Source organism: Apteryx mantelli, chromosome 31 (genome assembly GCF_036417845.1).
Source record: "Apteryx mantelli isolate bAptMan1 chromosome 31, bAptMan1.hap1, whole genome shotgun sequence".
NCBI classification, from domain to species: Eukaryota; Metazoa; Chordata; class Aves; order Apterygiformes; family Apterygidae; genus Apteryx; species Apteryx mantelli.
This window is the reverse complement of record NC_090008.1, coordinates 3432713-3554302: the sequence shown is the minus strand read 5'-3', so window position 1 is coordinate 3554302 and position 121590 is coordinate 3432713. Positions and strand designations below refer to the sequence as shown.

At 57.8% G+C, this 121590-nt stretch overlaps 8 protein-coding genes across 17 annotated transcripts; 3 read left to right on the top strand and 5 right to left on the bottom strand.

Moving 5' to 3' along the window:
• Positions 1-853: 853 nt before the first annotated feature.
• On the top strand, positions 854-17540 carry TUFT1 (tuftelin 1). 5 transcript variants are annotated; one of them, XM_067313277.1, is made up of 13 exons: positions 854-934; positions 6607-6681; positions 7105-7209; positions 7637-7723; positions 9703-9783; positions 10153-10224; positions 10897-11010; positions 12668-12796; positions 13615-13709; positions 14354-14459; positions 15038-15121; positions 15984-16084; positions 16414-17540. In XM_067313277.1, exons 1-13 carry the CDS (start codon positions 875-877, stop codon positions 16466-16468), a joined length of 1164 nt encoding a protein of 387 aa, XP_067169378.1. In that variant the 5' UTR covers positions 854-874; the 3' UTR covers positions 16469-17540. The 5 variants fall into 5 exon arrangements, with proteins under 5 accessions (XP_067169378.1, XP_067169379.1, XP_067169380.1 ...); XM_067313278.1 differs by lacking the exon at positions 6607-6681; XM_067313279.1 differs by lacking the exon at positions 9703-9783.
• Positions 17541-18447: 907 nt separating this feature from the next.
• SNX27 (sorting nexin 27) lies at positions 18448-60503 on the top strand. Of its 3 annotated transcripts, XM_067313583.1 has the most exons (13): positions 18448-18734; positions 32650-32881; positions 37565-37757; positions 38785-38849; positions 39894-39998; positions 41151-41229; positions 43546-43709; positions 45025-45114; positions 47519-47668; positions 48093-48221; positions 48509-48568; positions 51041-51103; positions 55844-60503. In XM_067313583.1, exons 1-13 carry the CDS (start codon positions 18448-18450, stop codon positions 55889-55891), a joined length of 1665 nt encoding a protein of 554 aa, XP_067169684.1. In that variant the 3' UTR covers positions 55892-60503. The 3 variants fall into 3 exon arrangements, with proteins under 3 accessions (XP_067169684.1, XP_067169685.1, XP_067169686.1); XM_067313584.1 differs by lacking the exon at positions 51041-51103; XM_067313585.1 differs by lacking the exons at positions 51041-51103; positions 55844-60503 and adding an exon at positions 53487-55837.
• Positions 60504-62531: 2028 nt separating this feature from the next.
• LOC106484813 (CUGBP Elav-like family member 3) lies at positions 62532-72141 on the bottom strand. Its single transcript, XM_067313424.1, has 13 exons — positions 71997-72141; positions 70483-70565; positions 68751-68799; positions 68231-68359; positions 67578-67657; positions 67337-67480; positions 66371-66509; positions 65733-65882; positions 65596-65661; positions 64506-64601; positions 63443-63586; positions 62693-62827; positions 62532-62598 (listed from the first exon to the last, which is right to left on the bottom strand). Exons 1-12 carry the CDS (start codon positions 72139-72141, stop codon positions 62700-62702), a joined length of 1353 nt encoding a protein of 450 aa, XP_067169525.1. The 3' UTR covers positions 62532-62598; positions 62693-62699.
• Positions 72142-75332: 3191 nt separating this feature from the next.
• RIIAD1 (regulatory subunit of type II PKA R-subunit domain containing 1) lies at positions 75333-78543 on the top strand. Its single transcript, XM_067313427.1, has 4 exons — positions 75333-75604; positions 76839-76915; positions 77276-77322; positions 77688-78543. Exons 1-4 carry the CDS (start codon positions 75557-75559, stop codon positions 77756-77758), a joined length of 243 nt encoding a protein of 80 aa, XP_067169528.1. The 5' UTR covers positions 75333-75556; the 3' UTR covers positions 77759-78543.
• On the bottom strand, positions 78342-84382 carry MRPL9 (mitochondrial ribosomal protein L9). The gene is made up of 7 exons (XM_067313426.1): positions 84280-84382; positions 83158-83317; positions 82535-82659; positions 81410-81460; positions 80523-80624; positions 79837-79920; positions 78342-78801 (listed from the first exon to the last, which is right to left on the bottom strand). Exons 1-7 carry the CDS (start codon positions 84358-84360, stop codon positions 78670-78672), a joined length of 735 nt encoding a protein of 244 aa, XP_067169527.1. The 5' UTR covers positions 84361-84382; the 3' UTR covers positions 78342-78669.
• Positions 84383-86847: 2465 nt separating this feature from the next.
• Positions 86848-97951, bottom strand: TDRKH (tudor and KH domain containing). 3 transcript variants are annotated; one of them, XM_067313239.1, is made up of 14 exons: positions 97942-97951; positions 95695-95830; positions 95188-95294; positions 94761-94950; positions 93886-94025; positions 93479-93803; positions 92830-92996; positions 92544-92716; positions 92189-92253; positions 91849-92000; positions 91434-91559; positions 90838-90934; positions 88264-88362; positions 86848-88054 (listed from the first exon to the last, which is right to left on the bottom strand). In XM_067313239.1, the coding sequence occupies exons 2-13, from the start codon at positions 95816-95818 to the stop codon at positions 88301-88303; spliced, it is 1728 nt and encodes a 575-aa protein (XP_067169340.1). In that variant the 5' UTR covers positions 95819-95830; positions 97942-97951; the 3' UTR covers positions 86848-88054; positions 88264-88300. The 3 variants fall into 3 exon arrangements, with proteins under 3 accessions (XP_067169340.1, XP_013798549.2, XP_013798550.2); XM_013943095.2 differs by lacking the exon at positions 97942-97951 and adding an exon at positions 96758-96914; XM_013943096.2 differs by lacking the exons at positions 95695-95830; positions 97942-97951 and adding an exon at positions 95453-95641.
• Positions 97952-99262: 1311 nt separating this feature from the next.
• On the bottom strand, positions 99263-105071 carry RORC (RAR related orphan receptor C). The gene is made up of 8 exons (XM_067313166.1): positions 104970-105071; positions 103145-103573; positions 102627-102748; positions 102393-102525; positions 101371-101478; positions 101184-101294; positions 100328-100437; positions 99263-99554 (listed from the first exon to the last, which is right to left on the bottom strand). The coding sequence occupies exons 1-8, from the start codon at positions 104980-104982 to the stop codon at positions 99399-99401; spliced, it is 1182 nt and encodes a 393-aa protein (XP_067169267.1). The 5' UTR covers positions 104983-105071; the 3' UTR covers positions 99263-99398.
• A 10574-nt stretch (positions 105072-115645) lies between these two features.
• LOC106492217 (acyl-coenzyme A thioesterase THEM4) lies at positions 115646-120204 on the bottom strand. 2 transcript variants are annotated; one of them, XM_067313222.1, is made up of 7 exons: positions 120139-120204; positions 119597-119931; positions 118448-118607; positions 117468-117630; positions 117253-117363; positions 116939-117063; positions 115646-116446 (listed from the first exon to the last, which is right to left on the bottom strand). In XM_067313222.1, the coding sequence occupies exons 2-7, from the start codon at positions 119732-119734 to the stop codon at positions 116388-116390; spliced, it is 756 nt and encodes a 251-aa protein (XP_067169323.1). In that variant the 5' UTR covers positions 119735-119931; positions 120139-120204; the 3' UTR covers positions 115646-116387. The 2 variants fall into 2 exon arrangements, with proteins under 2 accessions (XP_067169323.1, XP_067169324.1); XM_067313223.1 differs by lacking the exons at positions 119597-119931; positions 120139-120204 and adding an exon at positions 119003-119082.
• Positions 120205-121590: the final 1386 nt, after the last annotated feature.

Below are 121590 nucleotides of genomic sequence, written 5' to 3'. Positions count from 1 at the left end.
GGCCCTGGTACCAGCAGGGTTTTAACGGGGGGGGGGGGAGGGGGGCAGGTGCTGAGCACCCCGCAAAGGCACCCACCTCTGCCCCAGGGCTCACGCTGCCCAGGATGGGGTACAAAAATGCATCCTTGCCCTGAAATGCCCCAGACGGAGCCTGGATGGGGCGTCCCCCACCCCAGGGATGGCGTGTGTTCCCTGGCTCGGCTGGTGGTGGCTCTGTGCTGAGTCCGAGGCTGGCTGAGCTCATCACATGAGTGTGTAGCAAATAGCGCCTGGTGGAGAGGAGGCCTCGGCACACCCTGCGTGGCCTGGCGTGGCCCCGGGACGCCGGGCGTGGGCTGCCCCGCCGAGCCGCAGCCACGGTGGTGCCACGGGCCTGGGCCCCGCTGGCCCCCCGGTGCCTACAGCCGCGGAGGCAGCCTGGGCCTGGGAGCCTCGTCGCCCGCCGATTTGGGGGGCCGAGCTCCGGCCATCCCCGGGGGTGGGCAGTGCCGGGCCGCAGCTGGCTCGGCTCAGCTCGGCTCTGCACAGCTCAGCGGGGCTTGGCGGGGCTCAGTGCGTCTCGGCAGGGCTCGGCCCGCCCTAGGTCGTCCCGCTCGCTCCGGCCCCGGATCCGCTCCCGGCCCCGACCGCGGTCCCGGCCCCACCTGCCCCGCGCACGCAGGGGGCGGGGTCATCGTGGAGGGGCGTGGCTAACCAAGGACGTGGCTAGAGCAGAAGGGCGGGTCAGAAGGGGGCGGGTCAGAAGGGGGCGGGTCAGAAGGGGGCGGGTCAGAAGGGGGCGGGGCCCGGGGCGGGGCCCGGGGCGGGGCCGTACATAAGGGGCGGGCGCGGCGCGGCGCCGCAGCGGCGGCGGGAACGGCAGCGGCGCGGGGTCATGAACGGGCTGCAGCGGTGGTGCGCGGTGCTGGACGTGCGGCCCCACGGCGAGAGCCCGGTGAGCCCCGGCCGGGGGGGCGGCGCCTCCCGGGGGTCCTCCGGCCCGGGGGGTTTCCTGCTTCGCTTTCGGGGGGGCGGGAGCCGCGGCCCTGCGCTCCGCGGTGTCCCGGCGGCTTTGGGGGGGTCCCCGGGGTGTGCGGGGCCCCGGCGCGGGCTGCCCGCGGTGCTGCCTCCGCGTAGGAGCCGTGCGCGCCTGCGAGCCGGGCCCCTGCCCCGGAGCCTGCCGGCAGCCCGGGCGCCGCGGCAGCTGCTCGGCGCGGCCGCCCGCTGGCTTCGCTCCCGGGATCCCGCCCGCCTGCAGCTCGGCGGGTGCTGAAACTCGTCTCACCACCTACGGGAAGGCGCAAGAAGCGCTTCGAGCTCTGTAAACTTTGCATTTCCCCCTCCGGAAGCCGCGTTGTCTCCTCCGCGGAGCTCGGCGCGGGGTGCTCTGTGCTGCCGGCCCGGTTTTCCTGTACCTCCCTGCCGCCGTGTACTTTCGCTTGGTGAAATGATGGGCATTTTGGTAAACCGCTGATCAGGCAGATAACGATGGAGAAATGTCAGCGAGTGACACTCCCGGGCTCGCCTGGCGTGTCTGGCAGTGCCGCCCGCTGGCTCCGTAGTGTTTACTGCCCTCGTAGGAAATCCAGCTTGCACGTGGTCTCGCTCAGACATACTTTTTGTCAGCGATTTATACCGATCTCTTTAGCTTTTAACATCCCTGTTGACTGGCTTTCAGTTGCTGTGGGACTGTGATGAGGAGATGTGCGATCGGAGCAGCTGGTAGTGAGTATCTTTTAGCGATTACTCACTTGGCTACAAACAGCCTCTTGTTTTCTCTTCCTTATTGTTCAGTTTGCTCAATTGCAGTCAGCAGTTCGGGATTGCGGAAAGGCCAGGTCCTGGGTGTGGTTGGCAGCAACCTGGACAGGTCTGTGAGCCGAGCGTGCCGGGGAGCCAGCACTCCCCCGGGGTCCCTGGAAAGGGGTGAAGCCCACCCGCCTGATTGCCCGATGGGCAAGGCTCGCAGTGGGCAGTTTGGCTGCTTTTTTTTTTTCCTGGATCCCAATGGGATGCGTGCAGGGAGGGACCCTGCTGATGAGGAATCCTCTAAAACTCCTTTGGTCTCTATGCTGGAGAGCAAACGCTCAGTGCCTGGTTCCTTCTGCCAGGCTGGTGTCTGCCTGGCTCCCAGATCCAAGCCCTGTTGGGGTGACTCATCTTTGAGTCTCTGCAGTAGAGTCCTAATTCCCCGCAGCTTTCTGGCCTTATAAGGAGCGATTGCCGAGTTGGGCATGTTTGGCTAATAGGTTATTAGGGTGATAAGTGCCTCTGTAACGCTGGGTATCTCCAAACACTGGAGCTATTTGCTAATGATCCTTGACGATCTCCTCTGGGTCAGGTCAGGCCTGTTCTTATTTAACAGTTGAGATGGATGAAGTGACTTGGCCGTGGTTGCAAAACCGTGCAGCGTCATCAGCATCGCTCCACTCTCTCTGGGGCCCTTGGACAGGGCTGTGTCTCCTCCAAGCCCTCTCCCCAAGATGTGGGAAGTCGTTCCAGTGGTTTTCCTGGCCTCTTTCTCCTGGGGCTGGTCTGTGAATGGTTTCTGTGGAGCAGAGCTAATATCTCTCCAACCAGCCTTGTACCTAGGGTCCTCCCAAAGATTTCCAAAGTTTTCGGCTTCCCGAGTGGCGTTTTATGCTGGGCTTGACGATGAAGAATTTGTTGAAAGACTTAAAAATGACTTTGGCATACCTGAAAGCCTGTCCTGACTGCTAGCCTTGTCTTCCCATCTATCCCTCACCTTTAAATTTCAAGGGAACTGGCTCTTTTTGGATGATTGAGACCAAAGCCAGCTTTTGGGAAAGTATGCTGGTTGGGAGTGTAACTGTTCTGCCAAAACTCCTCTGACTATCGGCTCTTTGCTGTAGTGAGAAAACAAACCTTGCCAAACTCTCCGGATCACGGTTAATTCCTGAGGCTGGTAGTAAAAGCCATAAACATGCAGCGCAGGGTGTGTTGAGAGCAACGTACACCTCCGGGTTGGGTAACCTCCGTGCACCAGAGTACGGTTAGGGCGTGAAGGAAGTGGTTGCCATACCAGGTTTTTTTTCCGACATGAGGCGCTCCGGGAGGTGAGTGCAAGGTCCTCTGTCCTCACTGGACAGCCATGGCGTTGTGAAATGCTGTGCTGCCCACAGGAAACAATGGGGGAGGACCCCAAAATCCACTCTCCCCTCTGTTTCGGAGAGGCGCGGAGCAGCTTACAACTCGTAAACAGGCGGTGAGCGTTGGCAGAGCTGATTTTATGATAAACCAGAGGTAAACAAGTGGGGCTGACTGGTGCGGGGGAGTTCCCGTGGCGCCGCTCTTCCGGGTGGAGGCAGATTCAGCACTGCGGAGGGGGAGAAACGATGGGGTAAGTTATTCCCTGCAGGGAGTGCAAACATCTTCTGCAGGAGGGTCAGCTGCGACAGCCCTCCGAGTTGTTCCTGCTGTGCGGTGGAAGGGCTAATTCTCCCCAAAACTGTCTGGGGGTGGATGAAGAGCTGATGAATTTTTGCCTGTAAGATGTCCCCTTTGGTGGCTGTGAGATGGTAAGCTTAAAGCCCCCCAAATAATAGTGCTAGAGGCCCTCTGGGAACCGGCAAATGGGTGCTATGTGGGAATAAGAGCCAAATTAGCACATGCAGGGATTGGGGGGGATCATTTAGGTGAATAAGTGAAAGCGGATTGTCTCTTGCAGCCCATTTCACGCAGGTGTCTTCAAATGGGAGCTCAGGAGCTCGCCTGGGTTCGGCTGCTTTGAGCCTGCCTGCGGCTCGCGTGCTTTTGGAGCTGACCTGGGGAATGCCTGTTAAACCCACGTCACGTTGGCTGCACCCGTTCGGAGGCCTTCGCGTGACTAATGGAGCGACCGACTGCATTTTCAGGCTGCCTGCCTGCATTTTCCCCCTTGTAGGGGAGGAATTCACACCTTGCAGTCCTGCAACAATTTTCCCCTGGAGAGGAACAGGCTCCTTTTACTCTCCTACAGCTGGAGCAGACGCTGTTCACCGCAGTGAAGGTTACTGTAGGAGAAACAAGCTCCGCACAGGGAGGGATTTGCAGTCAACCTGACTGGGTTTGCACCTGCCTTTGCTCCCTTCAAAGCCCTGAAAAAGCTGTTTTTTTCTCTCCCTGTGGCCAATAGAGGCTTGCTCAAACTCCCATCTCACAGCTGGCTGTGTAAGATGGCTGGTAGAGCCACACTGGAGAAGCGCGTTGGCTCCTTTCCCTTGCGACAGAGGTGCCGGGCACGCAGGGAGAAGCGCAAAAGGGGGCCAGCGAGCGGCTGGCTGAGATGCACCGGGTGGATGCAGCTGGGAGAAGCCTTTCCCTGGTCTGCATTGGCATGGTCCATTTCCTGGTGCTTTGACCTGAGGATTCTTAGTGCTGGCTGCTTTATGCTCTGCTACTTTGGAAGTCGTGGCCTGCTTTGTGGGGCCACGCATTGTCTCTCGTCCACCTGGTTTGCAGCCAGCTTGGCTGAATCTTGAATTTATCCACTCTGTGTGTCGTGATTGCAAGCATCCCAGTGCTGACTCCGGCCGGTTTTGAGTCTGCCTCCGGGGATGGAGCATAGGCTTGTGCTTGTTTCTTATTGCAGCAGATCTCTCATAGGAAAGCGCTGGCAACGTCCCACCATCATGGGGGCTGGAGGCACGCACGATGGTGCTTGTGAGCGCCGGCATCCTTATACTCATGAACAAAAGCTGCGACTGGCGACACGGGAAGGGACCAAAGTGATTTGGGCTGGCGTGGAGTTAGGTGACCCGTGGGAGGGAGGCAAGGTTGCTGCGTCGAGGCAGGACTTCCCAAAGCACTGAAATGGCTCTGGAGCAAAAGGCACTGGGGGCTGAGTCACTGAAGAGCACAGATGCTATTTGACTGCTCCTAAGCAGGGGTGATACCCCACTGCTGGTTGTCTATGGATATTTCTTCCCTATAAGAGCTGGACTGAAGTGAGGATGGCTCTGGCTCTGCTTGTCCCTGCATCTTGTTTGCTTTCATCGGCAGTTCTGCGTGAAAACTGGGTGATGTTTTGCATGTGGATGCTGCCTGAAGCTGCTTCCCCTGGTGTAAAACTCATGGGTGATTCCTAGCTCTTACCAAAAATATCAGCCGCTTTGGATGCCTGCTCTACATCAACCTCTTCTAGTGCTTATGTAGCTCCAAAGGTGATGTCTAACTCCGTGGTTCTCATCTGGGGAAAATGTTCTCTGAATAAAAGTTGCAGGCAAGTATCTGGCTCAGCAATGAGCACTGAGTGCTAGCAGAGCCCTAGTGAAGTCTGCGCCAGATAATTGTCTTAACAGGGGAATGAAGTGGACGATCGTAGTGTTTGGCTCCTGCAAAGATCTATGAGGGCTCTTAATTTCCCAGCAAGCTGGCGTTTGGGAGAGTAGTGCAGGCACAATATTTTGGAAACAAACAGATGGCTTGTTGGGACTTGGACAGTGAAAAGTGCACTTGAAGATGGTGAGGCAGGACTACCTTGGTGGTGCTTTGGAGAGCAGGAGGCTGTGTCTGAGATGTGGCAAGGGGAGGGCACCTGTCGCTCCACCGGCACCCACCTCAGCTCCACGCTGCCTCCGCTGCTGTCATCTGTCCAGGCTAACGAAACCTCAGAGCAACTCCTGGTTTGGAGACTGTGTTTACTACAATGTATTGGTGACACCTGGAAGTGGGTCCTGCTGGGAAGGGGTGGCTTTGCACCACACGGAGGGTGCTCGGTGCCCATGTGGAGGATTGCAGGCTGCCAACGGGCTCCTCCAAGCACTGGGCTGGAGCGCTCTGAGTGTCTGCACCCTTTACTTTAAGGCTGTTTATAGACTCTAGCTCTCTGTCCATCTCCTTAAAAACTTGCTAGTGTCCTGAACACCACTGAAACGCATCTTCAGCTGCCCACACTAAGAGAAATGCTTTGAGGGAGCAGTTAAGCTTAGAGCGGTGAAGGCAAATCTGGTCCCAGCTCACATCTCTGTAGATGCAATAAGCTGCAAAGGTCTTTACTGTGAATCTGGCTGTGGTGGCAGTCCTTTCTCCAAGGACTCGTCTGCTGCACCTGCCTTGCCAGCAGCTACTGAAATGGGCTCAGCTCAGCCTGTGCCAGTGCATGTTCATCCATGTGCAAGTGCGTCTGGCTCCAGCTGTGGTCGGTCGTGCGTAGGGCAAGGAAGGAGATAAATATATTGATGTCCTGGAGTGTGAGCTGAGAGCAGCTGCTTTCGCCCAGCTGCTGCTGAATGTCCTGCAGCAGCACCCGAGTCACCTGCCGGCGTAACTGATAATGGCCATGACTTGTCGCGAAGGAGGGCCCGTGTTAAAATGAGTCCAGCGCTTGCTTCTTCAGCCTGTCTGCATTATCTCAGTCTTGGCTGGGCCACGGCTCCTCTCCAAGCCCTGATGAATTTGATAAATGTCATTGCTGTGTGTTAACTCTTACTCATTTTAATCCAAGCGTTAGTTTGTAGGCTGGAGCTCAAACCAAAGGAGCAGGCAGCTTGTTTGTGCATCTGTGGCAATGCTCATCTGGCTTTCGAAACAAACTGGCCTGGTTCTTGGCCCATATCTGCACGGGGCTGGAGCCGGCTATGAACAATTTGCAGGGAGTTAAAACCTAAAACCTGCCTCTTGTTTTAGGACAGCTTGAAGGTGCTGAGGCTGACTCTGCCGAATGACCTCCCAGGAGATAGATGTGAGCAGGTGAAGCAGAAGGTGCGTGTCTCCCGTGCATGGATGCTTCACCTCCTGTAGGCATGGTCCTTGTGTGCCAGGCTCCAGATCTTATGGCTTAAATGCTCCATGGGACTTTAGATGGGTGAACTTTGTGAGGAAGAAGATTCCCCAACTTGTGTGTGCAAGCTGGAGTAGGAAATGCAAGTTCATATGCTAACTTGGGGAGGGGAAAACTGATGTTTGGAGGGAGTATCAGTTGCTTTACACTTCGTGAAGTAGAAAATTCCTCTCCTGATCTGTTAAACACTCCGGTGCCAATTCTTTAGACCATGCTTGCTGCCACATTCCTCTGCCGTGGTGCATAATGCTGATTTGACTAGCGCTTCCTCCAAAAAAGCCAGGCAAACCATTCCAGCTGGTCTTGTATTTCTGAAAGCTTTGTCCTTTTTCTGTGTCTTGCAGCCAGTAGGAAAGGCCTTTGCCATGGTGGCCAACAGATCAAGCAACGGTCACTCCCTGGCATCCGAATGCATCAAATCCAACGATGGCGATGAGGAGATCATTAAGGTACGGTCACTGACTTCCCGCTGCTGTTGGTTTTGTTGCAAAGCAGTTTTGTTCAGTGATAGGTGGGACTGACAGAAAGATCTCACATGAAGCTGCAAAGGCAAGAAGCTCCTGTACAGGCAGGAGGCTTGCTGCAGCACCTGCATCAGCTCAGGAAACTTCCCAGGCTTTGGGGGGATGCAGCATCAATCTGCAGCAGCCGCTCTAGGACTGTAGAGGAGGTAGCGGCTTCTTAAAGCCAGGGAAGGTTGGCTGCAAAGGGGAAGCTGCCGGTGATGTGCAACAGGCTGCAGAGGTTTGGGAAGCTGTGGGATCTGGTGTTCCAGCCTCCGAGGAGCCTGGCTTTTTTGCTGACGTGACTGGGATGTCTGTAGTTCAAAACAGTCTCACTCACAGCTTCCCTGGTGTCAACATCTCTCTTGCTCAGGTTTATCTCAAAGCACGGGCTGAGGGCAGTGTGAATCACGAAGAACACGTCAACCAGCTGAAAAGTGAAGTTCGTTACATTCAAGAGGTAGCTATGTCCGTGGGGGCTCGGGCTTGCACGCGCTGTCCTGATGTGCAGCTGCTGGCAGGGGCTTGTTGCGAGGGTCTGGGGCGCTCTGCTCTCCCCAGGGGCGTCCAGCGGTGGTTTCACACATTCAGGGCTGCTCCTGCCTTCTCTGCCAAAATGGAGGTGGTGCCCTCGCAGGCTCAACATTGGCCGGCTGCAGCACTCGTGTCCCAGCTGAGCCCTGTGTGTGTGTCTGAATGACTCTGGCAAACCGGCAGTGGAGCTGAACTCTCTAGTTTGTTGACTTGCCCATACAGGGCACTAGTCTAATCAAGCACCATAAATTAATTCAGCCTGACTAATTGCTCTGCTATACGGACTGAATTTGAAGAGTGATGTGTGATGACTTTCCCCCAAGGCTGTCCCCTGCATGCCTGGGTGCGGCACAGCTGGAGCCTCTTGTTAAAAGGCAGTTTCTTTGGTATGTCTCATCTCCCAAAGTAAACTGGATGATGAGGTTGTTGGGAGATTAACCCTTTCTTCTGCTCCTGGTGGGGATATTTCTGGAGAGGTGGAGAGAGCTGGTTGCAAGGTGTGGAAGCGGTTGCATGCATGTTCTGGTCTGGGCAGCTTGACTTAGCAAAAAAGAACAACCCCAAACCCCAAATTTAAATTTGGGCTTGCTCTCATGGGGGAGTTTCTATGCTGGGTGCTGGACCCAGGGAGAAGTGAGGGGCAGATCTTGTAGCACATCCTCCAGATCTTTTACGTCATCCTTCTGACTCCTCTGCCAAAATGCATGTTTTTCTCCCCCCTCCCCCTCAAGACAACAGAGCATTCATGCTGCCTCCTGTCTGCAATACAGACTTGGTTTGGACTCTCAGGCATTCCCAGAGCTCCAGCCCTCCTGGGGGTGTTAGTCACCGAGATCTTATCTCTCAACCGCCTGGACACTGCCGTTTTGTGCGCGTTCCTCCCCACTGCTGGGGCTTCGACTTCAGCTCTTCTGATCTGAGCTTTCCTCTAGCTCCTGGCAGCTGAGATGGAAACGGGAGTCAGGTTTCAAAAGGCCTCTTAGTAATAGCCGAGTGTGACTTAGCCCTTGTCTCGCTGAGAAGGCCGTAGCCCTATCAGAATAGCTGAAGCAGCATAACTGTGCAGTACGACTTAATCCTGCATGTGAAAACCAGCAAATAAGTTAAACCAGTAAGTTGTGGTGGTGGTACTAGTCTGTCTGTATTGAAGAGAAGTGCTCTGCACTAGGTCGTGCAATCAAAAAACCCTTTGGATGTCTTGATCTAGCCAGAGCAGAGTGACTGCTGTCCTTGGGTTAAGGACTCGATTGCTGCCCTGTGAGAAACCCGATGTGCTCTTGGGCAGTCCTGCTGCTGCCCGCTCTTGGGCAAATGGCTTTGCCCAAGTGCCTCGGGCCTCTAAAATCCAGCAGTGCATTACTGGGGGAGGGATGAAGCCACACCGTAACACTTTGAGAAGCTTTTTCTCTTTGAAAAGTGCTGGAGTTGCAGCCCTTCAGCATTTGCTACGGCTGAGGAAAAGGCCCATAAATCATTTCTCTGGCTCTTCTTCTCTGACTAATTTGGGTAGCTGCAAGTCAAGACTGTACTTGTCTGAATCCTGCAGGGTGGCAGAGATGGAGCTGGGGAGCAGCAAGGGTCTTTTCAGCACTTCCAAGCTGTGGTTTGTGATGATCTCTTCAAAGGCAAAATCAATGATTACTGAAAAATCAGTAGTGTCTCCAGATTGTTGCTTTTTTTTTGCCCGTGATCCTATGATAAAGCTGCCTAGCAAGGATCGTAACTGCTGCAAGAGCACTGCTTGCAGGCAGGTCTTGAGCGAAACCAGAGTACAATTTGGTACAGAAGCAATCGATTGCGTCTTGGCTCGGGGTGTCCTCCAAGCCACCACGCCTCCGTTTGATTTCTCTTGGGCTGAGTGACACTGTTCATGCAGATCAAGCTAAATTGACTTGCCTTTGCCAGGCTAGAAGTTCTTTGAAGAAGCTGCGGGAAGACTTAAGTAGTAAACTTGAGAACAGACAAGGAGATAAACAGCCTGCACAGGTAACGGGAGCATTTCTCGGGCTTTAAATGACACTTTTTTTTTTTTTTTTTTTAAACAAGATGTCATCTTTGGGTCCAGAAATGATAAAAGGGACCTGAAAGATTGAGGTGCTTGTGGCAAATAAAAGCCACCTTGGTACCACTTACAGGTAAAATTAGAAACCTGCATAAGCAAGTAATGAGGAGTCAGTAAGCAACATGCATTGGCTGGCCAAATGCGCTACTGCATGTTTAATTGCGGAAAAAACTCCATCTTGAGTTGCTGTGGTGCCCCAGAGCTAGCTGTCTGCATGCAACTGTTTGCTTTTTTTGCAAGTGGCTGGGCTGGGAAGCGTTACATGGCTGTTGGTGTGACCTTTCCTTAAATAGGTCATGTTGGAAAAGCAGAACGGAAGCTGGCTGTACCCTGAGAGCCTATGTGCCGATTCCTGGGAGGATCAGGTATGTAGCTGAAAGGGGGATTTCTGAATTATGAACAGTAACATCATTTTTTTTCTTTTGAAATCTTCCTCCCAGCAGGCAACTAGGAGCCTGTTCAGCATGTGATCAGACACTCTTGCCTTGCCTTTTACAGCTAGCTGTAGCATTAGTCTCATCAGCATCAGGTCAGAAATAGACTGCAGCTTTATTATAAAAATGTACCTAATGGGTTTTTAGATCTCTGAGCATGAGAACTTTTTAGAAGCAGGGCTCACAGAAGTCTGAAGTTGGTAAATATTTCTTAAGAGCTTCCCACCCCCAGCCAGATGCTCTGAGCTGCCCCAAAGCAGAAAACCATCTGAACAGCAGCTCGGGGGCTGGGATTTGGGATTTCAGGCTCAGTTGCTGACTTGATTCCCATTGCTGGGTTTCGGGTTTCCCAAGCATGGATCACTACGGCATCCCTGAAAGCAGGGCTTGGAAGGCAACCAAAGGATGTTGCGTGCATTATCTTGAGGGCTGGAAGCTGACGCTTAAGTGTGGTGGGAGGTGAGGATAGGAGTTCCTCTTGTCATCCACGCTGAGATTTGATGTTGCAGGCTTTTTAACCATCAGCCCTACCCACAGAAGGTGTGGGGGGGGCTCCTTTGATACCTCCTCGCTGCTGAGCTTGTCCTCTTAACCTCTCTGCAGGAGGAGGATTATTTGGGAGATGACGTGGAGAAAATCCGGCAGACAGCAAAGAAGCTGTTCACGAAGCTTCAGGAAGCTGAGAAGCACCATCAGTTGGAGAAGAAGGCCTTTGAGGTGACTATGTTGGGCATTTCTCTGTTGGGAGAGCGTGGTCTGGGGAGCTGCATGGCGCATGAACCTCTGCGGTCCAGTTGCAGACCGCAGGGCTGGGGCAGGCTGTGTTGGTGTGTGGTTGGGGTGTGCTTTAGCCATCACTGCTGGGGTGGCTTGGGCTCCAGGCTGATGAGCCTGGCTGGATTTGGGCAGCTGAACGTGTCTGGTTTCTCCTTGCAGATCAGCAGGCTCAAAGCGTGCTGCCTGCTGCTAAAGTGCACCAGGAGTAAGGCCTGGCTCCTATGGGTCTTGCAAACCCTAGCAAACAGCCTCTGTGTTTGCACAAGCTAGTCTGGAGTCATAAATGCTTTCCCAGTTAAAATTAAATAGAAGCAGCAGCGAGGTTGAAAGGTGGTCTCTCCAAAATCTGCTGAGCCTTTTCTTGCCCCAGCTTGCCCCAGCTGTTTTTTGCACCACATAATAAGAATATGCAAGGGAGTCTCCTGCCACAGGCAGCATAGCATCAACCTGCAGCATGTCCCCAATGTTTTGGGAAGGGACATGATGTAGCAACTGGGCCACTGTCTGTGAGTGGCTGCTGTCCACAGCCGCTGTCATTGGCAGCCTGGGATGAAACCATCGGAGTGCAATGGGCAAGGCGGTCTGTGGCTGTCAGTGATGACAGCCTCTCTCTGCTGAGTGGTGCTGACGAAGCTGCTGCATTTGCTTTCCTCACTTCCTCAGCGCTAGTGATTAATGGTCCTCTTTGGTTTGTTCTCCTGTGACTGCTCACTGCGCGGATGGGTTGGGCATAAGCGCTTTACCTCACGGCTCTGAGGCTGCTGGTGGCTGGTGGGAGAGGTGACATCCCAGCTCACATCCTGTCCCACAGACCAAACTGGTCCCAGGCAGCCTAGGGGCTTCCCTGGAGCAGGTTGGGGGACAGCGCTTGCTCTGTCCACTGGGGAAGTGGGTTTGAGTGATGACCTCTTCCTCCAGTGAGGCGACGTCAGTCTGCGATGGCAGTACCTGCACTGAGTGCATCTGCACTTGTGCTCGGGACATCGCTGGGCATGTTTGTGGCAGTGCGTTGGGGTCTTCGTGCCACTTCTTGTGCAGGAGTGGGCGTAGCTGTGATGCTGACTGTGGGCCGTGAGCCTTGATGGCAATATTAGGGATCCCCAACATGGGGGTCTCATGGGGTCCTGATCCTGCCAGCAGTATCCAGATGTTCTCAATTTCCCTTGTGGTCTGAGCCTGCTTCAGTGGGGCTCCACACTCTTGTCCCTTATCTGCTCCTGAGCAGTCGACGCATGAACAGGGATGGGTCCTGAGGTCGGTTTCTCAGGCCGGTGGCCCCAGAGGAGCCTGCAGACAGCCCCAGAACATACGTGGCTGAGAAAGAACATGTTTTTGTTTGAGGTGCCTTTGTTGCTATAGCATTTAAGCGCTCGCTCCTTTGAAGTGCTTTGAAGCCAGGTGAGCTTTCTAAAGAACCTCTTCTCTGAAGCATGTTGGGCTGTTTGCCGAGACGCCCGGCCGCCTTCAGTGAAATCTGCCTGCCAATGCTTCAAGCAGCAGTGACGCTTCAAAACATTGCTTGGGAGAAGGTTTCTAGAGGCTTTGGTGTCTGGGTGCGCCAGGGTCAGTGCTAAAGAGGTCTCAATCTTTTTTGCAGCGGACAGTCTCGCAGTACCAGGAGGAAGTGGAGCAAACAAGCTCTGCCCTGCGGAGAGTGGAGAAGAGTGTGATGGAGAAGGAGGTGCAGGTGGATGAGCTACAGAGACTCCTGGCAGGGATGGAGAAGGTATCATCCCCGAAGCTGTGGTGGGGCTGACTTGACAAGCAGAGCTGCCTGATCGCTCTGTGTTGGTGCAGTGGGGAGGCCCAGTGGTGCTGAGCTTGGCAGCACTCAGCGCAGACCCTCTGGGCAGCAGTCCCCACAGAGATATATCCCTTGTTTGGACCTGCTGCAGAGTACCGTATGGAGAGTTTGACTTCCTAACTAGGCTTTATGTGAAAGCATCAGACAAAGAGCTATCTTGAGCCTGCTTCTGAGAACAGCTGAAAACTGACTGTTTTAGACAGTTTAGACTGTTTTAGACTTGTGTTTCTCAAGTCTAGAAGATCTGGTTGCTCTGTGCAAGCACTTTCTTCTAGGTATCCTAGAAACGCGCATGCAGTCTAGACAGCTGCCTGGTTCTTCCTCTCATGGGGCCATTAACACAACCTTCAGTCCTGATTTTCTTTTGGCTGTGGTGGTCTTGTAATAATATTAAACTCATAAATCTAACAGTTTAGTACAAGCATGAAGCAAACTGAGACTGCTGCCTGGCCCAACAGCAGGGAAGGAGATGGCTTTATGCCTCGCCCGTAACCTAGAGGAAAAGGAGTGGGACATCTGCTGTCGGTCATCTCTGTGGCTGCCCTTGCCTGTCTTCTCTTGCATGTAAATTTAGTGCTCATGAAAACAACCCACAGCTCATTGGAGAGGCTGAGCTGAGCCTGCCTTGCTCTCTGGGTGTTTGTAGTTTGCTGCTTTGTATCGGCTCTGAAACAGAGGCTGAGGAGCATGTGTTGCGACTTGTTTCCCTGTGTGTAATGCAGCCTCTCGCTCTGCTGCAGGAGCACAGGAGTTTGCTGCTGAAGATGAAAGAAGGCGAAGCCGAGCTGGCGAGGCTGAGAAGCGTGGAAGGTGACAAGCTCGCCGAACAAGACCGGTGAGGCTTGGCCTCCGGCTCGGCTGCCAACTCCAGAGCAAGCCCACGCCGCTGGGTCGGGGTGTCAGCTCGCCGGGGCATGACTGCACATTCCTGCGAAGGGCGTGCTTGCTCTCTGGCTTGCAAAACAGCGCCCTACTCCCAAGAGCTGACTAATCTCCAAATACCTCCCGCAGCTTTGCTCTGCTCTGAAAACCGAGGCTCTGGAGCTGGACAGCTCGGAGACCTCTAGCGGCCACGCTGCGGGCTGGAGAGCTTGGGGCAGGTTTTGCCCTGATTAGGGAGCCTCGAGACCAGCTAATTCTTCCCTTCATGTAGGATTTGCTACATCCAGCCAGTATCCATGTGCTCCAGGGATTAATTGGCAGTGATTTATTTCTTGAAGGCCTTGTTTTGTGGCCTGACTCTTCTTGATATTCCTGTGTCCCTGCAGACTGTTGCTGGTAGTCCTTGCGGCTCCTGTTTGAATAAGTTTTGTCTCTGCCTCTCCTTACCTTGTCTAGTCGATGTGTTTCAAGAGCTGTGCAGCTGTAGAGACCTGACTGGTAAAAGCTGCTCTGGGCATAGCTGAGCAGGTGCTGGAGGTTTTTCCCTTTCTGGGAAGCCAGACAGCAGCTCCTGGACTCTCCATTTGTTTTTCTTAGGTCGACCAAGCTGGAGAAGGAGGTGGCCATGCTGCGGGAGAAGATACACCATCTGGATGACATGCTGAAAAGCCAGCAGCGCAAAGTCCGCCAGATGATTGAGCAGGTGAGAGGAGCAGGGCTGGGTGCCTCTGGGGTGGGGAGGATGGATGGGGGCAGAGCTGACCTGGGAACAGCAAGGAGGCCTGGGCTCGCAGGGTCCTGCTGGGGTGGTAAAAATGTGTCTTGAATGAGCTGCTGGGAAGCAAAGGAGTGCTAGTTTGCAGGGGCAATTCCCTTTGCAAACCAAAGGGACACAAATTCAAAGGCAGCCCAGAGCCATGTCCTGCTGTTCTGAAGCAGCAATGGACCCTGCAGTGGACAGCCCAAAGGGCTTCAGTGCTAGATGCAGCAGCAGTTGCGCCCTGGGCCAGGGAGGGTAATAAAAGGACTACTGTGCGCCCAATTTGGCCTGCTGAAAGAGTTAAAGCTCAGCTGTGTGAGCAGAGGCTCCTTCAGCTACAGCTTAATTCTCAGACTTAATTTGAGGCTTTTTTGATTGTTTTTTATGCAGACCTTGGAGTTAATGTTGTGGGTGTTCACAGGTGGAAGGATGGCTGGCTAAGCTGCCCTCCTTCCTAACCACTTCTTCAGCCCAGGCGTACACGAGAGGGATTTGTAGCTGGTGTGAACTTTCTTTTACAGCTCCAGAACTCCAAAATAGTGATTCAGGCCAAAGATGCTGTGATCCAGGAGCTCAAGGAGAGGGTTGCTTACTTGGAGGCTGAGGTGCGTCCTACTAGGGCCGTCTCAGGGGGGTGGACAGGGGAGGCTCTGAGCTCAGAGCCTCTTGTTGAAATATCCTGGTGCGACTGGCTTTCACGCCTGTGGGATGTGGCCGTTTTTGTTACGGAAATGACTTTTGCAGAGTGTCAGGTTCTGGGCAAAGTGGCCAGCAGCAAAGCTGTTCCCTTGCAGTGACACCTGCTTTGAGCAGGGAAATGTGCCCTCTGCAGCTCCGAGGGTCATGCTGGTTCTTGAAGCTAGTGTGATGGTTTCTGATGAAGCCAGGGTTGCTGGAGCAGCTGTGAACTCAAATTGAGTTCAAAATAATCTCATCAAGCACACTTCTCTGGCAGCAAAACCCTTCTTGCTTACAAAGCTGGAGTTGACTGCGTGCGTGTCAGAAATTAAAATTGCATTCCAGCCTCTAGGATTGTAATGCATGTCAAACTTCTCTCCTTTTTTGGATAAAATCGGAGTCTGCATTGGCAGTTCTAGCACTTTCTTCTTTCCTTAGTGACTTATTTTGCTAATCTCTGCATGGGGACTGTGTGTTCATGCAAAACCCTCTGTTGAAGCCAGGCAGAAAGCAGAACTGACTCCCAGCACCAGCTAGGGAGACTTGCACACACATAGATTTCCATGTTTTCAATTCAGCTGCTAGCCAGATCTTATAAACCATCCCTGGCGCTCCTTTCGGTGAGCAGCTCCTCTGGAGGGTTGTGTTTAATTTCCCTCAAGAAAAAGCTGCCCCATTGCAAGAGGTTATACTGAAGCGTTCCTCTACTCCCCAGCAAGCAATCTGTGTCCCAGCAGCCCTTCTGTCCCCAGCTGCCCTGTGCTAACCATGGCTCCAATCTCTTTGCAGAACCTGGAGATGCATGATCGTATAGAGCACTTGATTGAGAAGCAAGTCAGTCGGGGTGGCCACAGCTCCCGGGCACGCTCAAAATCGGAGTATGTGAGCAGGTATGTGGGGAGCACATATCCTTCTGTGATGGGGGAGCCTGCCAGGCTACTCAGTAGCTTCATCTGTGGGTCTGTGTCTCATCTGGGGAAGAAGAAGGTGCAGTCTTGGAGATGGTGCTGGACTCAGGGTTGCTCCCTCTGCCTTTGTGAAGTTACTTCATAGTTGCCTGTTTGCAGAGGGGTCTCCTTTCCTGTATCCCTCCTTCAGGTGAGTAAAGATCCCTCCTGTGGGTAGTTGAAGGGGGAAAGTCACCTACCAGGGCTGGGACAGGACTTATCCTGCAGGTTTTCCTTTTGGGCTGGCTGAATAAATCCTTTCTCTCTTGCAGCAAAACGGTGACGGGCCCCAAGCCACTGCCTCTCATTCGAGTGGTGGAAACATGAGTTTCGAGGGCCAGTCCGAGCTGAAGACTCTCTCCTTGTTATCATTGACTGGATTTCCCTGCTTGGCTGCCGTTCTCTGGCCTCTGTGCTCACAGTCTCCCCTGGACCTCTCAGTGGAGGGCAGTGCCCCTGGAGAACTGTGGCACCTGAGGACAAACCTTGCTGAGGAGGTCCTGGCAGAGGAAGGAGGCTTATGAAGTGTTCACACTGCTGTCCCCCGCTGGGTCCCAGGGTCATGTGGATGCCAGTTTGGTGGAGACTGGCTAGGGTGGCTGGGACCAGCTGGCCCTGGTGTGTACAACGCGGTTCTCTAGCTGGAGAGCCCAGCTCGCTTTCCCTGGTCAGTCCCGGGTTTGCCTGGGTTGCTCTGTGAGCAGCCTTTGCTTCTGAAGGGCCTTGTCCAAACAGAGCCCTCCCTTCAGATTTCAGCTTGCCAACATGGACTTGGGCTTTAACTTTTTTTTCTTCTTTTTTTTTAATTCACTCTTACAAGAAGAAATCCTCCTGAAACTGGACTCTTTCCTGTAACAAAGCTCAGTGCGTGACAATTTGGGAGCCTCCACCTCTGATCTCCAGTGCATCTGGCTGCTCCAGACTTGGCAAAGGCTCATGTGGCCAAAATCAGTGTATCGACATGCTTTTCCCAGTCCCTTTCTCATGAGGGTAGAGAAATTGTACCCAGTGTACATGTCTAGTGTTTAAACCCAGAAGCTGTTTAGTTTGTACCTGTATTTATTTCAATAAATTATTGGTGTCTTCCAATGATGTGGTGACAGGCATGATTGCTGCTGTCCAACTCCAAGGGAGCATATTTGAGGACTGCCTGTCCCATGTTTGAACTGGAAAATACCAACCAACTTCCTCTGCGCTTGCAAGTTATGAGCTTGTCTTGTGTGCGTGCCCGTGCTTAGTAAAGGAGCTTGGGTAAAGCTAGAGGAATGTTGTTGGTGTTCATACCTACCAGAGAGGTGAGACAATGTGCTGTAAACATACCTCGCAACTATTAATACCAAAAACATGTATGCCTTAATCTGTCAGCCTGTAGCCAATTGAATACATGATGTTAACAGTGCACATGTGCTGGCATGTGGTGTGGATTTGTTGGTTTTTTTTTTTTTTAAGGCTAAGCTGGCCCCTTGCTTGCTTCCCTGCTTCTGTAGGGAGCGATAGGCACTGTACTACTTTTCATGCTGGTGTGTCAAACTCTGTTAAACTTCCCGTTCACCTTCCTGGGCTCCTTTGCTCCATGGGCTTGGGCCAGTGCTGGGTCTAAACTGGATCCTGGGGCGGTGAATGCTGCTGAGCTTGCTGAGGGCCAGGCTGAGCGGTGAAGAGCTCCCTGCTTGGGGCTCATTTCATTTAAACACACAGTTCCCCTGGGCCCAGGTTGGCCCAGAGGCTGCTGTGGCAGCCTTTACTGTGCTGGGCTGGAGAGCTGTGATCCGGAAGGAAGCTCCTCTAGCTCTGCTGTCCGCTTTGGAAAAGGCCCTTGGGCTGTGCTGTGCTGCCTCTGGGGCAGGCTGAGGCCTTGCTGCCCTCCTGGGGCAGTGTCTCCCTCCCTGGAGGGGGTGGCACAAGATGGCCCCCACTCTTGAGGGCAAGGGGCCTGCTGGGCTGCCTGCCCACAGGAGTGGGCCGCTGGCCTCTCCCACCTTTGTGGCTGCCTGTGTCTAGCCAGCCCCGCACGTTGATGTGCTCGAAGGGAGCCGAAAAAAGCCTCTTCTTAGCGCCCCCCCCCCGGTTGCCGTGGAGACAGCTGCGGACCGGCACTACAACTCCCAGAAGCCCTCGCTCCGCCCTCCCTTCCCGTCGTGCCCTGCGGAGCCGGACTACATTTCCCGCCGTGCTCCGCGCCGGCCGCCACTCATTGCCGTTGGCCTACATTTCCCATCGGCACCCTGGCCACGGGGGGGCGGTGTCCTACGGTGGCCGGCGCGGCGGCGATCGCGTGACGGGCCGGCCGGGCGCTGCTCGCGAAGATGGCGGACGAGGAGGGCGAAGGGCTGCCGCGCTCGGCGGCGGCGCCGCACCGGAACGGCGGCGGCGGCGGCGGGGCCCTGGCGGGTTCGGGGGGCCCCCGTGTCGTCCGCATCGTCAAGTCGGAGTCCGGCTACGGCTTCAACGTGCGCGGCCAAGTGAGCGAGGGCGGGCAGCTGCGGAGCATCAACGGCGAGCTCTACGCCCCGCTGCAGCATGTCAGCGCCGTGCTGGGCGGCGGGGCGGCCGACCGCGCCGGGGTGCGCAAGGGGGACCGCATCCTGGAGGTGTGAGTACGGGGGGGGCCGCCGCTGCCCGGGGCACCCGCAGCCCGCTGTCGCCCGCCCTGCTCGGGGGGTCCCAGGGGAGGGGGCGCCTTCACCCGCCTCGCTGCCGCCCCTGCGCTGGGGGCTGGGCCTCGCCGGGGCCTGGGGGGGGGGCTTTTGGGGGGGGAGGCTGAGCTGGTCTCTCCCGCAGCGGGGGCTCTTGTGGAGGGTGTGTGCCTCGGTGGGGGCGTGGGGGTCTCCCTTCACGGGGGGGCTTTATCGGGGGGCTGTGCCAGTTTTCCGTCACCAGAGGCTTCATTAGGGTGGGGGTTCCTATTGGGGTGCTGACCTGGTCTCATCTCCTCTCACTGGGGTGTTGCGAGGGGACCCTTATGGGGGGGGGAGCTGTGCCAGCTTTCCCTCATTGGGAGCCCTTACGGGGGGTCTGGTGTGCTGTCCCTTCATCGGAGGCTTTAGGGGACCCTTCTGGGGGGGGAGTCTTTCCTCACTGAGGGTTCTTGGGTACCTCTTTCTACAGACAGGTTGTGGGCCAGTCTCTTTTTATGGGGGCGTGTGAGCTAGCCTCCCCCTCACTGAGGTTTTTAGAGGACCTCCTTCTTTGTGGGGTGAAGGGTATGGAGGGACTGAAGGACATTGCCCTATGAAAGAGCCCATCTGGGGAGGTGAGGGCTCTTCTTTCTCTATAGGGAACCTCTCCCTTTGAGGGTGAATCTGAGGGTCCCCTCCGCCATGCACATTTGCCTTGGTGGCCTCCCAGACCTCCTATCCTCAGGGAGATTTTGCCTCCACTTTTATTTTGGGGGAGATCTCTTGGATCCCAGAGCAGGATGGGCTAATAGATAGTAGATGAGGAAGGGGGTGTGCTGCCATCTCCACCTCCAGCAAGAGAGATTATCTGGAAAGAGGGGGTGGTTAAAGCTGGGAACCTTCCTTGAGGAGGTGGAGGGAGAACATGGAGTCTTTCCCCCAGGCAGTAGTGGGAGGGCTGGACCCTTCTTTCCCCCAAAAAGATCCTTTGATGGGCAGGACTGAAGTGGGTGTCAGCTGTCCTTTGGGCCATACCCCCTTAGAAAAAGTTTTTAAGCTTGTGAGGCTGGAGATCACTGTCAAAGAAAGGGGAAGGGGGACCCCTTAGGAAGAAATATCTGTAGGAGCCAAGTCCACAGATCTGCCTTTGGGCAGAGACCCTGGCTGGGAAGGGCTGGTGGCAGGGGGATGACTGCGGGGGGAAATTTGTTTGGGAGAGAAACTGAGCTCCTGAAGGAAAGCTCGTCCCTGGCATGATCCCTTGTGAGGAGGGGAAGTAGGTTAGGAAATGTGGAGAGGGGTTTCTGGAAGGAAGGGGGAGCCCTGAGGAAGTCTGTGGGGGGACAGCAGAGGGAAGGGGCTGGTGGCTGGGGGCCATTGGTACCCGGGGAGGGAGGTGAACGTGGGGCTGCTGTGGGCATGGCTGGAGAAGGAGGCAGTGAGGGCACCTCCAAACATGCTTGGGAAGGGGGGAAGACCCTTTGGGAAGAGACAGGGATGCTCTCAAGAATGGAGTTAAAGTATCCTTCCTTCGCACCCCCTGAAGCAGTGTGGTTTGGCAGTAAGAAGCAGAGGGAAACACACACTTGAGGATGGGACCGGCTAGTTATTTTTTTTGCTCATGTCACTCGGACCTCAGGATGTTCAGGGCTGTGTGGCAGCTGTGCTGTTACTTTATGGCAGGATTTACAGTGTGAACCTGAAAACATCTTTCCATAGGAATGTTTCAACTACACTGCGTTGAGACTGGTTTCCCCCTGCCCTCCCCCCAACCCTTAAACTTTGAGCCCGTGTTTGTTGACTGACATCAATTAAATCTCTTTGATGACTTCTTATAGCTGCTGCCTGTTGAGGTTTATTTTTTCAGTGCATCCCTTTAGCTTGTGATTCTTTGGGTTGGTTCTGCCTGTGCTGAGCTGTGAGATACCTACTGGTCTTTATGTATTTGTAGTTTGTGCTGAGTTGGTTAAGTTCAATTACCTATTAATTACAGGCATTTCAGAGAAGCAGGAATACTTTGCTGCCGGTCTTTGCAGGCTGCAGTGGGTGAAGGACAACAGCTTGTGTGTGGGCCCGGCAGAGAAGAGCTGTTCTGACTAGCCCTTGGCTAGAGAGTTTGGCCATGTCCTGCAGAAGGCTTGGTGTTCAGATTTGGCTCCCTCCTCTGTGACCCAAATACTTCATGCTCTAATTTTCCGTGCAGAAAAACTGTTTGGGGGGGGGGGGGGGATGGTGATGGTGAATTCTGCACCTGGAGGATCTACATGAGAACAGCGTTTATTGACCGAGGGGAATTATTCGTATGCATTACAAGATGCCGAGATGAAATTTGCCCTCATGCCTGCTGTGGGAAATACTTAAAATGGTGTGTTTAAAATTAGAGGCCAGGGCTGGAGTTGGGGTTTGGTCCGTGGCTTCTAGGCCAGTGCAAGGCAAGGATTTGTTTCTGTGAGTTAAGTGCTTACACCAGCTAAGGGTCTGACTTCTACTCCGCAGCCAAACCACGCTGCAGTGTTTGAAAGAGTCGAGACCTGCTAATGAGGACTATTAATAAGGTCTTGCCCCCAGCTTGGGGGCAGGAGGGGGTGTTGGCTTGTGGCTGTCTGGCCTCCTGGTTTCTGTCTCCATCGCAAGGCAGGGAGTAACTGTGGATCGAAAGAACAGGAGTTTTCCTTTTTACGTATCTTCCGCTTCTGCACAGCGTGATCTTGAGGGAGAAGTTGCTTTTTAATGTGCCCATGTATCTTCTTGTAGCACTTGTGAGATTGGCTTTCACCCTTTTCCAATATCAGCTATCACTTTTGTTAACCTGGCTGCATAAATCAGCTTGCCAGCCCTAAAATGTTACATGATACCGGTCATGTTTTGGCCGTGCGAAGACCCCATGTCTCTGCCCACTCTGCTGAGAGCAGACAGCCGCCATTAATTCTCCCTGGATCTATTAAAATCCAACTCTTGCAAGTAAATCTTAGCACGGTTGCGAGTTGGAGTAGAAAACAATAAAACTGACTCCAAAAATAGCTCTGATTTCCCTTCCTTTCCACGGCGGCACTCTGTGCACAATGGTGGGGGTGGGGTTCCATGGGAGGCACCAGCCAACTTGTGCTCGGTCCTGTCCGTTGCGGCCGCTGCCTTTGAGGCCCAGTGAATCCAGTTTTTTCAAGCCCCTGGCTCAGAGCAAGCCTTTTGCCGTGTACCGTACCCTGCCCTGGAGTGCGCTTAACTCGCCCGCAAGATTGTCTGGTGGTTTGGAAGTCACGGTGAGCTCTCTGAAACTTGGACTTTTCAATCTGTAGCTGGGCTGTTGAATAAGCGCTTGGTATTTCGCTAGGGTGCTCAGCACCTCTGAGAATCTCACTTGTTTGGGTGCAGAAAGGCAGGTACAGGATAGTGGGTTTTCTGAAAAGGCTCTTTATTTCAGAGCGGGGCTTTGTTTCAAACTCCTGTAACTTTGCTGGAGTTTGACTCCTGCAGACTGGCCTGGATCAGAGTTTTTTGGAGCGAGAGCCTGAGAGACGAGACTCTTCCGCTGTGTGGCCGTGATCGAATTACTTTGGCTTTTGTGCTCTAGCCTGTTCTTCTCTGAAGCGGTAGTGCCAAATAACAGGATATTTAGCACGCGGTAATTTGTCTGTGGTGTCTGTCATTCCAAGGCTCTTCACCTGGCCTGCTCTCAGAGCCAGTGTGCGCCGTATGCGAACACCCGGAGCTGCCTACCCCCCGCCCCCAAAAAGCTGCTTCTCTTTCTGCTAGAGTCTCTGGGGTGCTGCAGCAGCAAGAATGTGAGTGTGGTTTTCCTCTGTGGGGTAGGGCGGTGAAGCGTGAACTGCTTTGCAGTCCTCATCCAAAACCTAAGGATGTTTCAAGTGTTGTGTCTGAAGGGTTTATTTAGATTCCTGTGCTCGGTAAAAAGTCCTTTGTTGCCATCTTTAACTGTATCATGCTCCTTTATCTAACATCTAGCTCGGAACACTTGCTTTTGAAGGCTGGTTTTGCAACTTAACTAAGGAGCGCTTTCTAATCTTCTTAGCTTGTTCTGCGTTTGTGGGTGTTGAGGGCACTGGAGACAGACAATGATCGCTAATTTAGTTCTTGATTATCACCCTGAATGACAATCATAACTAATCTTGATGGGGAAGAAAATCTCACTGGTGTTTAGTTTGTTTGCAGGGACGCTCGCTCAAAATAATCAAGCTGATAAAGAAGGGATTCAGTTTTCAATATTACTGAACTGTGTGCAGCTGAAACCTGGTCAGGTCTAGGTGTAATTCCTCAGGTAAAGAGGTACCTCACGCTGCCAGACCTGAGAAATAGTCTCTATCTGCAACAGTCACAGCACCTGCTGCTTCAGAGGAAGGTGTCGTACCTTTGATATGGGTTTTGACAGAATAGTGTAAACCGGGGATGGTTTTTTTCCTAACCTTTGTGGGGAGAGTGACTTATGCATGATGTGCGAGGGATATGAATTAATTCCTTCCCTTATTTCCTTTCTGTAATAGGGGCGATACGCATGTACCCCACCAGGATGGTTGATTGGGTCCATGTGAGGTTCTCAGCTTGCAAAAGAAAATGTTTTAGGTGTTTTGCTCGTGGGCTTTTCCACTTATGCCTCCAACATGTCATCAGCTGAATAACTTTTTCTCAATACATGAGAAATTATGCCTGTCTGTTGTTATTATTTAAAGTTATTTAAAGATCTAAACAATGCATTTGTGGCGACTGCTGACACCCTTAGTCTTGTTTCGCTCTGCAAATGTGAGTGTACGTGCACTGAGTTCTTCAGCTTTTCACAAATGGACTGGCTCCTTCTCTTTAGGAGATTATGCTCTCTCTCTTCTTGGTCTAAAGTCTAATTTTGTGTATTGACTTGGGACACAGAAAGCTGATTCTGCTTTGGAAAAGTACCGACCTGTCTGTAAAAAGGAGGCGACAGCTGTGTGCGCTGTTAATTCGCAGCGCTTTGCAGCTTGCACAAAGGGCGCGTTGCCAGAAAATCACCTTACGAAACGGTCGGCAGGCTTACCTAGGCAAAAGTCTTTAAGGGCTTCTTTTTCCTTAACCTCAAATGGTTTAGGAAACCTCTTTCTTTTCTTCTTTGGATTCGGTCAAAGTGTTGGAAGCTTTATCCTGTACACCTAGATGGTGAGAAGGTGGAAGATGTGCTGGTACAGCTGCGTGTGGGGATACAGCCCACCCTCATTGGTTCCGAGGTTGGTTGTTTTCTGCTGTGGTTGCTGTAAGCCTGTTTGCAGCAGTAGCAACTCACAAAAGGTGTTAGGTTTGGCTCGCAGCCTCGCAAACCTGAAATCCCTCTAATCGCTGGCTGATGGACTTCTTTCCTCCCCCCATCTCTTAAATGTACTGCTACCCTTGTGGAAGTGCCGTCTTCCTGGGAGCGTTTCTGAATTCCCTGTAGCCTTTCCAGGCTGCATCCCCCGCTGCAAGCAGAGATGCTTTCCTGCATACGTTTTGGAGTGCTTTGTGGTGGGTCAGCAGCTTTTTCCCTGTCTTATGAACGGAGTTGCACAGGTGCAGAGAGAGAGAGAGGGTGTTCACCCAGTTAAGGCTATAGATTAGAACTGGGAATTGTTCAGGTCTCCTGATTGCTCTTTTCAGCCTGTGCTCAGCGTGCTTTACGTGCAGCTCAATAAGGCCGACGTCGGCTGTTAGGGCAAAAACTGCAAATCTCTCTCTTTTTTTCTTGTGAGCGAGAACAGCAGTGGGTAAATGAAGAACCCTTGTACACTGTGTTTTCCATTAAGTGTACAGTTAGATAAAAGTAAGAGCTATTTTATCTACCCTGGTTTAACGTTTTACAGTATATTTCAACAGAACTCTGTATATTCCTAGGAAAGGGTATGTTTACTGAGGCTAGAGAAATTTAAACCTGTTTTCACCATCTGTGCTGTCTCCTCATGCTTTGTGCAGCTTGAGATAATGAAGCAAGTGGGTCAGTTCCTCTGTGTAGTCTTGGTGGTCTTGTGAACAACCTGTATTCCAAGCTGTTGTTGGACTGTGACGGTGTTTCGAAGGGCTGGAGAGACCAACCCTGCCAGGCTCTTCATATACGTCTCTAGAGAAGTGTCTTGTGACAGTGGTTTTCAGCCTGTGGTCTGCGGAGTCCTTGGGGGCCTGTTGACGTTGCATAGAGCTCTGCGAAAGAGCACGGCTGGAAAACCAATGCCGCTGTCACAGGCTTGAACTTCAGGCAGCGGCCTGAACTTCACTGAGGGAGAATCTGGGTCTACAAATGGAGCAGACAAAAATCATTGCTTTTGTGTCAGTCAGAAAAATTACTCTTAGAAGTCCAACTCTGTTCCAGTACTGGGGCTTGTAATCCGGCTGAAAGACCTGGGTGTCCTATTTTCTCCAGTTGTCCTGGGGTGATTTGGTTGATGGTTCAGGGAAAGCAAAACCATGGAGGCCTTAATCTAGATTGTGTCCTTCTCCTACTGATGGTGTTTAGCTGGGGTAGAAACCGATTGCAACTAATTGCTTCTGAATTTCCAGAATGGATTTGATACAGGTTTGGTTGCTGAAGTATCCAAAATATTTTTCCCTTTTCAGTAAGACAAATAGCTTTCTGCCTGCTGAGTCAATATTTGTTCGCTTTACAGTAATACTTAACATTTCAGGAGGTTAAAAACTAATGCTCTGTCTTCTTTCAGAGTGTCTCCAAAGTGTTAATTTAGAAGGAATCATTGCTCTCATAATTGGAACAGGTGAATGGCAATCATTTTGTTTGCCAGAGCAGAGCATGTAAATGTGCACAGAACTTCCTTAAAATGTTGTAAGAGGCTTGTGTGAAAATGGTAATTATTCCAACCTTTTCTCTGACGTGAGAGAGAACAGAAGTTGGAAAGGTCATTGGAGTTGCACTTGTTAGCTTCCTCCTAGTTTTTTTTATCTGGTTGGAATAATATTGAAGAGGGTCTGGATTTCTTGGCTGGGAAAGAGGAAGATTGGCTTCCCCTCTGGTAAGAGCATTTGGCAGATTAGAAATGGGGAAATGCTGCTTAGGCCTCAGCTGAACAGCCAAGCCAGGATTATGCCCTGGGATCTGAGGACTATGTTGGTTCAGTTTAAGGAAGGCTCCCACCAACTGCTGTGTGGCTTTAGACACTGAGCAGTTTGGGGCCGGAGCCAAGCACACTGTTTGCTACTTCTGGGATGGGACTTGTAGTGTTCAAGCCACAAAATACCATTTTTCTCATTCCCCTTTGGGCAGGGGGAAGGATGCAGTCTTGTGGTTAAAGCATTAAGCTAGAACTAGGAACACCAGGGGATGGCTCCAGGCTTTGTCGCATGCTGTATGTTGGGGAAACTGTTTAGCTTGACTGGTCTCATTTATATCGTGCAGCTGAAAGCTAACACTCATCTGTGTGATAAACTCCAAGAAGCTGGGTCTGGCGTAGCTGTGGGTGGGGGTGTGTAACCGTGATGCATCCAAGCTACTACAGTAAAGCTGCCGTGAATCTATCGGGGTGAATCTGTAGCTATGCTGGGGAGCGGTGGAAGGGACCTGGCACTGTCCACGGAGTGGTGGCTGCCCCTTTGCGAATGCACCCTGGAAGGTATTTCCATGTGAAGCTATTTTGGTGTTTGAGATTAGCTGGTTGAACAGATTTGAGGAGGGAGGGGGAATCAAAGCAATGAAGTGCCTGGTCTGTGGCTGCTGCAGCAAACTTGGAAAAGCTGTCCCACACCACTATGTCCAGTAAGCTCATTAGCTATTCATCTTTATTTCCAGAGCCTCTCCCGAGGAGGCTGCTGATCCGTGTCGTGACTGTCCTTGTCACTGGATCTCAGCTTCAACACTGTTCTTACTTCGTCAGCCCTTCCTAGAGCAGAGAGCAATCCGTCGCTGCTGCTGTAGTCTTAGCACTGCGCTTAAAATCTCTCCCACAGCTGCTTAGTGGTGAGAAGTGGTGTATTACAGAAGCAGCAGGAACGCAGGGGGCTTCTTGGGGATGTATTGAATTTTATGGGAGTCTTAGTATGGGCTTAACATACAGACACACTGTCCTGGATAGAACCAGAGCCACATGTGTTGTGAGCCAAGTGTCAGGAGCTGGAAGATGCAAAGCGTTGGGTGGAGGAGGATGGTGTATTGGCAGACAGCCTCCATTAAGAGACAGATGACACATGAAATTGTGGTGTGAATAGCTGCTGCCAGTTCTATTCCTTAGGCCACATCTACACTGCAGACTCTTGCCAGCCTGGTTCTGTCACACCGGGGTGAGAAAGCGATGTGATTCCTGCCTGATACAGCTGGGCTGGAGGAAGAATCGCTTCACTGGCCAAACTGGGCCCTGGCTGCTATTGCTCCTTTTTTTGCAGGTTATGTGGGTTGTGTCTTTGCAGCAGACTGCAAAGCTGGGATCCAAGCCGCGCTTTGCCGTGGTGCCCCTGCTGATAGCATGGAACAGCAAAGGGTCTTCATCTGCTAGAAGAGCAAGCCTAGTGCAAGTGAGACCTTAAAGATAACTTAAAAATAGTTTCTTGAGTGGTTCCTTGGTTGGGTTGGTACTTTCTGCTTGAACAAAGCACAAAAGCAGACCTTGGTCTTAATCTCAAGGAAGCTTATTGCCGGCTTTCTTTCAGTAAGTTTCCTTGTCATCTCTTGACAGACAGATAGTTGGGAAATTTTAAGAAGTATTCTCAGAGAATGAGTCATTCAGTGTACAAATGGGGAAAATAAGTGAAATGTTCTTCTGTCCTAGGAATCTACTCTTTAGCATTGGTATGTTGGGGGATTTTGTTTTGTCAAATGCATCCTCAGGGTTTCCCAGTGTCTGTAAGCGGTTCCTGTTCTTACTGCAGGGATCATTGAAAATGTTTTCCTAGAGGTGTGTCTGGGTTCAAACGTAGCTGGTTAGTGAGATGCTTTTTAGGGTGAAGCTGTCCTGTGCTGGCAGAGAGAGCAGGGTTGGGAGTGCACAGCTCGTGGAGTAAGCAGAGTGCTTCAGCAGCTTGTGTTCCTTCCAGCCATGGTGCTGTGCCAGCCCACAGCCGCTGCTCACTTTTTTTGGCCTAGCACTTTGGAAACTTGGTTTCAAAGAGGCTTTTTAATTCGTTATGGTGAACAAACACTGGCCTCCTCTGCCCCCCAGCATGTCTTTTGGTGGCAGGAGCTTGCAGAACCACAGGCCAAAGATCTTCTGTTAAATGTAACCTGCTGTAATTCTCGGAGCCTGGCTTTCCCCTCAGCAGCAGGCGAGCCCTGACAGGTGAGTGTGTTGCATCTGGCAATGACTGGTGATATTGCTCTGCGTGTGCCATGGTTTCTACCTTTGCAGTCATGTCAGCAGACAGCAAAGTGTGCTGCTGCCCCAGGTCACAGTCCAGACTCTTAGCCCAGACCTGCCTTCGCTGGCATCTTAGGCTATGTGCTGGACTGTGGACTGCAGCATGGGCGTGTGTTCCCTCCGCTGGCTCTTCCTTGGGAAAGATGCTTGCCATCAGAGACATGGTAACGAGTGCTTTGGGGTTATGTTGTCCTCAGCTAGTCCTGCTCCGCAAAGGTGAGCCAGAGCCCTTAGTCATGCGGAGTGTTGAACTAGACTGACTCTCTCCAGCACCAACTTCTCTACAGCTCCCTTTCTGGGATGCCCAGAGTGTTTGAGAGTCCCCCATGCAGCATTTTTGCACAACAGGGATTCACCCGTTGGGGTGACAGCCTAAGAAGGCTCTACCTCGTCAAAGTCAACAACCCACCACTTGCGCTGCTCGAAGGCCAAGCAGGGTTGTCGCACTCTAGAATCACTTCTACTTACTGGCTTCAGAACTCTCTGCGAACCTACGTTAACCTTTCTGTGAAGAAACCTTGCATCCTGCAAGTTGAGGAGGAAATTGGGCACTGAGGGAAGACGACTTGCCCAACATCATGCAGTGAAAGATGACAGAACTTTGTGTTCCTGATTTAACCACATCTGCGTTCAGTGGCATATAGCAGAGAGAAGTGATTTGTTGGAGGAAGTTGCTCGCTCTTTGCAGTCTGACAGGCTGTGCAGGGGATTGCATGTGCCTGGCTGCTGTCTCCCATCACGCAATCGTTTTCTCCACGTAGAGCAGAGTTCTCCTTTATTTCACTTCTTGTGCAGAGAAGAGCTCTGCAGCCTGTCTCCCCATACCCCCTTTGCAGAGGGAACGGTTGATTGGCTCTGGTTGTCTTCTGCTGCTGTTGTGTCCAGGTGTTCTTTCTGTAAGGCATAGATGGACCCAGCCCAGTGCAGCGTCAGCTCAGCCTGGGTAGGAGCTGTACAAATAGCACTGGGGTGAGCAGTCCTCTCCTAGGATGTGGTGAGCCCCCTGGCAGGGTATGGGGAACTTGTAGTTTTGGTTTTGTTTTTTTTCCCTCAACTCCAGACCAAGACAGTAGCTTCAAGAGAAAAGGATCCAAGTGTCCTGTTGTCTTAGGAAAGCATGTTCAGCTCTTCAGATCCTGACCAGTTTGCGGCTGAGTAAACAGCGTGTTGCTCAGCTATGCTCATTGCGCCTTGCCAGATGCTTCTGATTTGCCTGTATCATATGATTTACTGTTCTCTTTCTTCTTAGGTTTGTTGATGATTATTCCAGGCTGAGTTGCTATGGTGACTTTATTGCAAAGGTGCTAGTCCTCTGGCCCTATGCTACTGCAGTACTGCCTGCTTTCTACTCTTTAGTGCTACAGAGCAGGAGGCCAGTGTAGCGGAGGGGCAGCAGGGCTGCTATTAAAATAGCATCCGATCTTAGAAAGAAGCCTCGCTACTTGGAGCGATTGAGAGCCGGGAGCGAGTGTTATCTTTTTTTTGTGAATGAAATGATGCATTGCAGTCTAACTGTTGGGAGGGATGGGGCATCCGATTCCTAGGTTCTGTCCTAGTTCCCCCCACATGCTGAGGGCTCCTGGGTTCTGTCTCAGCTCTGGGAGGAAATGTGTGGTAGCAGAAATCACCAGGGGCTGTGGAAGAGGAAGAGGAGGAAGCTGGTGGAGTGTTTGTTCTTAGTCTGCTGGCGGAGGGGAAAGTTGCAGTGTCTGAGGTCTCTGCTGACGGGGAAATTATGTTGAGATCCTGGTTCAAATCCAGCTGGGGCTGAGTAACTGAAAACCATTCTCGACTTTTGCAGACTTTAAGGGGAGACTCCTGGAATCCTCAGTCTGGGTGGTAGTGGCCAAAAGCCCGTGTTGCCAGCTGGAAGGACGGCTCTGCCCGTCGCTGGCTGGCGGCAGACTCTGCAGGCAGCTTGAGGTTCAGTGCGAGATGGTGACTAAACTCTCCTGCCTTCAATCTCCTGTTCTCAGGGCAGGACTGAAATGTGCAGGTGAGAGTTGGTATGGTCTGATGTCCCTTGTGCAGTACCTAGCGGGGATAAACCAGGCTTCAGTCTCCGTGCTACCAGAGTTGCTGGCTCTGTAACCCCATTGAACAAAATTGTATGTGGGCAGTGGTGCTGTAGGACTTCGTGGACTGGATTTAATTCTAGCCAAATGGAAATGATTTCCCATATAGGTATAAACTAGCAGCACATGAGTGTCGATCAGGTGGAACAAATGTGAATGTTTCTTTAATGTGACACTGAATTTTGGTGACTAACGGCTTGACTCAGTAATGAGGACTGCCCTGTGAGATTGAATTTGCCGCTTTGGAGGCCACGCTCCTACCGTGTGGTAGAGCTGGCCAGTGAGGAGGGGATTTTCCTGCTTCCTGAACTTAATGGCCTAATGCAATGGTTATTGTAAAAGCTGTGCATGGCTTTTCAAGCACCCTTATCCTGAAGAACCCAGAGGTTGCATCCAAGGATTGCTGCTTTATTCCTTCCTTGAGATTTATATGGGAGCTCTGTGTAACTGAGTTTTAAGTAGGCTGATAACTGGAGTTAATACCCAAGCTGGAGGAAGCTTTCTCATCCTACTTGTGGCAAAGCACAAGCACTGTTTTTGGCACAGAGTATATGCACAAGCACTGCTTGTTTGGGGTGGGGTTTTTTGTTGTTTTTTGGGGTGGGTTGCCTTTTTAAACTTGGTTCAGAGCCTGGGATCTGTCACCCAGATTTGTAAGTTGAGATCAGATCTTTCCAGGATGATTCTTAAAAGTAAAAGGTTCAATAAAAAATGATCGATGCAAAATGATAAGAGCTGTTCTTTTTCATTTGAGAGCTAGGGATTAAAATCCAAAACTCACACTTGATTTAAGGCAAGCTCAGGTGCTTCTGTGACTAACATTAGGCCTTCAGCAGTAGGATGATGAGAATCTGTTCTCAGGCTCCAGGACGAAGTAGCCAACTTGCCAGAGGGAATAGTTGAGAGAATTTTCTCTCTCTGCCTGCATGGTCAGCAATCAGGGCTGGGAAAGTGCAGGCTGCTTTCCTTTTGCATTCCTCTGAAGCATCAGGTAATGACCATAACCCATATTCTGTGCTGCTGGTTATGCTAGGCTTTATGGTAGAGAAATTCCTAGGTGTAAAGGAAAACAAATTGGGGGTGAGGCTTGGTTGCTGGTGGCAGTTCGGCAGCAACGAGAAGCTCCTCAGCTGGTTTGTTCCAGGCTTGTTTCAAGCAGCTGCTCAGGAAGCAGAGGTGAAAAGGGACCTGTCGTCTCTAATGATCTATGGGCTCGCCGGCAGCCTAGCTTGAGTGTGTCCAGGCTGACTGGTAGGGATGCAGTGGGTGAAGCTCTGCCTGTTCCTGTTTATACAGGGAATGCTTCAGATACCAAACTCTAACAGAGACACTTGTGATGACTGAAAGTTTATGGAGGCATGATACTAAATTTAGCTCTTATCAGGAAGAAAAACAGGCTTGTCCTTTTCCAGATTTGGAAGAGAACCTAACAGCTCTGTTTGGACCTATGGCTTGATTTCCAAGCAGTGTCTTTCCAAGCTGGCCAAGGTGTGGTCCATATCTTCTGGCCTAAGTGAGAGCAAAGCAATGGTTAACTGCCCAGGGCTGGCAGGGAGAGCAGAAATGTCAGGAATGCTTAGAGGTGGCTTGGATAGGTCTCAGGTCTTCAGAGTGTTTCATGGGGTTTGTAGAAAGCTTGGGGCGTAATTGGACGTGCTCTTGTGATCAAGTCAGAGCAGTTTAAGAAGAAGAAATGTTGTACTGAGCGTACCAGTTCTCCTGGGCTGTTTGGGGGGCAAAGTAAAGCAGTTTGACTAAAAGTAGCTTAAGTGAATGTGCATCTCCTTTGCATTGCACCAAAGTAGGTGTGCTTGTGGGTGCTGTGTCTTGGTTGATGGGGGCGATAGCTTCTGAAATCACTTACCTTTGCTCTACAAATGTATCTGCCTGCTTTCTCATTCTTGTTCACCTGGAAGTTTCAACTCATATTTAGGGAAATCCACTTCTGCTTTGGAGCTGTAGAGGGTCATGCAGTGTTCTGGGAGGTTAAGAAATGCTAAAAGCTGCAAAAATTGTATTAAAAATTCAATGGGGTGCCTGAACCTTGTAAAGAAGTTTTAGCTGTGTCTGAAGTCATTAAACATAATTCAGTAACTAATAACCCAAGAAATCACTGATAGGAAAATTAGTTAATCTAGATCAGAATGAAACTAGACCAACTAAGCAATTCAGTTCTCTTGCGAAGTGCACACTAGCAAAGTGCTCGAGTTTCTGGTGTTTTATAGGCAGAACTAAATTGCAATACACACTTCCACTGGAGCAGAACTTGCAGAATTTTAACATGAGAACTAAGTAGGGTTTTGTTGTTGTTGTTTTTTCCTTCTTCCTAGCTTGCGTAACCCATTAGGAGAACAGATCTGAAGCCATAGAAATGTTAGACATCTTCAATTGGCAAATTTTCAAGGGAAGCAGATACGTGATGTACTCCTGGGCTGGTCCTGGCTTGGTTTGAAGGCTCTGCTGTCACCTTTGCCTCGCTTATGGCCTCTATGCTTTCTCTTTTACAGGAATGGGGTGAATGTGGAAGGGGCAACTCACAAACAAGTGGTGGACCTGATTCGCGCAGGAGAGAAGGAGTTAATTCTGACCGTGTTGTCTGTACCTCCCCACGAGGCAGATAATCTGGATCCAAGTGATGACTCTTTGGGGCAGTCATTCTATGACTACACAGAAAAACAAGCTGTGCCCATCTCCATCCCCACGTACAAGCATGTGGAGCAAAACGGCGAGAAGTTTGTGGTTAGTATCAGTTTGGGACATGCCTTCTGGAGATCAGCGTGGGTCTGTGCCCTGAGCTGGTGTGCTCCATGGTTTTAGTGACAATTGATGGCAACACTTTCTTTCTGTGTTCAAGATGGAGATGAATTAATTTATGATTGATTGTTTTTGAAGCTGTCTTGTTTAGGCTCACCTGTCCTTATTCTTGCTGTGCTTGGTTATTCTTTTACAGCTCTTGTCTATGTGCTGGGAAGGTTGTTTTTTTAATGCAGCTTGGATAGCCTGATCTCTTGTGAAGATTAAATAGGGAGTTATTATTTAGCTTGTATATGCTTTTATATTTGTTCCTCCTGTTTTACATCAACTGCTAAGGAAATCAGTGATGGATGTAAAAGCAATAAGATGCCTGGGAGCATAACTTCCCATCTACAGAAGGAAGCTGTTGTAATCTGTGTCGGTTTCCCTCTGCCTTTCCTGAGAGCACGCTGTGTAAGAGTGAACCTCTGCCCCGCGCAGAACAAGGAAAGCATTCCCCCAGTTTGGGAGTCATGGCTTGATCGCTCATGCTCCCATTTCTCCTAGTGACTCTCTTTGCGTGTGCGGTAGTTCTGATGCCCGGGAAATGAGTGCCTGACCTCTTCTGTGTGCTGATGAGCTCTGTGCGAGTTCCTCCTTTTCTTTTCCCTTTTGTGGGGTGTGGGGGGAAATAATTTTAAAAAGTCTTTCCTTTGGGTGCCCCCTCCCAGCTGCATTTGTTGGGGAGGCTGGCACTCGGTCTCGCAGAGAACATGATCTGTAGTAAAAGTAACTGAAACGGACGCATTCTCTGAGGCTTAAGATTGATTCTGGCTTATTAGGGAAGGCTGCCTGTGGGAAGGAGATGTTGTTTTTCGCATTTCCAATATGCTTCCTTTCTTGTAGAATTGTAACAAGTTGGGGGGACTCTGTCTTGTTCCGTGTGGCAATTCTTATTGCACTCCCGTGATCTCAGAAGAATGTCATCACTTCATATTGCAGAATACCACTTCATTTTGTTTTTTCTTAGTTTCAGTGAAGTTTTACTAATTATGGATTGAATCAACTGCAAAATCAGATGCTACTGTATGGGCTATATGCTGCCATTATCAGCTGCAGTTTAATGCTTAAATCTAGTTATCTCGATGGCATTTATTGTGCTTAGAGCTGAGAGCATGCACTGGACTTGAAAGGGAGATGCTGTTAGCTTGCACCTGTGCTCTGGCTTGGGGTGCCCTTGCAGTTGGAACAGCAACTGTAAAAATGGCCCCGTTTTAGTGGATCAAACCTCCTGAGCTGTAGCAACGGACCTGCTGAACCCATGGCTTTTGCTCCTGTTGGCATTGCAGAGCAGCTACCGCTGTCCATGTGTGCACGGACCTTATTTGCAGCATCCCTGTTTTAGCTCTGGGGCTCACAGCTTTGGCACTGTGTTTCTTTCTGTGCCTGATGTGCTGCTATGGGCGTAGGGCTGTTCTGCAGGGATGCCTGTGTAACCTCTCACTTCGGCAACCCCCCCAGTCTTGGTCTGGGGTGCTCCCTGTTTTTTGCCCTCTTGAGATCCCAACAGATTGCGAGCGAACCTTGGCCAGGCCTTCAGCTCCACCTGTTTCGGTAGTGGCTGAAGCAGTTCTGGGCTACTTTCAGATATACTCCTCAAGCTTGCCGCTGAATTGTGGCAATTACTCTGTTCAGGATAGGCTGAGACCGAACTCATCCCTACTCTTCTCCCATGACATGTGGATGTGGCAGCAGCTAGGATAGTAGAATAATTCAGGTTGGAAGGGACGTCAGGTTGACTGACCAAAGGAGATGTGGTGTTCTTGGGACCCACTCCTGTGGCTTACCCTGAGATGGAGGGGTAGGATAAGGCTGGCCTGTGGTATTAGACACAGTGATTCCTTTTCTAGGCAGAACAAACCTGGAAGCAGCCTGGAGAGAGATCTGAAATGGGTTGGATGAAGGCAGACGTATACCCAGAACTGTTCATCTTGCAACATTTGGTGTGTGTTTAATGTCCTCAACTGGCTAGGCCTTGCTTAGCTGTTCCACTTGATTGCCTGGTTGTGTTATGTTCACAGACGCTTGGCTCACGGACTTCAGGGAGCTTACTTCATCCATCCGATACTCCAGCACCCTGCATCTTGCTGTACAGCTTGCTGCTAACCATTGCTTTGAGAACGTGCCTCAGGTCTGAGCTGCAGAAAGGATCAGCAGAGCCTGCAGCCAAACTCCAGCTGGCTCCGCGTTTCAATAAGCGACTGGTAGAGACAAAAGCCTGCCACAAGGGCAGTATTCTTCCCTCTGCAAATAACTTATTGTTGGGAGAGCGGTTACCAGTCGCCCAGCTCCTGAGGTAGCCTGTAGCTTTGTGTTAAAGGGGGAGCTGAATATTCTCACAGGACCAATTTTCAGCATCTAAACATGGGAGGGGGTCTCAAACTGGGTTAGTTGTACCAATATCCCGAACATATTTTTCTACAGCTCTCTATGCTGTCTTCATTTTGCCAGAGCTAGGGAACTGTGCAGTCCTAGGGGGGTGCTGAGTGATGAAGCTGAGGGACTTGGGACACGATGCCAAGTATCAGGCGTCTTAGATATGACACTGCTTTGTCTCGTGGCTGGAAGATTTCTATCATGCACTGACTCCTTTCACCCTCCCAGACTGCAAGTTAGGTTTAACTGGGGCAGTCTGCCTCAGGACACGCTTATGTTAGTAATGTGAAGCGCTGGGAGACAGATGACAAATTGGCTCCTGGCTCATCACTTTTTCCTCTCCCAGCTGAGGATGGAAGCGTTTTCCCAGGGAAAGCATGAGCCAGCATTGGTGTTGCAGAAACAGTGTGTGTGTGTGTGTGTGTGTGTGGAAAGGCGGAGAAGGTTCAGTTACACTCAGCTCCTCTTCAGAGTCGGATTCCTGTGCAAAGTGTATCACTTCAACATGTCACCATAGCGTGCGTGTCTCTGAATGGGACAGATGGGCTCCTTGGGAGAATGAAGGCTGCAGGATTGTAGCCAAGCAGAACGTGAATGGGGAGTGGGTGCTTTCCCCACGGCCCTGCTATCCCAGCCCCAGGCACCGCACCTCCGTATGTGATGCTGTCAGCTCAGATATGTTGTAAGGGGCAGGAGCAAGAGGGTCCTAGAAACATGAGTTTTTAAAGAAGCAAAATGCTGGGGAGCTGCAGGGGAATGGTGGGAGTCTGGTGGCCGGCTGGGCAGAAGTGCAGCCTGAGGCTGCCTGCTCTTTACTGGACTGACAGTAGCTATTGATCTGATCTCCTAATCCCATCCTGGCATCTTCTGCCCCACCAAGGGCAGTCCTGGAAGGGTTGAACGCTTCTTAAAAAAGAGAAAGTTAAGGTTTTATTGGAAAATTATCCCCTTTTGAAGGTCTTCAGTCAGGTATTTGGAGTGCAAACGTGGAGGAAAAATGACCTAGGATTTTGGGACCATTTGGGCTCTCCTCTTCTTGGGAGCAGGTTGGGCCTTGCCATTCTTTGAGTCCTCTGAGAGCTGGTGAAGCCACCCTATGTGAGCCTTCAGCACATGCCTCTCGATAGTCTCTACCTCCCTGCTCTGCCAGCCCTTTGGCTTTGGGAGGATGGTGGAGGATGATGCTCTGCTTTAGAGGAAGGGCTGTGGTTGCAAACACTTCCCTTGTGCAACATTAAAAAAAAAAAAAGTGTGAACCTGCTCTCTTCCCACTACATCCCTTTCCTCATGTGAAGCTAATTAAGGTAACATGCTGCTGTTTGGGGCTTCCTTATCACTGAGGGCATATTAGCAACGCCTAGATAAAAGCTTGTTTAACTTGCTTGCGAGACTAAGCAGATTGGCTTTAAAAATGGAAGCGGCTGGTTAATGAATGGGAAAGGAATTCCCTGAAGAGCATTACAGTGCTGAGAAATGTCCTGTGACCGTAACTCTATTCTGGGTTTCTTATTTGGGAGCAGAGTCCTATTTCCTTAACCGTGTCCAAAACGAAACTGGAAGAGTGTGCGGATAGCAAAGAAGCTAGTTAGTGTGGGGTGTTTCTGATTGATTTAATGCCTTCCCTCCCATGGGATCTCTCGCACAGTTGGTGCCTGACAGCTGCCAGGGGCTGTGTCCAGATGCAAACATAAGCCTCCTGCTTGATTTGGGACCTCCCTGTGTCTCGGGGGAAAGTATTTGTGACCCTGAATCCAGAGTAAAGCTCTGGAACTTTTGCTGCAACATGAGGCTCAATGCTGCAGCAAGCTGGAAATTCAGCTGTTGTTTCAAACCCGTCTGGGACATGAGGATGCTCTAGTGGCTGCAAACAGCTGATGTGATTGGCACGGTCGCTGCTCTGACATCGAGCTTGTAGGGACCCTCCGGGGTGCAGCCTGTACAGAAAATGATCCAGGTGAAAGCTGTGACTGCTGGATTGGGGCTCAGGGCCTTTTGTAAAGGGTCTGGGGTGTGTTTCTTCTCTCCTTGTAGTGGAAGGGCACCTCGAGTTCATGCTGACCCTGCTGCTGTTGAAAGAAGATGGAGATGGTAGTTGGAACGTTATTTAACTATGAGTATCATTTTCTCATTCTGCCTCGAATCCTCCTGATTTAGTTGTGTGCTACCTGTGTGTCCGGGAAGGCAGAACTACACCGGTTTGTATTTGGAAAGCTTTTTCGTACCCTGGTGAGACTCTTCTCTCCTCCCTGCCAGGTGTACAATGTTTACATGGCAGGCCGCCAGCTCTGTTCGAAGCGGTACCGCGAGTTTGCCATCCTACACCAGAACCTGAAACGGGAATTTGCCAACTTCACTTTCCCACGTCTCCCAGGGAAATGGCCATTCTCTTTGTCGGAGCAGCAGCTGGACGCCCGGCGGCGAGGGCTCGAGGAGTACCTGGAGAAAGGTACGGTGCCTGCGTGAGCTCAGAGGAGAGCCCAGGTTGTATGCTGCCCTTTCTCGCAAGTGGGAAACAATTCTTTGGGGTACATCCTTCCATGGTGATCCTAAAGCTTGAACTTCACCACCATTTGTTTATCTATGAAGGAAAGAAGCTCGTTTGTAGCTGGATTGGATTTTATAGCTGAAATGCTGAGAGGGAACTCAGACTTGCCACGGCTTAGTGATGCGTGTGTTTATTGGCTGGCAGTGCACTTACAGCAACAAAACGTATAATTAGTTTTTAATGCTCGATGAGCTTTTATTTATCATGTTGTATTGCTTGCCAGTAATCTTGGAGGTTGAGGGAGAGGAGGAAGAGGAGGGAAGCTTCGGAATGGGGAGAAAGTCACATTTGGGGCCTCTTTCATGGGGGATATTTGATTCAGTGTGTGAACGTAACAGACTCTCTTCTTACCCAGCACCTAGATTTAAAAACCCTCTTCCCATAATAGTGGCGGTTCAGGTTTTCCCCACCCAACTGATATCTCAGCCCTGCCTTTCCCAGCTCATTTGTCTTCATCCTTTACCAACTGAATGTAGGAAGGGGGAGACTGGTTGAATGTTAGAGGCAACGTGATAGTTTGGGTCAAAATTCCTTGCTGAACTTGGCCTGAATTCACAAATAGTTTCAGTCCTTCTGGAAGAACTTTTAAGAGGCAAAAGTACTATTTATGAAATACTTGCCCACTTTTAAGTATAGTTTAAATGTCCTGTTGGCTGTGTGCCTGGGGCCTAGATTTCACCCATTGGGAGTTACTCAACACCACTTTACGCTTGTCACTTGATCAGTCTTCGTGCTAGTAAACCTGATACAACCCTAGAAAGCCCTTGCTTTGAGAAGGCTTTTCCTGACCTGAGATACCACCTTGTTTCATGCAGCCCATGAAACAGTTATTACCCTTTTGCCTCTGCCTTCCTTCAGAGTGGTCCTGGGAGGGAGGGCACTGCCTTTTCCCTGGGCAACCCACTAACCAGCACTCTCTGTCCTTCAGTGTGTTCAATACGAGTCATTGGGGAGAGTGACATCATGCAAGAGTTCCTGTCGGAGTCGGACGAGGTAGGCGCGCAGGGGACAGCACTGAAACTCCACCTTGATCTTTACTGTTGCAAACAGAGGCCACAAACGCTTGGTAAAGCTGGATCAGAGAGCAAGGACACTCCCTGCCAAACTATCAGTTAGTTGAGTAGAAAACCATGACAAAAACTGAAGGCTATAGTTTGCTGTCCGTCTGTTGTGTTGCATGTAGGAGACCTTTTCCCCTTTGCAGCTGCTAAGAAGAGCTTTGCTGCTCTTGGAGGTATGCACAGACCAGTCAGCCATGAGGTCTCATTTCTTCCCCCAGCTCTCTGGCAAGGGGAGACCTAGTGAAAAGTACATCCACCAACTTTCCTGTTGGTCTCTGTTGCTTGTGGCAGCCCAGGTATAGTTTTGCAATTATGAGCTGTTTGTATTTGTCAGCCTTTGGAAAAAAGGCAACGGGCACTCTAAATACCAGCCCATCCAACTGCTTATCCTGAGAATTTGGATTATAGGCAGCAGCAGTGAATTTTCAACTTGCCCTCTAGCTGCTGCTTTTTTTCCAACCTTTCCGTGTTGTGCTAAGTTGCTGTGTCCAAGAGCTTTCTCTTGCTCTTCACTGGCATACTCAGGAATGGAAAATCCTACTCCATCATAGTCTGAAGCAGTTTGCTCAGCTTCCCATCTCGAAGCAGAGCTCACATCTTCCTTTTTCTTTCAGCATTTCTCTGATGCAGTCTGGAATCAGATTTTTGAGGCTGGCAGACCAGCTGGGCTTTTCCTGGTTATTAGAAGTGACTGTGTATAAGTGACCCTTTTAATGAGCCAGTCCAAGGGCTTGTGTGAGGCAATAGTCCGTACAGCTCAGGACTCAGTGCATGTGAGTGAATCTAGGCATCTGCCTTGGGAGATGCGCTGAACCCTGGGCTCAGCTCTGCTGCCTGGATCTGTGGGCTAGAGCATGCCTAGTTAATGCAAGTACCTGTGCTGTAGACACTGAAGCTGGAGGAGATGCTTCCAAGCCCTGGTGACCATATCTGAAGGACTCTGGTGATTTCCATCCTTTTTTCTTCCCTCCTTTAGAATTACAACGGCGTCTCAGACGTGGAGCTCAGAGTAGCATTACCAGATATAACGACAGTGACAGTCAGGGTCAAAAAGAACAGCACTACAGACCAGGTGTACCAGGTGAGCTGCATGTTTCTTACCTTGACTGGAAGATTAATGCTATTCAGACTTTAACCAAGACCCTGTGGATGCCTGTTTGCCTCCCTCTGCCGCTCTCGAGAGCAGGTGGGCATCAGTGATGCTACTTTGCTGTAGCGGAGAGAAAAGCAGTGCTAGAGAAGTCTAACCTTATGCCTTGCTGAAGCAGCATTTTCTTTGGCAGGCTTGGCTGCAAGGACGGAGTCATCTCTGAATTAATTTTCACTGATAATATCTTAAAGCTGGTGGATGGCTCTAAGCACTAGACAGATTGTGTATTATGGCTGCGGTGGAGGAGTTGGATCCAAGAGCTGTCTGCATCCAATGCATGAGTCTCATTGTGGCTGTGTGGCAGGACAGCAAGTTGAGTGTTTAAGGGTGGCAAACCATCCTGGGAATAGCCTGGGCAGGTTGCTGGTTTGCAAGTGGCATGAGGCCCAGTGCTTTAAGCGGAAAATTGAGAACAACTGACTTTAGCCAGCACTGCTGGAGGAAAAGCAGAAGTTGTCAATGGATTGGGGGAATAAGAGGATGCAAGGGAGACACTTTTCTAAAGGGGAAATCATAACAGATAAATTATTGCTGCAAGTGAGGGAGCCAAAGGGTTGCAAAAGAGCAGACCCTCAGGGAGCTCTAGATCTGCTGAGCAGAATTCTGTGAGTGGATTGGATTTGTGGTATATTCGTGCATTTGGGACCCAGACTATTGGATTTCATGTAGCCTCGATCAAGGTCTATTAGATGCGGCTGTGGCATTAGCATGCAGGACTGAAGTATTGTTGGGGAAAACTCCTAGGGGAGGTGTGCACGCCTCTTGTATTAGGAACTGAAACTAGAGGCATCATAAGAAAAGATGACCTAATTGTCAGCAGTGGTGGCACTTAAAATCTAGAGCAGTTTACAGGAAGGCAAAAGCAGGAGAATCTAAGCCCTTGCTAAAGAAAAAGCCTGACTTTTTTTTTTTTTTTTTTTTTTTTTGCTGGAAGCATATTCAGGTTTTTCTTGGTGACTAATACCTGGGGCTAGTGAAAGCTTGTGAAAAATCTGTATGAAGTTGGCCTTTGCCCTGCAGAAGGACTGCCAGAAGTTGGCTCCTATTTTGCTGACCCCGTTTTCCTGTTTGGTTCCTCTTTAGGCTGTGGCTGCTAAGGTTGGAATGGACAGTATTACCGCAAACTACTTCGCCTTGTTTGAAGTGATCAATCACTCCTTTGGTAAGTCTTTTAATCCCCTTTATACTAACAAGCAACCGTGGAAAAAGTTCTGCAGTGCTAGCAGAGCCCAGTAGCACACTCACTGAGGTCTTATCTGTGCTCTCAAAATGAGGAGCCCCTGGGAGGAATCAGCCAGGCGCAGTAGGCTCTGGTAATGAGGAGTCTTTCAGTTCAAAGAGGCCAGTGGGCTTAGAAAAAGTGGCCAGTATCATTGAAACGCAGCCACCTCTGGTGAGGGGAGCGCCAGCTGCATCTTGGTGCAGAGAGAAGGTGCTGGAAAAGAAATTGGATCGAGGGCGCACTCAGAGTCTGCACTCACGTGGGAAGTGTGGAGCTATGTCCAGCCAGCTATGTCCAGAGACAAGTCTTTTTTCCTAGGGGATGGATGCTGCAAACTGCATCTTAGTTTTTCATCTGTCCTTCGGTGTTTGGATCCTGATGGTGACTGAGGCTTGACTGTGGGATTCTGAGTGATTGTTTTGGCACTTGAGCAATTGCCATCCTTCCAGCTTAGCATGCACTGGGGTCTCCTGGCTGCTGTTCAGATTCAAGGCTGCAGCAATCTCTCATTTCACCCAGCTTCATGCCTGGTTTGCTCAAGCTGGAGAGAGTCCGAAATGTTGCGGTCATACCACAAAAGGAGTGTAGTGTTTTTTTTCCTGTGCTGGATTGTGAGCCAAGGGTATTTCTCATAACTAGCTTGGCACCTTTATTTCTAGATGGTCTTCCCTATATGCCTTGAGCTTATCCAGAAGCCTAAAAGCAGCCTTGTTTTTATGCATTGTGATAAGAGATTTCTAGAACTGTTCCTCATGTTTGCAAAATCCTGTCTTGAGTGCCGGGGCAGTTTTTAGGTTCTTAAAGCCCTTCTAAACTGATCCATCTCACAAAACAGAGGGTCAGCAAAGTTTGCCAGTCCCCCTCAGTCTCCTGTAAAACTGTTGGTATTGCAGAACTGCCTCTGTGCCCCTGCGTTGGTGGTCACTTGCTGAGGGATACCTGGCGCTGGGATGACAAAGCAGGACACGGACACAGTGGGGGAGTCCCCGGACTGGAGGGTGACACGCTTCCAGATTGCTGAGGCTGGGCAGGGCTGTGTGGAGAGCCTCGAGTGGGAATATCCAGGCATGAGAGATGGACGTGGCAGCGCGCTGATAGTTTCATGCAGGAAGCTTTATGTTGCCAGACTCTGACTGGTGCTATTAATTCCTTGTTCCTGTGAGTGCTGCACTTCTCAAACTGCCTTGAAAAGTAAAAGCTCTAGTTAACCTTTATGGCTTGCACTTTCATGACACTAACTATGAACAACCACATTTATTATTATCTGGATACACTCCATTTAATTTCCCTGGAAACTGTAAGCTCCATCTGCAGTAAAATAGCGACCATATTCTACCTGATAAAGAAGACGTACTGGCACTCACCTTTTTTTGTCCATCATAGTCAAGTGAAGCCTATTTGAATGCAATAAAGATCTCGACAGGAGCTTGCTGGTGACCCAGCTGCTCCAGCTTGGCTGAGCACTGTGGCAGGTTTTGTCCTGGCTCTGGTGGCAGGCTGACGGGATGGGAGGGGTCCTTCTCCCATGCGACAGGAGAGTCTCATGGCAGCTCTGTGGCCTGTCTTCTCAGGCAGCACTAACATGCAAAGGCTGGGAGTTGCAGGAATGAGTTGCCTCAGGTCACCATGAGGACAAGAGGCGGCACCTGTAGATAACTATGGAGAAATGGAAACTTGTGCCAAAAAGACTCCCTCGGGGGATTGGGGATGGTCCTAAACAGTGTCCTGCAAAGTACGCTATGAAAACGCTGCATAGGATCACAGTGCCCCGTACTTAAGGCAGGGTAGACCTCCCTGGGCGCACCAAAGGATAAAATCAAACTGTTGTGCTGTTGCCTGACAAACGTGCTCTTCCTCTGCTGAGTGGGGTGTCCTTGGCTCGTGCCCTGCCCGGCTGGATGGCCGGCAGCAGTATTCCCAGCTAGTCCTGGCACCTGCCTAGAGGAGTTTAGTTTCAAGGGAATTCCTGCTGGCAGTTGTGCTAGAGGCAATTGCAAGGGCCTGACATCCAACACTGTGGAAGCAGTTATTGAAAAAAAGCTGGATTTGATCAGGGAGGGAGAAGAAAAGGGCCTTGGGGGCAGAGCTAGGGTCCTGATCCTGGCTGGAGAATGGGAAGAAGCTTTGCTGGGTTGGCTCAGCTAATGACCTTTACCAGCATTGATTTGTACAGCAGCTGAGCCCAGGTCACAGCCAAACACTGCCGATGCTGGGGGGGGGCAATGTGCTTACCTCCGCATCCTGTGCTTCTTCCAGTGCGCAAACTGGCACCCAATGAATTCCCCCACAAGCTCTACGTACAGAACTACACCTCGGCAGTGCCGGGAACGTGCCTGACCATCCGGAAATGGCTTTTCACTACAGAAGAAGAAGTTCTTCTCAATGATAATGACCTTGCAGTCACCTACTTCTTCCACCAGGTAGGTGCCTGGGAGCTCCTTAGCGCTGATGGTTTGCTGGAGGTGAGCCAACACCTGCTGGTAGTCAAGTGCTCAGCTCCCAGAACTATTCTAAAAGCTGCTCTCTGTTGGCATACTGGCACACAGAGTGTGAACCTGAGGGACAGTCCTGCTTAGATAACTTCAAGGAACAGAAACCCATGTCTGGGTGTCTTGGTGAACTTGTGTGAACATGTGGTGAAGTCCTGACTAGATGGGGAGGCAGGACTCCTGGGTTCTGCTGCTCTTGTTCCTGGTAGTTGCCTTCCCAGAGCAAACTAAAAGGAACCTGGGAGGTTGGACTCCTTGGGTAGGACTCATTTTCCTCAGCTCTGTATATTGTCAGTGAAGATGTCTGTGACCAGCTGGGGTACAGACTTCTCCCTGTCAGCTATAAGGGCCGGGGACTTTTCTGCTTGTGATTTTATTTGACGCATTTTATGCCAATACTCTAGGATGAAGTGAGTCCGAGAAGAGCCATGTTCTCCCCATTGGCTGTATAAAGCCAGTCTAGGATGACCAGCTCAGAGGTAGATGTCTGCAAAGTTCAGTAAGATGAATCCTGCTCTGTGTCTGTCTTAACCACCAAAAATGCTGTCCCAGTGCCCTCTGATCTTGGGCCTGTACCAGCCTCTGGTACAAATTGAAATAAAAGCAGTACTTGTCAAGTATTTTGCTCTCCTAGACTGGCTCTTATTTTATTGGTTGGCAGTTTTAAAAGTTGCTTTGTGTGCGGGCAGGGGTTCTTGCTGGGCAGAGCCTGGGGTGTGCGGGTGAGGACCTAAAGGAAGGGATTGTGTACCTGCTCAGTCCTGCTGAGTAAAACACCTTTTCCTGCCAACACCGCTCTCCAGCAGCGCAGTGGGTAAAAGCCAGCACTGCTCTTTTGGAGATAGCTGTGCGCATGTGTCTGGAGTGGAAGGGTCGTACTGGCCTGTCCTAGCCTGTGTTTGTCTAAAGGCAAAAGCAGGACACCAAGGACCAGCATTTCCCGATCCATCCTCTTTTGTCGGGGGGCATTCTTCTGACTTCCTTCTAGAGAGTCAGGTCTCTGGAGCTTTAAGTTCCTCAAGGCCAGTAGAGGCTTGCAGCCGTGAGCATGGACAGGAGAGGTAGGAACCATCCCTCTGAACCTGGCCGTCCCTTTGCCTCTCCAGGTGCATTGGTCACTTTCTGTCCACCAGGGCTGTGAATTTGGGTGGCTCTTCAGAGCAGCCTCGGGGCCCAGCCAGGGAAGGCAGAGCATTGTGAAGAGGTCCTGTAGTCCTGACCTCCTAGGTTTCTTTTTTCTGTTTAGGCTGTTGATGATGTCAAGAAAGGCTACATCAAAGCAGAGGAGAAGTCCTACCAGTTACAGAAGCTGTGCGAGCAGAGAAAGATGGTCATGGTGAGTTTATCTTGCCTGTACTGTTTGCTTCCTCTGACAGGTGAATCGGAGTGCTGTGTCTGGAAAGGAGATGCATACAACTTTAAGAAAACACAGCTTTCCTTGGAAAGCAATAACAGGTGTGGGCCTAGCACGGGAGGGATTGGCAGGGCATGCAAACGCACAGGAATGCCAGGCCCGGGGTTGGGCCATGCCCAAGGGTTTGCCACTGCGTGAACCAAAAAAAAGTCCTTGTGCCTAGCGAGTTTGTATGAGGGGGCATGTCCTTGGCAAGATCACACATTGACTCAGGTCCAAACAAGGCAGCGATAAAACCTGTGTGCTGTTGCCAATGTTGAAAGATGAGGTGCTTAAAATGTGATGGAGCAATCCTTCACCTGCTGCCCTTTGGGGACAGGTGTTTCTTTCTTTCTAGTATTTGAGAAGTAAAGGCCTCTTTCTACCTCATATTGCTCCTCAAGATAGTGGTGTTGGACTAGCTGAGAGCGGGATGGGTTCTGGTCCAGCCATAAATCAAGTTGCCGCCCCCTCTGTGCCTTAGTTCCTTTTTTGTCTGGCAGAAATCTTTCGAAATTGCAAGTTCTGTGACAGACCTCGCTGTCTGTCTGGTCCGGGGATTTTCTGCCTCTTATCACTTTGCCCGGCAAACGCTCGGGGGTTTGGTTTGACTCGATGAGCCTGTCTGGTTTAGACATGGGGGAGTGAAGGGGGTGCCCAGAGCTGATCTGCCAGACACAAGCTTGGCTTGAAGATCAAACAGCGAAAGAATCTGACTTGTGAATAACTCACTGGGTTGCTTGGGGCTGCTGGTCCCAAATAAACGCAGGCTGCCCTTTCCCTGACTTTCTGCAGCCCAGGCTGCATTCTCATGGCCACCTTCCACTGGCTGCTCTCAAAGAACAGCTGCTTGAGAGCCCTTTCTGCATCCTGGCAAGGCCTCGCTCAAAACCCGTTTGACTGTTACAGGTCCCTGCTATGGAACTACCTTGGGGTGGACCCCAGAAGGGTTGCCTGAAATGCTAAGCCAAGAATTTGTGCTCTAATAACCTCTTAATTATTAACTAATGACAGGGATCAGTAAATAGACCCTTCCTCCTATGGATTAGCCCATGACCCTTTTGTTCCTGCTCATACTGGCTTTCTAACGATGAAAGAAAGATTTGAATCATTGAAAAGGCCTTGTCAGCATATCGTAGGTGCAGTAGGGCTCTAGCGTAGTGGGGGGGGGGTCAAGAACATGATGTTTGTTTCCCAAAGAGCACGTGAAGTCAAAGCACAATCTCCTCCCTCCGTCAGTGTTATTAAGGGTCCTGCCTGGAGCACAAGGCTCCAGGATTCAGCCCCTTCCTCTGGTCTGGACATGGTTACCTCAGTTAAAAAGTCACTTAAAATCTCATTGTAGTTCTGCTCCTCGTAAACCTCTCTTATGCAATGAGGGGTTGCAGTCCTGGAAATGCCAGAAGAACAGTGCTTTTGCTGAGACCGCTCACATCAGGCCTTCAGATAAGCAGCATCTCCCAGAAGCAAAAATGATGTAAAAACAACTCCTTTTGAACAAATGTAGAGGCCAAACTGTGTAGCCCTCCCTGGCCTGGGCACAGTGGTGCTTTTGCAAACCACCTGCAGGCTCTGAGGCACTGGGCCTTTGGGAAACTCCTGGCTTCTCCCACGCCCTGAGCTCTGACAACTCCCAGAGCTGGTTTTGCACTACATCACTTTCTCTTTCGGCTTCTCTGGTGTCCTCATAATGCTGCTTTGTCTGGATTCCTGGCACTGCTGGGAAATGATTTCGTTTACGTTTAAAAAGAAAGAAATAGTCAAAGTACCTCCGTAGACCTTTCCGCTAGTTAGTCCTTGGATGCAAATGCTATAAGAAACCCTGATCCTACAGCAACTTGACAGCCCTTTTTTTTTTTTTCTTTCTTTTTTTTTTAATCTAATTTTCAACCTGTAACTACAGAAGGTTCAGAGTTGTTTGAAAACCCAGGCTGACACTGTCCTTATTTCACCCTGTTGACAGTCTCCTCTCCCTCCTGAGGCCCCAGTGCCCTGGATCCTGCTTTGGGTTTGCTCCACACCCTCAGTAATGCTTGGGCACATTGTGTCTTTTTAAGCTCTGTCTGACTCCACGCATCCTTGAGAGATCATGTGGCCAGGTTAATTAAAAAAAAATAAAAAAGAATAAAAAAGCACAGCCCTGCTGACTATGGTTGTGCAGTCCTCCTTTCCGCTTGCTTGGAGGGGATCCAGCCTCCTTGAATTTGGGTGAAGTCAGGGGTTTCAGAGGGGGTTGTTAGCACTAGGGTGTTGCGACAGTTGGAGGTTGGCGGGGGAGAGGAGCAGGAGGATGTAGGGGTCTTCTTCCCTTCGTTCAAACAAGCAAACACATATGTTCTCCCTGCAGTATTTAAACATGCTGCGAACATGCGAGGGTTACAACGAGATCATCTTCCCCCATTGCTCCTGTGACTCCCGGCGGAAGGGCCATGTGATCACAGCTATCAGCATTAAGCACTTTAAACTGCACGCCTGCACAGAGGAGGGCCAGCTGGAGGTAAGGGCCACTCACCAGGCCAGGTTTCTGCCACACCGTTTCTGCCACGCCATCCTGGGGAGCTGAGCTCAGCCCCTGGCTTCCACCTCAGCTTTGCTGTAGGAAGTGAGAGAGCACCAACTCCTTGTCCCTGAAGCGCTGGGACTCATGCCTGCTGCTGAGAGGTCTCCAAAGACTTTTTGGCGCTGCTTGGTAGTGCAGGGGTTTATCTGGCTGCTTTGTTGGTGTTAGCGTGGCCTCCAGCATTTCCACTGCTGCTTCCTCAGCTCAGACCTGTCTCTGCAGTGAGACTGTCTGAAGCGTCCCGATTCCTCCTTCACGTGACTTTGCTTTTGCCATCTTCCATTCCTGATCTGCCTTAAACCTCCTCTTCCTTGGAGACTGCTGGCCCTGGACTCTGACCTGGGCTTTGATGTTTCTTTAGAACCAGGTAATAGCATTCGAATGGGATGAAATGCAGCGGTGGGACACGGATGAAGAGGGAATGGCATTCTGTTTTGAATATGCGCGAGGAGAGAAGAAACCTCGATGGGTTAAAATCTTCACCCCGTATGTAAGTGCCCCTGTTATCTGCATTTTCACTAAAGAGAGGCTATAGCCTGCTTATTTTCCTTTTAGAGACTGGAGTTAAGTGTCCCATTCTCCAGTTCCAAGTCCGAGAGGAGATTAAGAGGTAGGTGGCCACCAGGGGGAGCCAGCAGTACGGGAAGCCTTGTCTGGCTCCAACAGCAGCGTAGGCAGGGCTACCAGCACCAGACTCCCATCCGGCTGGAGGCAGAGACAGTTGTCTGGAACTGCTTGCTGCTGTTGTTTTAAGAGATGGCTGCTTTCTCTTTGCAGTTCAACTACATGCACGAGTGCTTCGAACGGGTTTTCTGCGAGCTCAAGTGGAGGAAGGAGGTAAGAACCCGTAACTGCAGGGAAACGGCTTCACCTTTTACAGTCAGCTTTTTACTGACAAGTGTTCCTGCTTAGCCTTAACAGTGGCTTGCTGCTCAGACAGGAAAACTGGTATGGGGAGTATTGTTGAACACTTAGAGCAGTGATACTGGGTCTCCTGGGAGCGCAGTGCGTTAGACCAGCTGGTTGTCAAAGGTCTGGGCTCTGTCTGTAGGTGGAGTGTTTCATGTTGCAGTTAAAGCAAGGAGCTCCCGAGCTTGGACTGTTGCTCCCGTTGCTGGGAGAGCCTTGTGCAGGTGTGACTGACCAGGGTAACTAGTTTCCAGGCTGTGTGACTGCAGCCAGTCGCTCCCTGGTGTCTTCTGTTGAATGCAGATGGCAAAATGTCTGTCTTCCAGAAGGATTATGCGGGTTGCTGAATTATTCAGAAAGGGCTGTGAGAGCCTCCAGCAAAAAGCTTCTGAGAAGTGCAGAGAGGGTTTTAGTTTTTCTCTGAATCCCAGCCTGAGATGCCTGCTCAGTCCTCTGCTGTCAAAGCTGTTGAGAGAGGCGTTGCCCCATTTAGACCTGGCTCTGGGTGTGCTGGGCTCCTGCCCTGGATGGGGAGACATAAGCAAGCCAGTCAACCTGTGTGCTTCATCCCCCGCTGCTGTGCTTCATCTGGGTTCTCTCCTCCCACTTGAGGGAGACATTTTATCACCTTGTGTCCATCTGCCAGCCTCTCCGTGTTGTCCCATTGCATTGCCCCACATCTGTCATCCCAAGGGACTGCTCCCCTCTGCTTAGCTCACGTGGAGGAGGCAGAAGAGAGTTGGCAAAGCAGCGTGCGGGGTTTGCTTAGCCAGCCCTGGGGTGCTCTGGCCTGACGTTAGCCATGTGTGTGGCTACTGAATTACAGTGCCATGTTAGGAACAAGTTACCCCTGACTCTCTGCTGCCCCGAGATGTTGCCCTCCCTTGAGGGATGAGATACGCAGCTGTTGGAGTTTGGATCCTCTCTCGTTGCCCTTGATCTGGTCAGTGCCAATGGCATCGGTACTCCTGTTTCTGCTGATGGCTTGTTTCTGCCAGCCGTTGGATTTGGGTACCTAAACTAGAGAGTAAATGCAGCAAGTCTGAAATAGTGATCCAGGACAATCTGCCCTGGAGCTGCCTGATCTTGGAGGCTCCTAAGTGGAAATGATGCCTCCCTTTTTCTTTATCTGAAAGTTTCCTACCTGCTATGCCTTGGCCTGGGGCAGGGGTGTTGATGCTCATCCCCCGCCCAGCTGGGATCTGGGTTGGCACTGTGCTGGGGTGCAGGAGGTATGTCCAAGGTATGCAGACAGCATAGGTTTAGGTGCGAAGCGCAGCAACCATATTCACTGGAGGATATAGCAGTGGGATGGAGGAATACAAACCCAGAGTTTTCCAGGAAAAAAAAATAATAATAATAATAAACAGATTCTTGGCCTGCCTTAACTTGAGGGGTTGAAGTTGAACCTCCTGCAGGTGACTGGACCACGAGGCTGCAGGTAGGGATGAGCAAACCTCCTGGTGCTGTGCTATGCTCCGGAGTCTGTGGAGTCCCAGGAGCAGTCCTCTTTTCTGGTGACTCTGGATGATCGCAGGAGCAGTGGTCAGGGGTCCCTCCAGAGTCAGGACCTCCTTTGTCCTGGCCCTGAGGCTTGCAGAAGGAAGGCAGAGAGGCTCGATAGTGTGTGGTTCACAGTTTGGCTTTGTAAAGCACTGAAAGCTCCCTGTGCACCATGTATGGAGCTGAGGAACTTGGCTCCGAAGTTCGTGTCCCTGCTGGGCATAACATCTCTGTCCTGTGTAGGAACAAAGTCTTTTCCTGGGTCTCATTTTGGATTGTGAAGCAGAAGCTGCTCAAGTGGGTTGCCTGGCTAATTCTCTGAATGCCAGCTCCCCGTATCCGCAGTGGATATTGCTGGACAGACAGGCAGGCTGGGATGCACAGCTCTTCCCGGGTTTGGGTGCGTGCTGGGGAAGAACAGCGGCAGCCTGGAGCTCTGTGCAGCTCGGGGCTCCACGCGCCAAACCACAGAGCTGTCGCCAGTTGCGTGGTGAGGGGGGAGACACCGGTCTGCATACCTGACTGTCCAGCACTGTCCTTTTCAGCCTGTTACTCGGCAGTACGAATCTGCTGAGGCCTTGTTAACGCTGTTGCTTTACGGGCCGTCTGTGAGCTCCTCCTGCCCTGGAGTCAGAACGGTGTTAGCTGTGCACTTCTGCATGGGCAGTTGTCATTCGTGGGGCCTTATCCTGACAGTGTGATTTGGTGATGGATTAGGAGATGGGTTGGTTTATGTAGTGCAAGACAGACCCCCCTGAGGTCTGCAGAGCACCCTGCATCCTGACTTGATGCTCCCCCGGCCGCTCTAACAGCAGCTGTTCAGTCTCCTCCCATCCCCCCCTGGGCTCTGCTTTTTATTTATATCCTTTTTTTTTATTTTTTTTTTCCCTTGTAAAGGTGGAGGAGGAAGCAACAGACAAGGATAACAAGAACTGCAGTAAAGACAATATGTGCAGCAAGGTAATTGGGCTGAAAACAAACAGCATCTGTGCTCTCTGAGCCAGCCTGGCTGCTGCGCTGCGGATGTAGTGTCTCTCCTGCTTCTCTGCTCCAGTTCCTGTTAGTGTAGAACAGTGTCCTTTAATAGTGGCTTCTCCTTCTTGAAGGGAACCCGCAAAATAAAATATCCTACTGCTGCTTTTGATGGGATGAGAGAGGGCTTTGCACTTAAAGCCCTCTCTCCTGACACTAGAAATATTTGGTCCTGACTTGCCTGTCTCCTGGACTCTGCCAATGTTTGGATGACCCGGAATATGATGCTACAACTGATGGTTAAGATCTGAGCTGCGGCTCCCTTCGCCTCCCCCTGTGAGAGGGCAAGGGTGCACAGCTGTAAAGGGGACAAATGCTTTGGCTCTGCACTTCCTTTAAAGGACCAAAGACTTAATCCTGGAAGCTGCAGACTAGTGGTGTGTGGTGTTTCTGTTTTGTTTTTCTGCAGTGGTGGAGCAAAGACCTTTAGGGATTGACAAATGCCGTTCTCAGCGCTGCTATAATAGTGGGGAGCAAAAACACTTGTGTTATAGCACTTCATAAATGCGCCTCTCTCCTCATGCTGCTCTCTGCCCGTCCATTTTTGCATTAAATCTGGACAGGTTTCAAAGCTAAAAATTTCAAGTTGCTTCAAGATGCACCATGAAACATCCATGAATGTCATCTGCCTGTCTCTAGGACATTCTCTTGTAGGCTTTTACGCCAGCACCTATGCTGTAGCATACACATGGACGTGACCTGCAGAGAGTCATCTAATGCTCTAATGCACTAATGTAGTGTTGTATGCCAAGAGCTGTAATCTCTGCAGATGCCTCTCTGCGAGTCAAAGGCTTGTAGCTTTCACTGCGGGGATTCAAAACCGCTGTTCTGTGACTGCGTGCCCATTGCTTTGCTGTTCTCCCACTTCAAATTTTAGTTCTTTGCTCAGGCCTCTGAAATAGCTGCAGGTTATTTAACTTGTGAGTAATAAAGCACAGTTGTGTTTAGCAAGGCAGAAGGTTGTTAACCCCAGTGGTGCTGGTAGGTGCTTCTCCTGTCTAGGAATTATTGATTACGGTGTAGTCTCAGCTAGAAAGTGTTGGACAAAACAGGGTAAGAACCCCTTTTTGACTGAGCAAAAAGCTGCAGTAGACCGTGCAGGATGTGTCACCTGTCCAGAAAAGAGCAAACTGGGCTGTGCAGTGAAACATGGGGGGGTAGAGCCTCCCTTCCAGAGAAATACTTCCTCTGCCAAACAAATTCTGCACAATAATGCTCCCCAGGGTAACCCCTGTAGTTCCAAAACACTGAGTATGTGTTGCATGGGTTGCACCGGAGGTGGAATAGGCAACGCTTGCGTGCACACCTTCATACATGCTCCTGTGTTGTCCTGTCAAACTTAAAAGCAGATGTTGGACAATCCCTTCCCTACGAGGCCTGGAGACACCAAGAGGAGTTTGCTTGGAGATTGTGAACCAGGCCCTGGTCTTAGCACTGAGCTCAGGTGGCCTTTGAATGAGGCCTGTGGTGGGGAAAAGGCTGCAAGGAACAGCCTCTGCGATGGCAGTTACTTACCCCTATTCCGACGCTGGGGCGTGTGAGTGGCAGTTTGTGCCTCGCTCCAGCCGTAGCACGAATCAAACCACGTGGAGCAATCGGAGCCAACCGGCAGCCACTTCTGCGCCAGCCGGGTTCCCGCTGCAGCAGGAACCCACTGTGGCTTGGGCTGGGTTTGGTTCTGCTTCCTGCCGTGGCTGTTTCTCGATGGTTTGTCAAGGAACAACTAGAAACTTCTGCTGAGCATCGCATCTCCCCCGTGGCCCGTGACGTCTCTTCCTGGGGTCTTGAATTGAGGGGTGTTTCAATAATGGATTTGTAAATGGAAGCCAGGGGAATTGCTTTTCCTTCCTTCTTAAATTGGTTCTTCCTCAGTGCTAAACATCCCATTACTTCCCTGCCAGGGAAATAGATTTTTCTCCCATTCAATTTATATAAGTCTGCATGATTTTGCTTGGTGTAATGAGAGAGGCTCTCGGCTTTGGCTCCTGAGCTCGGGGTTGGTGTCTTCCCCAGAGTGCGTTTTGCACATCACTGCCGCAGCTCGCACCACCCCAAAATTCAGCAGTCGCTGTTGTGGCTTCCTTCTCCCTTCAGGGCATGGTGCGTCCCCGAGCTGCTGGCAAGCTGTTCCCACCGATCCCGGCAAGAGCACTAGGGGAGGAAGGTTAATTCCAGATCAAGAGCATTTCTGACCAGTCACTTAGTAATTTTCTCTCCCAAGTGTAAAATAAAAAGATTGATGGAACTTGGCAGATACTTTACAGATATATTTAGTGCTCTGTAAACTGCTGACTTGCCTCCCAAACCGCAGATGCTGGCTGATAACGCTGGGTGTGCTCAGGAAGAGCAGCTCTGAAGCTGAGCTCATCTGTTAGTCCTGCTGAGAAATGAGACCCTGGCTCTTCGTGGCGTGCCGCTTGTCTGACTGTCGCAGTCCCCCTCTTCTCGTGCCAGGCGCCAAGGGGACGCGTTGGCTCCCGTTGTGTGCAGGGAAACCCCCTCCGAGGGCAGAGGCTGGCCAGAAAGATTGAGGTAGATGCAGTTCGTTGGTGATAAGGCTGGCTTGCTGCAGGTGACGGGCTCCGTTTGGGGACAGCGGGATGCCTTGAACGTGAGCAGTCCGAACCTCGTGGGTGAAGTTGAGGAATGGAGACCATGCTGTGGGGCAGAGCCGCAGGGGACTGGGAGAAAGAGGGGCCTCCGGGTTTGCTGCTGAAGACAGCGTTTTGGATTTAGCAGCTGGCTGTTGCTCCAACCTCAGCTTTTTGCCGCAGCTAGCACGGAAAGGAGCGTGCGGGTGAAGCTGGTGGTGTGAAGCTATGCTGCTCCATGCGTGCCTTCCGCTTTGCCTCAAAATAGCCTCTCAAGGCAAGAGGTTTTAGTGGTTTTCCCAGAGGAGCCCCGGGTTTCTACCTCAAGGAAGATTGGTTCGATTAATGCCTCCCATGGTGCCCTGAGCGTAATCCCTGCGTAAATCACGGGTCAAGGCCTGCTCTGCTTGGGGGCCTGGCTGGTGGGGTGTGGGTTGACCTCTCCCCATGCTGATGCTACCGGTGGTCAAGCTGCCGCAGGCTGGGTGCAGGGGAAAAGCTCCGTCCTCCTTTCGCGACAACAGAGCTGCTCGGCTTGGGTTAGCTCTTATGAAAATGGAGAAAGTCTTGCAATGGTAATTTGGGTTATTTGCAGCCTCTGGCCCCTTTTTTTAGGGGGCCCTTTTTTTTGCGGTGCCAGGAGAGAACTGGGCTTCCTGGGAGGGGATCCGTCCGATTCCCAGGGTTGCTCCTGGCCTCTTTCCTGCCCTGCTTTAATCTCCTGCTTGAGCTGCAGCCTTCAGGCTGAGCCAGTTTCCTGCAGGGCATTATCTGCCTTCTCATCTGGCTGTCACTGCCCTGCGCGCGTGGGAGGATTCATTAGTGCTGGAGAAGGAGCACGGATGGGTCAGATCGAGGGCTCTCTAGCAAGCTCCGTGCTCCTCCAGAGCAGCAGCCCCAGACGCTGGGAACGCAGGAGCCCCGTGCGCTGCGTCTGAACCCGCAGCTCATCCTTTTCCCCGTGCTGTCCTGAGCTTGGACACCCCTTCCCCCCCACCCCCCCGGCATGTTGCCTTCTCCACAGCGCCATGTTCAAGGCAAAAATCTGCAATCTCTTACTCCTCAAGCTGGAGCAGGGCAGGTGACTGGTGCTGACCTTGCCGTGGCGGCTGTGAATTGGGACCCACGGGTGGGCTGCGAGGGCTGATGAATGCCACAGCCGTGTCAGTTCCAGCCCAGTGGTGTCGGGTTTGCTGTGGCATCTGTCCTGGCTAGATGAAGTGATTGCTGGGAAGCTGGAGGAGGAGAGCACAGCCCCAAATGCTGCGTGGACCCTTATGTGACGCAGGGGAGCAGAGCAGGCTGCTTTATTTCATTGTGGGGCTGGTTGGTACCAAAACACTGAAGGTAACACCCAAAAAACCACGGGTGGATGGGAGCAGGGCTGACTGTGGATTTCTGCCTGGATGGTGGAGATGGAGCCCACCCCAAGGACGTGGGAGCACGCGGCTGTCATGCTCATGTGCGCCGGTGGGCCGTGCGGGATGCAGCAGGATGGTCCCTCACCTTCTGAGATCTCTGCCCAGTTGGTGCGGCTGGATCTGAGCTGAAAAAGCCCTGGCCCCCCAAAAAAAGAGGGCAGCAAGATCATCCCAGCTCAGCTTGACCTGGTGGATGGCTCTCCTGAGCCACCCTTTCGATGCGTGTTTTCTCGTGGCCTGCTCCGTACACAGGGCTGTGGCAAATCTCGGTCTCAAAACAGTCGTATAAATCCAGTCTCCTTTCCAACCTGCTTCTGTAGGACCTGGCTGTCCCTAGCTCTCCCCTAGCGTAGTCGGCCACAGGGAGCACAGAGCAAGCAGGGTTACGGCAGCGGGAAAGCTCGAGCCCAGGGTACGAGCCCTGGGGACGTGCGTCAGTCCCAGGAAGGCTGCTTGGCCCCGAACACCGCGTTGGGGTGAAATCCCAGAGAAGAGCGAGAGGCGATTTGGAGGACGCTGGCTGCCGCAGGGAGGCTGCAAGGCCGTTCCCGGAGAGGGCACGGATAGGACTGGAGTTTAGCTTGGCAGCAAAGTCAAAACCGGAAGCTCTTCCTGGGTGACGTCGTGCTTTTAATGTCCTTTTTCTTCTCTTTCAGAATATCTTTCAGATGGTCAGGTCACACCAGAGGGACGCGGCCACTTAGCCCCTCGTCACGGAAGAACGTAACCCTCCCCCCCCCCCCAAATTAACACTTAAAACTGTTATTGTATTAAAGCCCTTAAACTAAATATTATTAATAATAATACCATTTGTGAAGTTCATGTTTATGGAATTAAGCAAGTAGGCAAATGGCAGGCTCAGCAGAGAAAAGAAGGGAAAAGCAAAGTGTTCGATGACAATTGAAATCCACCCACGGGTGTTCTGTCTCTTCTTTCCTTTCCACTTGGGTCCTATTTTAGAGGATGGACTGTACTTATATTTTTTACAACTGGAAATAGAAATGTCATCCATTTGCACTGTTCAGACATATATATGTATGTATGTAAAAAAAAAAAAAAAAGCAAAAAAAAAAGCTATATATACAAATACCATGCACGTATATACATATATATATTTCTTTTAAAATTTCATATCAGTGGCAGTACCTTTTTTAAGCTTGCGTTTTTACACGCATCTGTCCTTCGAACCCATTGTGTTTTTTTAAGAACTAACTTTAGAGAAAAAAGAAAAAAGCAAAAAAAAAAAAAAAAAAAGCAACATTACAGGGAAATACCTCTCCTGGCAAAAGGACCTCTACACGTTTACAAGCTTCTGACTTTTTTTTTTCCCTCTGGATTCCTTGGAGGTTTTTTGTGTTTTGGTTTGGTTTGGTGTTTTTTAACACGGACTTTTAAGTGAGCGTGGGGAACGTCCACCTCCAGAAGCGAGAGCGGGGTCAGCGCCAGGGGAGCACAGCTGGCTTGGGCAAGGCTGGATCTTGGGGATTGCAGGATCCGAACCCTACGGACATTAGCGCTCTGGGGCTGAACACGTGCCCTGGGTCTCAGGGTTGGACCTGAGGCATGTTGAAAGTTGGGAAAGACCGTCCTGATCTCTTCTGCGCTTTGCTACCAGGAGTGAAATTCTGGGCCAAAAAGCCCAGCGGGCCTGGCCTGGTTCTGGCCCATGTATTTTGGCTCCTGACCCCTTGGTGGGGTTTCCACCCCGTGAGGGTCTCGCTCTGCCGAAGAGCCGCTCCACGAGGGGGGAAGCCCTTTAACCCTCTGTTGCTTTGAGGGTTTGAACTGCTCTGGCAGCCGGCGCTGGGCAGGGTGACAGTGACGTGCGCGCTCTGGCTTTTCGAGTGCCTTTTAAAGCTCGGAGGCAATAGGGCTGGATCCTGGCGTTAGACCGGGCTGCCGTGAGTTGCTGCTGCTCTTCCCCCCCCCTCCTGTCCCATCCTTCTGTGCCGCTTGGGAGAAGTGCTGGATGCAGCTTGCCAGGACCTGAGGGATTCGAGGTGGGTTTGCACAGTCCACGCAGCTCAGCACATCTGTCTCCCTTGCCTGGGGAAGGGTCGCTGTCTGCTCGTGTCCTGCCCCGCGTGGCTAGCAATAGCGGCCCGTTTGGACCCAGATAAAACAGAGCTAGGCCTGATGGTGGTGTGAGACCCCCCTGGGCTTTTTTGGTCACTCCAGGAGTCAGAAACAGCCGGTTTCAGCCAAGGTGGCAAGCAGTGTTGCCCCAAGAGAACCTGGGACTTTGCTGGCAAGGGGCTCAAGTGGCTGAGCAGTGCGAGCAAGAAGAAATGAGGCAGAAATCTAGTTTCCCTTCTCGTTAATGAGCTTTGGGGGGCTTTTCTCTAAGCCGAGGCCAGCGTTCGCTCCTCTCGGGTGCGGGTTCCGGCCTCGACGAGCCTGTACCTGCCGCAACCTGGCCGCCTGCGCCGCGGGCTTACACCTCACCAAAGCCCGGTGGGTAAGCTGCTGCGTAACCCTGTGCTTAAAAGCAAACGGTCGGCCCCGAATAGTGGCTTTAAACTGCACTGGGAGGACATTGAGCACTGGGATACACAGCGGGCTGGGACATTTCTCGCTAGAGCTGAGCATCAGCTGCCAGCACTATCGCCCAAGCGTCCGCAAATGCCTCGAGCAGGAGCCTGTGTAAAGCCTCTGCCATGTCTGCAAAGCCCTGCTGCGTTTTCCAGCTCGAACGTGGCTCTGGCAGTTGTGGTTGGTTGAGGAAAGCCCCTCCAAGCCATTTTTGAGGGCTTTGGGGCTCAGTACTTTTTAGCGGAGCTGAAGTCTAGGCTCAGCATTGCTCCCCCTTGCGTTGCTGCCTTTTGCGTGGTCCTTGCAAGGTATTTGCTTGTGATTTTTCCCCCTGTCCTGTGCCCTTTAGGCTTCACTTGCTCTCCCCTTGAATCACTACCCGGTCTCGTGGACGGGCATCTCTCGCACGTGATGTCGGAGCTGCGGAGAGCTCCGGCGAAGCCTGCGGCCGCGGCGTGCGTTTAAGCTGCTTGGATGCTGGGGGTGTTTGGGGGACCAGTTTCTCCTGACACTACAGGCTTGTACCTTTATAGATGCCCGAGGGAACCTGCAGTTTTGTGCAGTTTTTTTTAATGTTGAAGCCATGCTAATCCTGCCGCTTCCCCCGCCATGAGGAGCAAAACGGAAATGTGGAGTAGGGAACAGGCGGGTGCCGGCGGTGAACAGTCGGAGCTGTGCATGCGTGTACCTACTCCCGGTGCAGTTGGATGGGAGAGGGCGATGCCGAGTTGCAAGCGCTCAAACGTTTCCAAATGCACCTTTGCTTAGTGCAGTGTTTTCCCTCTTTGGCTTTGTGTTTTGGGAGGAGGGGTGTGATTTCAAGGCGTAGATGGGGTGCGAGTCCCTTTTACTGGTATGTCGGGAGAGGTTGAGAAAAGCTGTGCTGCCAGGACCGGTCTCCTTCGCCGTGGCGGTGCCGAGAGCCGGGCACACTCATTCGTGCGGTCCCTCTGATGAACCTTGCTATCCTTTTTTCTTTTTCTCGTCTCCCTTTCCCCAAGGAAATCTGACTCTTCCTGCAGCCAGGACACCCTCTGAGCTCTTGTCCCCTCATGTCGGGAAGGTGCTGGCGCGTCTTGCGCTCGGATCGGGACGGCGCCAGGGGCGGCTGAGGCTCGGTGCGGGCAGCGACTCCCGCAGCATCCGGTCTCTGTGTCCGGCGCCTCCGGAGACTCGGAGGAGCCGTGGGATGGGCCCAAGCTGCCAATAGGCACCGGTGCTGTGCAGGGCCCTGGTGTCCCTCACACTCCTTCCCCGGCAGGCGTTCAGCGTGTTCAACGCAAGTCAAGTTTAGCGGCCTGACCCGAGCCCTGGTTTCTCTCCAGGGTTGCTTGGGGAGCTTAAGGAATAAGGAAAAGGCGACTTAAAATCCCCAGGGGATGCTGTCCCATAAACGGCTCCTCGCCGCGGCTGAACCAGCTGCTGCGTCGCTTGGTTACTCCCCATCTCCCGGCCTTGGAGAGTTTTCAGCGTTAAATTCCCAGCTTGCGTTGAAGATCCTTCCGGCTCCTTTGCTGTATGGCAGGGCTTGCAGCCAGGCCTCGGAAGAGAGCAAAAGCAAGGGCCGTAAGCAGGGAATTTGCCCGTCGCTTAGCGTAATGGGATTTGTGCTCTGCCACCTCTCTCGCCTCCCCCGGGATGTTGTCCTTAGGAGCCCCGTAACATTTAAACAGCCCGCGGTGGGAGCGAGCGCCAGCGCGGCGGAGTCGGGGCTCGGGGCAGGAGCCAGTGCATCCTTTAAGGTTGCTTTGGTCCCAAACGCTGGATTTGTGTGCGCTTAAAATGCAAAAACAGGTCTGTTTTTCTTTAAAAAACCCTGCACAGCTGTAGATTTTGGTGGTTTTTCTGCCGTTCTCAACCCATCGGAAATCGCAAGGCTGGTCACAGCTCACGCAGGCTTTCAGTGCGTGCCGCGCCGGGGGGTTTCAGCGGTCTGATGCAAAGCAGATTTGTGTTTAGGTTTCAGATTTCTTTCTTTTTTTTTTCTTTTTTTTAACTTGAGAAAATAGAAATCGATGGCCTGTACCCGCTCCTTTAGGCCGAGCGCGAGTAAGTAGGTCAGGAAGCGCCACGGAGAGCTGCCGCCGCTGCCTTCAACCGCTGCCCAAATTCAGTGCTTTTGTTGGCCGTGGGGGAGCGGGGGCTGCGGTCCCACTCCCCCCCCCCCACTGCGGTGGTCAGCAGCCCCGGGGGAGGAGGAAGAGCCGCTCTTCAGCGTCGCGCTGGGGGTGTTTTGCCTGCAGGCTGAAGCTCTTGGCTTCCGCCAGCCCGGCGCCCTCCCAGCAGGGCCCTGCAGCGGTGGCTCATCCGTGCAACAAAAGCGCCAGTCCTCAGCAATAACTCACCCATCAGGCCTGGCTGTAGGTGCGAGGGAGGATCCCCGCGCCGGGGCAGTGGGGACGGGGTGATGACGACCTGCCTGCTGCCAAATTGACAAACCCCTGTGACCCCCTTTTTTTTTTTTGGTTTATTTTGAGCCTGTAAGATTCCCCCCCGCCCCGATTTCAATGCCATGCACATCCTGTTTAATTTATTTGAGAGAACTCTAATTGTATTTTCACTGCAGTATCTCGTATTTTTTATTTGTGATTCAGAAATGTGAAGAAAATGGGGGCGAAAAAGGAAAAAAAAACACACAAAAAAAGCCCCCTCCTCCCTCCCCTGAACTGCTAACAGTGTTTCATTCCTTGTTCTCTAGAGCTAACCACTCAGATTGTTTGGTAAAGTCACTTAGTGTAATTAATTGTAACATATTCTTTTAAATAAATTGATTTATTGATGAAACTACTCGTACAACGTTGGTGCCTTCTTCCTTTGCTTCTGTCGGGTGTGGGCGACCCTACCTGGTAGCTGCTGCCCCAGGGAGCCGGGCCGCAGCCCCTGCCCCAGGGCTGGGTGCCCCTCGGACGCCTGGGCCCCTCTTGCCCACCCCCTGTGGGTGCTTGGGTGCCTGCGAGAGCCCCCGGCTGTGCTCCGCAGGTACCGCTGTGCCCCTCGCCCTGGGGCTGGGCAGGGTGTCATGAGCTGTGTGCTCCGGTTGTAGGTGCTTTAGTGGCTCTTTTAGTCTTTTTTTTTTTTTAACTTCTTTTATTTAGACAGAAAAAAAAGGAGGAAAAAAAAAAAAGAGAAAAAAATTAAATTATCCAAAGTAACCGCAATAAATAGCAAATAAGTTAAGCGTTGGTGTCTGAACCGCAGACGTCAACTCCCGGGGGTCTGTGTCGTTCCCCCCCCACCCCCCGCCCTGCACTACCGGCCCCGCTCCCCCCACCCTGTCCCACCCTCTAAACCAAATGAGCAGGTAACAAACCCCCCAAAAGCGGGGGAAAAGAGAGAGAGAAGAAAAGAGAAACGGCCGGGCGCCTCCGCACTGCAGTCACGTTGCAACGAAATTATTTACAGCAGGGAGCAACGCGGTGTAAACGTGGGGCCCAATGGTGCCTGGCCCCCGCGCAGGGCATCTGTGCAGCGCCAGGCGCATCCCGATTTCAGCCGCTCCGTGTCTGCGCAGCTCTGGGCACGTTCCGATTTTGGCTGCTCTGTGTCTGTACAGCGCCTGGTGCATCCCCATCTTGGCTGTGCCAGGTGTGCAACTCCTGGCAAATCCCGATTTCGGCTGCTCCGTGTCTGCACGGCACCGAGCGCATCCCAATTTCAGTTGTTCCGCGTCTGTACGGCGCCTGGTGCATCCTAACCTTGGCCGTGCCAGGCGTGCAGCTCTTGGCGTATCCCAGTTTTGGCTGCTCTGTGTCCGGACAGCTCTGGGCACATCCTGATTTTGGCTGCTCCGTGTCTGTACGGTGCCTGGTGCACCCCAATCTTGGCTGGGTCATGCAGCTCCTGGCAGTTCCCTATTTTGGCTGCTCCATGTCTGTACAGCGCTGGGCATGTGCCGATTTTGGCAGCTCCGTGTCTGTACAGTGCCTGGTGCATCCCAATCTTGGCCGTGCTGTGCTGTGCAGTGCCTGGCGCAGGCCGATTTCGGCTGCTCCGTGTCCGTACAGCGCCGGGCGCATCCCAATCTTGATCGGGCCGTGCAGCTCTGGGCCGATCCCAGTTTTGGCTGCTCCACGTCTGTACAGCTCCGGGCGCATCCCAATTTTGGCCACTCCAAGTCCGTACAGTGCCCAGCGTTTCCCGCTTTTGGCCGCTCCGTGCCCGTGCGTGGCCGGGCGTGTGCCGGTGGGGGCCGCGTGTGCAGCGCCAGGCGCGTCCCCATCCGGGCCAGGCCGCGCGCGCAGCACCCGCTGCCCATGGCGGCGAGGGGGAAACTGAGGCATGTTGGGGCTGGGGGGGTGGGGGGCAAAATCCCGAGGGGGGGGGCAAAGCGGGGTGGCAGTGTGTGACAGGGAGGGGGGACCTGCTGCGCCCTGGCGTGGCCACCCAAGGGACCCCGGGGGGGGGGGTGGCCATGCCCAGGTCCCCCCGTCTGGGCAGGGCCCCCCCCCCCCCTCCCCGGACTTGGAGCTGGTTTTGGTCCTGTTTGGTGAGAAAAAAGCTCCAAGGAGGGTCTCCCCCCCCGGGGGAGGGCAGGGTCCTGGGGGGGGGCACGGGGGGGGGGGTAGTTGCCCCCAGGGCAGACCGGGGTGCTGGGGGAGCGGGGTGCTTGGCCTCCCACCGCTGATGCCATGGGGTGCCAGTGCCCCGTGGCCCCCAGTCCTGCTGGCTTGGGGGGGGGGGGGCAGATCTGTCCGGAGGGTCCTAGTCCATCCTGGAGGGGATCCCGGTCTGTCCTGGGGGGGGAGGGGTCCATCCTTCCTGAGCATGTGGGGTCTGTGTCCCCCCCCCCCCCCCCCCAGCAGGACCGAGCCCCCGCAGGCACCGCTGGGGGGGCTGCTCTGCCGCGGGGGCGCTGGGTGCTGCTGCGGCGCCTCCGGACCTGGCAGGGGGAGAGGGGGCATTAAATGGTGCTGGGGGGGGGGGGGGGATGCAGGACCGGGGAGGGGGGGGGGGTCGGGGGGGGGGGGCCTCACCGCAGGCTCAGTACGGCCGGTTGGCGTCTTTCGGTCTCTTGAGCTGCACTTTGAGGCGTTTCATGCCGATCTGGAAGCCGTTCATGGCCTGGATGGCAGCCTGGGCGCTGGCCGGGTTGTCAAAGCTCACGAAGCCTGCGGGGACCGTGGGGACAGTGGTGGGCACGGGCCACCTCAGCATGGGGTCACTTGGGGGGGGGGTCACAGGGGGGGCTCTGATGTGACCCTGGAGTTCGTGACCTGGTGGCTCCCAGAGTGGGGAGCCCGCGTCCCCAGATGTGGGGTGTCCCCAAAGGTGGGGTGTCCCCAAATGTGATGTCCTTGAGTCTCCCAGAGGGGGTTCCCTGTGTCCCCAGATGTGGGGGTCCCTTTGCCCCCAGAGGGAGGGGGAGGGTCCCGTGTCCCCGTGCTCCTGAACGTGGTGTCCCTGTGCCCTGGCCATGGGGGTCCCTATGCCTCTGGATATGAGGTCCCAGGACCTGGTGTCTCTGTGTCACCCGGTGCAGAGTCCCTGTGTCCCCAGATGTGTGGGGTCCCAGGACCTGGTGTCCCCATGTCACCCAGTCCGGGGTCTCTGTGTCCCCACATGTAAGGGGTCCCTGGGTGTGGTGTCCCCATGTCACCTGGTGCAGGGTCTCTATGTCCCCAGATGTGTGGGGTCCCAGGACATGGTGTCCCCATGTCACCCGGTGCAGGGTCCCTGTGTCCCCGGATGGGGAGGTCCCCGCCAGGGTGTCCCCGTGCCCGTACCGAAGCACTTGCTCTGGTTGGTGGCCCGGTCCACGAAGACCTTGGCAGAGATGACATTGCCAAAGGGCAGGAACATCTGGAGGATCTCGGTGTCGGCGAACTCCTGGGGCAGGTGGTAGATGAAGATGTTACAGCCCTCGGGGCCTGCGGAGGGAGCGGGCGTCAGAGCGGGCACGTGGGGCACCCCAGCGGCACCCCCAAACCAGACCCCTCCCCCCCCCTTCCAGGGGGCACCCCCAGACTGAGATCCCCATGGGGTACCCCCAAAACCAGACAGCACCCTGATAGGGCACCCCAAGACTCTCCCATCATGGGGTGTCTCCAACCCTCTATGATCCCTCCATCCCCATCCCCGCCAAAACCAGGCATCCCAAATGCAACGACCCCCCCCCCCCCCCGGGCAACACCAGCCCCGACGTCCCCCCCAGACCCCCCCCCCCCCCCGCCATGAGGACACCACAAAACACTTATGGGATACCCCAAATCCATCCCCCCCCCCCCCTTTTGGAGCACCCGCAGGCCTGGGTGCCTATGAGGCTTTCCCCCCCCCCCCCCAGCCTCTGCTCATCAGGCACCCCCAAATTCAGAGCCCCATGGGGCCCATCCAGACCTCTATGGGGCACCTCCCCTAACTGGGAACCCCCCCCCACCACCACCACCACCACGGGGCACCCCCAGACACCCCCCCCCCAATGGGGTGCCATCAAATCCAGACCCTGGTCTTGCATTCCCCCCCCCCCCCAAGACAACATAAGCCCCAGACCCCCCCCTCCCTTGAGGCACCCCAAAGCCTTATGGGACACCCCCCAAATCCAGCTCCCCCCCCCCCCATAGGGCACCATAGTCCAAGACCCCCCATGGTGCACCCCCAAACCCAGATCCCTCCAAGGGGCATCCCCAGACCCCCCCCCCCCGGGACACCCTCAAACCCAGCCCCCCCCCCCCCGCAATGGGGCACCCCATAGGGCACCCAGCCCCCAACATGGGGGACCTCCCCCCATCTGGGAGGGGATCCCTTGCTGGGGGAGGGGGGGGTCAGAGGGGTGCAGGGGGGGCCCCTCACCTTCGCGCTGCTGCTGCTGGGGGGGTGGCTGGGCCAGGAGGGGGGGCGGCTGGGCGAAGGCCGGGCTCACCAGCCCGTAGGCTGCAGGGTAGGCGGCTGCCGCAGGCGAGACGGGGGGGGGGGGGGGGGGGTCAGCCCCCGCACCCCGAAGCACCAGCACCCCTAACCCATCTGCATGCACCCCCAGTGCCCCCGAAACGCATGCAATGCTCCCAGTGCCCCCCCTGAGTCATGTAATGCCCCCAGTGTCCTCCCCAGGGCCCCCCCATGGCATGCAGTGCCCCCCCCCGTGCTCCCTAATGCCATGCAACGACCCTTCCCAGTGCCCCCAGTATCCCCCAGTGCCATGCAATAACCCCCAGTGCCCCCTGAGTGCCCCCCAACGCAATGCAATGACCCCCCCCCCCAACACACACACCCCCCCCAGTATCCCCAGGGCTGTCCCAGTGCCCCCTTGATGCCACCCAGTGCACCTCAATGCTGCACAATGACCCTCAGTGCTCCCCTAGTGTCCCCCAAAGCCCTGCGCTGCCCCCAAGTGCCCCCCAGTGCCATGCGACATCCCCCAGCACCTCCCAGTGCTCCCCAGTGCCATACACTGCCTCCCCGGTGTCCTCAGTGCCACGTTGTGACCCCGTAGTGTCCCCCAGTGCCAGGCAATGACCCCCCCCCCCCAGTGCTCTCCAGTGCCATGCAATGACCCCATAGTGTCCCCAATGCAATGCAATGACCCTGTAGTGTCCCCCAGTGCTATGCAAGTGACCCCACAGTGTCCCCCAATGCAATGCAATGACCCTGTAGTGTCCCCCAGTGCTATGCAAGTGACCCCACAGTGTCCCCAATGCAATGCAATGACCCTGTAGTGTCCCCCAGTGCTATGCAAGTGACCCCACAGTGTCCCCCAATGCAATGCAATGACCCTGTAGTGTCCCCCAGTGCTATGCAAGTGACCCCGTAGTGTCCCCAATGCAATGCAATGACCCCGTAGTGTCCCCCAGTGCCATGCAATGACCCCATAGTGTCCCCAATGCAATGCAATGACCCCGTAGTGTCCCCCAGTGCCATGCGAGGAGCTCCCAGGGCCCCAGACCTGTGTAGTGCTGCATCCCGGCGTAGGCCTGCTGCAGGGGGTCGACGGGGGCAGCGGGGCTCTGGGCTGCGGGCAAAGGGGGGGGCTGTTAGGGGCGGCGGGGGGCCGGGGGACGCGGGCGGGGGGGTGGCGGGCACCTGGGTAGGGGTGGACCCCGTTGGCGTAGATGGCATCAGAGGTGGGCGGCCCCGGGGGCTGCGCAGGCACCGGGCTGTAGCCGTTGACGCTGAGCGGGGCCGGGATGGCGGGTACCGGCGTGGCGGCGATGGCGGGCGGCGTGCTGGTTCCTGCCAGCGTCCCCGTGAGCCCCCATCCCTGCTGTCCCCCTGCCTCCTCCCACCCCGTGTCCCCATCCCTGGTGCCCTCAACTCTGGTGGCCTCCATTCCCCCAGTGCCACCCATGTGTCCCCACCCCACCCGGTGGTCCCCATCCCCTAGTGCCACATCCCCAGTGTCCCCCATTCCCCAGTGCCACCGCCCCCGTGCCTGCTGTACCCACCTCTCTTGCCCCCAACCCTAGTGGTCCCCATTCCCTAGTGCCACCCATGTCCCCACGCCCAGTGTCTCCCATTCGCCAGTGCCACCCTCCTGTTGATGTTCCTGGTGTCCCCATCCCCCGTGCTCCCATCCCTGGTGGCTCCCAGTCCCCAGTGTCACCACTATGTCCCCATCCCCCAGTGCCACCGCCCCCCCCCCCTCCCTGTCCCTGGTGTCCCCCCCCCCTCAGTGCACCCATCCCTGGTGCCCCCATCCCCCCATGCCAGGTGCCACCTACCTGAGGAGGGGGGTAGGGGGGTGGCGATGAGCCCGTTGGGGTTGACCGTACCCATGTGCTGCATCTGAACGGCCATGGTGGCCATGGGGCTGAGGTAGGCCGAGTGGGCGGCCACCAGGGCCGCCTGCTGCTGCATCAGCTGAGGGGACAGCGCTGGCACCAGCCACAGACCACTGGTGGGCACCACCAGGGCACCCAACACCCAGGGTCCCCTCCCTGGAGCAGCAACCCCAGTGCCCCCACCTTGGCAATGGGGTCCACCATCTCCCCATGCCCTGCACCCTGGGCCATGGGGTCATCAACACCCATCACCCATTGCTGGCCCGTGGAGTCCATCATCTCTCTGTGCCCATCTCTGCAGGGCCCCCGTCATGAACTATGGGGGTCCATCATCCCCCAGTGCCCATCATCCCAGTGCCCATCACCCCAGGCCCCCATCCTGGACCATGGGGTCCATCATCTCCCAGTGCCCATTACCCCAGTGACTCCATCCTAGCATTGGGGACCATCATCCCCCTCTCACCATCCTAGTGACCCCCATCCTGGACCACTGGGTCCTTCATCTCCCTGTGCCCATCACCCCAGTGCCCCCATCCCAGATCATGGGGGTCCATCAGCCCCCTCCTCCCTCCACTCCCATGCCTGTTACCCCAGGGATCCCATCCTGAACTATGGTGTCCATCATCTCCCAGTGCCCATTACCCCAGGGAGCCCATCTTGGCATTGGGGTCCATCAAAATCCCATCATCCCAGGGCCCCATCTTGGACCATGGAGTCCATCATGTCCTCATATCCACCACCCCAGGAACCCCATCCTGGGCCATGGGGGGTCCACCATCCCCAGTGCCCCACCCCGCCCTGAGCTCCAGGGTCCCGCTGTGCCCAGTGACCACCCATGGGGTCCCTCACCTCCCCACATCCACCCTGGTCCCCCGGATGGGTGCCGCGACTCCCTGGCCACCCTACCGCCTGTGTGTAGGCGCTGTAGGCCCCGAACTGGAGGGCGATGGGGCTGAACATGCCCAGCTGGCTGGCGACCTGCTGCATCCGCCGCAGGCCCCGCTCCTTCTCCGTGTCCGCGAACTTCACCACCAGGCTGGATGAGGCACCCTGCGAGGGGGCACCATGCCGTCACCCAGGGGGACGGGCACCGTGTCCCCCCCACACACACACCTGCCCGCCCCGGACGCCGGGGTCCCCGGCTCACCGGCAGCGTCCGGCTCCCGTGCAGGGCGGCGATGGCGGCCTGGGCCTCCGCATGGCTCTGGAACTTGACGAAGGCGCAGCCTGCCGGGGGGGGGGGGGGAACATGAGGGCTCAGTGCCCACCCGGCCCACGGCACCCAGGCACCCTACACGGACCCCCCCCACCCCTCCTCCCCCCAATCCTTCACCAGGCCACCCCACAGGGCGCCCCGGGGTGTCCCCACTGGAGTGCCTGGGGATGGGCACTGGGCCACCCTGCAGGATGCCCAGCATCCTCTCCCTGCCCCATGGACCCCCCCTCCTTAGCCCCTCCCTGCCCCATGGGACCCCCCTATGGAGCCCTTAACTCTATCCCTGCCCCATGGCACCCCCCCCACCCCCATCCCTGCCCCATGGGTCCCCCATGGCCCCTTAACTCCATCCCTGTCTCATGGGACTCCACCAACCCCATCCCTGCCCCCCCCCCCCGGACTCCCTTAGCCCCCTCCCTGCCCCATGGGACCCTCGTGGACCCTTTACCCCCCATCTCTGTCCCATGGCACCCCCATGCCCTGCCCCCCCCCCATCCCTGCTCCCATCCAGACCCCAAGGTCCCCTTTGCCCCTGCAGTTGCCCCTGTTCCTGTCCCCCCCCCCCCCCCCCGGGCTGGTGCCACCTTTGCTGGTGCCGTCGGGGCCGCGGAGCACGGTGCACTCGTCGATGGTCCCGAAGGGCTCGAACATCTTGCGAACGTCCTCGTCGGCCTGCTGCTTGCTCAGCATCCCCACGAAGAGCTTGCGGTCCTCTGCGGGGACGGGGACAGGGTGCCAGGCCAGGTCCCAGCCCCGGGGACATGCCGTGGGGATGGGGACACAGTGCCAGGCTGGACTGTCCCCTGGGGACAGGGATGGGGATGGGCACACCGTGCCAGGCCAGACCCTGCCCCAGGGATGGACACGGGGACATCGTGGGGGCTGGTGCCCTGCCCTGGGGATGAGCCACAGGATGGGGACCAGGACAAGCTGTGGGGACCCTGATGCCTGGGGCGGGGGTGGCCCTGGGGTCTTGGGGGGGGGGGGCACAGGCATGGTCTGGGGACACGGGGAACGGGGTCTTGCTGGGGTGGGGGTATGGAGGGGCAGCATTGCTGCTGGGGGGAGGGGGGGGCAGAATGGGGGGTTTTGGGGTGCCGGTACCTCCTCGGCTCTCACTGTCCGCGGGCTTCACCTGGATGGGCCGGTTCATCTGTGGGGCGAGGGGGAGGCGGGCGGGATGGGGCCAGGCTGGACCCAAGCATCCGAGAGCCTCCCCACCCCCACCCACCTCCGGGCCGGCCGTGGGGGGGGGGGGGGGAAATCGCTCCACGAGCCCCCTCCCCACGCCGTGGGGACTCAGGCGTCTGGGTGCTCCCCCACCCCCCACCCCCACACACCTTGGGTCCCAGGTCTGCCCCCCCCCAACCCCCAGTCCCGTACCCCCAAGATGCTCCCGTCGCCATGGCAACCCCGCATCCCGTTACCCCAGCAACGGGCGCCGCGGTGACCGCCATGGGGGGCAACCCCAAAGACGCCAGGCCCCGGGCAGGCGCTAACGAACCGCCGTGTTAATTAGGATTGGGGGGGGGGGGGGAATGTACCACTACCCCCCCCCCATAACCCCCGGGGGCCGGGGGGGGGGGGGGGAAGGCGCAGATGCCTGGTAACCATGGCAACGGCAGAATATGCTCCATGGCAACCACCTACTCATCCCCAATTTACCCATCCCGTTGCTGGGCAACACTGCTGACATCATCAGCGCTCGCTATAAACAATGACGGGGCTGGGGGGGGGGGGGGGGGAGGGGGGGGAGCTGGAGAGATGTGGGGCCGCTGGGGTGTGTGTGGGGGTCCCCCAAAATCCCCCATCCCCGCCGATGCAGCCAGCTCGGGGGGGTGCAGTGGCTGCACCCCCGTTGCCCGGGGGGGGGGGGGGGGAGGGGACACGACTGCAGCCAGGGTTTGCCCAAAATCCCCCATTTTCCCCCCATCCCCAGTGACGCGGCCGGCTTGGGGTGCGGCGGTTGTGCCCCCCCCCCCCACTGCCCTGCGTGGGTAGCGGCAGCCTGGGCTCACCCCGAATCCCCCCCCCCCCCGGTGCTGCCCCTTGCCCTCGGCCAAAAGCGAAGGTGGCCCCAGACCCGCCCCCCCCCCCAGGGGGCACTAATCCCCCCCCCCCCGGCGGTGGGATCAGCCCTGCGGGGGGGCCGGGCAGCGGCCAGGGCGGCCGGACCCCCGAGTCGCCCCGGGGGGGGGGGGGGGCGATGCCGGTGGGCGATGCCCGGCCCCGCCGGGGCAGCTGTCGGGGCGGCGCCCGCTCTAATCCACCCCCCCTCCCCCGCAAATCCCCCCCCCCCGGGATTTACGGCCCCCAAATCCCCGGATTATCCCGGCCAAGCCAAATCCCCCCCTGGGGCCGGCGAGCCATGCGCCACCCATGCGGGGGGGGGGGGGCACTCAGCGACCCCAAACGGCCCCGGCACCCCCGGACCGCCTGCCGCGGCGTGGTGAGGCCGCCCGGACGCCTGGGCCCACAGCCACCCCCCTGTCCCCCCCCCCCCCCCCACAGCGGGGCCGTGCCCGGCCTCCCCCCCGCCGGCACCAGCGGCTTTGTTAGCTCAGCTGCCCGGTGCCCGCCGAGCCGGGCGCCCGCCTGGCAACGCTTCGTTAGCCGCTTCGTTAGCCGCTTCGTTAGCCGCCAGGCCCTTCGTTAGCCGCCAGGCCGTTTCCTAGCGACCCGCCGCCCGGGCGCTATTTATAACCCCCCAGGGCAGATGTTGGCGGCGGGGGGCATCTCGCGCGAGGCTCGCACCCGCGTGTGAGGCCGCGGCACCCGCGTGACGCTGGCGTGTGTCGTCCCCCGTTCCCCCCCCCCCCCCCGTCGCCCCACTCACCCCCGGGAGGGTTTTCTGCTCGTGCAGGGCGCTCTGGGCCTTGAGGGCCGACTCGCGGGCGCAGTAGGTCAGGAAGGCGCATCCTGCGGAGGGGAGAGCCGGGGAAACTGAGGCGGGGCGGAGCAGGGGGGGCCCAGGAGTCCGGAGCGGCTGTTGCCTCTTTGTGCGCCGTTAGCCCTGAAAGCCGCCACCGCCGCGGCCCGCAGCGCGCCTGTCACCATGGCCTCGGGGCAGGGCTGGCGCCGGGGTGCTCCTGGCCTCCCCGGTACCCACGCTGCTCCCGGTCCCACCACCGCCGTGTGTCCCCAGGGCACAGCCGGAGCCGGGGTTTCAGAGACACCCCCGAGGCCTGGCCTGGATGGGGGCGGCTGTGCATGGGGCCTGTCTCCTCCCTTGGACCGGGCCCTGGCACAGACACCTGCAGCCAGCACAGCCCTCTGGTGCCGCACACCCCGCCGCCGCACACCCCGCCACCATCACACACCCTGCCGCCACACACCCTTCCCTGCCATCACATAGCCCATCGCCATCACACACCCTGCCGCCACTGCACACCCCTACCGATGATCGCACTCCCTGCCACCATCGCACACCCCTGCCATCGCACACCCCACCACCCGCACACACCCCACCGCCAGCACGCTGCACACAGCCATTGCACAGCCCTACCATCACACACCCTACTACCAGCACACACCCCTACCAACCACTGCACGCACTGCAGCCCACACACCCCTGCCCACCCGTCGCCCACACCACACAGCCATCACAAACCTTCCAGCATCACAGCCCACACAGCCATCACACCCTGGCCAACCAGCACATACCCCACAGCCACGGCACCCCTGCCCAGACATCACACAGCACCTCCATCTCATACCACCCACAGCTGTCACAGCCACTGCCCACACCCGTCACACAACACTGCAAAACAACACCCACACAACACCCCGCGCTGGCACAGCCACTAACAGCCATCACCCACGCTGTGCACAGCACCCACACAACTGGTCGTCACCCTCACAAACACCCACAACTCCCACGCAACACCCTCACACAACACCTACCACCACGCACAACACCCAGCACACACGGCCTTCACCCACACCCCTGCACAGCAGCTCCATCACACACAGCTGCACAGCCACCAGCTGCCCACCCCAGTACACCCCACAGCACCCCAACACCCTACAGGGGCCCAGTCCTGTGCCCAGTCCTCAGGCCTGGTGCTCAGGGCTGTACGTGGGGCCAAGCCTGGCATGTGGGACTGTACCTGGTACCCGGGACTGCGTGTGGGGCTGTACCCGATATGTGTGGCTGCATGTGGGGCTGTGACCAATATGTGTGGCTGTACGCGGGGCTGTGCCCGGGGCTCTACCCATTGCCCAGGGTCATATGTGAGGCTGCACCCAACACCTGGGGCTGTACGTGGGGCTGTGCCTGGTGCCCGAGGCTGTACGTGGGGCTGTGCCCGGTGTCTGGGGCTGTGCCCGGTGCCGGTACCGGTGCCCTACCTTTGTGCATGCCGGTGTACTTGTCCTTGATGACGGTGAGCTCGTAGATCTTGCCGAACTGCTCGAAGATGGGTTTGAGGTCCTTCTCCTCCAGGTGCCGCGGGATCTGCCCCACGAAGAGTTTGATGGCATCGGGCTCCTTCATGGGGCCGCCGGGGGGGGCCGCGGGCCCCGCCGCGCTCCCGCCGCCGCTCCCGGCGCCGCCGCCGCTGCCCGGTGCCGGTGCCGGTGCCCGGTGCCCGGTGCCGGCCCGGCCGCGCCGCACACAAAGGACGAGGCGGCCCCGGGGCTCGGCTCGGCTCGGCGCCGGGGACGGGGCGCGGCGGGGCGGGGGCAGCTCTGCCCGGGGGGCGGCGCTCCCGGCGCTCGCCGGCGGCTCCCGGTAGATGCCGGCCGCGTCCCGAGGGGTCCTGCCGGGCCCCGCCGCCCCCGGCAAATCGGGCCGCGGGTTTTGTGCGCTTCCCTCGCCCGGCGCCGCCGGGGTTTCTCCGCAGCGCGGCCGCGGTGCGCGGCCCCGGTGCGCGGCCCCGGCACCGGCCCCGGCACCGGCCCGGCACCGGCCCCGGCACCGGCCCCGGCACCGGCCCCGGGGGCTGCCGCGGCGCCGGCCCCGCTCAGCGCCCGCCCGGCCCCATGGCGGCCCCGGGCACCGAGAGAGCCGGCGGCGGCGGCGACCCGGCCCCGCTCCGGCCGCTCCCGCCTCGGCCTCGCTGGGCACCGGCACCGGGGACTGGGGCCGAGCCCGGCTCGCAGCGCCGCTTCCCCGGCCGGTCCCGCCCGCCCGTCCGCCCCGCCCCACCCCGCCCGGCCGGTGATGTCAGAGCCGCCACCGGCACCGGGCACCGGCACCGGGAACTGGGGACCGGGCACCGACACCAGGAACCGGCACCGGGCACCGGCACCGGGAACGGGGCACCAACACCGCCCCTCCCCCCCCCGCCTTGCCCCGGGGCTCCTTGTCGCCCCCGGGGTTCCCCTGCCCCGGGCGCCTGGGCTGGGGATGGGGGGGGAGCTGGTGTGTGTGTGTGTGTGTGTGTGTGTGTGTGTGTGTGTGTGTGTATGTGTGTGCCCGCGTGCACATAAGGCCTGTGAGCGTTCGTGTGTGCACACAGTGTGTGTGTGTGTGTGTGTGTTCATGCACAGGCTGTGTATGTGTGCATGCACGGGGGTGTGCACGGGGTGTGTGTGTGGGGGGGTGTGCATCCGTGTGTGTGCACGCAGTTGTACACACAGATGGAGGCTTGTGTGTCGGGGTGTACATGTAAATGTGTGCATGGACATACATACAGCTGTGTGAGAGTAGGGGTAGCAATAGAGGTGTGTGTGCGCGCGCTGTGTACAACATATGGGTTGCACTCCTGCATGGTGGCCTGGTCCCGGGGTCCCAGTCTCAGTCCCGGTGCCGGTGCCCTGGTGCCGGCGGGGTGTCCCGGTCCCAGTCCCGGTGCTGATGCCGGTGGGATGTCCTGGTGCCAGTGCCCGATCCCGCCCGGGTGTCCCAGTCCCAGTCCCAGTCCCGGTGCCCTGGGTGTCCTCGTACCGGTGCTGGTGCCCCGATCCCGCCCGGGTGTCCCGATGCCGGTGCTGGTGCCGGTGCCCCGGTGCCGGTGCCGGTCCCGCCCGAGCGCCCCGGTGCCGGGCGGGGGGCGGGCGCTGTCCCTGGTGCTGAGGCCGGAGCGGAGCCGCCGGCTCCGGGCAGCAGGGCCGGGGCTGGGGCCGCCACGGGCGGGGGCGGCACACGCGGGGCCACGGCCACGGGGGGCCACGGGGACAGGGACAGAGCCACCGCGGGGGCACAGGGACAGGGCCACGGGCACAGGGCCACGGCGACACACACACGGCCATGGGGGGGGGCACGGGAACAGGGACATGGTCATGGGGGGGCACAGGGACAGGGACACAGCCACAGGGGGGCACGGAGATAGGGACACGGGGGGACACACACGGCCAGGGGGACACACGGACACATACGCAGGGACACAGATGCATGGGGACAGCCTCCAGCAGGGCCATGCACAAACACAGGGACATGCGCACATGGGGGAACACCCAGAGGCAGGGACACACACACACACACACACACGGGGGAACACTCAGAGGCAGGGACACATACACACGGGGGGGGACATGCACACACAGGGACACATGGACACGCACATGCAGGGACAGACACATGTGGGAACACACACACACACACACAGAGATGCACAAATGCAGACACACACACAGGGACACATGGACACGCACAAGGACAGACACGTGGGAACATGCACAGGCAGTGACACACATGGACACATGCAGGGACATGCACACACAGTTACACATGCAATCACAGTCGCATGCACATACACACACTTGTGCAGTCACACACATGCACATGTACACCCTCATGCACGTGCACACACTCATGTGCAGCCACACACACACACATGCAGTCACACAGTCTCACGCATGCACAGTCACACACTCGTGGTCACACAGTCTCACACACTCATATGCGCACACTGTCACACACATACAGTCTCACACACAGTCACACACATGCACAGTCACACACTCATGCGCAGTCTCAGTCACACACACTCGCACACATCGCATGCAGTCACACACAGTCTCACACACACACTTGCACGCAGTCACACACATGCACATGCAGTCACACACAGTGCCACAGTCTCTCACACACAGTCTCAGTGTCACAGTCTCTCTCTCTCTGTCTCACAGTCACACAGTCTCTCACTCAGTCACACAGTGTCACATGCACAGTGTCAGTGTCACACAGTCAGTGTCACAGACACACAGTCTCTCAGTGTCACAGTTTCTCACACACTCTCACAGTCTCTCACACAATCTGTCACACACAGTCTCTCTCACACGCACAGTCCCACACAATCTCTCACACACAATCTCTCACACACCAGTGTCACAGTCTCTCACACACACAATCTTTCTCACACACACGCACACAGTGTCACACACACAGTCACACACAATCTCTCTGTGTCAGTCTCTCACACAATCACTCACAGCGTCACACACTCACACAGTCACACAGTCACACACACACAATCTCACAGTCTCTTAATCTCACACATGCAGTCACACACAGTCTCTCTCACAGTGTCAGTCTCACAATTTCTCAGTCTCACACATGCAATCTCTCACACACACAGTCTCTCTCACACACTCTGTCACACATGCAGTCACACAGTCTCACACACACTCACAGTCACACAATCTGTCTCACACAGTGTCACACACTCTCTCACACACACAATCTCTGTGTCACACATGCAGTCACACAATCTCTCACACACACACACACAGTGTCAGTCACACACACAATCTCTCACACAGTGTCACACAGTCACGCACACAATCTCTCACAGTGTCACACAATCTCTCTCTCACACACAGTGTCACACACAGTCACACACACAATCTCTCTCTCTCTCTCACACACACACACACAGACACACACACACACACACAGTGTCACACACAGTCACACTCCCGGCCCCCCGCCCCGTTGCCGTGGCGACGCCCGCGGCGCAGCCAAGATGGCGGCGCGGCCGCAGCAGCCGGGGCGCCCGGCCCCGCCCCGACAGGTCCCGCGGGGGGGGGGGGGCGGGGGGCACCGCGGGGGGGGGGGCGGACACACACCGGGGGGAATGGGGGACACCGGGGACACACACGGGGCGGGGGGAAACGGGGGGGGGCGCAGCCGGGGTGCGGGGTGCGTGCAGACACACACCCGGGCACAGGGGTGCACACACACACACACACACAGCGCACACACACAATACACACAGACACACTGGGGTAGGTACACCCCCCGCCCAGGGTTCACAGATACAGCCCCCAGGATGCACACACACGTGCACACACATGGGGAGGAGGCAAAGGCAGCCGGGGTGCGAGGTGCGCGTGGATACACACACACAGAGCACACTTGCAATACACACAAACACACTGGGATAGTACAGCCCCACCCCTCAGGGTACACACATACATCCCCCAATACACACACACACACACACACACCAGGGCGGGGGGGGGGCAAACACAGCCAGGATGTGGGGTGTGCACAGACACACATCTGGGCACAGGGGGTGTGTGCGCGCACAGATACACACAGCACACACGCAATACACACAGACACACTCAGGTACATACACCTCACCCCTCTGGGTACACATATACATCCCCCGATACACACATACACACACACGGACATACACGGGTACACCCCCCCCCCAAGATGCATACACACACACACACCCTAGGATACACACAAACACAGGGATTCACACATAGCCAAGGATATACACACGCACACACACACACACACAGAGGAATACACACACGCAGATACCTCAGGGATTCACAGACACCCAGATGCACACACCCAGCGAGCCACAGCCACACAGGCGGGGACACACAGGTGCCAAGCTACACACCTGCAAGGATGCACACCCAAGAGCTGTACATACAACAGAAACACAAGGACACATGGGGGAGTGACAACCCTGTGCCCCCAGGGCTGTGTGGGGGTGGGATGCAGGGGACACCCTGCAGCCCCAGGGTTGTGCGGGAATGGTTAAGGGTGGATGTGGGTGACACCCTGTGGCCCCAGGGTTGTGTGGGAATAGTTAAGGGTAGATGCTGGTGACATCCTGCGGCCCCAGTTAGGGGGGACATGGGTGACACCCCGTGCCCGTGGGGTTGTGTGGGGCAGGTTGGGGGTGGGTGGCACACCATGACACACCATGCCTCCAGTGTTGTGTGGGGCTGGTTGGGGGGGATGCAGGTGACACCCAGCACTGTCTTTTCCCCCCACAGGCTGACTGCCGTCTGGCCAGCGAGCGCTACCTGCGGGCGCAACCGGCAGTGCGACTGTTGCTGGGGGGGTTTCTCAGGTAGGACACCCACCGCAGGGGACAGGGCAGCTCCTTGTGCCTCAGTTTCCCCACTCACTCCTCCCCAAATGGGGACATGTTTCCCCAACTTGTTCCTCCCCCGACTGGGACACGGTACCCTGCTTGTTCCTCCTCGGTTTGGGACGCGTTTCCCTACCAACTCCCGGAGCTGCAAGAGTAATTTAGCAAAGACCTGTTAATTGTTATACGAAACTCCCGAGCTGAACACTGACAGAAATTAACCATTTCCCCCCACTTCACCAGTCGGATTATTGATTCCCTGGGCACAAGCCAAATTCCCCGATTCTGCCCTGATCTTCCAGGGAGCAATTAGGAAAAGCTTGTTTTTGCTCTTTCCAGAGAAGTGATGTTGAAGAGACCGGAAAATATCCTGGAGTTTGCAGCAGGTGAGAGGGGGGGATTATTTAAATGAAGCACCTTAGTGAGGCATGACTGTCCCTCCCCCCTCCCGGAGGGCACAGCAAGGCTGCCCGGCTGTTCCGGCCTCCCCTCACGTGCTCCTCAGCAGTGCGTCCCCCTCTTTAAGGGGCCCTTTTCCCCACCAGGGCAGAGTTAAGGTGACGGGGAGGAAGGGGCTCTCAGCCCCATGAGGGCAGAGTTAAGGCGACGGGGAGGAAGGGGCTTTCACCCCCATGAGGGCAGAGTTAAGGTGACAGAGAGCAGCCAGGATGGACCACAGCTGCCTTCGGTACTTTCCCTGCTGCTGCCAGAGCACAGGGGGATCCTCTCTCACCCGCCTCTGTCATTTCAGAATATTTCACTGACCCAGAGCTGCCTGGCAAGATCCAGAAGCAGTTGGAAAAACGGGACCAGATGGATTAAGGGAGAAGCACTGGCTAGAAGATGGTCGCGTATGCACAGGGGTTTCCACTCCTCCAAATTGGGTTGTTAGTGCTCAACTAATAACAGCAATACCTGGAGGTGTCTTAGTGCCTTTTTGGGTCACTGTTCACCACCAGCCCCTTCTGCCGCGCGCTCCTCTCCGGACGTGACGTGAGAAGGCACCATCCAGGAGGAGGCAGCTGAGCTGCGCAAGGGTCTGAAGGGAATCCCTGGCAGAGCTGGGGCTTCAACTTGGCCCTGCCAAGCCTTAGGCCCAGCCCGTGGGCCTGCTGGGGGGGCCAGGCGCTGCGCTGCCCCCGCAGAGGGGCTCCCCGAGAGCTCAAACAGGGAGGTGGACACGGAGAGACAAGGCTCAGCCTCTCCAGGGAGACCCCTGAGCCCTGACACGCGATCGTCGCCTGTCGTGACACGACTCCTGCCCCCTGGCGTCACAGCCCCATGGCGCTGGCTGCCGCAGGCGCCGTTCCCTTGCCGCGGCGTGTGCCCCTCCTCGCCGCCCCTGGCCCAGTGCTCCCAAGGGGGGAGCACCAGCCCTCCTCCGGCTGCGAGTGGCCCCGCCATGCTCTGAACCACACCGAGCTGTTTATTAGCTGCAGCGAGGTGTCCGCAGCCCTGCTATGAAGCAGGGCACATGCAGAAATAGGTGGTTTAGAGCCATCCATCGGCTCAGATAGCTCCTCAGAGAGAAGGGCAGGGAGTCCCAGTCCATTACGAGGGAAGAAACCCTTCCTCCAGTGCCTACCAGTATGAAAGCAGGCGCTGGGCACACTGGAGATCCAGCTGCTGGTAGGGAAACGAGGAGTGCCACGTCAAGGAAGGCTCCAGGCTCTTTAGCAGGCTGGATGGGGCTGTGCCGAGGCCTCCAGGCGAAGAACAGCATCCCCCAGTGCTCAGAGGAGCTCTTTCTTCCTGGCTGCCAGCCGGGCCTCCTGGAGGGCCAACCAGTGCTTGTAGCGTTTCGTCTTGGGCCGCATGAACTGCACCACGGACATGGGGACGCGGACAGTCTCCAGCCTGTTCACCTGCAGCACACGGGAAGGGCGGTCAAGGCTGGAGAGAAATCTCCTTCGTGCCCGCTCAAACACAATGCTTTGGGTCACGTCGCACCCCAAGGCGGGAGGACCCGTCCTACTGCTGCCCTGAGCACCCCAACTGGGCATGGGTGCATCTCCTCCGCCGAAGAGTCTCTCTCTTGGCAAAACACTTGCTAAGGCGAGAATCTGGGAGCCTCCGAGCCCCTTCCAGATCTCCCTAGCGTCTCTGCAGCCTGCTTACAAGCACCTGCCCCTCTGCAATTTCTCTCCCTCGGACTTTCTCCCGCCTGTACCGTGCCCTCCCCACCCCGCTCCCTCCTCAGATCTCATGGTAGCTTCATCCCCAAAGCCCAGCGAGGTTACAGCAGGTGCACGCATGGGGAGAAGCAGGGGAAATTGCCTGTGCTCATCAGGCGCGTAGCTCGGCTACGCGAGATGGAAACGCAGTGCCCTCGCCCCTTCCCCACCCTCTCCTGCTGTGGGAATTCAACACAGAAAATTAAGCAGGAGTCTACGCAAACAAGCCCAGCGGTGATGACATGGTTTCAGAGCTCTGGGTGGCAGCTTCTGAGCCGGCTCTGCTCCCTGGAGAGGCTGGGAAGGACAAAAGATGAATGGAAACGCGCGAGGAGACGCTCTCGTCTATCTAGGTCATGGAGGGTTTTTACAGAGCGCATCCGCTCCTCGCAACCCGGCCCGCCCCGGAGAGCTGGCACCAGCAGCTCTGCGGTTCTCTCTGGAGCCTGCCTGAGTGCGGGCATGTGGGCAGGGCAAGACCGTTAGCATCAGACTCCTGTCTCTCGTGGACACATGACACAGGGAAGGATCTCACTGTGCACTTCCCTGCCCTGTGGGGTGGGGAGGTGCAGAGGAGCCTCTACCAGAGAGGGGAAACCGAGGCACAGGGAGGCCCCCCCCCCCCCCCAAGTGGTGACAAAACTGAGAACAGAACTGGGGTCCGGACTCCTCTCACCAGAGTAGGAGGGGGACGGAGACGTCCCAACCAAAGGGGGGTTCACTCACCGTCACGTCGCACCAGTACTCGCCCCACCTCGTGATGGGCTCATCCGGCAGCTTCAGCACGTGGGGAGGCACGAACACCCCCAGCTAGGAAACAAGCCCACGAGATAACCCAACAGTTACAACGCAGAATAACGGGTTAGTCTGGAGCGTGCCAGCCCTGCCCTCGGGCCCACTGACAGGATCCTGAGCAAGACAGGCATGGAGGCCACATGAAAGGGGGGACGTACAGAGCCAGTCTCCGCCATGGGATACACGGGATGGGCAACAGCCAGGCTCAGAGATGCCTGCAAGGACTGCCTGACTCCTGCCAGCGCTGGCTTGACTTGTAACGTGGAAGGGACGTAAGGAGGAAACGAGGCCTCTTCTCCCGATTTATCATCTTCTTTTCTTAATCCCTTAAGTCCTTAAATCTCTGCTGAGCTGCTCTCTGCAGTCCAGCATGGAGCTTGGATGACGCTGAGGTACCAGAGCATACCACATCTCAGCTGAGTCCAAAACCAGCCACAGACTCACAAATGAGAGCTAAAGCCCTTGACAACGAGCCACCACGATTGATTCCCGTGACTCAGCTCACAAGTGGGATCTCGTGACACCACTAAAGACCTCTCAACTGGCGCACAGCACCCCCGGGGCAGAGCCAGCTCAGCCCCCTTCACCTCAGGACAAACCTGGCAGGAAATACTAACGTTTTTGAAGAAGTGGCGGGCCACGATTTCGTTGTTCAGCTCCCATTTCACATTGTTCTTCATGCCCACCTCCAGGCGGCAGCTCTTGAGGAACTTGATGGTCTGCAGCGTTGAGGCAAGAAGAAAGGTGTCAGAGGAGCACAGGGGTAAGGAGCAGCAGGGGCAGTGCTTGTTTCTGATGTCTGAGATGTGAAGCCAGTGACTGAACGCTACGAGATGTCTCTGCTCACTCCGCGAGGAAGGTCCCCAAGGGCTCAGGTACACAAGCAGCATATCGCCTGGGCCAGGGCGTCCCCAGCTGGCCACATTTAGAGGGAAGCCTAAACTCTGCTGGGCCATCCCAGCTGCCCAGTTGGAGCTTGCTTTTTTAAGAGCTAGCCCAGCAAAGATCATCTGGGTGAAACATTCCCTGAGCCACCTCGGGAGAGAAGCAGCCACACTGGGCTAAGTTCTGCCGGCAAGATCACCTTCAGACACAGCTGACGGGCTGTCTTCTGCATCAAACCAATTCCCAACTGATGCTGGCTATGGGCCACAGGCTGAGACCTCCCAAACGCAGCTGCTGGCCTGAACCTAGACTCAGCCTTCTCCTGCCCTCCCTCTGCTGCGGGCAATCATCATTTATTTAAGGGCGCTTTAGAAAGGCAGATACCCGCTTATCTCCTCAGCTGTACAGCCTACAAATTAAGCTTTGCTTATCTGAGAGAACAAAAGCAGAGAGAAGCGCACACACATATAGGAAGCTGCCTGCTAGAGCCATAGCTGGAGGGAGAGGGTTCCCGGCGCCTTGCCAGGAGATAGGGAGTTTCCAGCTGAGATTTTCTGCTTTCCAGGACTTACAGATTTCTCTGGAACAACTTTAGACGTGCTCGTTTCCCTCCTCTCACCTTTTCACCACTCTGGGTTTGGATTGCCTCCAACTTCCCTTCTTGGCGCAACTACAAGAAATAGGATCGAGGAGAAAAATGAAGTGAAGACTTTGCAATTCGTTGTCCCAGCCAGCCTTCCACGCTGTTCAGGAGAAACGCATTGTGGGAAAGGGTCCAAAAGGATCTCTCTGTGGTGCGTACAGCCCTCCTTCACCTGATAGCAAATTCAGCAACTGTCATTGCAAACCCTTCAGTGTCAGTCACTTCTCTGCAAAGAATTTTATTAACGAGCTGAGCTCATCCAGGCCGTGGCTGGTATGGATGGTTCATGTGTTTACTCAGTTTTGTATCATCTAAAGGACATGGTGCTTAAAATAAGCAGATGTTCTGCAATGCTGTACCCTTAGTTTTTAGAGTTTGTGTTGTGCTAGCACACAGGCCAAGATCCTGTTGTGCTGGATGACTTTAATGGTACTTGCTCATTTGCAGAAATCAGAACAGCTTTCCTCAATAGAAGCAAAGAGTATTTAGTCTGAGATGCTTTAATGAATTCTCCTGTAAAAAGTCATATGTAAAAGCATGTGATTTGAGCCCACTGATCTCAACTGGATGCTTTTGAACAGTTTCCTACACAGTACCTTTCAAACAATTCCTACAATTCCAGCATGCTGTGTGTCAAGACTGCAGGACTGTACTGCGAAAGTGATGAGCAAATCGAACCCCAGGAAAACACAAACATGGGTGGAGAGAGACAGGTGATTACAAAATGCAACCAACCTTTTTAAGCAGAAACACCATTAGTCTCCTGACTATGAGGCTTCAACAAGCTAAAAATGTCCCAGCTATGCTCATAACAGAGCAGCAATCTCATGCTGAGGCTGCGTGTCCCAAAAAGACTTGCTGAATTTGCTAAAAAAATCTCAAGATCCAACATCCCCCCGCTCCCTTTTGATGAAGCAAAGAGAGAACTAGGCAAGCGACTGTTAGACAGTGAATGTTTCTGCACTGACTCTAGAGAGAGTCTCTAACTGCTCGGAACAAAAAGCCGCAAGCGGTTCATGAATTAGGGTGGCCAGGAGAGCTGCATGCACTTGGAGAGAGAATTCCTTCTCTCCCCGCCACGACCACCAGGAACCAACTCACCTTCTTTTCCTCCTCAAACATTTTCCTGTTCTCTGGCGACGCATAAACGGCGAGCCCTTGAGGGAGGAGTTTGTTGCGACCCACAGACTTCTTCACAAAGACTACATCTCCCCGGCTTCCCAAATCTGCGCGTGCGACACCAAGAGACAATGACAAGACGGCGCTAGCGAGGCGCACACTGGCTCACCAGGAAAGATGCCCCTTGGCTAGTGCATAACACAAAATCCCACAGGCCCTGCACCAAAACTCTGAATTTCCAGTTGCAGCTCCATCATCTGAGGGAAGTTTTTTTAAAAAAAAAAAAAAAAAAAAAGGAAAAAACCCACCCAAAACAAAGAAAAACGACAAAACATTTATCTTCAAAGCTCTACGATCCTAAATCATCTTGCATTTGAGTGATGAATCCCTGCCACCACCAGATCACCCCAAATTTTGCCTAAGAAAACAGAGACAAGGCTGGGACCTAACCCAGGAATCCCTTCTCCCCCCAAACACGAACACAGCTAGCCTCACAAGCAGAGGAGTGCAGAACAGGACAAAAACAGATTTAACTTTTATTACTGGTGCCCAGCTATGTTTCTGCTCTGCTGTAGGAAGGCAAACGCGTCTTAAAAGGAACCTACTCTCCACGGACTGAGTGAGGATCAGCTCCAAGTCCTTCTTGGGCAGGTGCTTGGTGTCTTCCACCAGCCTGTAGATGCGGTGCCTCCTGGGGTGCAAGCGGGGCTCACGCCCCTCTTTGCTCAGCGGGACCTGCCACCACCGCTCCACCACCACAGTGGGCTGTTGCAGGAGGGAGGAATGAGGCCGAAGCACGACTCCAGACAGCAAATCCCGCTCCGCTTCAGCTAAGAGTGGCCAAGAGCCCCCTCCACCACGGGGACAAACCCGCTGCACCACGGCAGCACCCCAGCTCCAGCCCGGCCTGATCCAGCCCACGCAAGGGGGGGAAGCCACCCCCCATACCCACCATCTAGCTCTCCAAATTCCTCAGATAACCCCCCCAACCCTCTTACAGTCCCTCCTAGGCTTCCTTACATACATCCTACACCCCTGCACTTGTACACCCTAGACACCAGATCCCCCCACTACCCCCCATCGAGCCCGCCTTGCATACACACCCATGAACCTCCACACACCCTCGATGACAGCTCCCCACTCCCTAATACCCTCTACCTGTCCCTCAAATACTCCCTCTATCCCAATACCCCCACCCAGCCCCCTCAAATATGCACCCATGCTCCCCAACTCAGCCTCCAAACATGCCCCAAGCCCCAAACACCCCCACTTCCCCAAAACCCTGTATATCCCCCAAAAGCCCTCTACCCCAGCACCCCTCTGCCTGCTCCCTGCCTATTCCCCTCACTTAAATCCCAACCCCCCTACCCAGCTCCCTGAACACGGCCCCAGACACCCCCTCGACAGTCTCACACTCAATATCCCTAACTACCCCCCAAAATACCCCCTCCACCCTAATACCACCTGCCTGCCCCCCGTGCCCCCTCACAAAAACGCCTAAACCCCAACCCAGCCCCCAGGCTAACCCCCACAAGCCCCAACACCCTCCCTGCTCCTTAAATACCCCTCCATCCCCATAACCCCTGCCTGTCCCACACGAGTCCCCTCCCAGAAACCCCTAAATCCCAGCCCAGGCCCCTCACGGAAGCCCCCACACCCCAACCCGGCCCACACACGCACACGCACCCCCCGACCGCACCCCCCGGCCCTGCTGCCCTGGCCCGCACCCGGCCGTGGCTGAGGCTCAGGGCCCGGCTCGCCGCCCCCACCAGGAGGCCGCAGCCCCGCGCCGCCCCCGGGCCCAGCATGGCGCCCCCCGCCACCGCGACGGCGCCGCCGAAGGACCCCGCCACCGCGCCGCCGAAGGACCCCGCGCCTCGGCGCGGAAGGACCCCGCAGGGGGCTGCCCGCCGCGCGCCTGCGCCCGGGGAGCCCACTCTCTGGGCTGCCCGCCGCGCGCCTGCGCAGAGCGCCGCCAACGCCCCCGGTGAGGAAGCGGCCCGAGCAGCGCCAGGCACCCCGAGACTCCCGAGAACACCCCGGCGCCTCTGCCTGCCCTCAGACCACCCCGATTCCCCCCAAACACACCCCACTGCCTGTCTGCCCCCAACCCACCCCCATTCCTCCCGAAACACACCCCAGCACCCTCTGTGCCCCCAACCCACCCCAATTCCCACCAAAACAAACCCCAATGCCTCTGTCCCCCAACTGCCCCGTCATCCCCCAAACACACCCAAGTGCCTGCCTGCCCCAAAACAACCCAGTTAACCCCAAACACACCCTAGCACCTCCCTGTGCCCCCAAACCCCACCCTGGAGCCTCTGTCTGCCCCCAAACCCGCCCCGATTCCCCCCAAACACACCTCTGTACCTCTCTCTCGTCCCAGGCGCCCCCCAGTGCCACGGGACCCTGTCACCCCCGTGCCCCACGGCATCCCTGGAACGTCGTCCCCGGAACACCGTCCCTGCGGGGCCACCCATTGCCATCCCTCCGGTGCCGCCAAGCCAGGACGCCCCGCACCTCCCTGCCCACCGCCGAACGCGTTCCCCCCTGCAGGAGGTGAGCGGAGAGGGAGCCTGACCCCAAAATGGGGGCAACCGGGTGTAAAACAGGCAGGGGAAGGAGCAATTTTCTATTTGATAGAGCGGTTAGCTACAGGGAGGAATTTTTCTGTAGCATCCTGCTTGGGAATAAGCAGCTGCCCAGGGCCGGGGGCACATTCCCGGGGAAAAGCCTCCAGGCGCAGGGGGTGACACTGCCTCACCGCGCCACAGGGTGGGAAGCCGAGCACGGTGGGGCATGCGCAGCTGGATTTCCACGTGGCCCGTGGTCCCTATGGCTTCACCCACCGGCACGGGCTCCTCAGCCAGCGGCGGCTCTTTCTTGTCACCCCCCGGCGCATGCTGGACGGGAACGGCTGCGAGAGGTAATGGGGAGCGGCTTCAGGCATCCGCATGATTTCCCCCAAATCGCTGGTTCCCAGCATCCCTGGGCTCCTTCCAGGAAGGGAAAGCACCCCCAGAAGAGGCTTTTTCCCCGGAGTTTCACCATTAAAGCACTTCCCTTCCTAGCCTGACGGCGATGCTGGATTATGCAGAGAGAGCAGACGTGGGCATTGTGTTCACGACCCTCCACAAAGCCCGCAGCGATCACGGTGAGAGCCTTTCGCGCGGCGGGGAGAGGGCTTGGGCAGGCGCCGCCGGGGGAACCGCCTCTGCGCTCACCGGCCGACCGGGCGCAGGTCTGCGCTGACGGTGCCCAACTCCTCCCGGGCAGGGAACAGTGCTGCAAAACCAAAGGCTGCAAATTCCAGGAAAAAACCTGCATTTTCATAGCAATAAGCAGCTGTACTCTCCATTCGAGCAGTGCTGCAGCACTCAAACCCAGTGCCAGAGCAGTTTAAGCAAAGGCCGTCACCTGCACTGGGGCTCTGCTGCCAGCCCAGATGTTTTCTGTGGGTCGTTTCCACCCCTGTGCCGCAGAGACCCGGATCTTCCCTCTCTCAGCAACGCTTTGGGATGCAGACAAGCACACACCAGGGCTTCCCGGCTACAGCCAAACGCAAAACCATCGGTTCTGACCCCATTCCCATCCAGTCTGGTCCCTTCCTGCCACCGTTTCCCACCCGAGGGCGGCGCACAACAGGACCCCGGCATAGTGTGAGGCAGCAGCTCTCCAAACTGACATTTCTTCTTCCGTCTCAAAGGTGCTTTGTTACGGGCATTCAGCTACCTGGGCTTTGAGGTGGTCAGGTCCCATCACCCGTTGCTGCCGCCCTGGGGGGACGTGCTCTTCACGGCGTACCCCATCGAGCGAGGCTGCTGCCCCGGCCCCAGTGACGTTCCCCGGTCGGGGGTGCACTGAGCCAACAGCATGGGCAACCATGCCGCCACCATGCCTCGGGCCAGCGGAGGCAGGAAAAGCCCGTGAGGCCCCATGCAACTGGGCCAAAAAGCAGCATTAAAGAGTGTGAAAGCTGTGAGTGCATGTAGGGAGATGGGACAAGCCACACGCCGGCAGGTTACCATCATTTCAGGGAGTGCAAAATTCCTCCTCCAAAACAGCTCCCTGCTGCAAAGGGTCTGGCCGGGGAAACCACTAAAACCATGCCACCAAAGGCCGCTTGATGGATTTTTATATCATTGAAGGACATTTTGTGTTTCTATAGTAATTCTGGAGCAAGATGTTACCTGGGCAACAAACCCACATCTGAATCCCACCCCTAGATCACCTCCTACTTCTGGCTCCCTTCCCGCTGCCCAAGGACCGGCTTCATCACACCTGATTAGCTCTAAAACACTCAACTTTATTGAATCAGGAAACAAAAACAGGTTCTTTCCCCTCACCATAAAACCAGGCTGGGGCGAAAACAATAAAACCACAACTGAACAGAGCCAACAGCCTGAAACAAAGTCACGCCAGTGACCGCAAACTCATAAACCAAATACAAAACAGAAGAAACGCGTCTTAACTGCAGTGCTTTAAAGCCCTTCAAATCCACCTCAGCTCAAGACACTGCAAATCCCTCAGCTTTCATTTTACCCACGTAATTTCCTGCAAGGAACAGGTAAAAAGGAGCCCTAGTTTATCTTCAGTGCCAAGATGGAGACTTCACTTTTCTCTAGCGAGGGATTTTTCAGAAATGGGTGGGATTGCGCTGTCCCCTTCAGGGTGGGGGAAAGACAGGCCAACACAGCGGTTAGGATACAAATGATGCTTGAGAAACTGTTTTAAAGTCAAACTCAGAATCAAAGCTGAAAAGAACTACCTGCCTTGAGCTCATTTCAGAGGGATCAGTTCAGGAATTTCTATTACATGAGGATTTCTTGGATTTTATAGAACTGCAGCCAGTTCGGTTTCCAAAATCCATCTGGCTGGGAACAGACCGAAGTGGAGACCCTCGCCGGGCAGAAAAGGCTTTGTCCATTTTTTCCGAGTAGCATTGAGGGCAGAGCCAACGTGCCCTGCTCCCCCTCATCCTCTGCAGGATCGGGGCGAAGCAGGGGAGAGCTTGCTTGCCACAGGGGCACCGCGGGGGTCGTGTTCGAGCCGGGGGCCAGGATTAGGTCCCCGAAAGCATTTTGCAGGCTTCTCCCAAGGTGACGGGCAAAGTCGGCGCCTCGCGGGCTGGGGCTCTCAAGGCAGGGCAGAAAGGCTGTTTCTTTGGTGAATGGACCTCGTTCCGAGAACGGAGCTGAAAGGCAGGCGAGAGGCAGCGTCCGTGCGAGGCGTGCAGGTTTCAGCCCAGCAGGGCAGTGGGTTTGGCTGGGCAGGAGCAAACAGCGGCAGAGCAGAAGAGGAGGGATCAGTCCTGCCTTACAGAGGTGCGGGATAGCCCCGAGGGAGCCAGGGGTGCGTGGCACGAGGGAACAGCGCAGGGCATGAGCGACCAGAGCAGCGTCGCCAGAAAGCCGCGTGTGCCTGCATGTTGTTCCCCCGTGCATCCATTTCCGTCCCCCTCTTCTGAAAAAATTGTCCCATTTCCATCCCCGCTCTGGCCTCCTAGGAACGAGGAGAAAGCGGTAGGGATGAGAGAACTTGTCGTGGGTGCCCGAGCTCTACACGCAGCCCCAAGCGGTTCGTTGCAGCTTTGAGGCAGTCAGGCTGAGCTCTGCGCTGCTCTTTTCCTTCCTAGGGACCCCCACGGGGACGGGGGCAGCTCAGCATCTGCCCTGGGCACGGGGGCAATCCGGCAGCGTGATCCGACTCACCTGATCCCAGCCCAGCCTCCACCTGCTCACGAGGGCGTCACAGGGAGCTGTTCTCCATCACGACGACATCATCACCGCTGCCGGACACGGAGGCACCTTCTGTGGGGAGAAGGCAGTTAAAAGAGCCCTGCACTGGCTCTCCTGACACATCATCCGGCCAGCGCGGAGCTGAGGGGACGCTGGCAGGATAAACGGTCCCCAAGAGAGCGGGGACTCTGTGAGCATCCAGCTGTGGGCAGGCAGGAGGAAGGCAAGCGCTGTGCCAGTCTTGCACTAGGTGGGGAGAAGGGATCATTTGGATGAAGCGTCTACAAGCCTCTTTACTTTTATTAGAGTCTCGGGCAGTTTTCAGACAAGTTAAAGCACTAACAGATGTCCTGGACCCTGTATGACTTCGGAAATGCTGTAACGCTTTGGGAAACGTTACAACCTGCAAAGCAACCCTTTAATGCTAGAAGGAAATCACTAGTTAAACACCACAGGGGTTGAATCTAGTGCCAGACTCCCAGGAGGCCTTGGCTCACATGTTACTGGGGTAATGGCACACATCTCCATCCGTAATCTTCTCCAACACGAGGAGCAAACTCAGCCACAGTTGATGAACCCAACCCATTTCTTCTCCGAGGGGATGAGTCCCCTGGATTGCTGTGCGGGACGACCCCGCACAGGACAAGGTCTCCCCATGTCGCGAGGACCAGTCCGAGCCCAGTGATGCCGCGAGCCTGGTGTGCCCGCGCACCGCAGTGACGCCCTCCACCGTGCACAAACCCCAGCGAATCCGCCCCTGCGCTGGGCTGGTTTTGCAGCTGCAGCGCAAGGAAGGCCGAGATCTGCTCTCCGTCACCGCCGAGGCTCTGTGGATTTACACCAAGCCACAAGAGGAGCACTCGGTCAAGGGCTTGTGGAGCATGCAAAGGGATGCGGTTTTGCTCTCCACAGACACCTCTGTGTCCCATACGGTGCTTTAACAGAGGCCAAGGCCACCATCAAGTGTCTGCAGCCCTCTCTGTACCTTGCAGCCTGGTGTTCAGGGCTCTGCCCTCCTCCTCACTGTCAGAGCTGATGAGGATGGGGCTAGGGAGGGGGCAGGCACCAGGCCGGGGGCTGCTGTAAAAGACGGAGGAGTCGGAGCCGGTGCCAGTGTAGAAGACAGAATCGGAGCCTCCATCTGAGAGCGAGAGGTGGTAGCAGCAGCCCTGGATGGCGCCGGTGCTGCTGTCCCCCCAGGTCAAGGCAGGCGGGCAGCTATCATCAGAAAGGACTGAGGCTTCACTCGAAAGGGTGATGGGGGATGAAGCTCCAGCGAGGACCACGTGCTGCCCACATTCCACGGGGCTTCCAGCATCCAGCTGAGCTCCCACCGGCTTGCCGGGCAGGCAAGGGCAGCTGGGGCCAGGCTGGGTCTTGCCAACCCTCGGAGGATGGGAGGGAGCTGAGATCACGGACCGGAGCGCGAGGGTCAGCTGAGAGGGCGGCTCGGTGGACTCCACATCGCTCCGGAGCTGCTCAGGGGACTCGTCTGCCAAGCCAAAGGCACACGTCGGGCAGGCTGGGCTGGCTCCCGCGTCTCTTGGACAGCAACCAAGGGGAGCCGTCCCTGCGTGGAGAGCATCTCCACAGCTCCTGCCACTGCTCTGCCTTTACCGATCATCCCCCGCCTCCTCCTCGCTGTCCCTTACGGAAAGGGCTGGGACCTCTCACGTCTCTGTGAGCGCACGTCCCCTCCGAGCTCAGCCCCGAGGTGCCTTTTACAGGGCACTCACACGTCTCAATGCAGCTGGGTGGAGACAACGCGGGGGGGCTCTGCATCTCCCGCCGTTTACAGACCTCAAACTCCTCCTCCAAAGACGACCACGAACCCGTATCGGAGACTACGAACCTACCGACAGCTAAAGGAGAGCTCCGAGAGCACCTCCAAGTTGCGACGCAGCAGCAGCGAGCAGATGCCATGCACATACACCCTGTACCGCCTGCTCCTGACACAGCTGACACTCCAGGCAGTGGCAGCTGTGTGGAAACGCGGCAGCCAGAGGCCAGAAACCTCAGCCAAGAAGTCAGACTGATCCATAAGGAGAGCTGAAATAGCTGCAGCATTTCGACAGCTTCCCAGGGCTGGGGGTTGACCCTACTGAGAGCCTCCCTGGGATTCTCTCACGAATCTCTGGGATTCGTGACCAGCTCCCACTCCTCAGCACCATGCAGAGCTTGTTCCTATCACACATCCCATCCTCCTGTTCTAGAAAATCAGCCAAGATTGCTAAGAAAAACTGACGCAACTACTTGCATTGTCTCCTTTAGCTTCATGCCTCACTCTTTTTCCTTTCCCAATCATCAGCCCTTTTGGGGCAGAATTATGCATTTGGCAGGAGAGTTATCACCAAACCAGACAAGATGTGAGAGAAAAGGAATAGATGCAACTTGCTCCAATGCCACACAGGGTGAGAGCAGAGGACCTGGGCCTCCAAGACCTGCCTGCTGTCCTGGCCCTTCACAGGACTGACCCTTCATGTTGAGGGACATGGAGATGACAGGATTCAGGTCTGTGTCTGCCCGAGGAGGGCAAGCGGAGCTTACCTGAAAGGCTGACACAGGACAAGGTCAGGGGGGTCTCGTTAGGACTTTTCCGGGGCTCCGACAAGAGGCTCTCGAGGGAGTCACCCGTGATGTTCTCCTGCGGCAGGAAAAAGCCGGGTTAATGCAGCTCCTGGCACAGGACAAGGGCACATGACACGGCAGTGCAGCAAGTGGCTGCCCAGGCAGCCCACCCGCCCGCCCCAGAGCTCTCCCAAAGCTCCCCCATCTCCACGGCACAGAGAGCTGCACAGGAAGGGCCAAAATTCCCCTGGTTGCTGGGGCTGCTCTGCTGGAGCCGCTCTGCTGGAGCCAAGCGGCATCCAATTTGCACTCCCTGGCATTTAGAGCCCCCTCTATAACTGGGAACAGAGCACAGACACTGGGATCACGGAGGAGCTCTTGCCATGTTGTACCCGAATCCCACTGCGCCTTGGCTCAGGAAGGAAGCGTCCCTGCTCAGTGGAAAACACTCCCCAGTCACCAGGGAAGGGCTGGCTCCCTACCAGGGGGCTGAATTCATTCGGGAAGATGCGCCCGAGAGGACAGGAGAACGAGCCACCCTCTCCCATCCTGCAGCAGGTCACGTGCTTACTCACCAGCGTCTCCGCCGTGGCCTCCTTCACCAGCCGCAGGGGTCCGTCCCCCACTGCCCCTTCCTCATCCTCCTGGGGACGCCAGGCAGCGTAGCCCAGCCGCACCAGCTCTGCCCCGATGTCGAGGTTCTGCGTGGAAACAAGATGGGGGCTGGAAAGTTGCAGGCTCACGAGAGCAGGGGAAGCAGGGAAGAGCCCGTGGAGGGACGGGGCAAGGAGGGGAAAGAGCAGTGGTGGGGCTGGGTGATGCCAGAGCGAGGCAGGTTGGAGAGGCAGGAGAGAGAGTTTGAATGAACACGGCTCCCCAAAAAAGGGGGACAGCAGCCAACCGGGCCTGGCAGCAAGGGAGCAGTGGTGGAGAGGTGCTGCCGAGGCCCCGCTAGCATCCCCGCAGAGGCTGGGGCCACACGGGGCTCACCTTCCCGTGGTGGACATCGTACAGGGTGACGTGTGGCCAAGTGCAGAGCCCAGCCTGGATGTAGCTGGAAATTTTTGCCACCAGAGGTTTCCAGTTGGCACAGTAGGTGAGCCGGTCAAACTCGTCCAGGGCTGCCTCTTCCCACTCGTCCCCTGTGGGAAAGGAGGCAGAGGGTGATCAGCTCAGGATCTGAGCCCAGCAGAGCAGAGTTTGCTCCAGGGATTGTATAGAAGCAAATAATCCTGGTTATAATAAGGCGGAAGGGACATGGATGAATTCAGCCTTTTTCTCCCCGCCTTGCCTCTCCCCACAGGCTTCCCAAGGTTTCCTCCCGGCTCACCAGCAGGCATGATCCCAGCCAGGCTGCACTCGATGGCCTGGAAAGGCAGGCTCAGGAAGTCAGTCCTGGCAGGGAGAAAAAGCCACGATCACGCCACGCTCATCGCAGTGAGGAGGACCCACTCAGCCCACCTTGGTTGCTCTCCCAGCTTCACGTAGATCTCTGCTGCCCTTCGCACCGCAACCGCTTCATAAACACTGAATTCTCTTGGCCAAATCCTCCAGCAACGCAGCCATGAGCAACGCTACCATCAAACAAGCCAAACTGCAAACTTCCCGGGGGATGTTACACTACAGCTCCGTCGCCTGCCCAGCTCTTAACGCCCTCCCTTCCGCAGCCAAGCTGCCGCACTCACCGCAGGGCTCGCAGCGCCTCTTGGGGGGCCTCCCCATTATCCCCAAAATCCACATAGTAAAGATCAAAGTTGCCATTCTCCAGAGTGCCCAGGACACGGGCCCGGTACCAGGTGCTGCTGTCCATGTAGGGAGCAGCCACAATGTCCCCTGCTTGTACAGTTGAGAGCTCTGCCTGGAGGGACAGGGCAGGAGAGATGCAGTCACATCCTGAGAGAAGGGATGAGGGAAGCAACATGCGGTCTGAGCCACGGGGGAAGGGGACAGTGCTCCCCGTTCAGGTCTCACCGTGCGGCCACTGCTCTCATAGTACTGCGACATCTCGCAGGTCAGCTTGTCCAGCTGCAGGCTGCGGTTGCCGATGATCTGGATCCAGAAGTGGTTGGGGTTTTCCGCAGCCGAGACATAAACCTCCAGGTGCTCATCTGCGTGGAAGCTGAAATCAGGGCTGGGAACTACGAGAGAGGCACAGAGTTCTGGTAAGAGCGGGCTGGCCCAAACCTTTCCCTAAGGAAGGCCGGGTGGGCAAGAGGACACCCAGGCCTCCTTCAGAGATGGGGAAAACTCAAGACAAGCCGAGAGCAGAAAGCTGGCCTACTGCAGCACATGGCTCCTGCTCCCAAGAGCACATTTGAGACCATCCAGAGCACAAATAACTTGGCTGCTGGCTCCAACAACAGCCCAGGATGTGGCTGAGCTGTGCTGCCCTGTTTGCTGGACCCAGGGTCCATTGAAGGGTGCTTGTGGCTCCAGCCATGTCAACACCCTGACCAGGGAAGGAGGGAGCAAGTGGCAAAGCTACAAGTCAATATGGGATGATCACAGACCCTTAAAATGGGCCCCACGCTTTGCTAGGCCCTAAGGGACCTTTGCAAATACACCTCTCTGCCACAGGTTCTGTCACATGCAGGAAATGACAAAAACACACTTTTCTTACCCTCAAATTTCGGCACAGCTGTATCGGGCCTTGCAGCTGGTTCTTCCAGGGACTCGCTCTCAGCCCTCAGCTCCTGGGCATCCTCAAAAGCAGCCTTGTCCAAGAGCAAGCCTCCATCCCAGAATGAGCCACTGTCCCCTTCTCCATGCTCAGGAGCAGCTGACCGGTGGGTGAGAGCCCCGTTGGGGAGCGTCACCGCCTCGGGTTCTGCCGCCTGCTCCCTCCTCGTGCCCAAGGGCTGCTTGCGCTGGCACCGCATCACTGTCGACTGGGCCAGCTCCCTCCGAAACGCGTCGTCTTCCATCAGTTTCTCCATGATGAGTTTCTTTGGGGAGAGGAGAGAGTTTGGTTCAGAGTCCATCCCGCAGCAGGGCTTGGCAGGCTGCAGGCCGCTGCTCACCACTCACCTTGGCGGCAGCCACCTCCTTCCGGGTCCCCGAGAGCTGGATGAGTCGGGTCAGGGCCAGGCTGGCATCAGCCTCGCGCTCACAGATCACCTTGGCCCCCGAGCTGCGGCAGATGGCCCGCACCGTCTCACCGCCCCGGCCTGGAGAGACACAGCTCCATGGCAGGTGGGGACAGGGAGAGGATCTTCCCGCGATGAGGGGATACAACTTCAGCCCTCTGAGGAGCTGTTCCTTGCTCTGGATGGACCAAACACCTTCCCAAGGGCCCAGCTCACGGCATACAAGGCCAGCTCCTACTCATGCCCTGGAGGTGGTGTGGCCCTGGAAGCCCCAGACACAAGGTCCAACCCAGAGAGTCGGGATGGAAACAGGGCAAGAGCCAAACGTGACAGGCTGCAGCTTCTCGTGTGTCTCTGTTCTTCACACCAACACCTGCGCCCCCTGCAACCTCCACTGCCTCCCCCGCCACAGAGCCTGACCATCCCTCCTGTTCCCCGGGGAAACTGAGGCACGGTTAGATGCAGGCAGCGCACACTTGGAGCAGGAGTCTGCCTCCACTCGGCAGGGAAGCGGAGCAGCTCTTCCACCCTGATGTGTTCGTGCTGTTGGGCACCTAGAGGCCAGCAATCGGCAAAGCTTTTTAGGCACAGATCAGTAACGATGTAGCTGCGTGCACCCACGGCCACGCAACAGGTAACGTCAGGACACCTCCCACCACTTCCTGCCTCCCAGGAGGGGTGTAGTGCTGTAGTAACACACCTGCAGCAACACACTGCCGCCTCTCCCTGACGCTACAGCCCACGGCCCGCAAGTTACAAACCAAAGTGCCTGGGATCACGCGTGCAATCGGAGAGACACAGCGGCTGGGGAGGTACCAATAATCCTGCCGATGGCTCTTTGGGGCACGTGGAACTGCTCCAACACCGGCGCGTTCTCCGCCACGATCTGGTGGATGGCAGCTTTCGCCTTGCACACTTGGCCGGGGGAGCCTGAGATCACCAGCACCTGCTCCTCGCTGTTGTCCTCAGCCTCCGTGTCGATGTGAGCCCCCGTCTCCTGCCTTAGCTGCAGACACAGGGCACGTTCTCAGCCACTCGGCACCGTGCTTGGCAGACCAGGCCCTGGCTGCGATTTGAGCTCCCAATAAACACCCCACAGGAGTGATTTGGCCTTTTCCCCTTGAAGACTGTTCGCACTAGTGGTTTCAGAGCTGTTCAGAGCCCCCCTGCCCCATGCAGGGGACAGAGGGAACAAAAACAACCCACCAGAGCAAGGTGGCCTTCTCAGGCAGATGACACTTGCCTGTTTGATGGTGGCTCCCTTCCGTCCGATGATGGATTTCATGGCCGCCCGGGGGACTTTCATCTCGATTTCCAGGTCCTCTTCGCCCAAGAAGGTCAGCCGCTCTTCTGAGCGGAGAGCGAGCAGTCACCGCAGGGAGCCCGGTGTGGCCAAGCCCCCTCAGCCCCTTCCCCACGCCGTCTGCCACCGCAGCAGACGGAGCACGGGCACGGACGCGCAGGGAGGAGCAGCTCGCCTCAGTGCCCGGCGCATCGCCGCCCCTCACCGGGGAGGCAGAAACCCCACGGATGTTGTAAATAGCACGAGCGAAACGCAAAGCGGGTGCTGCTGCTTCAACAACCTTCCTGTCCCCCAGGATGGTCCCCACAGGGCAGGATGCTTCGTATCAGCTCTAAAAATCCCAGGGGTGTTTCTGAGCGTCTGCGATCATTTGGGGGAAACGAGGTATGGGAGAGGTGGGGAATGGCACAGTCTCGAGACACACAGAGGCTACACTGCGACACCTACCTCGGCTCTCCCGGTACCTGCGGTACAGGATGTAAAGGACTGTGGCGCTGGCCGGGATCCCGAGGATCAGAGCAACTTTCTGCAGAGCTGTCAGGTTACTCCAATAACCCCGTTCTGTCGTCATCTTTCCCGCGTCCTAAAGAGGGAGGGAGTTTTTATCTTAACGGCAGCAGCGACCCTCTCCCCGAGGAGGAGCGTAACCCTCCGCCGTGCACGCAGCTCTCGGCGCGAGCCCAGCAAAACTCGCCAGCCCTGCCCACGCTCAGCGAGGCTGGGACGTGGCCAAACTGCTCGCCGCTAGCCGCAGGCCGAGTGCGGCTGCTCCGCTCCGCGAGCCGGGGCTGTCGGAGCACGGCAGCCATCAGGTTTATGCCGAGCTCCCCCAACCGCGGCAGCAGGGAGCTGGAAGGAGCTGCCAGCTCAGACGTGTGAACAAGGAGCAGTCGGGAGGAACCACGCAAAGCTTTCCCTGTGCTGGTCCAGCCCATCTGCTCCCAATCCTCCTCCCCGGGAGCTACCGCTGCTTCTCGTATCCCCGTTAGCTTAACGGAGCGACCTTCTTCCTAGCTGCCTGCCGCCTGGAAGAGCTGCGGGATCCCTTGCAATTTTGCTTCTCCGCTCGCTCCTGCCTTTGAGCCCTTCTACGAATCACACTCTCACCACCCTCTCTTCATCCCGCTGGGCCTCACTTCTCCGTCCCCATTTCAGGGCCAATGGCGCTTTCCTGACTCCCGCTGAGGACGCTAAAAATGCCGATCCAGCTGGACCAGACACCATTAAGAGTTAAGACGAGCTGGGCTCGTTCCTGGTTTTGTCTGATCAGGCCAAAGCTACTGTCATGCAGGGAAAGGACCCGCTGCCTCGGACAGAAGTCAGCCTGGACGCAGCAGCCCCATTCCAGGCCTCTCCCCAGAGCAGGCTCAGCGCCATCACGCACCAGTGCCAGCACTGTTAGACCCTCAGAGCAATTAGTAAATAATTAATGAGGTTTCGAAGGGGAGGCGACTCCCTCTTGGCCACACAGAGGGTTCGAGGGGGAGGTAAACCAAGCCACGAGAACCACCTGTGCCCACTCGGGCTGTTCCACCCCCCAAAACGTGCGTTTCCGGGTGCGCTGCAGGCACTGCGGCTCAGGAGCTGGAGTTTGAGCCGCAGGCAGGGCGAGGACGAGGCGGGATGGAGCTGGACGGCAGGTGCGCGGGGAGCGTGGCCGCGGGGCGCTGTCGCGTCCCTTCGTGTCCCACCCGCCAGGCGGGATTTCATGTGAAATCCCAGGTCCCAACACCACCGGGCCCCCACATCAGATCACCCCCAGCCCTGAAGCCCCCTGCTCCCAGTGCCTATAACTCTGGGCCCCAGGCCCACCCCGTCCCACCAGGCCCCAGACACCAGTCCCCCCAGGCCCAGGAGCCCCATTCCCAGGTTGTCCCCATCCCCAGTCCTCCCAGTCCCCCTTCCCCAGTTCTCCCAGTCCCACCCCACTCTTGTTGCTGGTCCTCCCTCATTGTCACCCCACGCAAAGTCATCCCAGGCCCATCTCTCCTCCCTTCCCCAGCTCTCCCAGCCCTCCCCGGTCCCCCTTCCCCAGCTCTACCAGTTCCCCCCCCCCGGTCCCCCTTCCCCAGCTCTCCCAGTTCCCCCCCCACGGTCCCCCTTCCCCAGCTCTCCCAGTTCCCCCCCACGGTCCCCCTTCCCCAGCTCTCCCAGTTCCCTGCCCCCGGTCCCCCTTCCCCAGCTCTCCCAGTTCCCCCCCCCCGGTCCCCCTTCCCCAGCTCTCCCAGTTCCCCCCCCCCGGTCCCCCTTCCCCAGCTCTCCCAGTTCCCCCCCCACGGTCCCCCTTCCCCAGCTCTCCCAGTTCCCCCCCACGGTCCCCCTTCCCCAGCTCTCCCAGTTCCCCCCCCGGTCCCCCTTCCCCAGCTCTCCCAGTTCCCTGCCCCCGGTCCCCCTTCCCCAGCTCTCCCAGTTCCCCCCCCCATTCCCCTTCCCCAGCTCTCCCAGTCCCCTCACCCCCCTTTCCCAGCTCTCCCAGTGCCCCCCCATTCCCCTTCCCCAGCTCTCCCAGTCCCCTCACCCCCCTTTCCCAGTTCTCTCATTCTCCCCAGTCCCCTTTTCCCAGTTCTCCCCCAGTCTCCCTAGAGCCCCTTCCCAAATTGCCCCCTTCCCAGTCTCCCTGTCCTCCCAGTATCCCCCCGTCCTCCCAGTCTCCCCAGCGCCCCCTCCCCCAGCCCCCCCCCGTTCCCCCCTCACCTGCCACCGCCCTCTCCTCACACGCCCGCCGCCACCGCAAGTCCCGCCCCCTCCCCCCTCGCTCCAATCATAACGCCTTGCCTCCCCTCCGCACCAATCGCCACCGGCGGGGCGGTGGCCAATCCCCCACCGGCCGCCCATAGGGGCGGGCTGCGCCGCGACCAATCGGAAAGGGGAGAAGCGGGGAAAAGGGGCGGGGCAGAGGCACCTGCCTGAGAATAAAGCGGCCAGTCGCAGCCGAGCGGGAGCCCGCTGCAGCCAATCAGAGAGAAGAAAAGCGGCTTCGGCACGCCCCCAAGGCGCTGAGGGATGGAACGAACCATTCCGGGCCGGGGGAGATCCCACAGTGCCCGGGGGGGGGGGCACTGCCCTGTCCCACAATGCCCTGGGGTGGGGGGCACTGTCCTGTCCCACAGTGCCCCGGGGTGGGGGGCATTGCCCTGTCCCACAATGCCCCAGGGCCGGGGCCTGCCCTGTCCCACAATGCCCCGGGGTGGGGGGCACTGCCCTGTCCCACAATGCCCCAGGGCCGGGGCCTGCCCTGTCCCACAATGCCCCGGGGTGGGGGGCACTGCCCTGTCCCACAATGCCCCAGGGCCGGGGCCTGCCCTGTCCCACAATGCCCCGGGGTGGGGGGCATTGCCCTGTCCCACAATGCCCCGGGGTGGGGGGCACTGCCCTGTCCCACAATGCCCCGGGGCCGAGGCCTGCCTGGACTCCTGGGTCCCGCTCCGAGGGCCGGGCGGAAGCACGCCAGCGTCACGCGTGTGCGGCATGGCAGCGCGGTGCCGCAGCCAGAGCAGTCTTTATTGCCCGCCCGTAGATACGCGGCCGCGGGGGCAGGCAGGCCGGGGCGCAGGGCCGCGAGCGGGCGCACGGCGGTGCGGGCGGCATCGGCGGCCTGTGCCCGCTCGTGGCGCCACGTTGGGCCCCAGTGGCCGGCGCGCGGAGGGGTGCTGGCGACTCCGTGCGCTGTCGCCTGCCGGGTGCTGCTGCGAGCCGCCGGCCCTCCCAACCCCCCTGCTGGGGGCAGGGCGAGGGCACCCCCGGGTGATGGGGAAACCCTGGTTGTAGGAGCTCCCCTGGGTGACGCGGCTCCCCTGGTTGTTGGAGCACCCCCGGGTGACAGAGCATCTTCAGGTGACACAGCACCCCTGGTTTTTGGAGTGCCCCCAGGTGACGCAGCACGCCCGGTTGTTGGAGCACCCCTGGGTGACACAGCACCCCTGGTTGTTGGAGTACACCCAGGTGACAGAGCATCTTCAGGTGACGCAGCGCCCCCAGTTGTTGGAGCACCCCTGGGTGACGCAGCACCCCTGGTTGTTGGAGCACCTCCGGGTGACAGAGCATCTTCAGGTGACGCAGCCCCCCCGTGCCCCCAGCCCCGGGCACAGGGGAGCCGGGGGCAGGGCTGGGCGAGGACCCAGGCGTCCGGGCACCCCCGGGGCGGCGCCGGCTCAGAGGGTGCCGGGGGGCTCGGCCTCGGAGGCGAAGAGCTCCTTGTAGAGGGGGGGGAAGGCGGCGTGGAGCACCCCGGGGTGCAGGCGCCGGAAGGCCTGCAGCTCCTCCACGTGCTGCGAGCACAACGCCCGCAGGCGCCCCTTGGGCGGCAGCTGCCGCCGCACGGCACGCGTCACCCCAGGCACACATGCGCGCGTCACCCGAGGGCCCGCACGTCGCCCCGGGCACACGCGTGCGTCACCCGAGGGCCCGCGGGGAGTGGGGGACACTGCCGTGACCCCCAACCCCATGTACCATGCGCCAAGTTGGACGTGCGCCAAGCTGGCAGGGCTCAGCCCTGCGCCCGTGGCACCCCGCACCCCAAGGCACCCCGTGGCCCACTGCACCCCATGGCCCCTCCCGTGGCCCCCCCCACCCAAGGGCACCCCCCACCCTATGACACCCTCATGCCCCATGGCACCCCCCCCGTGGCACCCCCATGGTTCCCCCCACCCTATGACGTCCCCAAGAGCACCCCTCAGCCTATGACCCCTCCATGCTCCACAGCACCCCCATGGCCCCCCCTGTGACCCCCCCACATGGCACCCCCAAGGGCACCCCCCCACCCTATGCCACCCCATGCCCCATGGCACCCCCTGTGGCACCCCTCACCCCCTAGCACCCCTCAGCCTATGACCCCTCCATGCCCCACAGCACCCCCATGACCCCCCTGTGACCCCCCACATGGCAACCCCAAGGGCACCCCCCCACCCTATGCCACCCCATGCCCCATGGCACCCCCTGTGGCACCCCCATGGTTCCCCCCACCCTTTGCCCCCCCCTGCCCCAGGGCCCCCCTGCCCAGGGCACCGCCAAGGCCCCCGTGACAGCCCCGTGCCCCAGGGCCCCCCCAGGGCCCCGGTGACAACCCCCAGCCCCGGCCCACCTTGGCCAGGATCCCCTCGCGGTGGGTCTTGCGGAGCAGGAGGCGGAAGGCGACTTCCAGGTCTCCCTGCAGCCGGGCCACCTTGGCCCGCTCCTGCAGCCACGGGCGGTCTGCGGGGATGGGGACAGGATGGAGGTGGGGACAGGGACAGGACAGGGATGGGACGGGGTCAGGGATGAGAGGGAGATGAGGACAGGGAGAGGATGGGGATGAGGACGGGACAGGACGGGACCAGATGGGGATGGGGACAAGATGGGATGGGAGGGAGATAGGATGGGGATTGGGATGGGATGGGGACGGGAATGGGGATGTCATGGGCATGGGCATGGGACAGGAACGGGACAGGTGCAGGATAGGGACAGGATGGAGATGGGGACATGGACAGGATGGGGATGGGGACAGGACAGAATGGGATGGGGTTAGGGATGGGGACAGGCACAAGGATGGGAGGAGGCCGGGGGGGGATGAGGATGGGGACAGGAGGGAGACGGGGAAAGGCCAGGGACAGGGATGGGATGGGGACAGGATGGGGATGGGACAGACACAGGGATGGGATGGGGATGGGGACAGGGATGCAGATAGGACAGAATGGACATTGGGACGGGATGGAGACAGGACAGGGAAAAGACATGGGGCAGGATGGGGACAGCACGGATGAGGGCACCCTGCTGTGCCACCTACCACCAGCACCCAGCACCTCCCCGGCCAGCACAGCCCCTCCCCGCCCTCCCATGGGAAACCCGGAAGGGTTTTAGGATAAAACCCCGGGAGTTTGGTCAAATCCTTGGCTGGGCTCCTGTTGGGTGGGGGAGGCCGAAGGGGAGGGAACCGGAGGCACGGCGCGGGCGGCCCTCACTGGCGTTGATGAGGACGAGGGCGGTGAAGAGGGCCACCTCGCTCTCGGAGAAGTGCAGCGAGCAGAGGCTGTGCGCGAAGTCGAAGATGGAGCCGATGAGCTCGGGGCAGCCTGGCGAGGGGAGCCCTTCGTTAGCGCCCCTCGTTAGGGCCCGCCGGCCCCCAGCCCGCCCCGCCCCCGCCCCTACCCAGGGACTTGAAGAGCTCCGGCCCGGCGAATTTGCCCTCGAAGAAGACGGTCCGGTTGTCCGAGTTGAAGGCCCGACACATCCTCACCAGCACCACCTCCATGGCGCCTGCGCGAGCCCCTGAGCGTGGGCCGGCGGCACCAGGGCACGGGGATGGTGGCACCGGGGTGCCAGGTCCCCCCCAACGCTGCCGGTGGCCGCTCGGGGCTGGGCTCGTGCCCGAGTGTCCCCAACCCCAGGCAGAGCACCCCGAAGGGACCATCACCCCCCAAGTGGCACCAGAGCATCCCCCAAGGACTGTCACCCCCAATGGGACCAGAGCACCCCCAAGGGACTGTCACCCCCCAAGTGGCACCAGAGCATCCCCCAGGGACTGTCACCCCCAATGGGACCAGAGCACCCCCAAGGGACCATCACCCCCCAAGTGGCACCAGAACATCCCTTAGAGTACTGTCCCACTCCCCTGGTGGCACCAGAGCACCCCTTGGTGCCCATCACCCCACCATCTCTGGGCAGAGCATCCCTTAAGGACTGTCACTCCCCCGAATGGGACCAGAGCACTCCTTGGTGACTGTCACCCCCAGTGGGACCAGAGCACCCCAGAGACCATCACCCAGAGATGTCGGGATGGGCCCTGCAGGGATGAGGGGACAGTGGCTTGGGGCTGGGGGTGATGGGGTGCCTGGAGTTGGGATCTCAGGGCTGGGAACAGGGGACGGTGGGGACCGCAGCATTGGGGATGGGATCCTGGGGCTGGGGACAGGGGACGGCAGGGACCCTGGGGTTGGGGACAGGGAATGGCAGGGGACCCCAGGGCTGGGGATGGGACCCAGGAGCTGGAGATGCAAAGGGTGTGAGGGACATCGGGGACCCCGGGGCTGGGGACAAGACCCCAGGGCTGGAGATGCAAAGGGTGCAGGGGATGTTGGGGACCCCAGCTGTGGCATGGGGACGTTGGAGACCCCAGAGCTGGGGCCACGCAGGCATGGGGGACAGGGGGACATCCCGCTGCGGCGCCCTACCCGCCTTGAGCAGGACAATCTGGTCGTTCTGGCAGAGCTCCATGAAGCCACCCATGCGCTTGGCAAACTCCACCACGTGCTGGATGGCCTCGGTGATGCGGCAGGCGCAGCGCTCCCACATCTCCTCCATGGACTGCGTGGCACAGTGCGTCACCCCAGCCGATCCGCGGGACCGTCCCTGCCGATCACCCAGCCACGCTGCGGCCCCCTGCCCGGCCCCCAATCCGCTCTCACCTTCTTCTGGTAGGCGCCGATCTCGTCGCGGGAGAAGGTCTCCCAGCGCCGGAGCTGCAGGTCCTCAGTGCGGAGCTGGCATGTCTCCCGGTGCGACTTGAGGACATTCTGGGTGAGACGCTCTGCGGGGATGCGGCAGTGGCGGTGGCACGGGGTCAGGATGGGGACATGGTCGTTGGCCCTTCCCAGCATGGCCCTGGCTCCTGCCTTGTCCTCGAGCCACGTAACTGCCCCCATCAGTGATAGAGCCAGGTCCCACCAGCACGTCACACCCATTGAGCCAGGTCCCACCAACCCATGGCACCCATCAAGCTAGGTCCCACCAGCACGTGGCACCCACTGGCGATGGAGCCAGGTCCCACCACCGTTTGGCACCCATTGGCGATGGAGCCAGGTCCCACAGCATGTGGCACCCTTCGAGCCAAGTCCCACGATCCGTGACACCCATCGAGCCAGGTCCCACAGCATGTGGCACCCTTCGAGCCAGGTCCCATGACCCGTGGCACCCGTTGACTCACCGATGTCCACGACGGAAGTGCTGGGAGGCTCCAGGAGGCTGCAGACACCAGTGTAGGAGTCGAGGGCGTCTCCAGGTCCCTCGGGGCCCCGCTTGGTCCCAGCTGCCCGGCCCGGCTCCAGCTGGGGCTCGGGTGCCGGCCGGGACTCGAGGCCACCCAAGGCACCTGCTCTGCCCTCTGCCTTGCCAGGCTCGGGGCTGGCGTGGCGGGTGAGGGAGCACAGCGCCTCGCCGAAGCGGCTGTGGGTGGCCGAGGGCACCGGTGGGTGGCCCCGGCGCCCCGGGGCCAGCGGCCCCCCGGCGAGTCCCAGAGCGAAGGCCGCGGCGCCCGGCTCGGCGCCCCGCTCCCGCTCCCGCTGCTCCAGCTGCTGCTGCACCTCGGCGTGCAGCCGGTCCCGCTGCTTCTTGGACATGCGCCCGAACTTGACGGCTGCGGGGACATGGCAGGCGTGCAAAAGTGTGTGTGCATCGTGGGTGCATGAACACGTGCAAAGCGCACGTGCGTCCTGGGGGTGTGCAGTGCACAAACGTGCAAAATGTGTGCACTGCATGTGCATGTGGCACACGAACACATGCAAAGAGCGTGGGTGCATCGTGGGTGTGCACGGTGCACGAACACGTGCAAAGTGAGTGTGCCTCGTGGGTGTGCACGGTGCAGGAACACGAGCAAAGAGCGTGTGTGCATTGTAGGTGCGTGTGGTGTGCGTGAACACGTGCAAAGTGCGTGTGCTGCGTGTATGTGGTGCACGCGTGTGTGCTGCATGCACACGTGTGCAAAGTGCGCGTGCTGTGTGGTGCACGCACACATGCGCAAAGCATCCGTGTGCTGTGTGTACATGCAACACGTGAACACGCCTGCAAAGTGCATGTGTGTAGAGCGTGCGTGCGTGTGCGAGCGTGTGCGCGTGCATGCGGTTGCCCCCGGCGCTGCCCCACGTGTGCTGGGCCGGCTCCCCGCGACCTACATAGCTGCCGTGCTGGGGCTTTCCGGCCCCACGCGTGCCACGCGCCGGCCCCACCACCGGGCTTCCTCCAGCTGCACCGGCCCCAGCCCCACTGTTTCCTCCTGCGGGGGCAGCCGCAGGCCACCGTGTCCCCCCAGGGCATCGCGCTGTCCCCCCCGGCCCTGCCTCGATGGCAGCAATCTCGGCTCAGCCTGGGGCTGCTGGGGTGGTGGTACCTCAGGTCGGGAAATGCACCCAGCTGTGGGGTGGGGAGATGCACCCAGGTCCAGGGTGGCAAAAGCACCGGGTCTGGGGTGGGGAGATGCACCCGGGTCCAAGTGGGGAGATGCACTGGGCTGTGGGGTGGGGAGATGCACCCAGGTCCAGGTTGGGGAGATGAACCCAGATCCAGGTTGGGGAGATGCACTGGGCTGTGGGGTGGGGAGATGCACCCGGATCCAGGTTGGGGAGATGCACTGGGCTGTGGGGTAGGGAGATGCACCCAGGTCCAGGTTGGGGAGATGCACCCGGATCCAGGTTGGGGAGATGCACTGGGCTGTGGGGTGGGGAGATGCACCCAGGTCCAGGTTGGGGAGATGAACCCGGATCCAGGTTGGGGAGATGCACTGGGCTGTGGGGTAGGGAGATGCACCCAGATCCAGGTTGGGGAGATGCACCAGGCTGTGGGGTGGGGAGATGCACCCAGGTCCAAGTGGGGAGATGCACCCAGGTCCAGGTTGGGGAGATGCACCAGGCTGTGGGGTGGGGAGATGCACCCAGGTCCAGGTTGGGGAGATGCACCCGGGTCCAGGTTGGGGAGATGCACCACGGTGGCTGTGGGGTGGGGGCGGGGGGGGGGGGCGGCGGGGCGCAGGCACTCACCGTCCCGCGACATGCCGAGGCGCAGGCACTTCTGGAGGCGGCAGTGCTGGCAGCGGTTGCGGCTCGCCCGGTCGATGGGGCAGTTCTGCTGGCGGCTGCAGGCGTAGCTCAGGCTGCTCTGCTGGCTCCGCCGGAAGAAGCCCTGCGCACCCAGGGGTCAGGGTGGGCCGGGACCTCCCCCCGGCCCGGGGACCCCCAGCCCGGCCCGGCCCCAGGCACTCACCTTGCAGCCCTCGCAGGTGATGACGCCGTAGTGGATCCCCGAGGACTTGTCCCCGCAGATCTTGCAGGGGATCACCTCAATCTGGGCTGCCGGGGAGAGGGGCAAAGCGTGGGCAGCGGCCCCCCAGCCCACGGCTGCCCGGAGGCTCGTGGGTCCCCCATGGGGCCATGCATGTCACCCATGGGCTCACAGGTCCCCTATGGGGCCATGCATGTCACCCATGGGCTCACATATCCCTCATGGGCTCCTGTGTCCCCCATGGGACCATGCGTGCTGCTCATGTTCTCATGTGTCCCCCATGGGACTGTATGTCCCATGGGATCATGCGTGCCACCCATGTTCTCACACGTCCTCCATGGGCTCACATGTCCCCCATGGGCTCATGTGTCCCCCATGGTGTTGCATGTCCCCCGGGACCGTGCATGCCACCCGCATTCTCACGTGTCCTCCATTGGCTGACGTGTCACCTACGAGCTCACTTGTCCCCCAAGTGCTCACATGTCCCCTATGGGATTATATGAGCCACCCATGTTCCCACATGTCCCTCATGAGCTCATATGTCACCCCATGGGCTGATGTGTCACCCCATAGGCTGACATGTCACCTATAGGCTCACGTGTCCCCTATGGGCTCACGTGTCCCCATGAACTCATACGTTCTCCTTGGGCTCACGTGTCCCCCATGACAGCACGTGTGTCCCTAGGAGCTCACGTGTCACCCCATGGTCTTACGGGACCCCTATGGGGTTACGTGTCCCCCCACGGGCTCCCATGGTCCCTATGGGCTCAGGTGTCCCCATGGGACCCTGTGTGTCACCTGTAGGCTCACATGTCCCCTATGGTCACACATGTCCCCATGGCACCACACATGTCCCCATGGGCTCACGTGTTCCCCCCCCACACGCATGTCCCTGTCCCCGTGCCCACCCCGAGCCGGGCAGCCCCGGCACCGCCCGGATGCCTGGGCCCCCTCCGCCCCACATCAGGGCCCTGCCCGGACGCCGGGGCCCGCGGGGCAGCTGGGGCAGGTGGGACAGTTCCGGGGGCGCCAGGGCCAGCAGCTGCTCCTGGCACCGGTGCCATGGCCGTGCCAAAATCGCAGCACCCCTCGCGGGAAAGTGCCCGTAAACACCCACCCCAGGGCACCTGGCCATAAACACCCGCCTGGAGAGGGGAGGAACCTGACCGTAAACACCCACCCAGGGCCACCCAGCCATAAACGCCCGCCCCGGTGGGGTGGCAGCTGTGGGGGGACAGGACGGACACCAGAGCCGGGAGGTGTCGGAGCCAGGGGACACTGGTGCTGGGAGATGCCAGAGCCCGGACAGTGGGGACACCAGCCCTGGGGGATGCCCTGCTGCCCGGACGCCTGGGTCCCCTTTGGTGTCCCCACGCCGCTGGGCACCCTCCAGACGTGCTGACACCTGCTTGTGCATGCTTGTGCATGGTTACACATGTGTGTGCACATGCGTTAATGCACATTTGCACATGCTTGTGCACACGCGTGCATGCTTGCACACACTCCTGCAGCTATGTCCACGCTTGCACAGGTGTGCACATATGGGCACACTCGTGCATGCCCACACATGCTCGTGGGTGCTCGTGCACCCTTGTGCACGCTCATGCGTGCTCCTACAACCTTGCACACACTTGGGCACGCTCAAACACGCTCGTGCATGAGCGCACACCCTCGTTCATGCAGGCACACGCTTAGGCGCGCTCGCGTCTGCTTGTGCAAGCTCGTGCACGCGCGTGCACGTGCATGCTCGCACACGTACGCACCCGCTCGCACCTCTTCCTCCCGGACACAAATCCGCTTCGTCGGCTGTTTCCACGCGACCCACTTTTGGCGCCGGGCGCCGCGGCCCGGCCCAGCGGCCGCCCTCACATCCGGCACCGGGGGGCCACGGCGAGGCCAGGTGGCCCTGGGGACCCCCGCGGTGGCGCGGGGCGAAAAGTCCCGTGAGACGGCGCGGAGCCGGTGGGAATTCGGCCTTTGGGGCTTTGAGTCAGCCCCGGGGCGCCGGCGCCCGCATTAGTCAAAGCGGCGGCGCCGGCGCTGCCAGGAAGCACCGCTTTCGGGTGCCGCTCCTGCCGGGAAGCCGCGGGCGAGAGGTCGCCGAGGTCTCGCCGAATTCCCCCCCGCCGCCACCCCGGTACCTGCTGCCCTGGCACCAGCACCCCTGCACCCACCGGCACCTGCCGGCACCCACCGTCCAGCCCCCGCTGGCACCGCCGGCCGCAGGATGGGCAGACGGTGGGAAATGTCTGCACCTGCCCCGGCACGGCCAAACGCAGCCTGGCACGGCCAAATGCGCCACGGTGCAGCGCAGTGCAGACAGACATGGTGCAGCACCAGCAAACACGCCGTGGTGCCGGTAAAGACGCCATGGCACCAGCAATCACGTCATGGCACCAGCAAATACGCCATGGTACATGCAAACACGCCACGGCACCAGCAAACACGTCATGGCACCAGCAAACTTGCCACAACATCAGCAAACATGTCATGGTGCCAGTAAACACGCCACGGCATGTGCAAACACGCCACAGCATGTGCAGATACGCCATGGCACATACAAACATGCCAGGGCACATGCAAACATGCCACAGCACGTGCAAATATGCCATGGCACCAGCAAACCCACCAGGGCACATGCAAACATGTCATGGCACATGCAAACATGCCATGGCACATGCAAACACACCACGGCACATGCAAACACACCACGGCACATGCAAACACGTCATGGTACCAGCAAACACGCCACAGCACATGCAAACATGTGATGGCACCAGCAAACTAGCCACGGCACATGCAAATATGCCATGGCACATGCAAACACACCATGGCACATGCAAACACGCCATGGCACATGCAAACCCACCAGGGCACATGCAAACCCACCAGGGCACATGCAAACATGCCATGGCACATGCAAACACACCAGGGCACATGCAAACACGCCATGGCACATGCAAACATGCCAGGGCACCAGCAAACTCACCACGGCACATGCAAACACACCATGGCCCATGCAAACACGCCACAGCACAGTACAGCCGACATGGCCCTGGGGCGCAGGACGCCTGGGTCCCCAGGGGAGGAGGGGGCGGCGGGAGGAAGCCAGCCAGACTCCGAACTCCTGGGTCCCTCTGGGCGCCCAGGGCGAGGTGCTGCCCTGGCCGCGCGGGTGCAGCCGGGATCCCAGGGTCCTGCCGGCTCCCCCCCAGGTGCCAGACCCCGCAGCCGGGCCGGACCCCAGCGTCCGCCGTGGGGCCCCGCATCAGCCCCACACTCCCCGTGGGAGCCGCGGGGGTGGCCTCGGTGCCGCGGAGAGCCCCGGCGAGCGGGCTCCGGACACCTGGGCCCCCTTTCCCGGTGCAGCCTTGGAGCCAACCGGCACTGCCGGGGGTGCGCGGGGTGCTGAGCCCCTGGGTGCAGCATGGGGGGGCTGCAGCTGGGGAGCAGCGCAGGGGGCTGGGGGGGGGCTGCATGGGGAGGTGCAGCGGCATCTGGGGTGCAGCAGGGTGGCGGTGTCCGGGTGCAGCATGGGGTGGCCGTGTCTGGGTGCAGGGGTGGGGGCAACTGGTGCTGGAGGCTGCTCAGGGGCTGCAGCTGGGGCTGGGGAGCAGCGGGGGGGGGGCTGCGTAGGGGGCTGCATCTGGGGTGCAGCATGGGGGGCTGAGGCTGGGGTGCAGCGGGGTGGCGGCGTCTGGGTGCAGCATGGGGGGGCTGCGGGTGCAGCTGGGGGCAGCACGGAGGGGTCGGGGTGCAGGCGGGTGGCGGTGGCGGTGTCTTGGCGCGGGGGGGGGGGCGGCCGCTGCTGGGGGCCACGCGGGGGCTGCAGCTGGGGCCGGGGAGCAGCGCGGGGCGGCCGCAGCCCCCAACCGTGTGCGCCGGGGCCACCTGCCTCCCCCCCGCCAAGCGCGTCCCCCTCGGTGTCACCTGCGCCCGGCCCCGCGCACCTGCCAGTCCCGACCACATCTAACACGCGTGTTCCCGCGCCGCCCCGGCGGCACCCGCAGCTGCGCGGGCTGGGGGGGACCGGGGGTCCCCGTCGGGCTCTGCACGCTCATGGACACACGTGTCCCCACAGGGACACGGCAGAGCCTCACGGGGTGTCCCAAGCCGGTGCAGCGGCAGCAGCAACACGCGTGCATTTGCACGCACATGTGTATTCGCATGGGTGCACACGCGTGAAAAAACAGCAGAAGACGGCGAAGCCGCGCGGGGCGCGGGGCCAGAAGCAGACGTGTGCACACGGGGGACATGCGACATCACGTATGCACACCCAGCGACACGTCGCAACACCCAGCAACGCGTCCGTGTGCAGGGTACCGCACGCACCTGCGAACGCACCGAGACACGCAAGGAAGCGCCTGCACACGCCATAACACACCAGTGCGCAGCCCGACGGGTGCACACACGCAGCAGCGCGCAGCAAACCGCACGCACCCCCCCCGGAACGCACCCGCCTGCCTCGTAACACGCGTGTCCTCGCCGGAACATGCCACGACACGCCTGCGAATGCCCCAAAATAGGTGCCCCTGCGGGGCGTCCCGCGACACGTTGTCACACACCTGCACCCACCGTCACCCGCCAGTCCCCGGGCACCGGCTCCGCTCGCGGTGCCCTTCGCAGCCTGCACCCCGAGAGACCCAGGCGTCCGGGCTGCCCCCCCGCCACAGGGTGCACACGCACACGCGTGTGTGTCCCCGTGCAAGCGTGTTCATGCTCACACACCTGCACACAGGGCACACACACACTTGCACACGCGCATGCACACACTTGCATGCCCCCGTGCTCACACGCACGCACACAGGCTCCCATACACGCCTGCACGCACCCGCACCCTCACCGGTGTTTGCACGGCCACGCAAACAGCCTTGAACGCGCAGCCACACTGGGTGCTGGCTTGCACACTCACGCTTGCATGGATGCATGCACTTGCATGCACGCACAGGCTTGCACAAACACACGGCTGCTCCCAAAAAACACACACATTTACCTATGGTCTCCGGTGCTGGTGTGCACATAAACCCGTTCCAGCATGCTGGCACACGCTTGCACACCTGCATGCACGGTCCCACACCCTTGCACACGCACATGCCTGCTCGCACATGCTCCAACATGCTTCCACACAGGCATGCTCGCTCCCACACTCTTGCAGAAACACGTACCCGCTCCCACACACTCGCATGTACACATGCCTGTTCCCACACGCTCTCACATGCTTGCACCAACACTTACCTGCTCCCACATGCTTGCACAAATACATATCCGCTTGCACGAACGCAGACCCACCCGTACACACTTGCACGTACACATGCCTGCTCCCATCTGCTTGCACAGGCGCAGACCCGCTTGCACACGCTTGCACAGACACCGACCCCTTTGCACGCACGCAGACCCGCTTGCACACGCTTGCACGAGCACAAACCCGCTCCCGCACGCTCACACGGGCACAGCTCCTCTTGCAAACGCTTGCACGGGCACGGACGTGCCTGCACACGCTTGCACGAATGCCGATCCGCTTGCACACGCTTGCACGAGCGCAGACCCACTCCCGCACGCTCGCACGGGCCCGGAGCGGTGCCCCCCGCTCCCGCCGGCCCACGCCAACCCCCCCGGGCCCAACCGGGGCCCCCCGCGCGCGGCCCTACCTCGCATGGCGGCGGCACAGCGGCACGGCGGCACAGCGGCCCCGCGTTATAAGGGCGCCGCGGCCCCCCCAGCATCCTGCCCCCCCCCCCCACCACCCAGCATCCTCCCCCCCCCCCGGCCCCACGCACTGGAAATTTCCGACTTTCCACGGCGCGGGCGGACCCGCAGGGGGGGGAAACTGAGGCACGGAGGGGCGGCGCGGGGACCCAGGCGTCCGGGTGGCCCCCTGCCCCCCCCCCCCCCGTGAACCCGGTGACCCCGGCGGAGCGGGGCAGGGACCCAGGCGTCCGGGCGCTTTAACCTAGATTCCCTCTGCCACCCCCGACTCAGCCCGGAAACCCCACTCGCTGCGGTGGGGAGATGCGGGACCCCCCCCCCCCCCCCCGCCCCGGCCAGGATGAGCCCAGGCGTCCGGGCGCCTCCGCACCCCATAGCGCGGCCCCACCCTGGGGTGACCCGGGCACTGGGGTGGGGGGGGGCCAGGACGCCTGGGCCCCTCTCTGGGGTGCAGCTTGTCCCCGAGCTGCCGTCACGCACCCACCTGTGGGGTGCAGCTAAGGGATCCCCCCACACCCACTTGAACCCACCTGTGGGGTGCAGCTAGGGGACCCCCTGCACCCACATGCTCCCACCTGTGGGGTGCAGCTAGGGGACCCCCCACACCCACTTGCACCCACCTGTGGGGTGCAGCTAGGGGACCCCCCCGCACCCACATGCTCCCACCTGTGGGGGGCAGCTGTGGGACCCCCCCACACCCACATGCTCCCACCTGTGGGGTGCAGCTAGGGGACCCCCCCGCACCCACATGCTCCCATCTGTGGGGTGCAGCTGTGGGACCCCTCCACACCCACATGCTCCCACCTGTGGGGTGCTGCTAGGGGACCCCCCCGCACCCACACGCTCCCACCTGTGGGGTGCAGCTAGGGGACCCCCCCGCACCCACATGCTCCCACCTGTGGGGTGCAGCTAGGGGACCCCCCACACCCACTTGCACCCACCTGTGGGGTGCAGCTAGGGGACCCCCCCGCACCCACATGCTCCCACCTGTGGGGGGCAGCTGTGGGACCCCCCCACACCCACATGCTCCCACCTGTGGGGTGCAGCTAGGGGACCCCCCCGCACCCACATGCTCCCACCTGTGGGGTGCAGCTGTGGGACCCCCCCGCACCCACACGCTCCCACCTGTGGGGTGCAGCTAGGGGACCCCCCCCGCACCCACATGCTCCCACCTGTGGGGTGCTGCTAGGGGACCCCCCCGCACCCACACGCTCCCACCTGTGGGGTGCAGCTAGGGGACCCCCCCCGCACCCACATGCTCCCACCTGTGGGGTGCAGCTGTGGGACCCCCTGCACCCACATGCTCCCACCTGTGGGGTGCAGCTAGGGGACCCCCCCGCACCCACTTGCACCCACCTGTGGGGTGCAGCTAGGGGACCCCCCCGCACCCACACGCTCCCACCTGTGGGGTGCAGCTAGGGGACCCCCCCACACCCACATGCTCCCACCTGTGGGGTGCAGCTGTGGGACCCCCCCCGCACCCACATGCTCCCACCTGTGGGGTGCAGCTGTGGGACCCCCCCGCACCCACATGCTCCCACCTGTGGGGTGCAGCTAGGGGACCCCCCACACCCACTTGCACCCACCTGTGGGGTGCAGCTAGGGGACCCCCCGCACCCACATGCTCCCATCTGTGGGGTGCAGCTAGGGGACCCCCTGCACCCACACGCTCCCACCTGTGGGGTGCAGCTATGGGACCCCCCCACACCCACTTGCACCCACCTGTGGGGTGCAGCTAGGGGACCCCCCCGCACCCACATGCTCCCACCTGTGGGGTGCAGCTAGGGGACCCCCTGCACCCACACGCTCCCACCTGTGGGGTGCAGCTATGGGATCCCCCCACACCCACTTGCACCCACCTGTGGGGTGCAGCTAGGGGACCCCCCCACACCCACACGCTCCCACCTGTGGGGTGCAGCTATGGGACCCCCCCACACCCACATGCTCCCACCTGTGGGGTGCAGCTAGGGGACCCCCCCCGCACCCACACTCTCCCACCTGTGGGGTGCAGCTGTGGGACCCCCCCGCACCCACATGCTCCCACCTGTGGGGTGCAGCTGTGGGACCCCCCCCACACCCACATGCTCCCACCTGTGGGGTGCAGCTGTGGGACCCCCCCGCACCCACATGCTCCCACCTGTGGGGTGCAGCTGTGGGACCCCCCCGCACCCACATGCTCCCACCTGTGGGGTGCAGCTGTGGGACCCCCCCCGCACCCACATGCTCCCACCTGTGGGGTGCAGCTAGGGGACCCCCCCACACCCACATGCTCCCACCTGTGGGGTGCAGCTAGGGGACCCCCCGCACCCACATGCTCCCATCTGTGGGGTGCAGCTAAGGGACCCCCCGCACCCACACGCTCCCACCTGTGGGGTGCTGCTAGGGGACCCCCCGCACCCACTTGCACCCACCTGTGGGGTGCAGCTAGGGGACCCCCCCGCACCCACATGCTCCCACCTGTGGGGTGCAGCAATGCTCCCCCATAGCCCTGTGCACAGATGGACCCGGGGGACCCAGGAGGGGAACACGCGTCCCCTGGGGGTCCCATGGTCACTGGGGGGGGGGTCACAAGCGTGGTTCTTCCTCATGTCCCCCCGCCCTGCAAAGCGAGGTGGAGATGGGTGAGCTGGGACCCCAGGGACCAGCCCACCCTGGGACCTCCCCTCTTCAGAGGACCTTCACCCTGAAGACCCCCAGCTGCCCACCTCAGCGTCCCCCACCCCCGGGGACCCCCACCCCGGGGACCCTGGGCCCCCACCTTTGGGGACCCCCCACCCGAGGGACCCCCAATGAGAGACCCCGAGGACCCCCATCATGAGGACCCCCAACCCAGGAGCCCCAGGGACCCCCCCTACCCAGGGGTCCCCCCACCCCAGGGACCCCCCACTCCCTGTTTCATAGCCAGCAGCTGAGGGGGGGCAGCGGACCCAGGTGTCCAGGCCCCGTTGGCCGCCTTGCTCCCGTCTCCGAGCCAAAACTAGGACCTAGGCGTCCCCACGGCCAACCGTCCCGGCTCTCCCCATCCGCCCTGCTCCCCGGGCAGCCCCATCGTGCCACGGATGAATCCCGTGGGAGACAGTCCTGGAGGGGTCCAGGAGAGCTGGTTGCTATTCCGAATCCCCTCCTGGACTATCCTGGAGCAGGTAAGGGATCACTGAAGCCAACTGGACGCGGGCCCTGGTCCATGGGCCCTGGTGGGATGCACCCATGGGTGCTGAGGGAGCTGGCTGACGTCATTGCAAGGCCACCCGCAAACATCTTGGAAAGGTTGTGGAGATCAGGAGCAGTGCCTGAAAGCTGGGAGAAAGCCAATGTCACCCCAGTCTTCCCGAAATGGCAAGAAGGAGCATCTGGGGCACCACGGGTTGGTCAGCCTCACCTCGACCAGTGGGAAGGTGATGGAGCAGCTCATCCTGGAGACCATTCCCAAGCACCGGAAGGACAAGAAGGTGATGGGGAACAGTCAGCATGAGTTCGCCAAGGGGTGATCACACTTGACCAACCCCATGGCCTTCAACAGCAAGATGACGGGCGGGTAGACGAGGGGAGAGCGGAGGACGTTGTCTACCTTGGCTTCAGCAAGGCTTTCAACACCGTCTCCCATAACATCCTCATGGGCAAGCTGGTGACGTACGGGTTGGATGAGCAGACGTTGAGGTGGGTTGGGAAACGGTCGAAGGGCAGAGCTCGGAGGGTTGTGCTCAGTGGCACAAAGTCTAGCTGGAGGCCGGTAGCTAGCAGCGTCCCCCAAGGGTCAATACTAGGTCCAGTCTTGTTCAACTTCTTCACCAGTGACCTGGGTGAAGGGACAGAGCGCACCCTCAGCCAGGTGCTGATGGTACGAGGCTGGGAGGATCAGCGGATGCACCCAAGGGTGGGTGCGAAGGACCTTGCCAAGCCAGAGAGATGGGCAGAAGAACCTCCCGAAGGTCAGCAAAGGCAAGCGCAGAGCCCTGCCCCAGCGAGGAGCAACCCAGGCCACCGGCACACGGTGGGGCTGACCTGCCGGCGAGCAGCTCTGCTGAGGGGGGTCCTTGGGGACATCCAGCACCGCTTGGATGTGGTTCGGGGCAGCCTGCTCGAGGCTGGACTAGACGATCCCCAAAGGTCCCTCCCAACGAGCAGGTCGAGCAGTGAGACAGGGGCTGGGGCGGGTGGCCGGACACCTGGGCCCCTTCCTGTCCACCCAGCCCTGGAGACACCCCACGTGATGGAGATGAGGAGGTTACAGGGGTTACCTGAGGGGGGTAAGAGGGGGAGCCGGACGCCTGGGTCTCTTGGCTGGGCCATTCCTCCGTGCCTCACTTTCCCCATGTTGTCCCCTCTGCCCCCACCCCCAGGTGCCAGCCATGGGGGCAGGGCCCCTGCAGGACACCTGGGTCCCCAGCCCACCTGCGCCTCGGTCCCCCCTGGGTGACGGGGCCATCTCAGCCCTCCCTCCCCCCAGCAGGGAATAGAGACAGGAAGAGACCCAGGCGGGTTCGGGAACAGGGTCTGGGGACACGGACAGAGACAGGAATAGTGGCAGGGATAGGGACAGGGGATGGGGACAGAGCCAGCACGGACAATGTCAGGTCCAGTTCCCTGTGGAGCTTCGGTGCCCAGGGGCGGCTCCATCCTGTGCATCCCTCCAGGGCCGGACCCGGACCCATCCCTTCGCGCAGAGCCCGGTGGTGCCGGAAGCCGCCCCGGGGGCAGGTTTTGTCACGCCACCACAAGCCACAAGCGCTCTCGTCCCCGAGATGTTTTATTTCCGCGCTGCTTCGTGCCCCCAACGGACGAGCCCGGGGCCCGGCCGGGAGACACCGCTCGTGGAAGCGGGGAAGCCTGGCTGCAGCCGAGGCACGGCAGCGAGCGGGGGCAGACGCCGGCCCTCGCAGTCCCTGCGGGGCTGAAACACTTTGGGGCATCTCCCTCCTCCGGGAAAAATGAGCCCTCACGGCCTTTTGGCGAACAGTCGCAGCGCCCCTTTCATCACACCAATGCTGTCAGAAATGCAGCTAATTCCCACTGAAAATGCCAATAAATATTAAGTATATTCCTTAAGCGCTTGTGTTCACTCCACAACACCCAGCTCTGCCCAAAACAGGTCGGTTAATACTCTGCAAACGTCCCTCCCAGGCCAGGCACCGGGAAACTGAGGCACGAGGCTGACACACTTATGGGCATCTCCCTCCGGTTTCTGTCCAAAATGGGTTTTCCTGGCTGCTCCCAAGCTGCCTCGAACGCACTGGGATGATGCTGGTCCCAGTGGCAGGGACGAGGCGTCGCCTGGGGAACCAGATCTGGGCAGGAGCGAGGGAGAAGCACGGCAGAGCAGCTGGGAGAAGCGTCTTTGCAGCGGCAGGGCGGGTGCATGCCTTCACCCGGAGACACGGGACCGCCGTGACGGAGCAGGGCGGATCTGGGGGGCTGCGGCTGACGGCATTCAGGGGCCCGGAGAGCCGGAGTTGCCTCCGGCCCCGCGGAGCCTACTGGCAGCTGGCCTGCTGCTTTTGGGCCTTGGTGGCATCCAGCTGGATAAAGAGAGCTAAAAACAGATGGAAAGGGGGGAAAAAGGAGGATGACTCATTAACGGAGAGCAGGGAGAAGCAGGGACTGCAGCCGCCGGTGAGACGGCACTGCCCCGAGACATTCCCGATGCCGCTGCCGGCTCACGGGGGTCCGGTCACGGCCTGAGCGCAGAGCGTGCAGCTAGGGCTGGCGTGTGACGGCATGCGATGGCGTGACACGGCGTGACGGTGACACGGCAGGGCTCTGGCGCCCTCTCCCGACTGCCGGTCACCCGCTCTCCGGGCTGCACCAGGCCTTAACAGGATCCCAGGGATAAACCCCCTGCCGGCGCTCACTCCGGGCCCTTTGCACCCCAGGAGAGGTGGGGAAGAGCCACAAATCCCTGACAAATTCCCCTTCCCGAGGCTCCCTCTGCTTTTAAGCACCTGAAACGGGGAAACTCTGGCACCGCCCCAGCAGCTCCCACCCCAGAGCCCAATCCCCGCCACGACACGGAGCACATCTTTACCCGTCGCCTCCGCGTGAAGGGTGTTGCCGTCAACGCTCTGCATCTTGCAGGACAGAAAGACTTTCCGGCCCTCCACTTTGTCCGCCTTGCTGTCCACGAGCACCACGGAGCCCAGCGGGACGGGGCTGCGAGGAGAGAGCATCCCAGGGAAGGGGGTAAAGCCCAGCCCCGGGGGAGAGAGCCCCGAACCGAGCCCTAGCGTCGCCGATCGGCATCCAGGGAGGAGCCGCGGCCGGAGAACGGCGCTTCCCCTGCTCGGGGGACTCGTCCCGGTCTCCCGCCCTCCGCCAGGGACACGCAGGGAGGTCACTCACTTCACGTAGTCGATGCTGAGGTTGGCCGTCATCACCTTCCCCGCCACGGAGATGGCGCAGCTCCCTATCGTGCTGTCGATGATGGTGGCGATGGAGCCGCCGTGGGCAAAGCTGGAGGCCGCAGGGGGAAGGAAAGGTTGAGAACAAGCCCGGAGGGAGAAAATCCGCCACATCCCAGCCGAAGGCAAGGGGGGGGGGTTTCGGCGAGCTCTTACCCGGGATGCCCCTCCAGGTAGGAGCCGGGCTGGAACAGGCACACGACCCTTTTCTCCGAGGTGTTCAGGAACATCACGTACTCGAAGCCGGCACCTTCGGCATCGATGCTGCGAAGGAAGAGGCGCGTGTCCTTCCTCTTCTCATACGTCAGCTTCATCGATTCTGCCAAGGCACGAGAGAAGAGCCCACGTCAGAAGCGAAGCTGAGGGAAGAGCTTCACGTCACGCCAGGCCCTAAGCCCCTGGCTCGTTACAAGGGTTATTTTTCACCCGTGGGGGCTGTCTGCGTCCCCCGAGCCTGTGGAAGACACGCTGGGAGGCAGTTTTGCTTAAGCCCAGTGGGGAGACGTAACGCAGCAATGATTTAACTCAGCAGCGAGGGCTTGCTACCACCCCAGCGGCAGGATCCCATGAAAACTGCAGCCACGAGCCTGGATGCAGGGAGACCCCAGAGGGAGGGATCTGCGGGTGCTGATTTTTAAACTGGTTCAAATTCCTGTTTTCCCGGCACTGCAAAGGGCCCGAGACGCTTGGAGAACACCGGGGGAAGAGAGGAACGGCCATGGGGAAGAGCAGACCAGCACGTGGCGCAGATCGCAGGGAACAGAGGCTTTTTCGGCCCAAATTACGCCCCTTCGCTGTTTCCAGGGAGCGCTAACGTCACCCTCACTAACAGATTCTGGGCTCTGCCCTGCCACGGGAAGGACGAGGGCCCGATTCAACGTGCGCTCAGGTGCCGGCCCCAACAGGCGCTCCACGGTCACAGCCACCAGGTGACAACTACGAGGACGGTACCTCGAGCCCCCCAAGACACCAGAGCTGCTGTCGGGGACGTGTCAGTGTCAGGCAAGGGCCGACCGTGGCCAGGGAGAGACCCGGGAAGCGCGTGAAGGGGAAGTGTCACCCTCCGGGTTGCGCCAGGGGTTGGTGACGCACGGCAGCAGCACACAGGCACAGGAGGAGACTTCAAAGGGCCTTGCCTGGGATGTGGTCGAGGATGTTGTTGTAGGAGGGAATCCTCTTCCACAGCCCGTCCTTGGTCATGTCCAGGAACCTGTTGTACAAGTCCAGCATGTCCTGGCTCCAGCTGGCATTGGGCAGGGCGTAATCCTTCGACTGCCCCAGCTGCGAGCCCGCGGCCTGGATAGATCGGGAGAGGCACACAGTGAGCAGCTACATCCCCGATCCCTTCGCACACGCTCCCCGTGCCTGGTCCATAAGGAGCAGCTCCGCTCCAGGTTGTGCTATCGACAGCAGGGCCCAGCGCTTCACATTTTAAACGCCATCAATCCGCCTTTAACTCCCCTGCCTGCTCTGGCCGGAGCTGCGATTCCTCTGCCAAAGAGCTAAGGAGGTTCTCGGAGAGGTTCGCGAGGCAGAACAAGCCTCCCCACCCATGAATCCTGCCAGGCGGAGGCTGTTTTTACGACAGCCCGGCAGGGTCTTTGATGGATGAGCTCAACCGGAAACAATTTGAAGCATTCCCTGAGATGTGGGGGGGAAACTGTCGTTTCTGCCCTCGTTAGTCACCGTACCCAGTGCGAGACGTGCAAGGGCTCCGCCACGAAAGCAGCAACTCTCCTGAACAAAGAGAGGATTTATCCCCGGGCTGAACTAGCGGAGCCTCGCTGTACTAAGAGGGGTTGTGAAACCATCCGGGGCGGGGAATGGAGAGCGCCCAACCGCTGCTCACAGTCGCTTTTCACATGGATCCAACCCCCGGGGGAGCCCAGACGCTGGCGTGAGGTTTTCCCTGACCAAGCAGCCAGTTTGGGATGTTTCTGCTCCCCTGCTCTGAGCAGCAGTTAACTCCAGGGAGATTTAAGTCCAGAGATTGATTTACGGTTGCACAAGTCGGGTGTTTCTGCCAGCCTGGTGCCCACGCGGCATGCGGCTGTATAGGAGGCAGCGTGCCGTCCCGGTCCCTGCCCCCGAAGGCTTCCAACAACAGCAGCCCCGGGGCAGCGCCAGCTCCGCAGCCGGTGCCGAGAGAAGCTGCCTGGCCCTGTTCAGCTTCCAGCTGGGCCCAGGCCGCAGCGGATGTCCGAGGACCTTTCTCCCACGTGGACACCGTGGGATCCCACCGCGCGGCCCCATCGCGCGCGGCCCCCGCCGAGGGCAGCACTCACCGCGGTGCCGCAGGGCAGGCCGGGCCTGGCGGGGGGGCTGGGGCCCGAGGCCGTCCGGCGCCCTGCGGCCCCGGGAGCGAGGCCGGGCAGCCCGCGGAGGGCCAGCGCCCGCCCCAGCGCCCCGCACCGCCTCCACATGGCTCCGGGCTGCCGACGGCGTCGCCCCGGGCGGCGATGTCACGCCAGGCGGCGATGTCACCCCGGGCGGCGATGTCACGCCGGGCGGCGATGCGGCTCCTGCTCGCTCTTCGCAGGCGGTGATGTCGCTCCTGATTCCCAGGGCCTCGTGCTGACGTCACGCTGCCAGCAGTGATGTCACTCGCGCTCGCTGGGCCCTGGAGGTGACGCCACCCCATCAGTGTCCGGGTCGGTGCCCAGGTCACTCCGGGGTCGCCCCTGCGGGTGACCTTCGACCCCCCCCCCGGCCCTGCACCCCCGGGACACCCCCCCCCCGAGTACCGAGGGGGGCGCTCGCCCTTTGACCCCCGCCCCCTGCAACCTTCCCGTGACCTTCGACCCCCGCCCGCGCTCCCCGTCCTCACCTCGAGGCCGGTCGCGGCGCCGGGAGGGAGCGTCCTGACGTCACGCGCCCGCCCCGCTGACGTGCGTGACGGCGAGGGCACGCCCACTGCCCGCCCCGCGCGCCCGGGGGGCGGGGCCTCGCGCGCCGTTGCCGGGGCGACGGGGCGGGGCCCCGCGGAGGCCTCCGCGCCCCGGGCGCCTTTGCGGGCCCCTATGGGCCCCCTATGGGCACCTCCACACCCCGGTACAGCCCTACGGACACCTAGCGACCCGGTACAGCCCCATGGACCCCGGTACACCCCTGTACAGCCCTATGGACGCCTGTAGGCAGCCCCTATAGGGCCCTGTGCGGGCCCTATATGCACCTCTATACCCCCATGTACACCATAGACCCCCATACAGCCCTCTGCCAGCCCCAAAAAACTCCGTGGACCAAAAACACTTGATGGGCCCCTGTACAACCCTGCACAGCCTTGTATACCCCTACGCACCCCTATATACCCCGCCCAGGCCTGTCCGGGCCCTATACACCCCTATGTACCCCTATACAATCCGCACAGGCTTGTAGGGGCCCTAAACCCCCTGCACAGCCCCCTACGGCACCTATAAAGCCCTGCACATCCCTGTACAGCCCTGTACACCCTGTATAGACCTTTACAGGCCCTATAACCCCCTAGAGACCCTGCACAGGGCTACGCAGGCCCTGTACACACCTATGCGTCCCTGTTGATGAGCGACACCTATATACCCCATATATCCCTAAGTGGCCCTTATACACCCCTATACAGCTCTGCATGGGCCTGTACACCCCTATACAACCCATACAGCCCCGCTCAGGCCCTAAACAACTCCATATACCCCTATACACCTCGCACAGCCTTGTATGGGCCCTATATACCCCTATAAGCCCTCACAGCACCTTTGTGTCCCTATGAATGCTATACATCCCTATACAATGCTATAGACCCCTATACACCCCTGCATGTCCCCTATATCCTACTATACACCCAGCATAGCAGGCACTATACAACCCTATGAACCCCTGTATAGCCCTATACATGCTGCACAACCCAGTATGGGCCCTACACAACCCTATACACCCTCATACACCCTGCACAGCCGTCTGTGAGTCCTGCACACCCCTATTGACCCCCTACAGACCTATATGAGCCTCATACACTTCTAGGGACCCTTAGAGACCCTGCAGAGGCCCTATATGGGCCCTACACACCCCTATACACAACTGTAGATACCTATGCAACCCACTCAGCCCTGTGTGGGCCCTAAAACCCCCTATACACCCCTATAGATCCCCATACATTCCTGTGTGGACCCCATACAGCCCTATTCACCCCTATACACTCTGCACAGCATTATACGGCCCCATATGGACCTATACACCCTTATACACTCCACACAGCTCCCTATAGCTGCTGTACAACCCTTCATATCCCTATACATCTACATCTCTA

Excerpts from the sequence above, each read along its gene's own strand:
- SNX27 (XM_067313583.1), top strand. The coding sequence starts at position 18,448 with ATGGCGGACGAGGAGGGCGAAGGGCTGCCGCGCTCGGCGGCGGCGCCG. Across the intron at positions 37,758-38,784 it reads CGAGGAGTACCTGGAGAAAG|TGTGTTCAATACGAGTCATT; the intron begins GTACGGTGCCTG and ends TCTGTCCTTCAG. Across the intron at positions 41,230-43,545 it reads AGTGATCAATCACTCCTTTG|TGCGCAAACTGGCACCCAAT; the intron begins GTAAGTCTTTTA and ends TGCTTCTTCCAG.
- RORC (XM_067313166.1), bottom strand. Across the intron at positions 101,479-102,392 it reads GATTGTCCTGCTCAAGGCGG|GCGCCATGGAGGTGGTGCTG; the intron begins GTAGGGCGCCGC and ends GGGCTCGCGCAG. Across the intron at positions 100,438-101,183 it reads CCTCGTCCTCATCAACGCCA|ACCGCCCGTGGCTGCAGGAG; the intron begins GTGAGGGCCGCC and ends CCATCCCCGCAG.
- LOC106492217 (XM_067313222.1), bottom strand. The coding sequence starts at position 119,734 with ATGTGGAGGCGGTGCGGGGCGCTGGGGCGGGCGCTGGCCCTCCGCGGG. Across the intron at positions 117,364-117,467 it reads TACCTGGAGGGGCATCCCGG|CTTTGCCCACGGCGGCTCCA; the intron begins GTAAGAGCTCGC and ends TGCGGCCTCCAG. Across the intron at positions 117,064-117,252 it reads CTCAGCATCGACTACGTGAA|CCCCGTCCCGCTGGGCTCCG; the intron begins GTGAGTGACCTC and ends CTCTCCTCGCAG.
- MRPL9 (XM_067313426.1), bottom strand. The coding sequence starts at position 84,360 with ATGCTGGGCCCGGGGGCGGCGCGGGGCTGCGGCCTCCTGGTGGGGGCG. Across the intron at positions 83,318-84,279 it reads TGAGCCTCAGCCACGGCCGG|CCCACTGTGGTGGTGGAGCG; the intron begins GTGCGGGCCAGG and ends CTCCTGCAACAG. Across the intron at positions 80,625-81,409 it reads AAACCCAGAGTGGTGAAAAG|ACCATCAAGTTCCTCAAGAG; the intron begins GTGAGAGGAGGG and ends TCAACGCTGCAG.
- TDRKH (XM_067313239.1), bottom strand. The coding sequence starts at position 95,818 with ATGACGACAGAACGGGGTTATTGGAGTAACCTGACAGCTCTGCAGAAA. Across the intron at positions 91,560-91,848 it reads ACGATGTCCACCACGGGAAG|AACCTCGACATCGGGGCAGA; the intron begins GTGAGCCCCGTG and ends GTTTCCACGCAG. Across the intron at positions 90,935-91,433 it reads AGGCCACGGCGGAGACGCTG|GAGAACATCACGGGTGACTC; the intron begins GTGAGTAAGCAC and ends TTCCTGCCGCAG.
- LOC106484813 (XM_067313424.1), bottom strand. The coding sequence starts at position 72,141 with ATGAAGGAGCCCGATGCCATCAAACTCTTCGTGGGGCAGATCCCGCGG. Across the intron at positions 70,566-71,996 it reads GTACACCGGCATGCACAAAG|GATGCGCCTTCCTGACCTAC; the intron begins GTAGGGCACCGG and ends TCCCCTCCGCAG. Across the intron at positions 63,587-64,505 it reads CCAGCAGCAGCAGCGCGAAG|GCCCCGAGGGCTGTAACATC; the intron begins GTGAGGGGCCCC and ends CTCCCTCCGCAG.
- TUFT1 (XM_067313277.1), top strand. The coding sequence starts at position 875 with ATGAACGGGCTGCAGCGGTGGTGCGCGGTGCTGGACGTGCGGCCCCAC. Across the intron at positions 10,225-10,896 it reads CCGATTCCTGGGAGGATCAG|GAGGAGGATTATTTGGGAGA; the intron begins GTATGTAGCTGA and ends ACCTCTCTGCAG. Across the intron at positions 16,085-16,413 it reads AAATCGGAGTATGTGAGCAG|CAAAACGGTGACGGGCCCCA; the intron begins GTATGTGGGGAG and ends TCTCTCTTGCAG.
- RIIAD1 (XM_067313427.1), top strand. The coding sequence starts at position 75,557 with ATGGCGGCGCGGCCGCAGCAGCCGGGGCGCCCGGCCCCGCCCCGACAG. Across the intron at positions 75,605-76,838 it reads GCCCGGCCCCGCCCCGACAG|GCTGACTGCCGTCTGGCCAG; the intron begins GTCCCGCGGGGG and ends TTCCCCCCACAG. Across the intron at positions 76,916-77,275 it reads TTGCTGGGGGGGTTTCTCAG|AGAAGTGATGTTGAAGAGAC; the intron begins GTAGGACACCCA and ends TGCTCTTTCCAG.